Source organism: Symphalangus syndactylus, chromosome 23 (assembly GCF_028878055.3).
Source record: "Symphalangus syndactylus isolate Jambi chromosome 23, NHGRI_mSymSyn1-v2.1_pri, whole genome shotgun sequence".
Taxonomy (NCBI): Eukaryota; Metazoa; Chordata; class Mammalia; order Primates; family Hylobatidae; genus Symphalangus; species Symphalangus syndactylus.
Window position 1 is genome coordinate 22886798 of NC_072445.2, and position 143585 is coordinate 23030382.

The following is a 143585-nucleotide window of genomic DNA, read 5'->3' on the forward strand; positions in this document are numbered from 1 at the left end:
ATTTAGTCTCCTGGCCTACAAAACTTTTAATATTACTAACTGACTCTTTTTTTTCTGATTAAACTTAGTTTTAACAAAACTTAGTTTTAACAGGTCTCAAAATTCTGTGACAGGTTTTTGGTTGTTTTCATTAAAAAGTACTGATTTTAGGGTGTCTGTAAATCTCAGCTGATCAGGAGGCTGAGGCAAGAGAATTGCTTGAACCCTGGAGGCAGAGGTTGCAGTGAGCTGAGATCACGCCATTGCCTGGGTGACTGTGTGAGACTCTGTCTCCAAAAAAAAAAAAAAAAAAAGCACTGATTTTAAAAACTAATAAAACTACCACACATTTAAAAAAAAAAAAAAATGGGTCCACAAAACATTCTCCTTTGCTTCTGAAGGTTTTATGCTGCATTGTTATCATTAACCAATCTTTTACTGTTAAACTAAAGTGACCAATTGAAACAAAAAGTTCTGAGATCATTCTTTTACCACTGATTAAGATTGGGGTGGTAGGTATTAGGGATAATATTCATTTAGCCTTCTGAGGCATCTGGGTAGACTTGGTGACTTTGCCAGCTTCAGAAGCTTTCTTGTCCACTGCTTTGATGACACCCGTAGTAACTGTCTATCTCATATCATGAACAGCAAAACGACCCAGAAGAGAATAGTCAGAGAGGCTGTCAACACACATGGGCTTGTCAGGAACCATATCAACAATGGCAGCACCATCAGATTTCAAGAATTTAGGGCCATCTTCCAGCTTATTACCAGAATAGTATTCAATCTTTTCCTTCAGCTCAGCAGACTTGCAAACAATGTGAGCTGTGTGGCAATCCAGTACAGGGACATAGCCACCAGTGATTTGTTCTGGCTGGTTCAGGATAATCACCTGAGCAGTGAATCCAGCTGCTTCCATTTACGGCTCATTTTTGCTGCCACCAGCAACATTGTCACAACAAATATCTTTGACAGACACATTCTTGACATTGAAGCACATATTGTCCCCAAAAAGAGCTTCACTCAAAAGATTCATGTTGCATTTTAGCAGACTTTACTTCAGTTGTAACATTGACTGGAGCAAAGATGTAACATTGACTCGAGCAAAGCCCACCGTGCTGGGCTTGAGAACATGCCTCCACTCGGCCCACAGGGACAATATCAATACCTCCAATTTTGTAGACATCCTGGGGAGGCAGATAGAAGGGCTTGTTAGTTGGATGAGTTGGTAGTCCAGAGCTTGAGGCAGTGTGGTTCCACTGGCGCTGACATCTTTACAGGTGACTCTCCATCCCGTGAAACAAGACATGTGAGCACTTGGTTCTCATATTAGTCAGGGTTCTCTAGATGAACAGGACTAACAGAATAGATGTTTATGTGGCTTGGCTGTGTCCCCACCCAAATCTCATCTTGAATTCTCACATGTTGTGGGCGGGACCTGGTGGGAGGTGGTTGAATCATGGGGGTGGGTCTTTCCCATGCCATTCTCATGATGGTGAGTAGGTCTCATGAGATCTGATCGTTTTATAAGGGGGAGTTTTCCTGCACGAGCTCTCTTTCTTTGCCTGCGGCCATCAATGTAAAATGTGACTTGCTCTTCCTTGCCTTCCACCATGATTGTAAGGCCTCCCAGCCACTTGGAACTGTAAATCCATTAAAACTCTTTCTTTTGTAAATTTCCCAGTCTTGGGTATGTCTTTACCAGCAGTGTGAAAATGGACTAATATAGATGTATATGAAAGGGAGTTTATTAAGGAGTATTGACTCACACAATCACAGGGTGAAGTTCTCCATCTGCAAGCTGAGGAACAAGGAAGCCAATTCAAGTCCCAAAACCTCAAAAGTAGGAAAGCTAACAGTGCAGCCTTCAGTTCGTGACTGAAGGCCCAAGAGCCCCTGCAAACCACTGGTGTAGGTCCAAGATTCCAAAAGCTAAAGAACTTGGAATCTGATATTAGAGGGCAGGAAGCATCAATGATGGGAGAAAGATGGAGACCAGAAGAGTTAACCAGTCTAGCCACACTGGCAGATTAGATGGTGCCCACCCAGATTGAGGGAGAGGGTCTTCACAGAGGTAATTAAGTTAAAATGAGGTCATTAAGTTGGGCTCTAATCCAATTCAATCAGTATCCTTAAAAGAAGAGGATATTAGATACACGGGGGAAGACCTAGTAAAGACACAGAGAGAAGACAACATCTACAAGCAAGGAGTGAGACTTCAGAAGATGTCAATCCTGCCAACACCTTGACCTTGGACTTCTGGTCTCCAGAACTATGATAAAATATATTTCTGCTGTTTAAGTTACCCAGTTGTGGTACTTTGTTATGACAGCTCTAGCAAAACAATACACATAGTAAGAGATTTTGTTTGGACTGACAAATGAAATATGCTTTAAAATTTGTTTTCTGGTTTTGAGGAAGTAGCTTAAGCCAAAGAGAAACAAAGCCATGATTTGTTTTTTAGTTACAGTATAGCCAAACATCATCTAATTGAGTTTTTGAATATGTGGTCTAAACTTGGAAAAGATTAAGCTTACTTATGAGTCAACATCTTATTCTTTTGTATTTTATTTGCATTCTTCTCTTGGCAAATAATGATATGCTTTTGCTTTTCAGAAAAGTACGTGGATTTTGGGAGGTGGGAGGGTTAACCTTGCATATTGGGGTGTATTTATTACCTTCATATATGAAAGAAATAGTCCAAATTCATTCTGGACTTAGTGGTAAGAAAGAAAGCATTGCACAACATCCCAAATGTTTCGGTGACAGTTGGGAATTCCTAATGTGGCTCTGACTTCTATGTGGGAATCAAAGAGGTTTCAGTGACTTTCTTTGCTTGCTATTTCTAGTCTTCAAAGGCCCTTTGAGTTATGTACTATACAACAGAATATTCTCTTTGACATTAAAAACTTTGGTCCATCAGTATTTTCAACCAAAACATATTATACCCCCTCTGAGTACAGTGCAGAGAAACAAAAAAGAAATAAAAGGATCAGATTCTGGCTTTCAAAGAAATTCCTAATCCAAACACAGAAAAGTCTGGCAGGATCCTTCATCAATAAGGTAATGGCAAGCCAAAGAAAAACCCAAACGAGGAAGAATGGAAATAGAGGAAGCAAGGAAGAGCCTCTTCCATCTTCCACTACCAGAGAGAGAGAGAACAAGCCTAGTATCTCAGATCTTGCTCGTGTTTCCTACCTATTCATGTTTAGCAGAATATAAACCAAACAGCAAGAATGGAAAGAAGAATGTGAATCCTTTGTCCCGAGTGATACCCTCTGCTTTGTGCTGAACCTGCAAAAGAAACATGCCGTGGAGAATCTGGGAAAGCAGCACCGGAAACATTCAACTCCACCACAAGACCTTTGCACAGAACAAAACACCCTTCTCTCCAATCCACTCTCAGTGAGAATCTCAGTGAATTCATTGAATGTGAACACATAAAATGGGAAATTGACGATTCTGAGCCATCATTCTACTTTATCCTCAATTGTTCCTCTAAACCACCTCCTTTCTTAACTTACCTGTGAAGTATTTATGAAAACAATAATGACATATGCGGTTGAGGAAGAAATTGATTTATTAACAATAAGACATGCTAGAGAAACATATGTAACTCTATTGTCTCAATGAATTATAGCATCACTAATTCTGAGAAAAAGATCATTCTGAATTGAGGAAAAGCTGATTTATATGATGCTTTAAAGAAAAGTATAATTATACTTAAGTTCATACAGTAGTTGGGACTAAGTAATATTGTTTGTACAATACTTCTCAGTTTTTATAGATCTTTCAATAACCCTATTATGAAAGAATTATTGTATTCTGTCTTCACAGTTGACAAAACTAAGACCCAAAGACTAAATGACTTGCCCCAGGGTACTCACATGATAAATATTGTTCATATTTTTGAGACTATATTAAGAGTGGTCAAATAGAAGTTTTTCAGGGGCCCTCAATTCTGAGAAGGGTAAATTAATACTCAGATTATAAAATATGTGTTTAAGATACATGTATATATATATAATGTTTGGAAATAGTCTGCCTAAAAGACATGAAAATTATTTTTTCTCAAGAATCTAAACTATGCTTTTCTAAGCATGTATGTGTGATACTAATTTTCTTTTTAAAAAGTTTTTTTAATATACTATGAAAAATAAAACTTCGGCCCTGTTTCTGCCTGAATTAGTGTAGACTTTCAGCTAATTGAGTCAGTTAATGACTTTTTAAAAACTGTACATTAAAGAGGTAACATTCTTTTCTCTGTGCTCTGTTTTAAGTGCCACAGTATTAAAAAGGGCAAGGGGTTGGGAGAATGAAGTACAACCTCGTTCTATATTTAATTTTTTTTCTACAAGGGTCCAGCAATATAGCAGATGTTAAAAGTGACATTTATAGTTCTGGGAACAAAGTGATACACTGCTACCATAGGGAGTTACAGCCAAATCTGGGGAGGGGGTATAGAAAGAGAAAGCATATACTGAATTCTTCTGGGGTGCCTTGAAAAGGGAAACTGAAGCACAAAACGTGATGCAAAAAAAGAAGCTTAAAATGGAAAGCAATTCATAGTCTATTGTTGAGGAAAAAAGCAAGGTCACAAAAAGTAATATTTAATGTGAGCCCATTTATTTACAAATGCATCATATATAGACATAGATATGACATATCTATGTAAATACAGCAGAGAAAAATATCTAAAAATCAATACTACAAGATGTCAACAGTGCTTAGAGTATGATTTTCTTTTCTCTTTTTGATTATCTGTAGTTTCTGAAGCTTATTATAAACAATATAACTTTTTTTTTTTTTTTTTTTTTTTTTTTTTTTTTTTTTTTTTTTTGAGACGGAGTCTCGCTCTGTCGCCCAGGCTGGAGTGCAGTGGCGCAGTCTCGGCTCACTGCAAGCTCCGCCTCCCGGGTTCACGCCATTCTCCTGCCTCAGCCTCTCCGAGTAGCTGGGACTACAGGCGCCCGCCACCACGCCCGGCTAATTTTTTTTTGTATTTTTAGTAGAGACGGGGTTTCACCGTGGTCTCGATCTCCTGACCTCGTGATCCGCCCGCCTCGGCCTCCCAAAGTGCTGGGATTACAAGCGTGAGCCACCGCGCCCGGCCACAATATAACTTTTGAAATGTTTAAGTTTATGCTTAGATAATTTTGGATAGTCTAATGAAACATGACACGTGTATATAGGCTTGCACTCTGTGTGTAACTCCAGTAACACACTTCACATTACACTAGTCAGTGCTTGTCATCTGTCTTCTTCACTAAACTCTGAGCTCCTTGAGATCAGGACAGGGTCCTGTACTTCCAGATACTAAATTCCTAAAAAAGGAAAAAGAATGAAATTAATGTGTATGTGTATTATCAAACTGAATTCCTATAACAACATTGCAATCATTATCATCTCCATTTTACAGATGAAAAAATTGAAGCTTAGAGATATTAAGTAACTTAGCTAATGTCCTTCCGTTAAGAACTGATAAAGAACTTAGATTCAGACACATATCTGCCTGAGCCCAAACTGATATTAGTGTTAGGTGTTGACGTGAATTAAATGGAAGAAAGAAAGCAAGAAGGGCGAGCCATGCAGACCTAGGAAATGTTTAAAGTTTGAATGTAAAGCAAATGAATAGAATATAAAATAAAATATACATTAAGCAATTACTTAAAATGTGTATATAAAATACACATATAATGATCTAGAATGTTCTCCCTCACTGGTACATCCCTCACTGGTTCAATTAAGAAAGTTGTAGAAGAGATTTCTGCCCTGAGAGGAGATGCTGTTAGGTGATACCATGGACTATCCAACTTGTTTCTCCTCCAATATTTTATTAGGATCAGTCTCCCAATTTTTTTTAATGACAGCCTCAGGTGATTTTAGGAACAAACTTGTTTATTTCCTTTGGCATGCTCTTCATTTGGTGGCAATGCATCCTGGGGTCACATAAATAAAAACAGCAATTAGAGGAAGTTTAGCAGCAGTGAAAGGACAAATGAAAAACAAGAGAAAGGCTCTTTGTTGCAATGCATCAGCAAAATTTAGTCCCACAGGTTTTGTGGAGTGTTTTTTAATAATTGAAAGTTATGCCAAAAGTAGTGTCTCTGGGACTTTATGCTTAACTATTATGATACCTTTAATTAAAGAAGATATACCCATAGGTAAATGCTTAGGGCATACTAAGAAAATAGGACAGGCTCAGGTTATCTAAAAGTGTGGAAGATGTAGTTGATTTCCTCTCTGAGGTTCATATTTAGAATAAGCTTGATAAAACCAGTCACCAAATAACTCAGGAATGTGGATGTAAATGAGAGAGGTCTAACAAGGAGTGCAATTTAAAGCTACCAGCTACCTACCTTGTCTAAGTTCACACATTTTTTTTTTTTTTTTTTTTTTTTTTTTTGGCGCGATCTCAGCTCACTGCAACCTCCACTTTCCAGGTTCAAGTGATTCTCCTGCCTCAGCCTGCTGAGTAGCTGGGACTACAGGCACACACCACCACGCCCAGCTACATTTTTCTGTATTTTTAGTAGAGACAGGGTTTCACCACGTTGGCCAGAATAGTTTTGATCTCCTGACCTTGTGATCCACCCGCCTCGGCCTCCCGAAGTGCTGGGATTACAGGCGTGAGACACCATGCCCAGCCCACACATTCTTAATTTGTCCCTGACTATAGGGTAAATCCTAAGGCATGAAGGTTGGGCTAAAAAATGGAAAATTCAGGTTGTTCATTCTTTGAATGTTTCTCAGGCACATGACCAAAGAAAGTTGCTCCATTCAGAAAGTGGAACTTGATTTTTCTCCTAGATTATGAGTCACATGGACACTAATATTAGAAGTGCTACATAGAGTATTTAATAAATAAAAATGTCATTATATAATAACTGTTAAGTTTTGACATTCCAGAATGATATGGTTTGGCTGTGTCCCCACACAAATCTCATCTTGAATTGTAGCTCCCATAATCCACATGTACTGTAGGAGAGACCTGGTGGGAGGTAATTGAATCATGGGGACAGGTTTTTCCTGTGCTGTTCTCTTAATAGTGAATAAGTCTCATGAGATCTGATGGTTTTATAAAGAGCAGATCCCCTGCACACGCTCTTGCCTGCCACCATGTAAGACATGCCTTTGCTCCTCCTTTGCCTTCTGCCATGATTTTGAGGCTTCCGCAGCAAGGTCAAACTATGAGTCCATTAAACCTCTTTTCTTTATAAACTTCCCAGTTCAGGTATTTCTTCATAGCAGTATGAAAATGGACTAATACACAGAATATAACAAATATCTTGGATTCTCATAATGTAAATTTGTAGAAAATAGAAAATCTTTTTACCTATTTTGTTTTTTACTTAATCTCTCAATTCTTATCTAGAACCTTAAAGCTTATAATCCTTATAAGTAGCACAAAATAAATACAGTCATGCACCACATAACCACATTTTGATTAAGGACATTTTGGTCAATGATAGAACACATATACAATTATGTTCCAATAAGATTATAAGACCATTGTTTTACTATACCTTCTGTATGTTTAGATAGTTTAGATACACAAACACTTACCATTGTGTTACAATTGCCAACAGTATTCAATACAGCACTACGCTGTACAGGTTTGCAGCCTAGGACCAACAAATTAGACCATATAGCCTACGTGTGTGGTAGGCTGTACTCTCTAGGTTTGTATGAGTGCACACCATGATGATCACACAATGGTGAAATCACCTAACAATGCATTTCTCAGGTATTCCTGTTGTTATGCAATGCATGACTGTATGTCTGACAGAACTTTGTCATTATCAAGTTCAAAAAGTTCTGGCAGAATGAGACAAAGAAAGACAATCTTTTCCTGAGAAGTGATTTTGCGAGATCATAATAAAGGATTAACTACATTGATATTCCAGATACGGTTCAGGGCTCCGGGTATACAAAGATAAATAAATAGCTCCTGATCACAAAGAATGCATTGTCTGTGAGGAATGCTGACCCATAAATAGATCATTATAATATTATGAAGTAGGTGCACTAATGGAGACGTGCACATGTGCTATGTGTGCACCAAGGAGTGACCCCTAACTTAGACTGTGGCATAATGGAAGGGCTTCCTAAGTATCTATTTGAGCTGAGATCAAGAATATGTGTAGGTGTTAATCTGATAAAAGGGTAAGGATGGTGTAGAGTAGAGCAGGGAAGGACATGACTGGCAGAAGGGGCAATACAGGCAAGAGTAACTCACTGAGAAAGCACAGTGGGAGACTCTAAAAAGCTCTAAATTGCTAGATTATACATTATAAAGCAGAGAGTTAAGTGATATGGATCTACTCAAATGCCCATCAATGAGTAGAAAAAGAAAATATGATGTGATAGATATATGTATTAGAATACTACTCAGCCATAAAAAGGAGTAAAATAATGGCATTTGCAGCAAGCTGAATGGAATTGGAGACTATTATTCCAAGTAAGGTAATTCAGAAAGGGAAAACCAAACATCATGTTCTCACTCATAAGTGGGAGCCAAGCTGTGAGGATGCAAACGCATACAAATGATATAAAATATTGGACTTTGGGGACTAGGAGGAAGGGTGGGAGTATGGTGAGGGATAAAAGACTACAGATTGGGTACAATGTATACTGCTTGGGTGATGGGTGCACCAAAATCTCAGAAATCACCACTAAAGAACTTATCCATGTAACCAAACACTACATGTTCCCCAAAAAGCTATTGAAATAAAAAATTAAAAATTTAAGCAAACAATAAAACAAAATAAAGAGATATGGGACTACAGAGTTAGGTAGAGAACAGATAATAGAAAAGAATATTTACCACATAAAAAAAATTTATCCTTGAAGAGTTATTGAAGGATTTAATGCAATCACATGGTATCATCACACCTAAATTTGAAATGGATCACTTTGGTGGTCACTTGGAAAATGTATGTGCAGACTAAGGGCTGTGGCTTGAATGAGAAACATGGGGAGAAAGGACATTTTTTTTTTAAGTGAAAAAAGAAGAACTCACACAAAAGTGTAAAGGGAATAGGCAAAGAAGTATCAATAGAAGAAAAAGACTGTTGTGTTACGATTGTTAAAGAAGTGAAATGTCCTTTTGATAAATCAAAAGAGAATAAAAGCAGCAAATGAACAAGATCAATCCAAGAGGACAATTCCTGAAAGATATCTGATAGAATTATAATTAGGAAATCATTAATGCCTTTAATCTTTAAGAAGAGCAGTTTCCTTTGAGCAGTAAGAGCAAGAAACTAGAGTGTCATGGTTCATGGAGAAAATGAGGGATAAAGAAGAGCTAGTGATAGAATGAACATTTAGAGAAGTTGGTGTATTATTTAAAAAAAAAGAAGAAGGGGAGAACTATTGGATGACAGAGAATGGATCTCTCAGCATGGGCATGGACGAAGGTGAGTGAAGCAAGCCAGTCAAGAGAGAAAGGTTAAGATACAGAAAATAGAGAGAAGACAATGGCCCAGGGGAAGTGTAAGAAGATGAGATCTTAAAAAGTAGAAGAGTTGAAGGGGCAACCAAGCCTCCAGAAATAGGATTAAGGAGCCACACGTTTATGTCATCAATGGGAAAGTAAGAATTTGAGTAAAGTAAAATAAGGCTTAGAGCCCCAATTTTTTTTTTTTTTGAGATGAAGTCTCACTCTTGTCCCCCAGCTGGAGTACAATAGCGTGATCTCAGCTCACTGCAACCTCCACCTCCCGGGTTCAAGCGATTCTCCTGCCATAGCCTCCCAAGTAGCTGGGATTACAGGCACCTGCCACCACGCTGGCTAATTTTTGTATTTTTAGTGGAGACGGGCTTTCACCATGTTGGCCGGGCTGATCTCGAACTCCTGACCTCAGGTAATCTGCCTGCCTCAGCCTCCCAAAGTGCTGGGATTACAGGGGTGAGCCACCGTGCCCAGCCTAGAGCCCCAATTTCTTAATGAAGAGGTGACACAAGTATAAGGATTGGCCTGATGCCTAAAGACTTTGGTTTGTTTGTATTGTCTATTCTTTATAGAACAAAATATTAGACTGGTACAATACATTTATGTTAACAATTTCAAATAGCATCTGGATAATCAGTCTCTTATGACTAATCTAACCACAACTTACATCTTAAGTGTCTGAATATGCAACTTCTTTTCTCTGGGGAAATATGCTCATCAAATTCAATACAAATTCATGCCTTCATCACTGGATCTTTGTGAATGCCCAGCACACCTGTGCAGTCATCTTCTGTATTAAAGCTTGACATGCCGTCAGTAAGTCTTGTGACAAAGGGGAATGTCAGGTTTTCCCTCCTCAAGGGTACTGTTAGAAAGAACAGCTTGTTCTTGTTTAATTAGCATTGATTTTCTTGAAACTGGCTATTACCCTTAAGTCTCAATTTTTTTAATTCCTTGAGATGAAATAACACTTCATTTGTTAAGTCTTATAAAAGCAGCATTCTTTCTAATATCTTTGGCTAATTGAAGATTTTGCTACTTGTTTATATCTCATTTATTTTGTATTTAGGTCTGAGCATTTTTCTCATTATCAGAAATCTTTAATGTATGATATCAATTCATAATGGAGACAAAAGTGTAGTATTAATAAAATCTAGAGTTCCTCAAACCAGTGAATCCATATATCATGTCATACTCATCCTCTATCTTTTTTTCTAATAATAATTATATCCCATTACACCAAACACCACCATACATACCACCATGGAAACGAATGAATTGAACACATGATAAAATGTGCCACTTCTAATCTGAACACTCTTTTTCCATGGAGGCACCCACCTCTCACGGCTCTGTTTGGAGCCCAGTGCTGTATATGCTAACTGCTACATTCAAAAGACAGTCCAACTAAACCTTACTTCACAGTGGCACAGGGTTAGTCTTTGGGGAGCCATTGAGAAGCCTGAAAGATTACTTGATTTTGGATGCTTTATTAAGAAATCTAGTAATAAGCAATGTTCACATACCTTTCCTACCCCAAAATTATGTCTTTTGGAAGATATACTCATTCGAGATCTATTTTTCTGTGTTCCAGGCACTGTCCTAAAGGATTTGAAATATTCATGCAACCTATCTTCACAACAGCCCTGTTATATTTATTAGTCACATTTTCAAGAAAAACAAACTAAAAAGGTTTCGAAATTTATGTACATATCCATAACTAATTAGTGGCAAAGGAAGACCCTGGGATTCCAGATGACCAGCTAACTAAAGAAAGAGCCAAACGTAAAACTCAAGTTCCTGGCTGGTAGTCTCGTGTCACCACAGTAGGCAACCACAGTAGGCAACCACAGTGGGTGAAAATAAACATCCAATTCCCTAATAGACTTATAAATTTAAAATCTCTAAAGAGCATTTGTGGCATTGATTGATACTGACATTTTCAGTACCGAGGCTGCACTATCTTTCTTCTCTGCAGACTGAATGCTCTGAAGTTTGAAAATGATCAACCACAGAGTTTCTGGGGAACCTGAGTGATTATGCCCAAAACTGTGCTGTTCCAAGATCTCTCGGTGATAAGCTTTCAGGCCCACTCCACTGATGAATATAAATTCTTCCCCTTTCGGGGTTTTCACTTCCAGAATATTTTCAATCACCTCACCTGGGGAACACTTATTCCCCAGCAGCTTTGGCTGTGGCTTACGGTACCTTCCCTGCAAGGGTCCTCCGCGTGTTTTCCTCATAGAATCAGAGTTACAGTTCCTCTGCACCTACATCTGCTGTTGCTCTGCTGACCTCGGGCCACTGACTACATTGCTTACAGACCTTCTCAGGGCATGGCCATTTCCCTAACAATAGTCTTTAGCTGTTGATACCTGTTCCTATCTCTGGTTTCCTCTCCCTTTCTTTCTCTCTCCAGCCATAGAAAACTTCACAACAGAGCTTGTGGACCCCTGAATAAATCAGCTTTTTATTCTGATTTGCCGCCCCCATGGGCAAGGGGAAGTGATGTACGAAGTACAATAGGTGCTAGGATGTCATAACACAGTCATACCAGTCTCTATAGAAGCTGTGCCTCATATGTCAGGTGCCATTTTCAATTATAGTGGCTTTTATGGTGATTTTTTTCTCATTTACCCCATAATTTATTTTTGCATTCTAACTACATTTGGGCCCCTTATCACTTAGGAACACTTCACGTATGAAATAAATAATTACATAAATAAGTGTGACAGCCTTCATCAGTCAAACAAAAAAGGTGGTTTAATTGCTCCTGTCAGATATCTGACTTCAGGCACCAGCTTTATCTAGAATTCCAAAAACATCTGGTATTTACCACCCGGTTCTCCTTCCTCAGATTTGACCCATTCTAGGGTTCTACCTTTTGTCTCCACCCAGCAACTCGGGGCTCTTCCTCTCTAGCTGCAGCAGTTCTATGCTGCCTGCTTCTCTCAGTATCAGAAGAATCTCATCTTCATCATTTCAAATAAAATTTTTTAGACTTAACATTCATTGGACTATTTTAAATCACTTACTCATCCATAGTCAATTAGTGTAACTATGGAGAGGGCTACGCTGATTTGTTTAAACCAATCAGAATCCATCCCTGAAACTGTAAGTTTGAGGACCAGGGCCAGGGGCTAAGGAGATTTTCCCCAAAAGAAACCTGGGATATTACTACCAAGAAGCACAAGAAAAATGAATGGCAGACAACAAAGTGTCAACTGCAGAGTCCCAGCTGTCCTTAGGCACAATCGTACCTGCCAAACCCCACTCCTAATAGAAAGCATGGCCTAACTCGGTACATCAACTAATGGAGTCTTGGCTTCAGCCCTGTAACCACTCTTTGTTGCAATTCTAATTTTAAAATGTGGTTGTGAAACTTGTGCTTCTTTTAGTTGTCCATGATAGCCACATGTATATATTTCAGTCTGAGGTCAGTTAAATTCCTATATCCTTGATACCAACACTATTCTAGGTTAACACTATTAACTGCTTATCTGAAAGTATGTATTTAGTGGTGATGAGACACTTTTCTATTTTACAACCAATACTTTAAAATTTGTAAACACAAGTGCATCTGGCCTAGAAAGAAATGAGGTTCCGAAATTCATGTATACATATATTCCCTGGACATCAGTCCCTCAAAGATCAAACTAATACTACCAGGGACATAGGGCATTGTACCAGAGCATTAAAATAGTGACTCATGGTCAGTCCTTCCACTCTCACTCTTGGCACCATAAAAATCCCTCATACAAAAGAATGACTGGCGTGAACAACACAGAGGATTTTCTCTGAATACTTCATAAATTATCCATCAAATCTCCAGATCGAGTCTAATAAACTTATTTGATGGCAACTGCACATTACATCTGAGTACAATATTTCCTCCCCTCAGCCTGCTCACATTTCATCTCTGTTCATCAGCTTCAATTCATAAAATAAATGTCACATAAAACTAAATTAATTTAGGCGTGCCGTAAATTATGAACAAGTGTCTCCCAATAACATAGTCATCTGAATCCAATATCAAAGAAGCTGCATGTTTCCTACTCAATTTATCAACTAGCATATCACACAACACCTTTAGTTCTATTTATATAAAATCTCAGCCAACATTTTAAATCTTATATAATTACAAAGAAGGCAAAATGGTATAGTGGAGAGAAGAAGTTTTCGCATCAGATAGACCTGAGTCTTCCAAATACAAAGTCTGCATTTTGCTTGCTGGGGTGAAAAAGTTTTTCAACTTCTCTCATCCCGGTTTCTACAATTACAAAGTGGTGATAATTAAAACATACCTCTTTAAGTGGTTGTGAATATTAAATGGAGTCACAAACAAAACAGACCTGACCACATGCTCAATGAATGTTGGTTCCCTTACAGTCCCCTCAGATGGGTACCTGCTGTCCTCCACATCAACAATGATTAGTCATGTTGACAGTGTGCACCCTTGATTTGATTTGATGAAAATGGCCTTCAGCTCTGTTTCTGCTCCCCAAAATATGTAACTTCAGTTTAATCATGAGGAAAACATCAGACAAATCTCAGTTGAGGAACATTCTAAAAGATATCTGTATAGGAGTCCTCAAAGGTGTCAAGCTTATCAAAAATAAGGAAAGTCCAAGAAAATCTCATAGCCAAAAGGAGCCTAAAGAGACAAGAGCATTATGTAAAAAACAAAGGAAATGTGAATAGAATACAGATTTTAGTTATTAATTATGTACCAATATTGGTCCATTAATTGTAATAAATGTACCATACTAATGTAAGGTGCTAACAATAGGGGAAATAGGAGAACTCTCTGTACCATCATTTCAATTTTCCTATAAATCTAAGACATAAAATAAAAATTGTACTTAAAATATCTTTTGCAGCAACATGGATTCAGCTGGAGGCCATTATCCTCAGTGAATTAATTCAGGAACAGACCAAATATCTAATGCTCTCACGCGTATGTGGGAGCCAAGCATTGAGCACACATGGACGTAAAGAGGGAACAACAGACACTGGGGCCTTTGATAAGGGAGGGTTGGACGAGGGTGAGGATCAAAAAACTGCCTAACTGGTATTTTGATGGCTACCTGGGTGACAAAATCATTTGTACACCAAACCCCAGTGACATGCAATTTACCCATGTGACAAACCTACACATGTACCGCCTGAACCTAAAATAAAAGTTGAAAATAAATTAATAAATAAATAAGAAAACTGCAAGTTTAAAACAAGGGATTAAGCAATTCCTCTGGAGTCACCTCTGTTCTCAACCATACTGCTTCTTCTTTCTTCCTTTTTCTTTCTCCAAACTTATGTGCTCAGAGTATTGCACTTTAGAAGATACAGGATTAAAATATGAGTTTCTTACGGCCCATGGACAAGAATCCATGGAGGAAGGGCATGCTAAGTTCACACAAAAGAAGAGGCAGGGTGTCCATTAGCAAGGATCAGTGTTCAGCAAAGCTCTAAATAGCTACTATAACATGTGCCAGGTACTGAAATACGTCCTTGACATATGTTTTCTTGTTATGTTTGTTCTTCCAGCACATATATTGAAATAGATATTGTTATCATAATTTGCAGATGAGGTTTAATTTATCATGATATCACAGCTAGCAGGAATCAGAGTTAAGTTCTGTACTCCAAATTCCAGAGTCTTAAACACTGTTTATACTGCTCCCCAAAATCACAATAAAATGATAAGTTTGTCCTCAGTGGACTTCCACTTCCGTTTTTATATATGTCCCTGTCTTTAGATGTCTAGCAGCAACTGATGCCCCCTAAGCCACACAGCCATGTCTCCTATTTTTTTCAGAAAAATCTGCGTGGGAGAGTATGAAAAGGAGAAAGAGAAAGGGGAAAGTAAAATTACTAAAATTCTCTGAGCGGTTGCTATACACCAAGATACTTACTAGATACTTTACCTACTTTAATTAATTAAGACTTCATGATCTCTTCCTTTATGAGAAATTAATGTCTACTTTTAGGCACATTGTTAGTGCTTTTACCACAGCTGTCGTGAAGGGAAATTTCTTTTTAAAATTTTCTTATTTTTATAGATTCAGGAGGTATATGTGCACTTTTGCTACACGAATATATTGAGTAGCAGTGAGGTCTGATCTATTAATGCAACCATCACCCAATAGTGTATATTGTATCTATTAAGTAATTTCCCATTCCTCACCCACTTCCCACCTGCCCACCATTCCAACTGTCCAGTATCTATTATTCCGCTCTGCATGTTCATGTGTACACATTATTTAGCTCCCATTTATAAGTGAGAACATGTGGTATTTGACTGTATGTTTCTGAGTTATTTCACTTAAGATAATGGCTTCCATTTTCATCTGTGTTGCTGTGAAGATATGATTTCATTCTTTTTTATGGTTGAGTAGCATGCTATTATATATATAAAATATATATTATATTTTATATAATAAATAATATATATTTAATATATAATATATAATATATATTATATATTATATATATTTATTATATAATAATACATATTATTATATATTATATATATTTATATCATATATATATTTATACATTCAGCACTAAATACTGAAATATATAGTATTCCATGATATACACAGTGTATTACCATATATATAGTGTGTGTATACACACACACACCCCACGTTCTCTCTATCTAGTCATTGTTGATGGACACTTAGGTTAATTTCATATCTTTGATATTGTAAATAGGGCTGTGATAAGCATATCAGTGTATCAGTGTAGATATCTTTTTAATATAATGATTTCTTTCTCTTTGGGTAGATACCCAGTAGTGGGATTGCTGGATTGAATGGTAGTTCTGGTTTTAGTTTTTTGAGAAATCTCTATACCGTTTTTGATAGAAGTTGTACTAATTTACATTCATACCAACAGTGAACAAGAAATAATATTATTTCTTGACTTTTTAGTAATAGCCATTCTAACTAGTTTAAGATAATATCACATTGTCTTTTTAATTTGCATTTCTCTGGTGATCAGTGATGTTGGCTATTTTTCCACATGCTTATTGACCGTTTTTCTGTATTCTTTAAAAAATTTCTATTCATGTGCTTTGTCCACTTTTTAATGGGGTTATTTGATTTTTTTCTTGTTGACTTATCTGAGTTCCTTGTAGATTCTGGATATTAGTCCTTTGTCAGATGCATAGTTTGCAAATATTTTTTCTCATAGTATAGGTTGTTTGTTCACTCTGTTGATTATTTCTTTTGCTCTGCAGAAGCTTTATGGTTCAAGTCCTACTTGCCTATGTTTGTTTTTGTTGAATTTGCTTTTGAGGTCTTATTCATGAATTCTTTGCCTAGGCCAGAAGAGTTTTTCTGAGGTTTTCTTCTAGGAATTCTATAGTTTCAGTTTCCACATTTAAGTCTATAATCCATCTTAATGGGATTAAATGGAGTTGGTTTTTTATATGGTGAGAAACATGGGTCCCAGTTTTATTCTTCTGCATACAGCTGTCCGATTTTCCCAGCACCGTTTATTGAAGAGGCTGTCCCTTCCCCAGTGTAAGTTTGTGTCAATTTTGCTGAAGATTAGTTGGGTGTAGGTGCATGTCTTTATTTCTGGGTTCTCTATTCTGTTCCATTGATCAACATGTTTATTTTTGTACAAGTACCATGCTGTTTTGGTTACTATAGCTTTGTTGTATAATTTGAAGTCAGATAATGTGATGGCTCCAGCTTTGTTCTTTTTACTTAGAATTACTTTTTTGATTCTATATGAATTGTAGCATTTTTTTTTCTAATTCTGTGAAAAATGATGATAGGAATTGCATTGAATCCCTAGATTATTTTGGGCAGTATGGCCATTTTAATGATATTGCCTCTTCTAATTCATGAGCATGGGATGTTTTTCCATTTGTTTGTGTTGTCTATGATTTTTTTTTTTTTTTTTGAGACGGAGTCTCGCTCTGTCGCCCAGGCTGGAGTGCAGTGGTGCGATCTCGGCTCACTGCAAGCTCCGCCTCCTGGGTTCATGCCATTCTCCTGCCTCAGCCTCTCCGAGTAGCTGGGACTACAGGTGCCCACCACCACGCCCGGCTAATTTTTTTGTATTTTTAGTAGAGACGGGGTTTCACCATGGTCTCAATCTCCTGACCTCGTGATCCACCTGCCTCGGCCTCCCAAAGTGCTGGGATTACAAGCGTGAGCCACCGCGCCCGGCCTGTCTATGATTTTTTAATCAATGTTTTGTGGTTCCAGGGCTAATTTTGCTTGGCGCAATGTAGAGTTTCCTGCTCCCTCCATGCTGCTCTAGAAAGGCAGGGCTGTGTTAAATCATGGTGCTTAAGGTAATCAATTCACAAGCATGGATGAGCACCTCAATTCTGGGGAGCTCTCACTGTGCTGGAAGAGCTAGGGTTTGGCACTTAACTTCCTTCTGAGTCAGCTTCCAAATTCCATGCAGGGATTTGTGAGGCCTTTACACTTGCTTTGCCAGTACACTTGTGTGTATATGTACAGAGTAGAAGGATGGTATGAATAGGAAGAATTAACACAGAGGCATGAGAACTGAGTACGGGGAAAAGTGACTTCTGACTTTCCTGAGCTGGGTTGTTACCATGTTCACCCAGCACAAGGCACTGGCTTTAAGAAGAATAGAGAAGGAGGCTCTTCAGCACTTAAAATATATCACACCAAAAATCATCAAACGTGCTCCCAATGGCATCTGTAACTTAAGTAGCAAACTTCTCGCCTTGCCTACATTGTTAGGCCAAAGACACCAAAGAGGCTGCACATCAAAGTGAAAATGCAAAGCTGGGCATGATTCAATTTACTTTATAAAATAAAAAATCCTGCTGCCCTTTCATGAAATTATACTGTGTGCTTATAAATATGAATGTAAATGTATAACATAAAACATGAATGTTTGTATGGAATATTGTAATGAACATTTGTCATTTCTGGATGTCTAGCAAATAACCATTTTTCCTGTTTGAGGAGAAACCTAAATCCTAAAGTAAAGGTGAGACTCAGACTCCATTTCTTACTACCTAAAAAACAAGAAAGACTGTGTTCAGCCCTCTGGCAGCTAGCAGTGGGTATCAGGCATAAAATCAACCAATAGATGCCCCAACTGAGATTTTGAACATTGGAACCTTCAAACCTTGAGAGAATGATACAAGTTTAGAGAAAATTAAGACTTTAATAAAATACCAACAGAATCAGCCACAATATATAAAAAATTTTACACCATGACCAAGTAGTTTAAATTTGAAAATAAGTATAATACATCATATCAGTAGAATAAAGGACAAAATCCACATGGCCATCTAACTAGATTCAGGAAAAAAAAGCATTTTACAAAATCTAAAATCTCTTCATGACAAAACACCCAATAAACTAGAATAGTATACAACTTTCTCAATCTGATAAATAACACCTATAAAAACTAAGCTAACATCCTACTTATGGAGAAAGACTGAATGCTTTTCCCTAAGACTAGGAAGAAGACAAAAGTGTTTACTCTTGCCGCTTTTATTCAACATTGTATTGGCAGTCCTAGCCAGGATAATTTGCGAGATAATGAAAGGCAACCAGATTGAAAAGAAATGACTAAAATTATCTCCATTTTCAAGTATCATTATCTTGCATATAGAGAATCCAGAAAAAAATCACTAAAAAATTAATTTGAATGAATACATTCATTCAGCAAGTTTGTGGACTACAAGGAAAGAAATTTTATTTCGATACACTAGCAATGAACAATCTGAAAATGAAATTAAGAAAATAATTGACTTACAATGACATCAGAAAGAATTAAACACTGAGGAATAAATTTAATATAAGGGCAAGATATACACCCTAAAAACTACAGAAATATTGTTGAAATAAATAAAGAAAAAATTAATGTTTACTCAGAGCAGCTATGATAAAGTTGAGACTCAAGCAATAGCAAAGGGTCTAAGGATAAGATGCTGGCGGCAGTAGGGATTGATGTCCTGGAAACCACATCCAGTGACAATGGAGCCAGCAGCAGCATCAGCAAACTTTTCACAGGATGAAATTTTGGCTGTGACATTATTCCAAATTTTGGTCCACCTCCAAGTCTATCTCTTCAGCCATCCCTTAAGTTCGGAAAACTATGTATTGTCCTGTCAATAAATTCCATTTAGTCAGAGTCGTTTGCTTTGTTTTTTGTAACCAAGACCCAGACTTCTATAGGTATCACTGCTCAGTTTTCTCCTTCTTCTAATGACTTTGCTTATTTCCATTTTGTTAGAAAAGGAAAAGTTCTTATAATTTCGAAAAAATATTTTTATCAATTTATATGTACCCATTGGTTTCCAAATGTTTAACTCATTTCCACAATAACCTTATAATTTAGTAATAACTTTGTAAAGTACATATGATGAACCCTATTTTAATATGTGAGAAAACTCAAGTTAAAAGAAGTTACATGATTCCTTAAAAGGAGGTAGACTCCAGATGGAAATTCAGATCAACTGCGTATAGATCCCAGGCAATATCTATGGTACTAAGTTGTTTCCTTGATTTTCTGGCCTCAAAGCACAGAAAGCATATTAGCTTGCCTCTTCCTAAGGAGAATGACATCTCCCAAAGTTTTATTTTCTTTTGTTTTTGTTTTTCAGTTGTTTGTTTGTTTGTTTTTATAGTAAGAACACTTAATATATGGTTTGCAAATATTTTCCTTTTGAACCTGAGATCTGCCCTCCTAACATTTTGAAGTACATAATACAGCATTGTTAGCTATAGGGACTATGTCATATGGCATATCTTTATAATCTGCTCATCTGACGTAAGAGAAACTTTATGCTAATGGAACAACTTCCCATTTCCTCCACCCCTCTGTCCTGGGAAACCACTATTATATTCTCTACCTCTATGAGTTTAACTATAATAGATATCACATGTAAGTGGAATCACGCAATATTTGTCTGCCTGTGAGTGGCCTATTTCCCTTAACATAATGTGCTCCAGGTTTATTATGTTGTGCAAATGGCAGGATTTTCTTCTTTTTTAATAGTGAATAATATATTATTGTATGTATATACCACATTCTTAAAATCCATTCATCTGTCTATGGGCACTTGTGTTGCTTTTTTATCTTGGCTATTTTGAAGAACACTGCAAGGAACATGGGAGTGCAGATATATCATGGTGAACCTGATTTCAGTTTTTTTGGATATATACCCAGAAGTAGGATTCTTGATTTATTTATATGATAGTTCTATTTTTAACTGTTTTGAAGAAACTCTACACTGTTTTTTGTAGCTGATGCACCATTTTACATTCTCACCAGCAATGTGCAAGAGTTCCAATTTCTTCACATCCTCACTAACACTTATCTTTTGTTTTTTTATATGTATATAAAAGGCATTCTAACAGGCATGAATAATATCTCATTATAATTTTATATTAATTGCTCTAATGATCGATAATGTTGAGCATCTCATATACCTGTTGGCTGTTTGTATGTCAATAGGAGAAATTTCTGTTCCAGTCCTTGCCTATTTTTTTTATTCTTTTGTGTTTATAATCCTTGCCTATCATTTAGATAGATAGATTATAATATAATATATATATGTTACTTAGTGACAGGAATTCCTTACATTTCCTTACATATTTTGGAAATTAACCCCTTATCTGATATATGGTTCACAGATATTTTCTTTTTGATTTCCTTGTGGCTATCACAGCTTTTCTGAAAATCCAGGAGTGTCGTTGTGTACTTCTGATGCTGACCTCTCCTGGCCATTTGTGGTATAGCAGCTCCTTCAATGTAGCACACAATATTGAGGCAGCCGTCATCTGTTGACTGTTACAGATGAGCTTAAATGACCAGAGGCGCCTGAGAGGCTAACACTGTAGGCTGGACAGACTACACTGAAGTGAATTCTAGCACCAGTGTGTGCAGAAACTTGATTTTGTCCTGTTTTACACTGCAAGCTGAATAAGAGCAGCTGAGAGTCTAATCATTTCTTCACCACAACTTGACTGTGAAACTTTGAAGAAGTCATTTCACCTTCTCAGTGTCAGTTTTTCCATCTGTTAGAAGAGGAAAGGGTAGAACGTCAACTATGGAGAAAGGCCACATAGTAAAGTTGAATTCGTGGGAGCTGTGCTAGTCACATTTAAAGTCATTGACTTTATCTAATTTAGTAGCACCCAATCCACATCACCCTGAAAAAACAACTAGAACTTCTTCCTTTCTGAAAATGTTCATGGTATCCTGGCCTTTCACAGTGCTTCAGTCAGTTTCTTGTGTCTCCTCTTCCCCTGTCTCCTGAGGGACTACTACCAATTCCATTTAGGACAGTGAATCAGTGAATAAATGCTTTATTCTTTTTTTGCCTCTAAACAGGAAATAATTTTTAGTTTGGGATAAAGGGCTTTTAGTCTAACAGTCATCTGGAGCAGGTAACAAGAGAGGGCAGCAGGTGAGCAGTCCTTATGTGCCAGAGGCAAATGGGCAGTTGAGGTGATGGGTATCATAATTACTATGATTTGATCATTACACATTGTATGCTTGTATAAAATATCACATGTACCCCATAAGTATGTACAACAGTTATGTACTGATAAAAATTAAAAATTAATAAAAAGAAAAATCTAAATTGAGCAGAAGTAGCAAAAATGGCGAAGGTGCAAGTGTCTCCAGCTTCTGCTGAAATAACCTGGCCTGGGGTCATGGATGCTTCTCAGAGAGAGCATGGGAGTTGTATGAGAATGAAGCTGTCATCTACAGAAATGGAGCAGACTTTGGTGATATCCCTGGTATAAATTCTTGTCTCTACCACTTGACCGAAAAGCCATTTTAGTACTCTGGGCCCATTTCTCATTGGGAATCATGACACGTTCTTATTAGGGTGATTGTGATAGTTAAATGTGAAGTGGCCAGCACAGTCTGGGCAGATGTCATTTGTCTTACCTCTGATCCAATTCATACTGTTTCCTCCACACCTTTCCATTCCTTTTTAACTGAGAACTTCATCTTTACAGGATACCACAGTCTTTTATTCAGCTTTCTTCTCCCTCCATATTGGATGTTCATTGCTAAGGGAAATTTATACTCTTACTACAGAACTAATTTGATGCCCAGATCATTTGACATGAACACTAACCAATCACTGTGCCTTCTTTTTAATGCTCCAAGTACTTTTGGTAAGAACATGTGTTAGGAGAACCACATTCCATGGTTTCAGGTAAATCCCTTGGAAGACAATAAGGAGCAGGTCAGGAGAGTCCTTGGCTTCCATTTGGTTAGATTATTTTTTTCCTCGATAATCCTTTGTTTTTCCTATTCAAATCAAGGGTTTATTGTGACTCAGTTCTCATGTTCTTAATAACCATGGAAATCAACACATCAAGATATAAGGTCCAGCCACAATTTAGCCTAAAATATATTTATTAAGCCCTAATTCCGGTTTGGTTCTTCTTTTTTGTTTGGTTTTCTTTTAATCTATACTTTTAGGGAAAGCTGAGTGAATTTGTTCCAGAAAGTCCGTATGAAAAAGATGCAAGTAGAAAAGTAGAGAGGAAAATGACAGGGAATTTCATGGAAAATAGACAAAGATTTCTCTTTACATAATGTCATGTAAGAGCTTAGGAGGTGCCTCTACGTTCACTATTTTTTAATAAAATCAACTTGACCTGCTTTCACAAAGGAACTTCTAGTCTTAAACATTTGGAATGTGCTCAGTTGAATAAACTCTCAAACAATTTCTTTTTCCTACTTAAAATTATTCTGAGGTATACAACATTCAGTGGAACTTTCATAAGTGAGGTCAAAAGCAGAAATAATTTTTAAAAGGGCAAACGAATATTACTGACATTGTCAGACCTTCAAGTAAATAAAGCAAATCGGCATTTGTGATCCTGTGAACTATGCCATGAACATGGCATTTTCAAAAAATATTTTAGGGACCAGTCCTCCCAAGTGTTATTTAGCATCTCATGCAACAGTGAGAACTTATCATATAGAAAAGTGAAAACTGTTGCTGTGATGTGTGCAGTTGATAGAGAATAGAAATAGCTTTCTCAGTAGCTAATAAAATGCCATCTGGAAACACCTTTCAACACTGATGTTACATTTTATTTTTTTAATGCACCAGAGAGTGCATGGAAAATTAGGTTTTGTGACAGCTAGCAAAGTGGCATGGCCGTTGCCTTTCCTTGGGAATTTGTCATTTATATTTATGATATTGTTTCTAAACTGACAAGGTGACTCAAATCAAACTATTTGCAGGACTTACTTTGAATGTGCTGCTGTAGATTTCTATATATCACAAATCCACACCTTGAAAACTGACTAAATAAATATTACACCTTACTTACTAGTGTCCTGTGATATCTTTGGTAGTCAATGTAAAATAGAAGGTCAGATTTTGTTTTCCTTCCAGTCTTAATGGAGTAAAAAAATTTGCCCATTGTATTATTAGATAACTCATACATTTGTTTTCTCTCTCCCTAAGGGAAGTAAAATGAACATGTTTTCAGTTTACTCTGCCTGAGACACACGTTCATGCAAAGAGCATTTAAGGAAAATATTAAGGTATTAAGAAACCTGAGGCCAAGCAGGACAAATAGATAACTTGCCCAGAATCCAACAGCTGGGAAGGGGCTGAAATAGAGATATAACCCAGGTCAGTCTATTGCTCAAGTCCATGTTCTTTCCAAAACTCAGTATGTTCACAGAATTCAGCTGAGATACAAAGTCCTAGATGTACAATAATAAAAGCCTACAGAGGAAACTTGATCAATGAGACAGAAAGAAAGAGAAATTCATTTTCAAATTGAAATCAGAATCTTAGAAATGGAAGGCATTATACCCGTCAATACCCACGATTAGATTACTTCCACATCATCTGCACACACACACACGTGCACATGCGCATACACACACGCAAAAAAAAATTCACATGCATCTGTGTTAAAAATACTCCAATTATTGAATACGAATAAAGAAACTGAGAGAGGAAATGTGTCTATACGGAGAGGTATGCATGCAACATTTCTTAGCACCCTGCTTTCTTTCCACTCTTGGTTCCCTGTGGAGTGCAGAGTTCCTATTGACATTATCCTAGGAAGTATACTACCACACATATATTGGTATTTCCTGATTCTTGAATTAAATTTGGCCTCAGTAAAGCCATATTTGCATGGAAGATAAACAATAGGGTAGTAGAGTGAATGACAGCCTAAGTTGCACACATGTAACTAAAAAATATTTTTGCTGCCAATTTCCTATTGTTTAGGAAAACCCATTGCAAGAACATGCCTTAATATCATTTCCTCTTCCCTATCCCTTTCCCCATTCCATTACTCACACAAATCCCCTTTTCATATTATTACCTCCTATATAATCTCTCCCAGATCAAAATGTATGTGTGTAAATGACCTAATATGGAAGATCTCTTAACATCTCCATCAGACCTATTTAGTTTACTCTGAGTTCTAACTGAAATTAAAGATGTGGTCTACTGCTAAAGAAATTTCCAGCACAATGTAGGGTGCAGGAAACTATTTTGGGGCAGCATCTCTGAAATCATATGAGTTGATTTTTTTTTGTTGTTCTACAATTTATTGTCCCACTGAATAGTGACTTTGAAGAGTTTCAGAAATTTTAAATGAGTAAAACTGCTATTTAATATCATGTCTATTATGGTAATCACAAGCAGTGACATCTTCTGGAAAACAATAGAGGAAAGGCATTTCACATGACTATTTTTATTCTGCTCAAGAATGGTTCATACGCACAGACTGACTAACAATTGGATGTTTAAAGAACCCTTAGCTGGATTCTTAGCAAATGGAAGTCTTGAATTATTCCAAATGCCTTTTATAGTAAAGTATGACATTTGGGAGGATAGGAGAAAATCATTTTGAATTTTGGCACAAAAAAATTCTTTCTTTTCCTGGATTTTTCACCTGATGATCAAAATAAATCTTAGTCAAGGAGCTTAGTTCTTTGGGAGAAAAAGCTTTCTGTGCCAAATAGGAAGTGATGAAATTTTCTCACCTAAAAAAGGCAGTAAACACAAGTTATCTCAATTATTTGGCCTATTGCAAACATCATCTCTATGATCCAATTTATATTAATGATGCTGTCAATCTAGATACATATAAGGCATGTCTGAAAAGTTTTTCTCCCCAAAATCATAAAATTGTTTGCCAGTAGTCTAGTTATCAGATTCTTTTGTGACCAATAACATGTATTTAGTACAACCACCCTGGGTTTGAGTATGGGTTTTACAAAATGGATTGAAAGTAAAGGGTCTATTGTGAGCTAACTTATGCTTTTAATAAGCAATCCTAAAGGATTTCAAAGCAGATCAACCATAGGCCATGACTTAGGAAGTATCTCTCTAATCACAGAGGCCTTGGCCAATCTTAGGCAAAAATGAAATGCAACTTGAAGTTAGTAATCTAATTCATTTTTTAAAAAAGATAACACAGTAACATGTTAATAAATGATAAAATTCATACTCTATATTTTCAATCTTGTCTCCTTTTATGAATTTCATGTGCTGTCCATTTAATCCTTGTCATTATTAATGACAAGGCTCCAGATATTGTCTGTTTTTTGAAGGTTTTATTTCTCTCACAGAAGAAAATTAGGAACCTCTTTTATCTTCTCCTCAAGGAAAAGAATCATGTGGTAGGCAAAGTTTTGTTTTCAAGGGTTAGATGTGAGACTGTTATAAAGTATAATAATAATAATTTGTATAGCAAATATTTATTGTGTTTCTTACCACATGGTGCACAGTTCAAAAAAGTTACATGCATTGTCTTATTTAATTCTTGTAACAAACATTTGAGCTCTATTATTATCCCTTTTTTAAGACAAAAAACTGCAGCACAGAGTATGCAGGACTACAACAGTGCATGTTGACAAAGTAAATGGCTCTCTCTGGAGTTGGACAGTGTATGACTCATGCACAATTAGCAACGGCCCTTGCAGTCATTTTAGAATTAAATTTAAATGTTCTGGCCCGGCACAGTGGCTGAAGCCTACATTCCCAGCACTTTGGGAGGCTGAGGGGGGTGGATCACTTAAGCTCAGGAGTTCAAGACCAGCCTGGCCAACATGGTGAAACCCTATCTCTACTAAAAATACAAAAATTTGCCAGGCCTGGTGGTGCGTGTCTGCAATTCCAGCTACTCAGGAGGCTGAGGCACAAGAATTGCTTGAACCCGGGAAGCAGAGGTTGCATTGAGCTGAGATCATACCATTGCACTCCAGCCTAGGTGACAGAGCAAGACTCCATCACAAAAAAAAAACACAACAACAACAACAACAAAAATTAAATGTTCAGCTTAATATTAAGCTTTCTCAGTGTATTTGCAATTTTTTCAAATAATGTTTTTAGCGGCATAGATACCCTAAACCAATGAGAATATGTTACAGGCAAAGAGGGCCATCTGCCTACTGTCCTTCAATTCTTGGTGTCTAGATAACCATTTTATTCTGTCTGACAAAAAATTGCCACTAATATTGCTCTGATGACCATATGGTCTGATGAGAATGACAAAACTAAAAAAAAAGGCAATAGGACAGAATGCTTAAAGTCAAGTCAAGATGGTCCAGAAAACCTGAGAATGTCATCAGTGAGGCTCTACTTTTCTACCCCCTTAAGCAAGCTCAGGGCTGAGCTTTCCATTCACAGAAGGAATTGAACAGCAAAAATGTCTCTTTGCTAAAGAGACATATAGTGCTTACTGGGCATGTGTAGCTCTACAAAATCACAGGAAAATCTTTGTTTTTATTTTCTAAAAGTAATAGCATATTAAAATTTGGCAAATGATAGTCAACCAATAAAAGTATATGGTCATGAATCCATAGCATTTGTCTGAATTAATATTTTGCCCATGATTTCAGAATCAAAAAGGTATCGGAATAATCCTGACAGAAGTTACTAAATTCTGCATTTCCCCGTTTTTCAAGACTTCAGGGGAATTATGGTAAATAGTAAGAAGAGGTCAGTATAACAATAAGAGGTTTGAATGTAAATGGAGGAAACAGGCCATGGAGAATTAGTAACTTAAAAAGGAGTCTATGTGAGTTGGGGATGGATTCACAGAATATAATTCAGTATTAATCTCACATTATTCTAGTATGACATGCAGCACAGTTCATAAACAATTATCAACATTTAATTTTATTGACCACAGATCACAATCACAAAGGGTGACCTTAGGAGCATCTAAGTAAGTTATTACACAGACATGCTTTTTCTCAGAGTGTTTATAGCACCTAAGGGTTTCTTGGATGGGCATCATTTCAAATACAGTGTCAGGAAAATAGAATAATCCTGAACTTAGGGAGACACCTACAGGTACAGTAGAAAAAAAAAGTAATAAAACGAGGATCTGAGAACCAGAAAACAATAGCATTGTGTTTAATTAGGAAAACCAAAATAGTTTTTCCTTGAAAACATTTTTGGATGCTTAGAGCATTTTTCATAATGATAAGCACAACATATACAAGGATATCTTAACAGCAAATATATGGTTTTTCAATTTTCTCTCTCAACTTTAGGCTACTTCTAAAATCAAACTTTGTCTAATGGCCTAAAACATGACCCATAGTTCTTTGGAAGTGAGTTAGGATTTACTTACTGGTAGAAATAACATTAGTTGTCATCATTGTCATTATCATCATCATCATCTTCATTATCATTTTTACTGAGTGTCTACCAAGCAGCAATAAGTATATTTAGATATTAATCACTTTGGTAAGTTTTTCTTCAGTTAAAATAAAAATATTTCTGGTAGAATAAACATATTTTGCATTAATAAATATTTTCACCATAACATATATGGTTTTATTAGATTCATTTTTAAGAATAGGTTTTTGACTAGTATGAAGTGCAGAGGAGTTTAAGGATGCGAATGGAGGGTGGCAGTGACATGTGGCATAATTTTGTTAGCAAATAGACAGATCTAGAGCTTTTTAAAATCTTCTCCCCTCACCCCCCACCCCCCATTATATAAATTCCCATCCTGTGAGACGAAAATCAAAGGAAGGAGTAATCATCCAAATTTTTTTGTTGTTTTCTGTTACTTTAATTTAAATCTCCAGTTCCATGCAGGTTTTGCTCAGAAAGGACACCTCTCCAAAGCTCTGCTTCACTTCCTGTACTTAAAATATTTATACAATACTTAAATTTTCATTACGTTACAGGAAGAGAATTTTCATGCCTTCGGTGCCCCCTAAATACATCATTCTGGTGCTCTTCTGATGCCGGAAAAGCTCGGAGAGCTCTAGTATTGACACAAATTATCACTGAGAAAAAATTCCCATCATTTTACCTTTTCCTAATTTTGACATTATACCAGCGTATTCAGTCATGAAATCACTGCACATCAAAAGAGGTCCACAGAAAACAACCAAAATGGGTGAGGGGATATAGCAGATTCCACACAGCAATACCTAAGGATCTAGAGACTTTTTTTATAAAAGGTAAAATCTAGTTTCTGTCAAGCCAATCTTCCAAAATAAAATCATCTCCTCTCCATTTCTGACATCTCTCATCAGCGTCTAAGCAGATAAGCTTAGATACTTTGAATTCTCTATTATATCACTATAACATCCTTTTAATTCTTTTCTCCGTCATTGCCCACATAAAAAGGCATATTCTATCTGCTGTGCTGAAACAATCAGATTATTTCTCTGGTTAAAACTCTTATATGGCTCTCTATAATCTTCAGGATAACAATCCAAATTTCTTAACAGCATAAGCCTCTAAATAATCCGTTCTCCACCTACCTTCTTGGTTTCACACCTTAACATTCATTATTTCTATAAAATAATAATAATAGGAACACTAACACAATAATAATAATAACTAATATTTACAAAGCCTGTATTATGTGCCAATCATTATCCTAAATATTGTTTTTATTTTGATAAAATATTTATATAACATACAATTAATCATATTAACCATATTTCAGTGTAGAGTTCTGTGGACTTAAGTGCATTCCCATTAACCTGCAACCATCACTGACATCCATCTCCAGAACTCTTTTTCTCTTGCAAAACTGAAACTCGGTAGCCACTAAAGAATAACTTCCCCTTTTCCCCTCCCCTCCCAGCTCCAGGCGACCACCATTCTACTTTTTTCTCTGTGAATTTGGCAACTATAGAAACCTCATAAAACTGGAAACATACAGTACTTGTTTTTTTTTTAACTGGCTCGTTTCATTTAGCAAAATGTCTTCAGGAACACATGTGCATATTGTAGCATGTGTCAAATTTTCTTCCTTGTTAAGGCTGAATAATATTCATTGTAAGTATATACCACATTTTATCATGGACACTTGGGTTGTTTCTACCTTTTGGTTATTATGAGTAATGCTGCTATGTGCTATGAACATTTGTGTCTTTGTTAACAAATTACCAGCGACTGCATGGCTTAAACAACAGGCCATTTATTTATTTATTTCTGTTATTTATTTATTTATTTCTATTATTCCAGAACAGGCAGTTCTGGAGGCTGGAAAGTAGAAGATCGAGATGCTAACCAGTTCAGCTCCTGGTAAGGATTCTCTTGAAGATGGCTGCCTTTGTACTGTATCTTCACCTGACCAGGAAAACTCTGGTCTCTTCTTACAAGGGCACTAATTCCATCATGAGGATCCCATCCTCATGACGGCATCCAAACCTAATTACCTCCCAAAGATCCTACCTCCAAATACCATTACACTAGGGGTAAGCACTTCAAAATAAAAGTTTGGGTAGTCGCAAACATTCAGTTCATAGCAACTAGTGTACAAATCTGTTTGAGTCCTGTTTTAACTTCTTTTGAGTATATACCCAGAAATGGAATTACTGGATCATGCGATATCAGAACTTTAAAAATGGCACTAGGATAACAAGATCAGGAGTTCGAGACCAGCCTGGCCAACATGATGGAACCCCGTCTCTACCAAAAATATTAAAAATTAGTTGGGTGTGGTGGCACGTACCTGTAATCCCAGCTACTAGGGAGGCTGAGGCAAGATAATTGCTTGAACCCGGCAGCTGGAGGTTGCAGTGAGCCAAGATCATGCCACTGCACTCCAGTCTGGGCAACAGAGTGAGACCCCATCTCAAAAAAAAAAAAAGAAAACGAAAGGCACTAAATTAGCCCTACTGTAAAGGCTGTTCTTGACCCAGACTAACAGAGCTTAAAAGCAAGCATGGAAAAAACAAAAATGAACTGCAAGTAGTTTAACTTTGTGTGAGGACATAGTTCAATACTCTTTGAAGGAATGCAACTGATATGGTTTGGCTCTGTGTCCCCACTCAAATCTCATCTTGAATTGTAATCCCCACTTATTGGCAGGACCTGCTGGAAGGTGACTGGATCTTGGGGGTGATTTCCCCCATGCTATACTCATGATAGGGAGTGAGTTCTCATGAGATCTGATGGTTTAAAAATGTGGCACTTCCTCTCTTTCTCTCTGCCCTGCTGCCATGTACGACATGCCTTGCTTTCCCTTCACCTTCTGCCATGACTGTAAGCTTCCTGAGGCCTCCCTAGCTATGCAGAACTGTAAGTCAATTAAACCTCTTCTCTTTATGAATTACCCAGTCTCAGGTAGTTCTTTCTAGCCATGTGAAACCGTTTTCACAGCAAACTAATACAAAACTTACAGTATCTGTCATCTAATGATCAATTACCAGGTCTACAAAAAAGCAACATAACCCATAACCAGAAAGAAAAAAAATGAATGCATACTCCAAAATGACAGAAATAATAGAATTGTCATGCAAAAACCTTAGCATAGCTAATATACTACAAATATGTTCAAAAATGTAAAGAAAAATGTGACAAATAAGAGAAATAGAAATCTACAAAAAAAAAAAAAAAAACCCAAATGTAACTTCTAGAGTTGAGAAACACAGTATCCAAATGAAAAATATGTCACTATTGTTAGGCAAACAGCCTCCTCACTTTTAGTTAGGAAACATGATACAGAATTCTTGAATGACTTAACTAGCACTCTATTATCAGAAGACTACTAATTAGAAACATATTTTCTGGATTATCCAGTCTGGAGTCCTTTTTTTTATATTTTCTATATTTTTTCTATATTTTTTTCAACAACACTTTGTGCAAGACTTTGAAAGAGTCCAAGGCTCAACAAATGAACTTCCCTTCTCCAGATTAGCTTTTTGATAGAACACTGCCGATAGATAAGATATGATGCCACTAGCCTACTTATAATATTGCTAGAAATACTTTGTTTGCCTTCCCAAAGTATTTGGAACGCCATCTATTATAGCCAGAAGTTCCACTTGAGTCTACTTACTCCTGACTCATTTGGGAAGAAGACTCGAGGGTGTCTATAATCAGAGCAGTCTTTACAGTAAAGGAAAAGTAGTGCCTGCTTTGTATAACAATTACTGTTAGTTGTTACAGTCTTGGAAAAGTCTTACATATTTACTAATCCCAGTTGACATATTCATTAATAACAGAAGAAGCTCTGAGAATAATTTTTTTAAAGACTGGTTTTGAGAAAGTACATCCTCAGATACCTTTGATGCAAATGTTTGAGTCAATACAAAAGTGATTCTTCTTCAAATTTTTTGTCACCAACTATATATGTACTGACTCTAAATTTTGGACCTTTCTGCGGAATAATGAATAGCAAATATGGGTAGTTATAAATCTTGATAATGTGGCTTTCCTCAGATATGAATATGAAAACTGCTGAGTCTGGAGCCAGCAAACCAGGCTCTAGACATGCTATAGATACCATGTCATCTTGGTTAAATCTTCTTCCTTTCTCTGCATCAGTTGCCTATACATAAAGGGAGGGGATATGATGATTTTGTAATGTGTGTGTGTCAATTTAGCTAGAATGAACTACAGTCTCCAAAATTCCCTTTCTAGTATATCTCCAGTTAGGATGAGATACAACAGATAAGATATTCCCTCTCTTTTGTGGATTGGAGGATGGAAAGGAGACAATCATTCTGTAGCACACACACAAACACATTCTCCCAGTTGATCAAACACTAATCTCTGAATAATGCTGGAAAGAAATTTTGTAGATATAATTAAAGCCCCTAAACAATTGGCTTTAATCAAAAGAGAGATTATCCTGAGCAAGCCATCTGACTTAATCAGATAAAAGCTCACTAGATAAATAAAATGTGGCACACATACACCATGGAATACTATGCAGCCATAATAAAGAATGAGTTGATGTCCTTTGCAGGGACATGGATGAAGCTGGAAACCATCATTCTCAGCAAACTAACACAGGAACAGCAAACCAAACAACACATGTTCTCACTCCTAAGTGAGAGTTGAACACGTGGACACAGGGAGGGGAATATCACATACACGGGCCTGTTGGGGAGTTGGGGGGCAAGGCGAGGGAGAACATCAGGACAAATACCTAATGCATGCAGGGCTTAAAAAACCTAGATGATGGGTTGATGGGTGCAGCAAAACGCCATGCCACATGTATATCTATGTAACAAACCTGCATGTTCTGCACATGCATCCCAGAACTTAAAGTATAATTAAAAAATAAAAAATAAAAATAATAAAAAGGGTTTGAACCTTTCCTGAGCCCAGACTCCAGTCATTGAATCAACAATTGCTCGCCATTCCGTCTATTATCTTCCTTCCTGACTGGTTCCCTGAAGAAAACAAGCTTCAGCTTATGCCTGTGGGGTTCCAGCCGGCTCATAAACACACACACACACACACACACACACACACACACACACACCCCCTTCCTGACTGGTTCCCTGAAGAAAACAAGCTGCAGCTTATGCCTGTGGGGTTCCAGCTGGCTCATACACACACAGACACACACACACACACATACACATTTCTCCTACTGATTCTTCTTCTCTGAACCCTGATTGATAAGAGTTTAAGTTAGTTAATGCCTGAGTTCCCTATTTCTTCAGTTCAGGTGTGGATGTGGATATGTGTATGTGGTGTTTCTCACAGACGAACTCTTGATTCTTCATTAGCCTGTAAACAAAGCAAAGATATCTAGATCACACTGGCTATGAATGCAAAATATTCTTCCTATCTCTGTCAGTTGCCTCACTGGCATCATGCATCATAAATATAACCTTATCAAAGATGAAATAGCTGTAACTAAGATTGGGCACTGTTAGATTGATGAAGTGCTCACCTGTGGAACAACACGTATCAGTAAGTTAAATTGCTTTGTGCAGTATGTTTTGGTTGTGCTGGAATCTTCTATTTTGAATCAGATGTTTTCGATGAAAGGAAATGAGGAAAGTAGTTGTCTTCCTGATCCATTAATTATTTTCTTGCACTATTTGGTGAATACGGGATAGCTTATCTGCATAAAATATCTATCTACTTTTTTAATACACTTGGTTATTTTCCTGATCATTTCCGAAAGTCTGCTCATTGTTGGGCATACAAGTTTTCATCCAAAAATAAGGATAGTAATAAAAGTCGGATGAAATTTCTTTTGGAATCTTTTGGAATCTAAATAACACTAAAGTGTTTAAGTTTTAACACTTTCTCGATTTAATAATAACGAGAAAATTTAATCTTAAAGTCAGGCCAGATTTCATTTCTATGAGTTATGCCACTGGATATTTCAGAAAATAGGTTTTCAATAGTAAGGTTATTGGAGCCAGTACTTCTGACTTCAGGTAAACAAACACAAACACACACACACACACACACACACAAAATGGACGTGAAATTTGGTAGCAAGTGGCTGCTATTCTTCCTCCCGAAGTAGTCTACTCAAAAGATACTGAATGTCAAGAACTGTAAATTCCTCAAGGATGAGTTTATTTCACATGTCATCCAGCACACAACTAAACACATCACAGAAACGAAATACTTACTAAATTAGTGTGCATTGCTTTACAAGGAAAAGTCAATAAAATGCCATAGTGGCATAGTGAATATATCATTGGACTTGAAGTCAGAGTGTTCATCTGTAAAATGGGAACAATAATCACGACAATACCATTCAGATAATCATATTCTGAAAATTAAATACATTGTATTACAATGAGTTTGTAAATTCTACAGTAATGTACCTATAATACTTTCCAAAAGACTGCTCTCTGATCTAATACAATAGAAATTTATTACAAAAGATAATTATTTATTTTATATTCAAGTAATGGATCATGTTAACAATAAAGGACAACTTTCCTTTTTTATTTAATTTTTTTTTATTTTACATTCTGGGGAACATGTGCAGGATATGCAGATTTGTTACACAGGTAAATGGCAACTTTCCTTCTTTAGTGAGCAAATCTTTCAATAAGCAAAGTACAGGTGTTCTCTGTGATATTTTTATTTTTGCAATTTATGTTTAAGGAGCAAATCTATGCAAGGTAGCATCTTTGTAGATCTGGAAAGTTGAATTCTTTCTATGTCATAGACCTACACTCACAGTTGACATCACCATTCTAGACAAAGCCATAACTACAACCTAAGCACTTTTATTTAAAGGAATGTTCATAAACATCCACTCTCCTGGGTCTTGAGCCAAGCCCAGAAATAACAAGGTCAGATGGTCATGCTCAGGAAGAAAGTAAAATCAGACTTGAAGAAATATACTGTCAAATTCCCCATATTCCAAACTGCTATGCTTGATTTTAATACTTCTTTTATCAAGGTGATTCTGGTAGAATTTGGCTGAGGACTCCTCCCGAAATCTCTTTTGCCACGTAAATACACTCCACTAGTTTTTCAAGATAGGTTTTTATTAATATATGGATTTTATTTTCTGGTGCTCAAGACAATGTAATGCTAAACTGACAAATGGGAATAGTCAATTTTTTAGGTACAGTTTAATTATTAATATAAAAAGTAAACAGATTTATAAGAAACATTCTAATAAATACATCACCATGATTTTTAAAAATAATACCATTGTCCAGAGTTCTTGATAAAGTATTGTTATAGAGAGTTTTTAGGGGTTTTTTTTTTATTTTTGAAGTGAAGCTGTATGTACATACTTATAGCATGACATCAGGCTTATAAGTAAGGTATTTTAAAGTAAAGCTTTCAAGGAAAGCACAAATCAGGTATTGAAATTAAACTGAAGACATAGCTTTACTCTCTTTTTTGATCATAACTAAAATAATATTTTAGACAAAAGCTAAAACAAAAAGAGGATATTATACAGATTGCTGTTTCTTTTCCAAACACTTCTCAATATCATCAAGCACCTGAACAGCAGCCTTTGGAATTCGAGTCCCAGGACCAAATACATTGGAAACACCAACTTCAAACAGAAATTCATAATCCTGTTGAAAGAATGTGTTTAATTAATAAGAGACACTATTTCAATTTTCACGGAAATAAAACCCTATCCTTTCTTCTTTGTCACTCAATTACCCAAAACTTTCTCAACTGAAAGTTTTTTAGCATTTGGGGCTAAAAAATTCTTCCTTGATTGGGAGTGCTACTAATAGCCATCAGCACCAGCCTCCCAGTCCAAGTTATTTAAAAAACAAAACACTGCGCCCATTTTCTAAATACCTCTATGTGTTGCTTGTGGTAGGAAGCTGGATATCCTGACTGAGAACTTCTGAGCCTTAAGCCATAATTTTCTCTCACCTAAGTTTTCACTAGTTGTCATTATTTGTGTTAAATTTAGTATGATATGATAAGTTTGAGCTTAAAAAACTATTTTCTCCTAGGTATTTTGTCTGCAGTTAGTGAATGATGGCACTTTGAATTTGGACACCTGATAGATTTTCTATAAATAAAAATAAGCCCATCTTTTTTTCACTCTCTGTTGCTGTTGCTGTTTTTTTAGTTTATTTATTTGATTTATTTATTTATTTTTTTTTTTGAGACGGAGTCTCGCTCTGTTGCCCAGGCTGGAGTGCAGTGGCACGACCTCGGCTCACTGCAAGCTCTGCCTCCCGGCTTCACGCCATTCTCCTGCCTCAGCCTCCCGAGTAGCTGGGACTACAGGCGTCTGCCACCACGCCTGGCTAATATTTTGTATTTTTAGTAGACATGGGGTTTCACCACGTTAGCCAGGATGGTCTCAATCTCCTGACCTCGTGATCCACCCACCTCGGCCTCCCAAAGTGCTGGGATTACAGGCATGAGCCACCGTGCCCGGCCTTTTTAGTTTATTTGAACAGTCAAAGTATGAGTGAAAAGATATCAAGGGCACAAATAATACTGCAGGATTTTAACTGTTATAACATCTGAACATTTGTAGCTGCAATATCGATTGCGGTTAGGATGTGCTACAAGAACCTGATCATTATCCAGTAGGGTGATCATATATGACAGGACAGTCTGATTTGTGTTTATTGTTGCAGCACTCTTTTTAAGAACACCCATTTCTATTCTCAAGTGATAAATTATATGGTCATGCTAATTACTCCCCAACTACTACTTTTCTGTCTCTATTATATACTTGTAATATTCTTATAATACTATAATATTGCAATAGAACTTAACACATCTCACTGAACTTGTCTCCTTCTATCCTGTGAAATTCGGAGAGCAGACATCATGTCCAATCTGTTTCCCCAGCACTTGACACATAAAAGTGCTCAAAACATGTCATTGTTCTTAAGCAGATGATACAGTTTAAGTGCTCATCAGGGAACTGAATGAAACATGTAATAATAATCATCTCTAAAGTGGAGATGGTCAGATTCACAGGTCTTATACTTCTCTCCTTCCTAAAAATCCCGTGTACCATTTGTCCTGACATCTGAGTTATGGATTTAGAATGGAGGATTCAATTGGAAGAGAACTGCAAGATGTTGCAACTGAAAAAAGGGTATGTGACTTATCTAACTGTTTCTTACATAAGCCTTGTAAAATATACCTTTGTGAGGGGGTAAAATGTTAGCAGTAAGTGAATCTGGGTAAAGGGTATACAGATACTTTTTGTACTACTTTTGTTTTTGCAACTTATCTGTTAGTTTGAAATTATTTCCAAATAAAAATATATGTTTGAATGTCCTCTACTTAGCCGGGCCAGGGATAGCACAGTGCCTGCTTCATGATGGAAGCAGGCATCGTGAGTCTACTCAACTTGCTGAAAAACCTTGGAGGCGACTGCTGCTAAGACAGCTAGAAAATGCTGATTGTAGTAACATACTGGTGAGGACAGACCACGTTTATTCATTTAATCAGACTGCAGAAACTGTAAGCTCCACATGGCAGAGGCTGTATCTGTTTGATTAGCCACTAGATATTAGTGCCTTCTAATTTAAAACTAAGTGACCTTTAATTGAATAATAGCAACATTTTACATATTCACTGCAAACAAATAGTGAGAAAATACAAGGGTGTTAACTGCTATAATTATATAATACCCATAGTCACACAAAAGTATAACACAGAAAGTGGCCCTTATCCTTAGTTGTTAAATTCATGGGAAAAATCACATGGCAAACACCTAAAGATGTTCTAAGTAATTTAAATATCCAGAGAATTAATACAACTTATTTGAAATATAATTCTTGAAAATATCAGCTGACTTATATAACAGGCATTTTTTTTTCTCAACATGAATTCCAATTCAAATGTTTTCTATTGGCTAATTATTTTGGTCCTTACATTTTAATATCATGCCTAGGTATCACAGACTCTAAAACTGCAACACTGATAGAAGTGTTCTGTAGATAGACTGCAATAAAGAATAACTACCCTTTAGTTTCTCAAATAATGACCTATTTTATGAATATAATAGGCAAGTATATTAACAAAAAGAATTTTGTGTTGATTATATCACATTAAATAATGTGTTGTTGGAAAGAAAATAAATATGTAGTTTGTTCAGTAGCCACACTTTATGACGAATCTCACAACCTTATTCATATGAATTTTCTCCTTTCACAAGTAGTATATGAACGTACTATTCTATATTCTGAGTTTTAACGGAGGAAAAAAAACTGTAGAGCTGGAAACAAGGTCACACTTCACTGACGGATTCCTGCTATAGTGATGGGGCCTTTGTAGCTAGCATCTATGAGTCATTTACTTACAGCGGCTTCACACACAGTTCTTCTAACTTGACATTTTTTCCATTCTCAGTAAAAAAGAAAATTTTGATATAATTGAGAACCGGATTGGAAACAGAACCTATCTGTATCTGAAATAACTATTTTAACTGGCCAGGAATGTCATATGTGGAAGGTGTCTCCCTACCTCATTAATAAATTAACTGATATCATTGTAGGTAACATCTATTTCTACTTTCCTAAGAGGACTCACAGTTTTATTCATGTATTCACCTCCTCCCCATTCAGCCTATAATTTTCAAGACAAGCTGATTCCATCTATGTCTGCAATAGGATATTTTTGGCTCCCGAAATACCATGCCCTCATCAAATTAGCTTAAATAATAAAGGGTTTTATAGGACCATGTAAATGATATAGCTCTGAGGTAAGACAACATTTAGGGATGGGATCATCCTGGAGGAAAAGGACAAGGTAGCTCCTTCTAAATAGAAGCAAGTAAACTAAAGGACTCATTCCACCCCCCAGGGCAAGGAGTACTCACTGTATCTCTGGCTAGGTTTTGATATATTCACTGTGTATTTACTACCACTGTTCTCCACTCCACTTACGAGTTTTATTACTTTTATCCTGTTCCTTCTCCATAACTGTTTATTGAGAATGAAGGCAGACATCTAGCATAGGTTACTGGTTTGCAAGGAGGTAGTTCTCTCACTGAAGCTTTGTAAAGTGTAAAGTTAAATTATACATAATAAATTGCAATATAACTTGAATACAAAACAACACTGTCCACTTTCAGACCTTGTAGAATTTATTTAGTGAAATCACCAGGAAATAATATGTTCCTAAATCTACAACAAGTTTATCTTTAGAACCACATATAAGCTATCATTACTCAAGATTCCCATCACAGTACTAGAAAAACGGAGATGAAAAATACCTGAGGTGGTATCACCCCTCCACACATGACAAGAATATCTGGCCGTCCAAGGGAGTTAAGTTCTTTGATGAGTTCAGGAACTAGGGTTTTGTGACCAGCAGCGAGGGTGCTTACACCTACAGCATGCACATCTGCATCCACGGCCTGCTGGGCCACTTCACGAGGAGTCTAAACAGTCAGAAAGTAAAGATAAATCATTGTTTATTACTAGATAATGACTATAAAAACCCCGGAAGACAATCTAGGCAATACCATTCAGAACATACTAATGGGCAAAGGCTTCATGATGAAGATGCCAAAAGCAATTACAACAAAAGCAAAAATTGAAAAATGAGATCTAATTAAACTAAAAAGCATCTGCACTCAAAAGGATACTATCAACAGAGTAAACAGATAACCTACAGAATGGGAGAAAATTTTTGCAAACTGTGAATCTGACAAAGGTCTAACATCTGCATCTATAAAAAAACAAACAAATTTACAAAAAAAATTTAAAAAGTAGGCAAAAGAAATGAACAAACACTTTTCAAAAAAGACATACATGTGGCTAACAATCATATTTTATAAAAGCTCAAAATAACTGATTGTCAGAGAAATGAAAATAAAAACCCCAATGAGACACCATTTCACACCAGTCAGAACGGCTATTATTAAAAAGTCAAAAAATAACAGATGCTAGCAAGGTTGTGGAGAAAATGGAACGTTTATACACTGTTGGTGAGAGTGTAAATTAGTTCAACCATTGTAGATGACAGTGTGGTGATTCCGCACAGACCTAAAAACAGAAATACCTCCCAACCCAGCAATCCCATTACCATATATATACCCAAATGAATAGAAATCTTTCTATTACAAAAACACATGCATGCAGCCGGGCACGGTGGCTCACACCTGTAATTCCAGCACTTTGGGAGGCAGAGGCTCCCTTGAGGATCATTTGAGGTCAAGAGTTCGAGATCAGCCTGGCCAACATGGTGAAACCCATCCCTACTAAAAATACAAAAATTAGCCACCATAGTGGCACGTGCCTGTAGTCCCAGCTACTCATATGGCTGAAGCAGAAGACTCGCTTGAACCCAGGAGGTAGAGGTTGCAGTGAGCCAAGATCATACCACTGCACTCCAGCATGGACGAAAGAGCAAGACTCTGCCTCAAAAAAAAAAAACCACATATTCACATGTATGTTCACTGTAGCACTATTCACCACAGCAAAGACATGGAATCAACCTAAATGCCCATCAGTGATAGACTGGATAAAGAAAATGTGATACATACACACTAAAGAATACTATGCAGCCAGAAAAAAAGAATGAGATCATGTCCTCTGCAGGAACACGGATGAAGCTGGAAGCCATTATCCTTAGCAAACTAACACAGGAACAGAAATACCACATGTTCTTTCTTATAAGTGGGAGCTAAATGACGAGAACACATGGACACAAAGAAGGCAAAGAGGGAAACAACACACACTGGGGCCTATCAGCGGGTAGAGAAGCAGGAGGAGGGAGAGGATCAGGAAAAATAACTAATGGGTACTAGGCTTAACGACACAAGTTTACCTATATAACAAACCTACACATGTACCCCTGAACTTAAAATAAAAGTTAAAAAATAATAATAATAATAATAATATTTTTTTGAATACTAAAAGAGTGTTTCCTCAAATGTTGGGGGTCTTCCTGATGTAATGCCTACAGGTATCAGAAACGTTTAAATTTAATATTCATCGTTACATTATTTCCCTCAGAGAACTTTGTTCTGATTATTTACATTTTTCATCAAATTTTCTGAAAATAATAACTCAATCCCTAATTTTTAGTGTTTGCTGATTTTTATGTTGTGAATATTCCAACCATAGCCAATTTCACCCTATTAACGTGACATTACTAAATGCAAAGCAGAAAAAAAGATGCATAATAGCCACACAATGATACAGTATCTCTACCACATAGATAAAACAGATGGAAATAACCTAAAGAGCAGTTAATAATAAAATATAGTCAGCATAGGGAGTGATGAGTTTTTAGTACGTGACATTACTAAATGCAAAGCAGAAAAAAAGATGCATAATAGCCACACAATGATACAGTATCTCTACCACATAGATAAAACAGATGGAAATAACCTAAAGAGCAGTTAATAATAAAATATAGTCAGCATAGGGAGTGATGAGTTTTTAGTACTTATCACCTTTGGTTTTAGGCAATAGTAAAAGGTCTAATCTCTAGAATCTATAAGGAACTTAAATGAGACACCATTTCACACCATGAAAAACAACTGGCTTTTGAAATTCTTAAAAATTTAATTCCTGGAGGCCTCGCTATTCCTTAGTGGTTCTATCAATCCTGCCTACATATCTGTAAGTAGTCCCTCCATTAAATTTTCTTCAAAATCCTAGCTGAGATTTGGTTTCTCTTGAGATCCTGACATTGCCCTAGTTAAGGTCTTCATTGTTTCTCATTGTTTTTCTTCACTGGACTCCTTGAATCTAGTTGCAGCTCTCCTCCATCCACTTCAGAGAGTGATTTTACTAGAAAGCAAATGGCACTGTGTTTCTGAAACAAACGTAAGTTTCAAGGATCAATAAATATAAGTTTCTGGGTTTCTTGTAACAAGTGAGGTGCCCTCCTTGTCCATATTTTAGTTATAGTAATTTTCATACACTGATGAAATTACAAGTAAATCTCTCTTGTTAGGAGATTGTAACCTCCTTGAGGACAAAATTGTATCCTACTCGACTCAGCCTAGTATCTGGTAGATGATCAATAAATATGTAGTAGATAAGGCTTTTCATATAAAATTATTACAATGTACTTTTTAGACAAATTTTTTGTATTATCATTCTATGGAAAATGATAGTGTAATTTATCTCCAGCAAATTATTTTCCTGTCTAATATTCTGTGACTAAGTAACATATCAGTAGAGAGTTAAAAAACAACAACAAAAATAAACGAAAATAACCTTACTTATGAATTGAGCTTATATTGCTATTTGATTTCCTTTTCAAAACACTTTTCACCAATCCCATGTGGGCTATCTTTCCCACAAAATATTAGTCAAATCTCAATAAAGAGTACAATAAGATCTTTGAAAGTAATCTTCATAGTTCCAGAGGCATAATCAGTTTTAGCTCTGAACTGAGACTTTTAAAAGTCTGAAAGATTAATTATATTTTATTTTTATTTCTATCAGAATTAATTGGACTATATGTGTTATGGTTAATACTGAGTGTCAACTTGGTTGAGGGATACAAAGTATTGACCCTGAGTGTGTCTGTGAGGGTGTTGTCAAAGGAGATTAACATTTGAGTCAGTGGGCTAGGAAAGGGCTAGACCCACCCTTAATCTGGGTGGGCACCATCTAATCAGCTGCCAGCACGGCTAGAATATAAGCAGGCAAAAAAATGTGAAAAGAGAGACTGGCCTGGCCTCCAAGCCTACATCTTTCTCCCGTGGTGGATGCTTCCTGCCCTCCAACATTGGACTCCAAGTACTTCAGTTTGGGAACTCGGATTGGCTCTCCTTGCTCCTCAGCATGCAGAAGACCTACTGTGGGACCTTGTGATCATGTGAGTTAACACTTAATAAACTCCCCCTTACATATATACATACATATAAAGGCTAGGGGAGAGAAGGCAGGGTGGCAGGAGTGGAGACCATGGGCGTTTGAGCTACTTTCTCACGTAACTTACTTGTGCCTTCAGGACCTGCTCAAGCCCAACCACATATATACCACTTCCATTTGATGATGGAAACCTGCTGTGCAAGACCCACTTTATAGTTAGATGGGTCAGAAAGCACCCAGTTCATGATAGGCAGTTCCGGTCGCATGGTAACTTGATGACCCATAGTCAAACACTCAGTTTCCACCAAAGCCCAGTACAGGCCAAGAGCTGTCAAAAGGAAAGTAGTTATCTGCAGAAGATGGCAGGGCTTTCCTCCAAAATCCTAGAGGCCTCTGCTGTGACTCACCTATGGGGGCCTGCCAAAGGCTTCAAACATCATTGCTATCTGCCACTGACACCTCAAGCACCATTGGATCTGCTGGGTCATATGGCCCAAGTGGCAGAGCAGCTTGCATAGCAGCCTGGACCTGTTGCAGAGCCTTCTCCTATTCTGGACCCCACTCAAAACTGGCAGCCTTTCGGGTCACTCGATAAATAGGCCAGAGTAACACAGAATAACACATTCCAAATGAGGAATGTGTTGCCTCCAAAAATCCAAATAGGCCCACTAGGCATTTTTCCTCTTTCTTGGTTTTAGTAGGGGACAAATTCAGCAATTTATCCTTCTAAGATTATCCTTAGAAGGAATATCTCAACAGGCCCCACACCACTGGACCCCTTACTGAAGGAGAAGGTCCCTGAATTTTAGTCAGATTTATTTCCCATCCTCTGGCATGCAAATGTCTCACCAATAAGTCCAGTTTGTTTGCTACTTCTTGCTCACTGGATTTAATCAGCATAATGTCATCAATTAATGGACCAGTTGTGATATCTTGCAGAAGTGAAAAGTGATCAAGGTCTCTCGAATAAGATTATGACAAAGCCAGAGAGTTAATAAACCCCTGCAGTAGGACAGTAAAGGTATATTGCTGGCCTTGCCAGCTGAAGGCAAATTGCTTCTGGTGGGCCTTGTGGGCAGGAATGGAGAGAAAGGCATTTACCAAGTCAGTGGCTGCATACCAGTTACCAGAAGATGTATTAATTTGCTCAATGTCTCTCATCATTTTACTAAGTTTTCTAAATGTAAGTGACTAGTAAATACTTTAGAAATTCCCCCCAACAGTTTTTAGTACCTGGAAAAGAGGGCCTATGTCCACATCAAAACCAAGATCAGCAAATCCTGTAGCAATAACTTTTGCTCCTCTGTCATGGCCATCTTGTCCCATTTTTGCTACAAGAAGACGAGGTCTGCGACCTTCACGTTCCATGAATTTACGAACCCTGAAAAACATTTAAAAATATATCAGTAGTTAGATATTAATTTTCCAAAGGCAAGATATAAAAACTAATTTATTCACAGCAAATCTTTCAAGTTTATTTAAAAACACCTAATTTGTTTACTTGTATTTTGGGTTTTTTTTTTTTTTCCAATTTTTATTTTACATTCAGGGGTTAATGTGCAGGTTTGTTACATAGTTAAACACGTGCCATGGTGAATAGCTGCATAGATCACCCCATTACCTAGGTATTAAGCCCAGCATCCATTAGCTATTCTTCGTGATGATCTCCCTGCTCCCATCCGTATTTTGTTAATGCATCTATTTCACATTGAGAGCTCCATTAAAGCCATCTCCCCCTTAGAGGAAAGTCTGAAAGATGGCACAGACTGTAAGCACATAACACCGAGAACATCACGGTGAAGTAAGACAAAAAATGACAACCTCCCACCTTCATGAGCCAGGGTACAGAGTACAACATGCAGAAAGATTTAAATATAAACTAAAAAGTGACTTCACAGTCATTTATACATATATGTGACAGACTGGCTGCTTTGAATTGTCCACATCTCATGTACCCTTCATAAGTGTGAACTCTCCCCAGCTAACAGCAATATGGTTTCTCATCATGCTATATAATCAAAATGCTTGCTTGCTCCACTGACAAATTTACTTCCAACACAAGAAAGCACTTATCTTTGTTAAAAGAAAAAAAGTTCCATTTTGATGACTTTCACCTTGGCTGTTTTGATATTTATCTAGTATACAAGTATGGAAATTCAGTTTCTAATGGGAAGCTTGTTACAGAGGTTGAGAAGACCAATCATCAAAAAGCTAGTTTTTACACTTGAGAAATATGATCACATTAATATATATTTCCAAGTCATGCTGTGGAAATGTAAGTTATTATCAGTTCAGTAAATACTGATTGTAATGTATGCATAGATGCCAACTAAATGTTTACTTTAAATTATGAAAATTAAGATTTTATAATTATTCAAGCAATGAATAATGTAAACAAATTCAAAAAATATGAAACTCTACCATAGTAAGCAGATTGAAATATAAATACCTGGAGGATATGAAGCAATATCATTGTTAGTTAAACATCTGTTTGACATCAGAAACTCCTGAAGGGGACTATGGTGAAAGTTCAAAATAGTGTTAATTATATGAAAACTAATAATAGTTTCAATATTTGATATTTATTATTAAATATCAGGTACATATTAAAATAATGATAGTATAGATATATAATATGTATCATGTATGTTTCTAATTATATATTATATGTAATGAATAAATTACATACTCTATTATGTTATATAGTTTATATAATATAATTAATATTTAATTTACTATTTATTATTTTAAAATTCAAAAATTTCTCAGTTGTATGTAAGGAAATTAAGCTCCCAGTAGATTCAAGGGGATTGTGTTAACAGAAAAGATGAAATTCTGGCCTAAGAAACCTTACATATTACCTCTTGATAGCAGATGTTATCTCTTTACTTTCTCCAAATTCCTGGCGATATGCTCCACTCACCATTCGATCATTCGCTTTATGTTCACCAAATACCTTTTTCAGGGCATCTGTGATTTCTCCCACTGTACATCTGAAACATGAAATGGTGGTTCCATTAACTTCATTACGTTCTGATAAAGATATCTGTTTACCATAATATTCAATATAATTAAACATATTTTATTACATAACTAAACGACTGTAAAAATGTAAAATAAGAATGTTTTTAATGTATTATGAAAGCATCTCTTCTGAAAATACTTATGAAAAATTTATTCTGGATGCCTTTATGCATCCAATTCTCTTTTCAACATTTGTCAACCAAGAAATGACTGAATGACCTAATAATTACATATATAGACAAGTACCTGAAGGTTGCTGAATAATTCACCACTTAACACAAATGGATAAACAGCAACACTCCCATAAATATGTTTTGATAAGAAGTAAATCTTTTAGCATATTCCATCCATTTGTTCACTAACTCATCCAACATTAGCTGTGTGCCTAATATGTGCCAGATATTACTATATCTCTATATCTACTATAGCAATACAGTAATAAATGAGACCAAAGAAGAAGTGCTTGTTCTTATAGACATTAACATCTGTAACATCTAGTCAGAGGATGCAGATGATAAACAACTAAATAAATAAACTAGTAAGACAATTTCATAAGGTAATCAGTACTATAAAGACACTAAACCACGCAAAGATGGAATGGGGTGTCTGGAAGAACTATTTTAAAGTTATTGAAGATGTGAAGATATGACTTTTGAACTAACATATAAATTATAAAAAGGGGGATCCCAAGGGAACATAAAAGAGTAAGAGTGTTTGAAAACGGAAGCACTAAAAGCAAAGGCTCTGAGATGTAGGAAAATATGTTTTATGTTCTAAAAATAGAAAGAAGGGCATTAGGAACACAGCATAGTGAGGAAAGTGGTATAAGATGAGTCAGAGAGATGGGCAAGAGTCACATCTAGCACATCTTGCAGACTATCGGAAGATTAGGTTTTAATCTAAAAGGCATTGGCAACCATCAAAGGACTTTAATAAAAGTTATCTAATTTTTTTATGAAATTAGTAGTAGAAAAAAACAGCACATACTATTTATACTATACCTTAACCAGTTAAAGCAACATTTTTTAAAAGTTCATTATATTAAGAAATAAACACTTAAAAGCAAAAGTAATCTATTTAATGATACTGCCATATATTGGGAGAGAATTTTCCATGGGTCACTTGCTTTTCTGCACATCCTGTGGAGCAAAGCACTGACGGCTCTTTATTCTGGACTATCTTTTCAAAGATGTCTGTATACTGAATCACCTTAGAAGACAGAAATATTGGCTACCTCCAGAGCAAAGGGTAGGTTTGCTTTCTGTCCAATATAATAATGTCTGCCTCTAGAACAATGGGGGCCGTGCTTATTACCCATTACAAAAGATTCTGAATCCCTAATGCAACCCAATCTCCTTGAATGCAACCGAATCTCCTTGAATGCAACCCACCGCACTGTACATGAGGTATCATCTAGCAGTCCTTTTCACATCACTCACATCAACTGGGAATCAAAGGAACTAGCCCAAAACCTGCTGATGTTATGGCTATTAATATTGTAGTAACAAACTGTCATTAGGTTCTGATCCAGGGACCTCATATCATCAACCAGCACCCCACTACACAGGATAACTTGTTAGCTTGCAAGAAGGGTAATATTTCAGACTCCTTCTGGTTCTTAATATAATGAATTTATTTATATATTGATATATATAATGAGATAATTTTTAAATAACAACAAATAGAAAAATAATAAAAATTAACACATTAAGTGCCATATTCTGTTTCAGGAACTATTTTTAATGATTTAATGTCTTCTCACAACAATCCTATTAGGTAGTAAGTACAAAAAACTTCACTTTGCCAAATATCGTGTCTATGGGAACACAGAAGCAGATATAACATGAGATTAGATTCTGTTTTTCACTCAGCCTTTTTTAAATGCAGGATGACAAAAGTTAGGAGACAAAGGAGCATGTTAAGGGTTACAAAGGCAAAAAGTTTCAAGAAGGAAGAGGTGGTCAATAATGTTAAATACTGTAGAGAATTCAAGATAAGGACTAAAAATTATCCACAGTATCAGACAAAGAGGAGGTCGCTAGTGAACTTAGTAAGAGCAATGATATTACAGTAGAAAATCAAATGCAGTAGACCAAAATGTCAACAGGAGATAAAAGACTAGTAACAGTAAGTATTCTACTCCTAAAAGAACACATGGCTCCAATAACAAGGGAAGAAGGACTGGGATGGGGGTGTGAGGAAATTGGTTGCTCTTCTGGTCACTTCATGGTTAAAACTAATTCAAAAGCAATGGGATGACAAGTTTTTCCTATAAATTCTCAGATTAATATTCTCCTCTCCACCCCAGAGCCATTTTAACTGGTAAAATACCAAGGTAATAGGCATAAACCTGGTGATATACTTGAGAGTCCAACACATTTCAACCTGAGGATCAGTGAAATGGATTCATTACAATAGTTTCAAAATTCCTCAGCCACAGTAAAATATACAATTATTAATACAGTTCACTCAAAATATATGAATGTTTTAAATACAGAGATTTTAAAATGATGAATTAAATTTATTATGGATGCCATTATTTTCTTTTGGGCTCACATGGTTTATAGCATCAACCTTTTATTTAGGTATACTCTGAAAAGCTAAACTGGTCAACTTTTAGTCCTTGGAAACCTCCAAACTTATATATCTTTACCTTGCACGAGATGCTTCCACTGCAAGAGCCAGGATATTTCCATCTCCGCTAGCAGCACATTCAGTTAGTGCAGCAAGACAACGTTCAGCCAAAGCTTGATCCCTGCTGGATTTGATCTATGGAAAAAGTCAAGGAAAGGGACAATTTACATGAAGAGAGAATAAAACAGAGATCAAGAGATTAGACCCTGATGCATACCATATGGCATTTTTTTCCATAATCCTAACTCCAAATATAAGAGGAAAAAATTGAAAAGAATAACATATAACCTAGGAATTTTATTCATTCAATTCATTCATTCACTCAGGATTTCCTAAAATAATATTACATTTGGTATAATCCTAACAAATCAGAAACATGAAGGGCAATAATAGTGCTGACCTTCCCAAGTAGCACATGTTACTTAGGCTTTTCTAAAATACCAAGACATTGTAAACAAGTGGGTCTTTCATATGAAGTATTTTGAAGGAACACTAAAGATTAATAGTGACAAGAAAAAAAATCAAAACTTAGAGAATATTTTAGTTATATTTTAAGTTTCCTTTAGATAAATAATAATATATTGATAATAATATGTATACTGCTATACTTTTATTTAAAAATAATCTCAAGAGAGAAAGAGGGACTAAGAAAAAGATATACAATGAAAAGCATAGTAAAAAACGTTTTCCCTGGGTCCTAACTCTGCTCTGCATTTGTCAAAATAAAGTTGCATAAATCCGTTTTTTTACAAATTGTACCATCTGTAAAAGAGTCTAAAATATACTGCTCAAGATGCCACTAATATTATATAGTATATATAAGCACAGGTTGTACAGAAAATTTATACAGTCACCCCTCAGTATCTGTGGGTGATTGGTTTCATGACCCACTGCCCACCCTATCCACAGATACCAAAATTCAGGGATGTTCAAGGCCGTTATATAAAATGATGTAGTATTTGCATATAACCTATGTACATTTTCTTGTATACTTTAAATCATCTCTAGATTACTTATAATTCCTAATACAATGTAAATACTACATAAGTAGTTGTTACACTGTATGGTTTAGGAAATAACAAGAAAAAAGTCTGTACATATTCAGTATAGCCGCATCCATTCTTTTTTTCTCAAGTATCTTCAATTCATTATTGGTTAAATCTATAGATGTGGAACCCACAGATATGGAGGTCCAACTAAATTTAGAGCAAGAAAAAACTCAACTCCAAATTCTCCATAAAAATGCCCATTTTTCTTTATCTTTTATTGGAGAAAGAAACAATAAACACATACAATTTAAGAGAAAAATAAAGTAAATAGAGTAAATAACGAAGTGATTTGTCACAGGGTAGTAGGGTGCTATTGTAGATATTGGATCACTGTAAGCTTCTTAGATAAGGTGACATTTGAGCAAAGACCTAAGAAGTACACCTTTTCTGGTTTACTAGAAAACTAGTCATCCTTAGATTAGGTAGTTTGCTATAATTATCTCAACAACAGATTACTAAAATTCAGGGAGTGAAAACACATGCTAAAATTAATTAGGGCTGAGGGTTACAGAAAAATAATTTAATATAAAATTACTGTTGAGGTAGTTCACGTTTTTTAAAAAATTACCACCACAGGTAAAATATTGTTTAAAACCATAGGTAAAAGGAAAGCATAAGAAAATATAAACTTGAGTTCATTACTAAAGAGAGCTCAGAGTATTGCAGGAGAAACATATTTTGCTATAAAAATATCTGAGTCTAGATATGAAAATTAATTTTTATAATAGAAGGACTTTGATTTGGTCATGGTCCTAAGAAAGTTCAAAACTAGGAAAAAGTTATATCAGAATATCCATTTCTCCTAAACTGGCTATAGAGTCAAAAAGCCTGCATTCAAATCCCAGCTTTGTCACTTAAACTATAAACTTGAGCAACTAAATGAGACTCTCCAATCATTATATTGGAATATATTTTCCCTCATCTGTAAATGGAAATAAAAATAGTAACTACCTGTTAAATAAAATAACACACAAAAACAACAATTCAAGAAAAGGATTTAGTACAGTATGTGGTACACAGTAAGTGCTCAATAAATGTTAACTATTATTCCTATATTATCATTAATGAATTTCTCTCTTGCCCAAAATAAGGTTTATCATTATTCATGATAATGAAATCCCTCAGGCTATGAAGATATAAAGTTAATAACCTAAAGTATAAGAGAAAAGAAAGGGTTTTCCAAAAATAAATACTATTAGATTTTTATAGATTGAACTAAAAAAAGCCATACATTAAACAATCTCAGGAAAAGTAAACAAAGAAAAACCATTAAATGTTTAAGCTTCCTGCCTTGGAAACAGCAGTACTTACAAATGCCAAAGATTAAGAGGCCAAAGTAGCTTCATACAACAAAAATATATAGGTTACAACAGTGACAATTAATTTGATTTATCTATTTTAGTATTTCATATGCTCTGGATCAACTCAGTGACAAACTAAAAATAAGAAGGGAATACGGTACTCTAGTTTCAATCAAAATAAATAAAGGTTATTATAAACTGTACCTTACTAAAGCACTACCAAATATAGTTGAATTTTAAAAATCAAAAAGCAAGTAATTATTTCAAAGTAGTATCAGATGCCATCATTCTGGTGAAAGAAATTACAATAAGAAGCCCTGGGTTCAAATACTAACTCTAAACTTTATTCTGTTTTTAATTTTTAGTAAGTTACATAATCATCTAAGCCTTGGTTTTAATCTATAAATTATGGAAGGTATTATTATTGTAGTGTGGTTTGTAATAACAACTTATAAGTTTCACAGAGGTAGATATCATGGTTTAAAACAAGTTTTTTGTGTCAACAGACTGAGTCCTGTTTGTCCAATTATTTATCCTGAGCAAGTTTTTCAATGCCTTATCTTTAGTTCCCTTACATTTGAAATGATGGAAATTAATACACACCTCATGCTGTTGTAAGGATTAATGTAAGCAGGACAATCTAAGAGCTTAGCCAGAGCCCAGAACACAGAATTAAAAAAAAAACAAACAAGCTGTTAATACCTTCTTAAGTTTTTCAATCTGCCTGTTTCGCACTGAAGTATTATCAATTGCCAGAACTTCTACAGCATCTTCCTTTTCCAACTGGTACTTATTTACTCCAACGATTACTTCAGAACCTGGTAATTTCCCAAAGAAAAATTTTATTCACAAATAATTACCTAACTGTAATGCTCTGGTTATGATGTATTTTCCTTATAAATTTAATATCTTTAAGTAGTATTCTTAATTCTTAATGCAACTTCAATATAGATCAGCAAATCCCAATCTGAGAAGGGGGTATGAGAGGAAAGTAGAGGTGTATGTCAGAGTCTCTGTAAGGAAGGACTTTCATTATTCTACCAAACTATTCATATACACTTTCCCACAGTTCCTAATAAATCTTCTGACACTTCAAAATAACAGAGAAGTTGCCATCTAAGATTTATAAGGTAGAGAATGAATACCCAGTAGCTTTTCTAATATTTTTTTTAATTCAGCCAATCACTTTTAAACAAAAAAAGAACCCTTCTATAATCTATAAGTAGTAAATCAAAATTACAAAGATAATTCCTTACATGATAAAGAATACATTTTACCTCAAACTACCAGATTATTACCCTTATACCAAACTTCCCACAACCCCTACCCCTGGTTATACTCCTTCATATTTCCTTCATAGCACTTATCGTGATCTATAATTCTTTATTTACTTGTTCATTTTCCTCTCTTTTACTAGAATGTAAGATTTGTGTGCATAGAGGTCATAGAGGTCATGTCTGTCCTGTTCACAGTTGTATACCCAGACATAGCAAGTGCCTCAAACAAAATAAACTAAAAAAGTATGCATCGAATGAATGAATACTCCAATGCAGAGAACACTGTGATCATCAACAGTGTCATCTTCAAAATGTTAATGACATCTACCCACAAACATGTACATATATACAATGGGTAGACATCCACACACACTGTACATATGCTTGCCTGTGTGCATCCATTTATGAGAAAATACATATATAGATAGATACAAGTATATGAGAAAAAATTTACCCAAGTTCCATTTTTCATTATTTTTGTTTTATTAACTATACATGTTATCTTCAAACAAATGAATTTCTTTTTAACTACTGGATTTCATATATGAACTTTCTCACTATCTTACCAGAATCTATTCTAGCTTGCCTTCGGGCAGCACATTCTTCAATTCGAAGTTTAGGTATTCCCTCAGCTACAGCTTTGGCCATTCCACCCATTTCTTCAATTTCATTAATGAGCTAAAAAGAAAAACATTTAACAAAACTAAAAGAGAATATTAAAAATGTGTGTAAACTATATAAATTTGTTATGAGTGTTATATAATTACTAATATTAATAAAATTATAAACTAAATGTTAATGTTTCATAAGAACAGAATTAAATAAACATCAAAGGCATTAATTAGAATTTGTGTGTTTATAGTTACTTGAAAAGACAACTAACAAGTATATTCCAAAAAACACAAAACCTCTTAAGTCTTGGGAGAAAATTAAAGCAACATCAATTCTCTAATCTTTATTTTTAGGTAAAGTTTTCATAATTACATAAAGTCTCTAAGAAAAATATATTTTAAAATGCAATTTACTTTTGATTTGAGCTGCAGAAAAACAATGTAACCCCATCTTTAATGAAATCAGGAAACATTTAAACCTTCAATCATAGCTTCATATATGAAGGTAGAAAACAGACAGTGGAATGATATATGACTTAGCAGAAAGGATCAAGGTCAACCTGCTTTTCCCTGATGAATTCAAGAAAGAAGAATCTGTATTGGATTCTACGTAAGTGTAAAATGAGAAGCTAAAAAGAAGACAATTTGAGAGTCTGCAACCACCCCTCTCTCATTCTGTCAGGAGAACCAAAGTTTACTGTCTACAGAAAATGAACTCAAGATGCAATGAACTATCAAATACCAAATACAGAGAGAAGTAAGGGTAAGATGTCTTACTGAAATAAAAGCCTATACTCTTGACTAAAGACTAAAAACAAAAAGCACAGAGAGAAAACACAGACAATACAGGATGCAAAAGAAAACTTCAGAAAATATCATGAATTCAGAATATAAACGGATTCTGCACTAATGAAACAAATGAAGATGACATTAATTATAAGGGGGAAATTAGAAAACAAAAATGAGCTCTATGAATTAAAATATAATACATGAATGTAAAAATAAGTAGAAATATAAAGTTGCAAATCTTTAAGAACACAGAACAAAAAGGCAAACAGATATACTATAGAAAAGATAAGAACAGGCAGGGAGCAGTGGCTCACGCTCGTAATCCCAGCTCTTTGGGAGGCTGAGGTGGGCGGATCACGAGGTCAGGAGTTCGAGACCAGCCTGACCAACACGGTGAACCCCCGTCTCTATTAAAAATACAAAAATTATCCGAGTATGGTAGCATGTGCCTGTAATCCCAGCTACTCGGGAGGCTGAGACGGGAGAATCGCTTGAACTAGGGAGTCAGAAGTTGCAGTAAGCCGAGGTCACGCCACTGCACTCCAGCCTGGTGACAGAGTAAGACTCTGTCTTAAAAAAAATAAAAAATAAAAAAAGATAAGAACATCAGCACATCAGGATATTATTTAAGGAGGTCCGTAGCTTATGACTAGGAGTTCTAGAAAAAGAAATCATATGAAAATGACAAGAAAAATACTGTCAAAGAAATAATACAAGAAAATTTCCTAGAGCTATAAAAATATTTTTTAAAAAAAGGTGAGATGAAAAAGACCCAATAAAGGTTCTGTACCATGTAGGAAAAAATACACCAAGTTATACATCAATACAAAAAATAAAGAAGAGGTCCCAATACTTCCAGAAAGAAAGATCCTGAATGAGAATGGCATCGAATTTCTGATCAGAAATATTGAAAGCCAGAATAAAAATCTAGAATAAAAAACAGATCAATGCTTATAAACTTGCTTATGAATTTCCTGAATGGAAATAATGTCAAGCTTAGTCAGGCTATTAATCAATTATAAAAATAGAATAAAGACATTCCCAAACAGGCAAAGTTTCAAATAATGTATCTCCCATGCACCATTTTTAGCAGGTTTCTATGAGATATACATCCAAATAACCAAGAGACAGACATGGGATCCAAGATTCAGAATTAAACAGAGGAGAAATGAAAATATATTCCTACTATAATGGCAAAGAGGAGTCAAAGAACAGCAATAGTGAGCAGAAATAGAGAAAAAACAATTTAAGTCAAATGAGAACATTAGAAGAATTCACAGAAGATTATATTGAGATATTATTATATTGGTAGTAAGGGAGGAAGAAAAGTAGGGGTATGAATCGGCCAAAATCTAAACTACCCTTCTAGGAAAGCAATAGATAGTGTCTAAGGTTTCATGTGTAATGTCTACAGTTGATGAAATTAGAAGAAACAGTATACATGTGATTTTAAACTATGCAGATAAAAACAAAAATAAGCAAAGAAGTATGTATCTTACTCCAGGAAGCAGGAAAAAACAAGTAGATTATCAAAAACTGCTGTTCTTTGTATGAGCTTTTTAATACTAGCTGTCTTTTTAATTCTTTTAATAAAATACTTTAATACGAATGTATTTTTAAATGGATTGTTTTGAAAACTCTAAAATCAAATCTGAATTATTTTGCAAACATGGTTTAAATTATTACATAAATCTGTAAGTGATTTGATTTATAAATTTAAAATCTATAAATCTTGACTTGTAAGTTTTAAAATCTATAAATCTTTATAAATCTGTAAATTCTGAAAACAAAGTTGCAAAGTGGAAAAATTTACCTTTAAAGCAGCATCATAAACATCATTTGTGAGACATTCCATCATGTAAGAACCTCCCCAAGGATCAGCCACTTTGGGAATCCCAGATTCTTCTTGAATGATGATTTGTGTGTTCCTGGCAATTCGAGCACTTTTGACAGTTGGCAAACCCAAAGCTTCATCAAAAGAATTTGTGTGCAAAGACTGAGTCCCTCCAAATACTGCTGCCATTGCCTCTATTGCAGTACGGACAATATTATTGTAAGGATCCTAAAATATTTGATAAAAAACAAAAACTCAAAGAAACAGGTGATAGATATTGCAACTATAAACAGCAACATGATTAAACAGCAACTGCTGCATATTTTCTATGTCAATTTCCATATTAAGCTTCAGAATAGCAAATAAATTTAGATAAATTAGTTTAGAAGCCCAAATTAGAAGAGTCAGAGTCAGTGTTTAGTGCCTCTTATGATCCTCTGAAATATCAGATACTGTTGTGCTTACTTTTATATTGCCTAAATACTTTTCTGTAAGTATATCAAGAATGCATTCTTTTTCTACTTAAGATTATATAGTCCTTCATTTCATAATTCACTCTCTCCTGATTATTTTGTCTACCTCACAGTATCTACCACAATGATGTGTACAAAACAGGCACTGAATAAATGTTAATAAAATAGATGAACAATGAACTGAGATCTCGGAAATTTGAGTTCTAGATTATTGTATGCCTAATTGTGATTTGGGCAAGTCATTGGATCTCTCTGAACTTGTTTCTTTAGCTGAAAAAATAAGCAGGTTAAAATAAAAATGATTATTAAAGTTCCTTCCAACCCTAAAAATCTCTTATTTCTCCATGTATTTATTTATTTATTTTTATTTTATTTATTTATTTATTTATTTTGAGATGGAGTCTCACTCTGTCGTCCAGGCTGGAGTGCAGTGGCGCAATCTCGGCTCACTGTAAGCTCCGCCTCCCGGGTTCACTCCATTCTCTTGTCTCAGCCTCCCAAGTAGCTGGGACTATAGGCGCCTGCCACCACACCTGGCTAATTTTTTTGTATTTTTAGTAGAGACTGGGTTTCACCGTGTTAGCCAGGATGGTCTTGATCTCCTGACCTTGTGATCCACCCGCCTTGGCCTCCCAAAGTGCTGGGATTTACAGGCGTGAGCCACTGTGCCAGATCTATTTCTCTGTTTATAAGAACCTGAAGTTATATTTCATATAGAGTATAATAGTTATTATTCAACATTTAAATGTATAAAAGCAATGTAACTTTGCACATATAAATTATTTTTAAATGTACCAAAATAATTTCATATGTAAAGAGAACATGTATAAAAACAAGGCCATAACTATACAATTTTTAAGAGAACAAATTAAATTACCCAAGTAAAAATAGTCTTTAAACAGTCTGCTTGCATGCTTGCTTAAACATATAACTTTAACACATAAAATATGTATGTATATATAATTAATTTTAAATAGGCAGTTTTACGTTAAGAATTATAACTCTTACAATTATATGAGAGTATTAACTTATGACTTTTGCTTCTTCCTCATCATCAAATTCTGTTTTCTTTTTTTTTTTTTTTTGAGACGTAGTTTTGCTCTTGTTGCCCAGGCTGGAGTGCAGTGGCGTCATCTCGGCTCACTGCAACCTCCGCCTCCCAGGTTCAAGTGATTCTCCTGCCTCAGCTTCCCAAGTAGCTAGGATTATAGGCATGCACCACCATGCCCAGCTAATTTTGTATTTTTAGTAGAGGCGGAGTTTTGCCAGGTTGGCCAGGCTGGGTGCCTCGGCCTCCCAAAATGTTGGAATTACCGGCGTGAGCCACCTCGCCCGGCCTTGTTTACTTTTACAAGTGTTTCGGCACTACAAGGAAGCTAGGATGTAAGTGATTTTATATTGTTAACCACTAGAGGGGACAATTTTTATTTATTTATTTATTTATTATATTATGTATAATTACAAACCTAAGTATACATTATGCTTCAGAATATTTATTATTTCAAATATTAACAGATAGCTTCTTAAATCTATTTCCTGCTTGTGCCACATTGCTCAGAAAAATACATATATATAACTTTATTAAAATTCTACATTTTAAATTATATACTACCTGCTCAGTAAGTGACCATCCAGATGTCTGACAATGTGCTCTTAGAAGAAGAGATTTTGAGTTTTTAGGCTGAAACATTTTCTCTACTAAGTGAGCCCAGAGTCTTCTACCAGCTCTCATCTTTGCTATTTCCATATAGAAATTCATTCCAATTCCCCAGAAGAAAGACAACCTAAAATAGTAATGGTAGGTCCAGGATTTAATTAAACAACAATATAGAGCAGAAAATAAAACTAATTGTATCACACACTAGAAAATCAAGGTCTATATTTTAACTTCAAACAACTTAATTTGAATTAAGATCAGTACACGTATATTTATGTAACTTTAAACCTAACATAAAATTACAGTTTTATGCATATGGAAGAAATTTTGTTTCAGGTAAGAATTATTCACTTTGTAATTGGTTTTCTTAATGAAAGAATCTCTTCTTGTGTCCATTAAATAAAGATTCAATTTATTTAAAAAATATATATTTTAGGAATACTCGATATGTAAGACAGGAGTCCCCTATGAATGAAATAAAACAGCAAATTTGCTTTGTTTAAATAGCCAGAAAGTGTTTTGTAAAAGAATGATTGTGCATTGGTCTAGGCATATTCTTCTCCAATTTGTGCCCTTCACCTCTCCCTTTTATCTTATATTCTGTGCTGATTTAAACATTTAGGTTACTTCCCTGTCTCTAAAGGCACAAAGCTTGCAAATCTACTTCTGACACATTTTTGGAAGTTCTTTTTTTGAGACAGGGTCTTGTTCTATTGCCCAGGCTGGAGTGCAATGAAGCAATGTCAGGTCACTGCAACCTCCACTTCCCAGGTTCAAGCGATTCTTGTGCCTCACCCTCCCAAGTAGCTGGAATTACAGACAAGCACCACCATGCCCAGCTAATTTTTGTATTTTTAATAGAGACCAGGTTTTGCCATGTTGGCCAGACTGGTCTTGAATTCTGGCCTCATGTGATCTGCCTGCCTCGGTCACCCGAAGCACTGGGATTACAGGCATGAGCCACCACACCCAGCCTTGAAAGAAGTTCTTAACACAGCAGTTTTCAAATATTTTGATCTCAGGTTCCCTTTTTACTCTTAAAACTGACTGAAAATTCCAAAGAATTTATTTCTTTATTTGTATAATATCTATCAATATTTTATTTACTAGTTCATTTAAAAGTAACAATAAGGAAGGGCACAGTGGCCACTGCCTAGAATCTCAGCACTTTAGGAGGCCAAGGCAGGAGGATAGCTTGAGCCCAGGAGTTTGAGACCAGCTGGGCAACACAGGGAAACCCCATCTCTACAAGAAAATTTAAAAATTAGCCAGGTATGGTGGCACACACCTGTAGTCACAGCTACTTGGGAGCCTGAGGTGGGAGGAACGCTTAAGCCTGGCAGGCTGAGGCTGCAATGAGCAGTGATCATGCCATTGCACTCCAGCATGTGCAACAGAGCAAGGTCCTATCTCAATAATCATCAAATCAAATCAAAATAAACCCACAACATGTTAACATTAGTAACATTTCTTACGAAAAATACGTATGCTTCTTAAAATATATACATATATAATAAAAACATCATTGTTTTACATTTTTGCAAATCTCTTCAATGTATTTAAGAGAAAACAGCTGGATTCTCATATCTGTTTCTGCAATCTGTTGCAATATCACATATCGTGTAGCTTCTGAAAAACATCACTATAAATTCTTGAGAAAATCAAAGTGAAAAAGGCAAACAAAGCTCTAATATAACCATAAAAACAATTTTGATCTCAAATACCCCAGAAAGAGTCTTAGCAATGCCCAACTGTTCTTAGCCCACACTTTGGGAACTACTGTCACAGTAAGTACACAAATCCCTGGTATAAAGGAGCATTTCAGTAGTCTATAAACACTAAAGGCAGAAGCTATGTTTTCTACATGTTGTATTGTCAGCATATAGGCTAGTGTTTGGCACAGCAAAGCTTAGCAAGTGATTGCTGTACTGACTGAACCACTGAATGACTTTTGACTTCCAAATTTAAATATTTCATAAACTTCATTTAAGTTTTCCCATATTTTTCATACAACATTATTAAGAAACTTGTGAAACAAATGTTTCAACAGCACAGTGGATCCCAAAACATCACATTAGATAGTGAAACAGAAAAAAAAAAATAATAGATGAATTCTGTATTCTAAAATGGAAAAATTAGAAAAAACTGTCTCAACATTATGTTTACATTTTAATGTAATTTGTTAAAACGTGCAACTTAATTGTGTTCTCTAAATAGCTGGAGACAAGATATTCCTCGAATTTACAAAGAAGTACAGCCAAATTTAATTCTATTTTTTATTAGAAATACTGGCTTTTTCTCTCATCACTCAGATAAAATATAAGAAAATCTAAATCTAGCCTGACATTTATATTTATAAATTCATTTTATCAATATATAAAATGGTCCTATGCATTTCTTAATGTTGAAACAATATCTAGGTTTAATTTACTCACCTTGGTGCAAATTCATCAATTGTCAAGCCAGCCTGGAGTCCAGTTCTAGAGTACTCCAATCCATCTGCTAAAGTATAGGCCAGCTCCAGAATGGCATCAGCCCCTGCTTCCTGCATATGGTATCCACTAATTGAAATTGAATTAAATTTTGGCATGTGCTACATAAAAAAAAAAAAATTGTAACAGTGAATAAGTAAAAATATTAAAAGGTTCTATTAAATCCACTTTCTAAGCGTAAATATTATTTTAAAATGATGTTAAACTCAAATAAACTTGGTAGTTCATAATGTTAACAAAATATTTCATGCTTATTTGTTACATTTAATTTGCTTTCCAATTTAAATGGTTCGTCCATGAACCATCATCAGGACTGTTCCTACTTTATTTTTCTGGTGGACAAGAATTTATACTAACCATTCTTCTAAAAGCTTAAATTGTGGAATTAGCTAGCTGAGGTTAGGAATGTAACCTTTGGCCTGAGAACTAAATGAGGTATTTTTAATTCCAAACCAATGACTTGGACCTCATAAGAGGTTGTAGACCCAAACTTTGGGTTAATCTGCTGAAGATGTATAAATTTATTATTATTTACTAGTTATTAATTTTCTAATTTGAATGAAGGCATCAAACATGAATAAGTACACAGTAGGAAAAAAATAAAATAATTTGATTCTTAGTACTATATGTTGAAACAAAATGGGATAATTGGCTTTAAAAATCAAAGATTTCAGTTTGATTTACTGTGACATTTAATACTAACCATATCCCAGACAGGTTCTTTCCACCACAATCACTACAAAAACTGTATTTCCACTATTCCCCTAAAATTTCATGTTAGGTAGAGTACATCACACATATCCTGCACAGCCAAGAAAAACTATCTTTACCAAGAGTTAACCAACCATAAAATGCTCGCTACACAATGCTTGCTAGAGTTTGGAGATAAGAGTAATTACAAGGGTTGATAGAGATAAAAAGGGTTGATGACAATTTTCCCTGTGCCATGAAATAATGGTCTAACTTTAATGTAAGTAAGGAGAAGGAGCGCATTGCTGGTAAGAAGCAAAGTGTGAATGATGGGGGGAAATATAAACAAATTGCTCACAGGAAAATGAAGGAGGAAAATGTGTCCCCATGCAAGGACTTTTCCCATCATTCTTATTGGGAAAGATGAGTCTAATTCAGGGGTGAATATTAGGGACCTCCTTGAGGTTGCAGATATGAATGACAAGTGATATCTTCCGATTCAGCTTTTAGCAGAAGTAAAGCTGATATTCCAATCCCCATTTGTCTGATACCAGTGTCTACTTCACAACTACATCTGAATTTCGGAAGGAAATTTAAAAATGTAAGTAGAAGACCTCCTTGAATCTAACAATTATCAGAGTTAAATTTTAGGAATAAAGAAAACACAGTAAAGATCTGTTGCCCAGATTCTTGCAAGTAATGACAGAACATAAAATTAGTATATTAAAAACAAAAGGTAACAATAACAAAACATTCTAAATTTATATCACTCAGATTCAGTTTTTAAATTCGGTTATAGCATGTAAAAATTCCTACATTCAAGGAACTATAGAAAAACCTATAATAACCACAAAGTATACCTTTGCTGTATATTCAAAGATGTCAGCAATAATTTTCATGGATGGTTCTGGAGGAAAAATGTATGTATTTCGGACCATAAATTCCTTTAGTATATCATTTTGGATGGTACCAGTAAGTTTCTCTTTAGGTACACCTTGTTCTTCTCCAGTTACTATAAAATTTGCAAGAACTGGAATAACTGCTCCATTCATAGTCATGGAAACTGACATTTTTTCTAAAGGAATTCCATCAAAAAGAATTTTGGTATCTTCCACAGTGTCAATAGCAACTCCAGCCATTCCAACATCACCACGAACTCGAGGGTTGTCTGAATCATACCCACGATGTGTCGCCAGATCAAAGGCAACTGATAATCCCTGCTGACCAGCTAAATACATAAAGAAAAATAACGTTAGATTCAAGAGTCTGGAATCAAGGTAAAATGACTTACTTTAACACTACTGAAAATGTTGATTCATCTCATAACAGTATACTTTTATAACAACTATTTTTATGCTCATACATGTCAAAACCAACTTAAAGATACTTCACTTCTTAAGAGAGTCAGTTGTTTCCCTTGTGCCAAAATGCACAAATTTAGTTCCAGACCTCACTAAAGGAAAGAATGGAAGAAACAACAAATCTCAATCATCTCGTGTCTATCTGAAGATATGGTACTTGATTGAAATATGTGTAAAATTCATGAAAAGATCTGGCTGTTCATATATGGTAAAAATAACTTAGCATTTGTATGCTTGCTTACTTTTTTGTTCTTTTATCTAATATGGCCACAAAGGATTCCTGGCTATTCAAATATTCTGGAAAACAGAATTATGACCATCGTACAACATTTTTAAATAACTAAAATAGTCTATACTAAATATAAGTTCAACTTTCCATGGGCAATACAAACTTATAAATCTACAAGTTTAGTATTCAAACAGTACAATTTTATTACAGCTCAGAAAGAAGAAATAATAGTTAAGATAATTTTCAGTGAATGAATGCCAGATTGCACTGAATATGTTTGTACCATGTTATCACATTTACACTTTCTTTGGGCATCACCTAAACTATCTTCCTCTCCAATCGCTATCCCAATAATGTTAATTGAGCATTTTTCAAAGGCAAAGCTAATGTCTTCTTTTCTTCATGCAACTTCACCTCACCTAATTCCTTTTAAACAATGTGCATGTGTTGTTTTCTTTCAAAAATTTAGCACCTTATTCTAATTCACGTATCTTTTTGACCACAGAAGTTAAAAAAAATCCACTTTTTTCAGAGTATAGTCTTTAACTACAAACTTATAGCGTGAATATCATCTTTACAGAGATTAACCCCCAAAAAATAAAAAACTAGGAGGCATATGTCTTATCATAAATATTATGTCTTACATTAAAATCTCACCCTTAATATTGTCCTTATAGAACTTATTGCTCTCTTCCACAGTACTGAAACCAGCATACTGGCGGATGGTCCAGGGCCTAAAGGTATACATGGTAGGATATGGTCCACGTGTGAATGGCTTCACTCCTGGAAGTTCTTCAGGCAAGTCCATAGTATCTCTCTTGGAATACAAGGGTTTTATAGAGATCCCTTCTGGGGTGTGCCATATTAGGTTTTCTGGGTTTTTGCCTTTCAGCTGCTTTTTGGCCAGGGCAGCCCATTCTGGGTGAAGGGGCTGTTGCTGGTGTAGAAGTCTTTGCCGTATGAGCCTGGAGCCTGATGATTCTTTTACCTGCCTCAGGTAATGAGGTGAAAGTAAAAAAAGCTGATTCTTAGCTCTTAACATGGTGGAGCATGGAAACACCCAGTAGAAATAAGAACTGACCTAGAAAAAGAAACACAGAGTAAAAACATTTAGAAGAGGGGGTGGGAAATAGGAGCTACTGATAAGAAAGGAACAGAAAAGGAAGAGGATGTATTAGTCTGATTTCATTTCTTCCCCTTTTCTGCTTCCTGCACCTGATATTTTATAACTTTGGCCCCTCTTCTTCACAATTACTATCAGTCCTCTAGTTCCAGTGTTTTTCCTCAGTAGCCTCTTAGCTGGTCTTACTGACCAGTCTTACCCCCCTTCTACTCCATTCTATACGAATCCCTTCCATACAACGACATCAATGTAAATACGACTATGTGACACTACCCATGGAATTTTTCAAAGACTGTATCATGTGGAAGATATACTACAGCCTCCTAATTATTTTCATTCAAAATACTTTTATTAAATATCAGTTTACGACCGACATTAGGTTGGGTATTGGAGAAAAAATGTGATGAATAAGGCATTCAAGGCCTTCATGAACTGGTCTCTGTTTCCCCCTCAGACCCATCTCTGTCTTTGTCCTCTTTATGCATTTTGTGCACTAGAAATACTGGATTACCTATAGTTGGCTGCGCATATGTCAAAGTTTTCTGAATTTGCTCTTGCTCTTCCTTCTGCCTAAAATGTTCTTCTCTGGCTAATTCAGCTAAGGCATTATCTCCAATTTGCAGCGTTTCTATGTGCCAGTAACATAGAAGGCTATAAAGACATCACAGAGAGTAGCATTTTTAATCTTTACAATACCCGTAAGAGGTAGGTACTATTATTATCCTCATTTTACAGATTAGGAAACTGAGGCACAGAAGAGCCAGCATTGATTGGAACCTATGCAGCCTGTTTCAAAGTCCTTGCATTTAACTAATACGCTCGCAACTCATCCCAGAACCCATAAGGTGAGCTAAATGGCCTCTTCAGTAATCTAATTCTGTGCCAGTTTATAAACTGCTCCAATATTAGAGCTGCATATTCCGGATAACTAGCATAGAATTTTATACTAGGTTGCTGGGTTCAGCGTCATCATTTTCCAGATGTAGAAACTGAGGCTCAGAGAAATAAAGTCGCTTGATCAAAATCCCACCTCACAAAGCAGTAAACTGTTTACCTGAATTACTAAAACTTGTCAGAGTCATACAGCCTAAACATACAGAGCCTATTGTTTAAAAAGATATTGAGATACAAACATTAATATATTCACTATACTATGTGTTTTATACTGGATAAGGCAACAAGTAAAGGGAGTTTCAAATTTTATTTTCCATACCACTTCTTACTTATCAGTTTAGTAAAGCTTAAATGAAATAAATACTCAACACTTATTATGGGGTCGTTAAGAGACATAAACCACTGGTGAGAGTATTAACTATTGTAACTACTTTGGAAAGTAAATTGTCAATACATATGAAATGCTTCAGAAATGTTTATGCCATTCCACTGAGGAACATTACTCCTGGGAAAGCTTCTGTAGTAGTATATAAAATAGATGTTTCCTATAGTTTTATTTGTAATAGAGAAAACTTAGGAAAATCGTAAGTGTCTCATAACATATAAGTGAATTACAGCACATACAAATGGTAGAATTTCATGCAGCTATTAAAATATGTTTAGAAAGCTGGCAAAACTAATCTTTGATGTCAGAAGTCAGAAGAATGGTTACTTATGGTTGCTAGAATACAACAGGAGCAAGAGAGGGGCTTTTGGGGGTAATGGTCTTGATCTGATTGCCACTTACATAGATATATTCTGTTTGTGGAAATTCATCAAATTATACAGTAATGTTTTATGCAGTTTCTGTAAATATATGTATAAGTGAAAAGTTAAAAATGTGTTATGCATAATTTCCCAAAAAAAGAGAAACAAAATCAAAAGCTAGTAAGTAAAAGACTCAAGACACATAATTGTAAATGCAATAGGTTCGACTATGTAAAAAGTACATAGAATAAAATCTAAATGGAAACATAACAAAAAAGAGGCCGGGCATGGCGGCTCACGCCTGTAATCCCAGCACTTCAGGAGGCCGAGGTGGGTGGATCACTTGAGGTCAGGGGTTCAAGACCAGCTTGGCCAACACGGTAAAACCCAGTCTCTACTAAAAATACAAAAATTAGCCAGGCATGGTGGTGCACGCCAGTAATCCCAGGTACTTGGGAGGCTGAGGCATGAGAATCACTTCAATCCGGGAAGCGGAGGTTGCAGTGAGCAGAGATCGTGCCACTGCACTCCAACCTGGACAACAGAGGTTGTCGTCTCAAAACAAAACAAAAAAACCTTCCATTTTTTTAATACTAGCACGATTTTTATTCTTTAAATCCATGGGGTCCTTGTCATCCATCTTTTTGCAAGCCATCCACTACATGTACTAGTTTAAAAGGTGGGTGAAAAAAATAATGAAGCTACAACTAAACTGTTTCAATAGTAATCCTGAAAAAGGTAATTTGAAAACCACCTGAGACTAAACTGTTGGCAGGAAATACCACACTCATTTCACGTGGGCTTTCCTAAATCTGAACAACTAATAGGAAAGAGCCCCGTATAAGTGACTTCCTGAAAAATCACATGTGAATTTGTGGAGGCTGGAAACAGACACCATTTTTAGATAAAAACACAACTACGCAGATGGCAATACGACCTCTGAATTTTCTCAGAAGACCATCAAGAGAGGCCTCAAGCATTCAAAGAAGCAACATGCAAAGCAAATATGTTACTGACAACTAAAATGAGTTAAAGAGCAATAATTAATCCCACCCCACACCTCAAAAACAAATCAGTGAGAAAAAGATTTCTGAACCAATAAGTTTCAAGCTTTGGCTGCTGACGTATGATTGCACATTAATACTTCAAGAAGGTACTTTGATGTTCAACCAGTTGGGTTTGGAGATGGAAACATAGGGCATGAAAATTATATTTGATATCAGCATAAGTACATCATTAAACACAAAATTATATTGGGAGAAAATCATCAAGTGGTTTAAAACTTTACACAAATACGTTATCCAGGGCTTCGAGATTCCCTAAGACCACCTTCTTTCTAGACAAAACTGAGAACGAGTTAGTAATTTAAGCTTTTATGTCAATTTAGACCTGTCTTTTCTATTCTACCTCTCACTCTTAACCCTGTTTACACTCTTAATCCTGTTTACACACAGAAAATCACTTTTAGTCCCAAAAACTCTTAGAAAAACCCTGACAATAACATAACCCACAACCTAGAAGGGAGGCAGCCATGAAGCAGGCGCATCCCTTTGAAAACATACAAAAAGTGACCTCTGCCAACGGGAACAGTTCAGGGTGCTTAGGTGGCCAGAGAAGATAACGACATGGCCCCTAAAGTATTAAAAGCACCTTCTTTCCAGAAGTACCTCCGAACTGCCAGGGACTACGCCCAAAACGAGAGGTTGGTCGAAGTGAAAATCTAAACCTAAGGAGAAGGCAGAGAGTGGGATCCCGTCACAGTAGGAAGGTAAAGAAGACAGAAGTAAAGGACAGAGGGGGACAGAAAGGACAAAAGTTCAAAATACAGGGGTAGAGGAGGGACAGGAGCCAGAAGAATGGAGCGATCTGAAAGGTGTACGTCCTACTCACTGCTAGGCCTGTTTCGGACTCCGCTGTGAGAGAGGGCGGATGGACTTCTGCGTCCCCCGCCTCACCTGTCAGAGATCCACACAGCCAGGCCTCCCCGCCCTCACCCACACAAAGCGCGCCACCTCCAGAGCCAGCCGGAAGACCCTGAGGGCGTAGGCCGACACCGCCCTCCCTCCAGCCAATCTAATCGCGCTCTCATGGGCGCATTCCTGATGACGTTTAGGGGTAGGGTTAGATGCCCGTTTCCGCTTTCTTCCCGCCCACTTCCGGATCTCCTCTGTTTAAGAATGTTTGGGCGCGAATTACTCTAAGCACGGCTCCCAGAAGGGTGCAAGAAGAATCAGTGGTGAGTCGTGATATCCATAACCGGCTGGGTGGATCTAAAGTTCAGGGATGAGTTTTAAAGCCAACGCTTTTGTGGCAGACTCCGCGGTTTGCATTTGAGGATGGCGAGGGGGGATTGCTCCCGGGGAAATGCCCGCTGTCCTAAAAGGTCTGCCGTTAGGATCCTGAGATTGAGATATTTGATAACGGGGGAGGGAGCAAAGCCATGAATACTTCCTCCCTATTTCCCCCAAATCATCCTCATGGCTCATCCTCATTGCTAAATTTCTCCCGCGGGCATTAGTGAAGTCAAGTGCAGCCTTGGACATTAATGTCTGTGTTTCTCCAGGAGTCCTACTCACTCTTGTGCCCACATAGAGGTCTAAATTGAGATAATTGAGTCCCATGAGTATCAACAAGCTGACAAGGAAAACAAGACAACCTAGAATGCCTCCCTCTCTCCTAAGGCATATAGTCTGGCGGCAAACTACTGTACCAGCCTTATTTCTTTTCATTCCTCCTATACACATTAAAAGCCTCGCTGAACTTTCCTGTCCCTGAACACGCCAGGTTTTTTGTTTTTTGTTTTTTGTTTTCCGAGCTTTCCTGCCGTCCGAGTTTTACTGTTTTCCCTTGGATGCTTCATTTTTCTACTTTTTGGCTAAATATTTCAAAATGTAATTAAAATAATACTTTTTCTATGAATAATGTACAAACATACTTCCGAGATATTGCGGGGTCGGTTCCAGACCAATAAAGCCTGTCACAAGAATTTTTTGGTTTCCCAGTGCATATAACAGTTGTATTTACACTGTATTGTAACCTATTAAGTGTGCAATAGCATTATGTGTAAAAAAAAAATACATCCTTTAATTTTAAAATATTTTATTGCTAAAAAATGCTACCAATCATCTCAGTCTTCAGCAAATCGTAATCTTTTTGCTGGTGGAGGGTCTTGCTTGATGTTGATGGCTGTTGACCAATCAGGGTGATGGTTGCTGAAGATTGGAGTTGCTGTGGCAATTTCTTAAAATAACAAAATAATGAATTTTGTACAGCAATTAACTCTTCCATTCACTAAAGATTTCACTGTAGCATGCGATGCTGTTTGAAAGCATTTTACCCACTGTAGAACTTCTTTCAAAATTAGAGTAAATCCTCTTAACCCCTACCATTGCTTTAGCAACTATGGTTTTGTGATATTCTGAATTCTTTGTTGATATTTCAAGAATATTCACAGCATCTTCACCAGGAGTAGATTCCATCTCAAGAACTTCACTCATTCATAAGAAGCAACTTCTTTTCCACTAGTTTTATCATGAGGTTGCAGCAATTCAGGTACATCTTCAGGCTCCACTATTTCTCTTGCTATTGCCACCAGATCTTTCATCACTTCCTCTGCTGAAGTCTTGAACCCCTGAAAGTCATCCATGAGGGTTGGAATCAACTTTTTCCAAACTCCTGTTAATGTTGATATTTTGACCTCCTCCCATGGATCATGAATGTTCTTACTAGCATTTGGGATGTTAAATCATTTCCAGAAGTTTTCAATTTATTTTGCCCGGATCCATCAAAGGAATCACTGTCTAGGGCAGCTATAGCTTTACAAAATGTATTTCTTAAATAATATAACTTGAACGTCAAAATTATTCTTTGATTCATGGGCTGCAGAATGGATGTTGTGTTAGCAGACATGAAAACAGCATTAATCTCCTTGTACATCTCTATCAGAGCTCTTGGGTGACCAAGTACATGGTCATTGAGCAGTATTATTTTGAAAGGAATCTTTTTGTGAGCTGTAGGTCTCAAAGATGGGCTTAAAATACTCAGTAAACCATGCTGTAAACAGATGTGCTGTCACGCAGGCTTTGTTCTTCCATTTCCAGAGCACAGACAGAGTAGATTTAAAAGAATAAGAGCCCTAGGATATTTCAAAATGGTCAGTGAGCATTGGCTTCAAGTCACCACCCATATTAGCCCCTAACAAGAGAGTCAGCCTGTCTTTTGAAGCCAGGCAATGACTTCTTTCTAGATATGAAAGTCCTAGACAGCATCTTCCAATAGAAGGCTGTTTTGTCTTCATTGAAAATCTGTGGTTTAGTGTAGCCACCTTCATCAATTATCTTACCTAGAACTGGATAACTTGCTGCAGCTTCTGCATCAGCATTTGCTGCTTGACTTTGTACTTTCGTGTTATGGAGATGGCTTATTTCCTTAAACCTCAGGAACCCAGCTCTGCTAGCTTCAAGCTCTTTTGCTACAACTTTCTCACCTCTCTCAGCCTTCATAGAATTGAAGTGAGTTAAGACCGTGCCATGAATTCGTCTTTGGTTTAAGGGTGTGTTGTGGCTACTTTGATCTTCAATCCCGGACCACTCAAACTTTCTCCCTATCAGTAAGAAGGCTGTTTTTTGCTTTCTTATCATTCATGTCTTCACCGGAATAGCACTTTAAATTTCCTTCAAGAACTTTTCCTTTGCATTCACAGCTTGGCTAACTGGTGTCGTTTCCAGCCTATCTTGGCTTTTGACGTGCCTACCTCACCTTGCTTAATCATTTCTAGCTTTTAATTTAAAGTGAGAGAGGTGTGATTTTTGCTTTCACTTGAACACTTAGAGGCCATTGTAGGGTTATTAAATGGCTTAATTTCAATATCATTGTGTCTCAAGGAATAGGGAGGCCTAAGGAGAGGGAGAGAGAGGCAGGGAACAGCCAGTTGGTGGAGCAGTCAGAACACACGCAACATTTACCTATTAAGTTCTCTGTCTGATATTGGCATGGCTCATAGTGCCCCAAAACAATTACAGAGTAACATCAATCACCATAATAGATATAATAATGAAAAGGTTTGAAATATTGTGAGAGTTATCAAAATATGACACAGAAACATGAAGAGTGAGCACAATCTGTTGGAAAAATGGCATCAATATAGTTGTTCAGTGCAGGCTTGCCACAAACTAGTTTGTAAGACAACAACAACAAAATACAGTGTCTGCGAGGCTCAATAAAGTGAAACACAATAAAAAGAGTTATGCCTATACATTCTTACCCATAGCATAAACCAGTTTAAGACAGTCATTCGCTCACTTGCCTCTTTATAACATTTATAAATATACATAATAATTATTTTCATGTCTGTCTCTACCTATGCACTATCACTAAGCTATAGTTTCCCTTGGATCTAAGAATGGGACAAAATATCTATTCATTTTTATATGCACTGCGAGTAGCCCAGAAGTGATAGAAACGATGTCTTTTGTTTATTGGATTCTTACTATGTCTGAAATTCTGTTCTAGGTGGTTTATATATTCTTTGTTAAATCATTTTTGCTTTACAAAAGCCTTTAATGTTAGTACTTTTATTAATCATTTTACTAATGGGGAAAATGAGTTAATTTACTTGCCCAAAGATATACAATTAATTAAGTGGCAGGGCTAGATTTGGAGCTTGAACAATTTACCCTCGTCGCAGGACTGCTCTTAACCATTATGGTAGGGTTCTCAACCTGGGTTGATTTTGACCCAGGAGACATTTGGCAATGTCTGGAAACAATTTTGGTTGGCTCTACTCAGGGGTTGGAAGTATTCTAGCATCTGACGGTCTATGTAGACCCAAGTGTGCTGCTAAACATCCTACAATACACACCACAGACTCCACAACAAAGAATGATCCATCTAAAATGTTAATAGTGCTGAGGCTGAGAAACTTTGTGCTATATTCTAGTGCCTCAAGTAGGTTTCATTGTTAACAGTACTTCTCAAACTCTGTTAGACCAGTTTTGCTTTTTATTTCTAATCAGTCATAACTGATACTTTTGTAAAATGCAATTAAAAATCAATTATTAGTCAAACTCCCTTGTGGTATAATACCAGGAGTGAACTCTCATGTAAACAATGGATTTTGGGTAATATGATGTGTCAACAATTACAGCAAATGTACCAGTTTGGTGTGTGATGTTAATACTAGAGATTGCAGGGAATGGGGAAGGGCAGGGATTATGTAAGAAGTTTCTGTGTGTTTTGCTTAATTTTCTATAAACCTAAAACTGTTCTGAAATAAGTCTTTTTTTAAAAAATACTAATTGCTAGAAATGATATGGCAAAGACGAGGCTAATTATTTTATGATAAGGTTCAATGTGCATAAAATTACTCTATCAAATTGCTATAAAAGTTTCTAAATGATTACGTTCAATTTCCACACTTGAAAGGATTATGGCAAACAGTTTGAATGAGATTTGGAGTAGCACTAAATTACATGTTATTTTAATAAAGAATATCAAGAAGAAAATGATTAATGGAACCAAACTATAAATAAGTACCAAATGAGACAGAGCATAAGAGCCACAGACTTAGAGACAAATGAAGTAGAATAGTTAGGAAGATTTTGAAAAGAAAGTGGCTTGTGATCTAAGAGAGTGGGCAGAGACAAGAGAGAGCTGCTCAGGTAGAAGGTACGGTGTATGTTTGGGAGGCAGAATTCCTCAAAGTGTGTTCAGGAAATCATCAAATCTAGCTAGAGAGGGAGATTTGATTAAGGAGTAGTAGGAGAGAGGTATGAAAAGGTAGGCAGAGTTAGGTTGTTAAGGACTAAAAATGGCATGGTAAAGAGTTTGAATGTTACACAGAACGTATTGGGGTAAATTTTTTACTCACTTAATTTGTTCCAAAATTTGGGATTGGGAGGGACTAGGCAGGGCTTGCTCATGTCTTGTCCACGCAGTGTGGGCTGCAGCATATTGACTTAGGTACATGTACCAGACTGGCAAGTTGGTGCTGGCTCTTGGCTGGGAGCTCAGCTAAGACTTTCCTGGGGTTTCAGTTCCTCTTGGTGTTGACCTTCCTCATACGGTGGTGGCTGGGTTATAAGAGCAGGTGTTGGCCGGGTTCGGTGGCTCACGCCTGTAATCTCAGCACTTTGGGAGGTCGAGGTGGGAGGATCACTTGAGGTCAGGAGTTCGAGACCGGCCTGACCAACATGGTGAAACCCCATCTCTACTAAAAATACAGAAAATTAACTGGGCGTGGTGGCAGGTGCCTGTGATCCCAGCTACTCGGAAGGCTGAGGCAGGAGAATCACTTAAACCTGGGAGGCAGAGGTTGCAGCAGTGAGCTGAGATTGTACCACTGCACTCCAGCCCAAGCGACAGTGCAAGACTTCTCAAAAAAAAAAAAAAAAAACAAGTGTTTCTAAGCAAGAGGAAGTCAAAGTTGCCAGTCTCTTTATGTCTAAGCCAGTAAGCTAGAACAGAATCATTTCTACTGTATTCTACTGCTCAAACAGCTTCAGAGTCTGCCAAGATTTAAGACAAGGGAACATAGACCTTACTTCTCATTAACAGTTGTGAGAAGGAATGTGTACCATTTTTAATCTAAAATCTCAGCTGTCACTTGCCCCTTCACCTGGATGCTCTTATTCAGTGAACAACTTGAACTATTGTATATGTCAGCCCTTCCAGGAGAGATCTACAAGTGAAATTCTGTCATGTGGATGGGTTTTTAAGTAGGGGAAATATAACGGTGTAGATGTAAAGTTGAGGTAATTAGGCATTTTAGAAATTGAACACAAGATAGAGAATGAGTGTTTGGCAAGATATCACATTGTTCAAGAGCAGGGTAAAGTGATATTTTGACTTCCACTGCTTTTTGTAACTGGTCTGATATGTGGTTGCTAAATGTAGTTTGTGATCTTTCTGTTAATTCTTTCCCAATTTTTTTTTCCAGTCTTGGGTGGAGGGGAGCTTGAAGCTTTTAACATTTGAGAGGATAGATTTATCATTGTCTCTCTCTAAATCTGCACATATATTTAAACTGTGTCAGTATAATAATTCTGAATGTTTAGAAAAGGAATGATGGATAATTTATCTGTATATCTAGCTATGGCTAATATGTGTATATATATTTTTTCTAGGCATGTATAGCTAATATGTGCATATACATATTTCCTTGTATACTGCACTTAACTTCTATCCACTTCTTATGGTGTAATGCAAGAATAAGTATCTCATTCTTCTGTTCCTTCTTATCAGAAATGAGTTTGGTAACAAAAGAGGGAAAATTACACTAAATTTTATCAACATCCCCATTTGCAATCCCATGTCTGTTTTGTAATTTGCGGGAGGGCAGGGTAATCAGTACACTGCTGTACTCTTGTTAAAATGCACATAGTGCAGATAGGATTGCAGTTTAAATTGTTAGTGTGACACATGAATTTCCACATAGATTGATGGTATAATCCTAAAAAGTGTCTCCTTCCATTTTTGGCAAAAATTGGGTAATGGTAAATTTATTACTTAAAATAACAAGACCTAGGTTTTACTCCTTAAACTGACACTATCTGTGACTACTTTATATTTCTATTTCCTTGGACTTAAACATGGAGAGGATGTTATCATACGATAGAGTATAAAATAAGAGATACAAAAGCATTTTTAAATGATTTTCTAAAATCCATACAAATGGAAGTTAATTTCTAGGAACGAAATTGAATTAGATATCCTATTCTGATGAGTCAAAATTATTTGTTTTAAAATATGTTTGTTTCAAAGCATACAGTAATATCCCCAAACTTTTATTATGATTTTTCTTTAAAAAAAGAGAATGTGGAACATTTATAGGGAAGTTTTTTAAACAAAACGTGCAAGGCTTTAGCTTTTTTTGTATTCTTTTCATCTTTACAGTTTGTTTGTTTGTTTGTTTGTTTTTTTTTTGAAGCACTGTGTTTAGATCAAGATGTCTGGTAAGGCAAATGCTTCCAAGAAAAGCTCACAACAGTTAAAAAGAAATCCAAAGAGAAAAAAGGATAATGAGGAAGTTGTGCTGTCAAAGAAAAAGGTAATGAAAATATCAAGTTTCTCATTTAGAAATCTTCGACTGGGGCTGAGTACTGTGGCTCATGCCTGTAATCCCAGCACTTTCAGAGGCCAAGGTGGGTGGATCATGAGGTCAGGAGATCAAAACCATCCTGGCTAACACAGTCAAACCGCGTGTCTACTAAAAAAATATATATAGGCCGGGCGCGGTGGCTCACGCTTGTAATCCCCAGCACTTTGGGAGGCCGAGGTGGGCGGATCACGAGGTCAGGAGATCGAGACCACGGTGAAACCCCGTCTCTACTAAAAATACAAAAAATTAGCTGGGTGCGGTGGCGGGCGCCTGTAGTCCCAGCTGCTCGGAGAGGCTGAGGTGGGAGAATGGCGTGAACCCGGGAGGCGGAGCTTGCAGTGAGCCGAGATTGCGCCACTGCACTCCAGCCTGGGCGACAGAGCGAGACTCCGTCTCAAAAAAAAAAAAAAAAAAAAATATATATATATATATATATACAAAAAAATTAGCCAGGCATGGTGGTGCGCACCTGTAATCTCAGCTACTTGGGAGGTTGAAGCAGGAGAATCACTTGAACCCAGGAGGTAGAGGTTGCAGTGAACCGAGTTTGTGCCACTGTACTCCAGCCTGGGCGAAAAGAGTAAGACTCCATCTCAAAAAAAAAAAAAAAGTTTCAGGTTTTACCCTACTCATTAGGCAATGCCTATATTTTTTTGGAGGTAAAGTATGTAACACTATTTCGTAGGCAAAGTGAGTAATGATTCATTTAAAACATTCTTTGACACTATATAAAATTCTGTTATTATCACCATTGTCAAGAATTGCTTTAGTATATCCTCTGCCTGTGATAAATATATACCATTTTTCTGTAGAAGTAGCAACATACATTTTTTTCTATCTACTAGAAATTATATGAATACTCTTTGACATATAAAAATCTATTGTAAAAGCAGTATCTTTTTATCTGATGTTTAATTCTGTTTATGTTTATGCATGTGTTTTTCCCTCTAGGTTAGAAACACAGTGAAAAGAAATAAAAATCATCTAAAAGATCTGTCTTCTGAAGGTATTTCTTTTCTATTAACCTTGTTTAACCTGCTTCTATATCAAGCTATATCTACATTCATGAAAAAATGTTCAGCATCTTGTTTGTGAGTTCTGCAAAAGATAGTAATAAACAACTACATTTGCATTTTTGTAAGAATATGTAGTAGTGGTTAGTTATTTTGGTCAACTGAAATTTTACTTAGCACCTCTGGCAATATACTGTAGAGGCTTCAATGCCACTGAGTTGATAGGAAATAGAGAAAATCAAAGTGGCCCACAGCCTGAATTATTAGTGATCTGTGATATAAATACATACCTACTAATTTTTCTTCAAGACAAATATGCTTTCTGTTCTGTATAGATTAGTTTGGAACCACTAGTATAAGTTTGTTTGGAGTAAACTAGTTTGGAGTAGTTGCCTTTGCCTAAACATCACTGTTTCATGGAAGGATTCTCTACGTCTCCTCAGCCAACACTAGGTTAGGTTCTCTGGTTTTATACTCCCATAGCGTACAATACTTTTTTTTCCCTTTTGTATGCTTTGCACACCTATAATTTGTTCAATATCCTTTCTCTCCAACACTGATTTTCATGAGATCCAGCACTATTTCTTCTTTTTTAAATACCTAATAAGTAGAACAGTACCAACCACATAGTTGACACTATCTATTTGTGGTTTGATTAGTCTGTTTTGTTCCAGTTGCCATCCAACATTTGGAAAATAGTTTTCTGGTCCTCTCAATGAAATGTTTAAAGAATTTAGGCCATTTCTGAGAATAAAACTTTTCATAATTAAAGTTTGATTCTTCATTTAAAATTATTTCTATTATCACTTGGTAGTATTTCCATTAACTTATCAATAGAAAGCATTTTCATATTCAACACCTGGGACGTTATAGCTGTGTGATAAGAAGTAAATTAAACAGTTTATACAGCTTTATAATATTTTGTTCTGATAATTTCATAAGCTTTTTTAAATGAAAACATTCAGTTTTTAAGCAAAAACATGTAAAACATCTAGATTGATCAGAGCCTCTTCTATTACTAACGACAGGACAAACAAAGCACACTAACCTAAAACACGTAAAGATAGCAGCCAGCAAGAGAAAAACCTGGCAACCTCTGTCAAAGAGTACCAGAGACCATTTGCAAACTATGATGGAATCAGTAATAATGTGAGTATAAAATTTTTCCATTTCATTCTTTTGGTTCCCACTTAGGTGTGTCCTATGGATATTATTCTTTTAAATATTGCTATCTATTTTAAGGTAATAGAGTATATTTCTATTTTGGAAGAAGATATAATTGATGTGGCAGTATTTGCCTTCAGCAGAAAAGTCTCTGTTAATTTTAGAAACTTGAAATTCCATCAGTGAAATAAAAGCAAGTGTTTGTGGCCTGACTTGCTATCAGTAAAATTTTAGTTTTTGTCAATAGAGATTCTTTAGGAAGAAGTTGAGTTCAAAGTGACACTTTACATAGAAGGTACCACACTGGAGGGGATACAGAGAAAATAAGACAGAATTCTGCCATTGTGGAGCAAATTCTATCAGAAGAGCCAGGCATATAAACTATTACAATACAGTGTGGCAAAACATATATATAAGTAGAATTTTTTCATTGTACGTCTGTTTAAAGTGTCTTTAATATGAAAGGAAAAGTGATTGATTTTGCCTGGCTAGTGGGGAGGGGCACTGGAGAGAAATTAGAAAAAGTACACAGAGTATATTATTTGTGCTTCAGACTACTATTTATTCCATCTTTTTTTCTTTTCTAGGACAATTTTGAGTAACAGTGTTAAAGAAAAAGAAGAAATACAATACCATCTCAACTTCCTGAAGAAAAGGTAATACTGTTGCCTAATTAAAATGATTAAAACATAATTTTTAAAAACATGACTTCTTCCTATGTTGCCAAACAGACACTTGTGGAATATAAGTTTTTCTTTTTTTTAAAGAAGGTGAACAACTTGGAAATATGTTTTCTTTTTTTTCTAAACTGCTGCTGCACACGTTTCTCAAATAAGTTTCAGGGGAACTTACAAAAAAAAAAAACCCTGAAAATCACGAAATCCTGTTTCCACAGTTCACTCTTCCGAATCAGAATTTGAAAACAGTTTTGTCAACTTCAACTCCCTTCAACTTCATTTTTAATAATTTGAAGTTAATAGTTCACCACTCTTATCTATCTGATATTTACCCTATGGCTGTGTTTTTCCACGTCATATTGTCTTAAATTATTTGCACAAGAAACAAGTATAATTTTCTAAGATATTATTGCTCTTCATCTTACGGTAAATCACCAATGGAGATTTCTTCTCAGGAGTTCTTAAAAGACACACCACTGCCTGTGATTTTCAGTAATTATTTTTCTCTAGTATTTACTAAGCTTCATACGTGAAGGAGAAATAAAATACTTTACAGACAAGCAAATGCTGAGAGATTTTGTCACCACCAGGCCTGCCCTAAAAGAGCTCCTGAAGGAAGCACTAAACATGGAAAGGAACAACCGGTACCAGCCACTGCAAAAACATGCCAAATTGTAAAGACCATCAATGCTAGGAAGAAACTGCATCAACTAACGAGCAAAATAACCAGTTAACATCATAATGACAGGATCAAATTCACACATAACAATATTAACCTTAAATGTAAATGGGCTAAACGCCCCAATTAAAAGAAACAGACTGGCAAATTGGATAGAGTCAAACCCATCAGTGTGTGCTGTGTTCAGGAGACCCATCTCACGTGCAGAGACACACATAGGCTCAAAATAAAGGGATGGAGGAAGATCTACCAAACAAATGGAAAACATAAAGAGGCAGGGGTTGCAATCTTAGTCTCTGATAAAACAGACTTTAAACCAGCAAAGATCAAAAGAGACCAAGAAGGCCATTGATAATGGTAAAGGGATCAATTCAACCAGAAGAGCTAACTATCCTAAACAGATATGCACCCAATACAGGAGCACCCAGATTCATAAAGCAAGTCCTTAGAGACCTACTAAGAGACTTAGGCTCCCACATAATAATAATGGGAGACTATAATACCCCACTGTCAACCTTAGACAGACCAACGGACAGAAAATTAACAAGGATATCCAGGAATTGAACTCAGCTCTGCACCAACCGGACCTAATAGACATCTACAGAACTCTCCACCCCAAATCAACAGAATATACATTCTTCACAAAACCACATCGCACTTATTCCAAAATTGACCACATAGTTGGAAGTGAAGCACTTATCAGCAAATGTAAAAGAATAGAAATTATAACAAACTGTCTCTCAGACCACAGTGCAATCAAACTAGAACTCAGGATTAAGAAATTCACTCAAAACCACTCAACTACATGGAAACGGAACAACCTGCTCCTGAATGACAACTGGGTACATAACGAAATGAAGGCAGAAATAAAGATGTTCTTTGAAACCAATGAGAACGAAGACACAACATACCAGAATCTCTGAGACACATTCAAAGCAGTGTGTAGAGGGAAATTTATAGCACTAAATGCCCACAAGAGAAGGCAGGAAAGATCTAAAATTGACACCCTAACATCACAATTAAAAGAACTACAGAAGCAAGAGCAAACACATTCAAAAGCTAGTAGAAGGCAAGAAATAACTAAGATCAGAGCAGAACTGAAGGAAATAGAGACACAAAAAACCCTTCAAAAAATCAGTGAATCCAGGAGCTGGTTTTTTGAAAAGATCAACAAAATTGATAGACTGCTAGCAAGACTAATAAAGAAGAAAAGAGACAAGAATCAAATAGATGTAATAAAAAATGATAAAGAGGATATCACCACTGATCCCACAGAAATAGAGACTACCATCAGAGAATACTATAAACACCTCTATGCAAATAAACTAGAAAATCTAGAAGAAATGGATAAATTCCTTGACACATACACCCTCTCAAGACTAAACCAGGAAGAAGTTGAATCCTGAATAGACCAATAACAGGCTCTGAAATAGAGGCATTAATTAATAGCCTACCAACCAAAAATGTCGAGGACCAGACAGATTCACAGCTGAATTCTACCAGAGGTACAAGAAGGAGCTGGTACCATTCCTTCTGAAACTATTCCAATCAATAGAAAAAGAGGGAATTGTCTCTAACTCATTTTATGAGGCCAGCATCATCCTGATACCAAAGCCTGACAGAGACACAACAAAAAAAGAGAATTTTAGACCAATATCCCTGATGAACATCGATGCAAAAATCCTCAATAAAATACTGGCAAACCGAATCCAGCAGCACATCAAAAAGCTTATCCACCATGATCAAGTGGGCTTCATCCCTGGGATGCAAGTTGCTTCAACATCAATAAACGTAATCCAGCATATAAACAGCACCAAAGACAAAAACCACATGATTATCTCAATAGATGCAGAAAAGGCCTTTGACAAAATTCAACAGCCCTTCATGCTAAAAACTCTCGATAAATTAGGTATTGATGGGACGTATCTCAAAATAATGAGAGCTTTTTATGACAGACCCACAGCCAATATCATACTGAGTGGGCAAAAACTGGAAGCATTCCCTTTGAAAACTGGCACAAGACAGGGATGCCCTCTCTCACCACTCCTATTCAACCTAGTGTTGGAAGTTCTGGCCAGGGCAATCAGGCAGGAGAAAGAAATAAAGGGTATTCAATTAGGAAAAGAGGAAGTCTAATTGTCCCTGTTTGCAGATGACATGATTGTATATTTAGAAAATCCCATCATCTTAGCCCAAAATCTCCTTAAGTTGATAAGCAACTTCAGCAAAGTCTCAGGATACAAAATAAATGTGCAAAAATCACAAGCATTCCTATACACCAATAGCAGACAAACAGAGAGCCAAATCATGAGTGAACTCCTATTCACAATTGCTGCAAAGAGAATAAAATACCTAGGAATCCAACTTACAAGGGATGTGAAGGACCTCTTCAAGGAGAACTACAAACCACTGCTCAACGAAATAAAAGAGGACACAAACAAATGGAAGAATATTCCATGCTCATGGGTAGGAAGAATCAATATCGTGAAAATGGCCATACTGTCCAAGGTAATTTATAGATTCAATGCCATCCCCATCAAGCTACCAATGACTTTCTAAACAGAATTGGAAAAAAACTACTTTTAAGTTCATATGGAACTAAAAAAGGGCCCTCATTGCCAAGACAATCCTAAGCCAAAAGAACAAAGCTGGAGGCATCACGCTACCTGACTTCAAACTATACTACAAGGCTATAGTAACCAAAATAGCATGGTACTGGTACCAAAACAGAGATGTAGACTAATGGAACAGAACAGAGCCCTCAGAAATAATACCACACATCTACAACCATCTGATGTTTGACAAACCTGACAAAAACAAGCAATGGAGAAAGGATTCACTATTTAATAAATGGTGCTGGGAAAACTGGCTAGCCATGTGTAGAAAGCTGAAACTGGATCCGTTCCTTACACCGTATACAAAAATTAATTCAAGATGGATTAAAGACTTAAATGTTAGACCTAAAACCATAAAAACCCTAAAAGAAAACTCAGGCAATACCATTCAGGACATAGGCATGGGCAAGGACGTCATGTCTAAAACACCAAAAGCAATGGCAACAAAAGCCAAAATTGACAAATGGGATCTAATTAAACTAAAGAGCTTCTGCACAGCAAAAGAAACTACCATCAGAGTGAACAGGCCACCTACAGAATGGGAGAAAATTTTTGCAACCTACTCATCTGACAAAGGGCTAATATCCAGAATCTACAAAGAACTCAAACAAATTTACAAGAAAAAAAAACCCATCAACAAGTGGGCGAAGGATATGAAGAGACACTTCTCAAAAGAAGACATTTATGCAGCCAACAGACACATGAAAAAATGCTCATCATCACTGGCCATCAGAGAAATGCAAATCAAAACCACAATGAGATACCGTCTCACACCAGTTAGAATGGCAATCATTAAAAAGTCAGGAAACAACAGATGCTGGAGAGGATGTGGAGAAATAGGAACACTTTGACACTGTTGGAACTGTAAACTAGTTCAACCATTGTGGAAGACAGTGTGGTGATTCCTCAAGGATCTAGAACTACAAATACCCTTTGACCTAGCCATCCCATTACTGGGTATATACTCAAAGGATTATAAATCATGCTGCTATAAAGACACACATACACATATGTTCATTGCAGCACTATTCACAATAGCAAAGACTTGGAACCAACCCAAATGTCCATCAACGATAGGCTGGATTAAGAAAATGTGGCACATATACACCGTGGAATACTATGCAGCCATAAAAAAGGATGAGTTCATGTCCTTTGTAGGGACATGGATGAAGCTGGAAACCATTATTCTCAGCAAACTATCACAAGGAGGAAAAACCAAACACCGCATGTTCTCACTCATAGGTGGGAATTGAACAATGAGAACACTTGGACACAGGAAGGGGATCATCACACACCGGGGCCTGTCATGGGGTAGGGGGAGGGCGAGGGATAGCATTAGGAGATATACCTAACGTAAATGACGAGTTAATGGGTGCAGCACACCAACATGGCGCATGTATACATATGTAACAAACCTGCACGTTGTGCACATGTACCCTAGAACTTAAAGTATAATAAAAAAAAGAAAAAGAAAATGTTCTGCTTCTCAGTTTCAAGTTTGCCTAGAAATGTTTGTGACCTATTTTAAGGAGTTCTTTTGAGTACAAATTATATTTACTTTTTCTTTAAATATAATTTTCAACCCATAGTAGCCAAGTAGAAAGAGTGAATGAGATGGGTTGGGTGGGGTTGGGAGTTTGCTAAGAAAGGTTTAACAAATTGAAAACTGCTAGAAGCAGGCTTGTAAATTGCTTAAAGGTATAGCAGCCTATTATTAAAGAAGGAAGAAGATATTAAAAGGATAATAAGCTAATACAAGTATAATGAAAATGTAGCTGTTTAGGATCTTTTTAATATAAAACAAATACTAATGTTTAGTGTATGAATGAGAATATTACATTACATAATAGTTGCTGTTCATAGTGATCACCTTGGTTCATTGGAAAAGATTATATTCAACAGATAGGCAGTCTCTTCATCATGTAACAGCTATGGAGATACACATTTCAAGGCCTTTCCTACTTATTTTTACTTTCACAGCTTGCTTTCTTTAGTTCCTGAAGTATCTTAGTACCCAAGATACAATTACTTTTACCAGTACAACAAAGTACAGCATTAGCAAACTGATCCTAATTGGAACTCTAAATACATTTTTCTGTAGCAGTGTTTCTCAAAGTATATTTGAAATACTTGTTCTTACAGATATTCTATGGATAAAAGTAACCTGTGGTGAATTATACTTGGGTACCTTAGCATGTAAGAAGCCCTGCAGTAAATAAATCTATTTCATTTTCTTTAACCTAGCATCTCCCAAATTGATATTTCTGGGAACTCATTTTCATATATTAGTCACATCTCTGCTTTTGACTAAATGTTAGCTTCATTATTTTCATTTTTTTAGTTTTCAGTTCTTACTAGATTACAACTATAATCATAGGCAGCTTCCTGTATCTATCATTTTAGCCCGGCGAAGAAAGAGGAAAAAGACAATTCTTACCCCTTAGCTTCAGTTAGAAAATTCTAGGAGATGGTTTCTGATTTGCTGAGCTTAGGTGATATACACCTATTCTTGACGTGATTTTGTGACAAGAGCTACCATGGATATGATTGATATAGACTGGATTATATACCTAGCCCCATGATTACACAGACAAATTTGCTAGGCAAACAAAACTATTCCCCATTACAATTCTAAAGGAACATACTTCCAGAAAGTCTGCCCTATAGAAACAATGTTATAAGTGGTGATTAAATGTTGCTGATGTAGTAGGATATATTCAAGCCATGGTTTTACTTTCTAAGAGTTAGTGAGAGTCTTGGAAATCTAACTGCTATTTAGAACATTTGGAGCAGTGAATGACTCTTCCACATAATTGATTTAATAAACATATAGAAGAAACTTCATAAATAAAATATTTTTGTTAAGAAAATAAAAAAACTTTTCCCTCTTGGGAAGGCTTAGGCAGATAGTTTGTGTTTAAATGTGATAGCCTAATGATGATTTTTCTAAATAACTAGAGTTTGTCTTAACAGTTTAATGAGAATTATGATTTGTGGAGTTTTTGCTGCCTACTTTTTTCTTTACAAAAATTAAGATTTTATTTGCAAACCATGCATCAAACAAAGGTCTATATCAAGACTCTATAAGAAACTTAAATTAGCAAGCAAAAAACCAACAATCCTATTAAAAAGTGGGCAAAGGACATAACAGACACTTTTCAAAAGAAAACATACATGCGGCCAACAAACATGAAAAAAATGCTCTCAACATCACTAATTACTAGAGAAATGCGAATGAAAACCACAATGAGATACCATCTTAAACCCGTCAGAATGGCTGTTATTAAAAAGTCAAAAAGTAACAGATGCTGGGTGGTTGCCAAGAAAAGGGAATGCTTTTAAACTGCTAGTAGGAATGTAAATAAATTAGTTCAACCATTGTGGAAAGCAGTTTGGCAGATTCTCAACTTATAACAGAACTACCATCCAACCCAGCAATCCCATTACTGGGTATATCCCTGAAGGAATATAAATTGTTCTACCATAAAGACACATGCACACTTATGTTCACCACAGAACTATTCACAATTGCAAAGACGTGGAATCGACCTAAATGCCCATCAGTGGTAGATTATAGATAAAGAATATGTGCTACATATAAAACTTGGAATGCTATGCAGCCATAAAAGAACGAGATCATGTCCTTTGCAGCAACATGGTTGGAGCTAGAGGTTTCCTAAGCAAACTAACACAGAACAGAAAACCACATAGTGCATGTTCTCACAAGTGGGAGCTAAACTAAACATTGAATACATACGGACACATAGAAGGGAACAACAGATACCAGGGAGGAGAGTGAGGGTTGAGAAACCAGCTATCAAGTACTATGCTTATTACCTGGGTGAAAAAATAATCTGTACACCAAACATTTGCCTACACAACATTTGCCTCCATAACCTGCATATATATTCCTGAATCTAAAATAAAAGTTTTTTTTTTAAATTAAGATTTTTAACAAGATCCCAAAAATGGGATAGTGGGTTCCACTATTGTTCAGATTTCTTCAAATCTGAAGTAGTAGAACCCAAAGATACTGCTGTTATAAAAGGAATCCAATTTAGCTTTTCCTCATAAAATTTAAGAATCAAATCTGGGAAAGCTATTTTGTGGTCTGCCAGATGTGACGATAGAAATAGATGTTTCTACTAGTGATCAAATCAACTCGAATTTGTAAAAGAATTTTTTAACTTTAATATTAAATACCATTCATGTTTATAGTATTTTTGAGCAATGCACTTTAATCTTAGTGTTTTATTTGCCTTAAACTCTATAGAACTCAGTTTTCTTTGAAATCATTTAGAATAACTAATGTAAATCTTCTCTATATTTTATCACATTCTCTAAAATAATTGAGATTTGGGGTCCAGGGTCATAGTTAAGACTTCTAGACTAGTGTTCTGTCTCTTAACCAACAATTCACAACATATAATAGACTCATGTCCTGTAATAGTCTAGAAAACATCTGGATGATAAAAGGAAATTTTGGTTTTAAAATGTATATAAATTGTCAAATGTGTAAAATAGAAAATTTTCTTTTAGTAAAGTAGCCCCAATGTCCCTTAATTTGAGGTAAATCTTAATACATTGAAAGGCTAAATGATGATTTGTCAGGGCTTTTGGAGGGGGAGACTTACGGGCAGTTACCCAGTGGTGATAAAAGAATATTGTACCTTTAAGAATATGAGGACAGGAAAAAATGAGGACTGTTTTAAAATAATAATAATAATACTCAAAAATAAACAAAATAATTGTTTTTATTTTATCCTTAAGATTGCTACAACTGTGTGAAACTCTGAAAGTCCCTCCCAAAAAGATGGAAGATTTAACTAATGTATCAAGTCTACTGAATATGGAAAGGGCACGAGACAAAGCTAATGAAGAAGGTCTGGCATTACTGCAGGTATGAAATTTGAATAGGGAATCCATAATTAGAGAGTTAGGGAAAGGGGAAAAGACCAAAGTTTTTAAAAGTATCATGATGTTCTTCCAGTAGTGAATACTAGACCTTGAACCAGGTTTTTTCATTAAATGTTTTTCTTTTTTTGTTTTCATTAAAGCAAAAATTTGTCTGAACTTGGTGCCTCTAAAGTTGAAGTATTTCTAATATATTTGTGGTTAAGTAGCAGTCCTATTTTTTTCATCAGATTTTAACTGAACTATCTTAGTATTTTTAATTATCAATTTAGAAGAGTTTATCACTAAATACTGTGGAATTTTAAAACGTATAAGTTTTTCTGACCTGTATATGGCAAGAAAACACAATTATCATTAGAGTTAATATGTACTGGGGACTTCCTACACTCCAGACACTGTTCTAAGCACTTTACAGTTATATCCCTTAATCCTCACAATGACTTAGAGTATGACCTAAATTATTCTCTTTTTACAAATGTGATAAAAAGACATAATGCTATTTCTAACTGAACCTTAGACAAATTGCTTAAAGTTGAGATGCTAACTGTGTCATTCTGACATTAGCACATGATTCTTGATCACTATGTTGTATGGCATCCTGTGGAAGATAATAGCAGATAACCTTGTCTATCATGGTTAACTTCAAGCTTTTAATGGATGGATATCCGAACAACTAAGACAAAGCAACCTTAAGGAGCTTACTGGATAATTATAAAAAGTAACACACATCAGACCATATATCTCTTAGACATTTTGAAGTAGTTTAGATGTGGTGCATAGATTTTAGTTGCAATTTAGTAAGTACAAGGTGGTAGTAGTTTCTGCAAGGAATATATTCTCAAAATGTATAACTCAAAGGTAACAAATAATTCATTTTCATTTTTCCATAAGATTGAGAATAAAGTTGGAACAATTTCTGAGCACAAATCTATACATGTTTTTAGTTAATAGGGTGGCATTTTTTGGTGGCTGCCTCACTTTATTCAAAGTGTGATATTATATTTTATTTCCATCCCAAGGTTCCTACTTTTTTAGGGCATCTTTTTAGTATTGGCACTAGCTTCATCACCTAAACACTTAGATGACGTTTATTTAGGTTATTTTAAAAGGTATGAGAGTATAATCATGGAGAATTTTAACATTTAGTATTTATGCACATCAGTTAAGGGTGTTCTGAAGTCATAAATGATAGTGTGATTTTTATGCTACTGGTAAGCATTTCTGGTCTCCAGCTGAAATTTGACCTCCATGGGACATAAACCTAATTATATCTATAATTAGTCACTCAGAAGAAGCACCACTGGCATTTGGGGAAGGAGAGTTCTTCATTGGCATAAGAGGATCTTCAGACTAGCAGCTTGTAAACTCTAGCTGTATCATCAATTTTCTCCTCTGTGCCTTAGAACCATTGCTTTTTCTCACTGCATCCTAGAGTTATTGCTGGTGATGATCTTCCAAAACCTGTAATAGTAACAGAAATTGTATTTATTTAACATTTTCATTGTGCTGTCACTCAGTAATGGTGCTGGGGAAACAACAATGGTGAACAACATCTCGGAGATTCTGGGAAGATGGCATTAGAACAGCTGAAGCATAATTTTTTAGACTCCATTGATCTTGTCATAAAAATGGAGCCATAGGATTTCAGAATCAGAGTTAGCATAAGAAAATATGACAATAAAGACCAAAAATAACATTCCTGATACACCGAAAGCATGCCAAAAAGACATGTGCCTAGAACAGATGAACATTAACCGAATTTATCAAGTGAACTGAAATAAATTCAGAAAAAATGATAGAAAGTATAGGGGAAAAATTATAAATCAGAATTAGCAATACTGATAAATGGAAGTAGAGAATTCAGGAATGAATGAGACATAAAAGAAAAAACCTTTCAGATATGTAGACTAAATTAGAAGAAGCACTAAAGCAAATAAACACAACAGATAATGCTTATGGTAAATAGAAGATAAAGAGGAAATTTTGAGAATCATAAAAACATTTTTAAAAGGAATTGAGAAAAAAAATCCTCAAAGAAGATACCATATGAGTACGGTAGTAATACCCAAAGATAACCAAAGCTGTGGAACAAAATAAATTTTATAATGAGAAATTTTACTCCTTGTTATATTTAACCCCTTTATTCATTCAGTGCTGTTATACATTCCCTTTGTAGTGGGTTGAATCTAGGGAAAGGGTCTTGTCAGATATAATTAAGGATCTCAAGATGAAATCATCCTGTATTGTCATGGGTAGGTCCTAAATCCAATGACAAGTGTTCTTATAAAAGACAAGAGAAGGCACAAAGACAAAGACAAAGCCACGTGAAAGACAAGAGAAGGCCCAAAGAAAAAGCCACGTGAAGGCAAAGGCAGAAACTAGAGCAATGCAGCTACAAAGAATGCTGACAGCTACCAAAAGCTGAAAAAGACAAGAAACCATTCTCCTCTCTTGTCTTCAGAGGGATTGTGGCCCTGCCAACACCTTGATTTTGTACTTCTGTCCTCCAGAACCATGACAGAATGAATTTCTGTTATTTTAAGCCAAGTAGGTGGTACAGCAGCCACGGGAAACTAATATATGTGGTTTGTTTTATATTTATATTGGACAGCCCTCTGTTAGATCCAACAACCAATTCACAGAAAATACAGGGCTGAGGAACCAGTTAAACTTCACCAGGGAATACAGTTCACAAAATTTAGCCCATGGGAAATTCCACAGAGCAAACTATCTAATCTCCACAAATAAATTGAAATGGAAGCCTCCTATAGATGAAAAGAGACTTAGATATATCAACCAGTCACAACCAGTTTGGAACCTGATTAAAACAAAATGTAAAAAAAAGAAAATTGAAAATGTGAACACTAACCACATGTTTGATATTAAGGAATTTATTGAGATTTTTTTAAGTGTAGTAATGATATTGTACTCTTATGTATCTTTAAATCCTTTAGAGCTGTATACTGAAATATTTATAGATAAAATGATGGGATATCTAGGATTTGAAATAGCACAGGGGAAGCGGGAGAAGCAGATGGAGTTAAAGGTGTGACAGGATGGCCATGGGCCGGGCGCGGTGGCTCACGCCTGTGATCCCAGCACTTTTGGAGGGCGAGGCTGGTGGATAACCAGAGGTCAGGAGTTCAAGAGCAGCCTGGCCAACATGGTGAAACCCTGTCTCTACTTATAATACAGAAAAAAAAATTATCTGGGCATAGTGGCAGGTGCCTGTAGTCCCAGCTACTCGGGAGGCTGAGGCAGGAGAATCACTTGAACCCGGGAGGCAGAGGTTGCAGTGAGCCAAGATAGCGCCATTGCACTCTAGCCTGGGCAACAAGAGCAAAACTCCATCTCAAAAAAAAAGATGGTCCTGAGTTGATAATTGAAACTGGCCAATATGTATATGGGTGTTCATGATAACATTCTCTCTTACTGTATGTGTTTGAAATTTACTATAATAAAAAATAAAAACAGAGTCTGTTCCTCCATGGAGTTTAGATTCAAGTGAATAGAGCTCACAGTCCCAAAATCTTAGGCATTCAGGGAACAGCACATTCCCAGTAAGGGGCCAGACAACATTTTAGCCTTTTTGGACTACATATGGTTGACTGTTTTGTTGCATATCCTTTTGTTTTGTGGAGGTTTTGACCAATCTTTTAAAATGTAAAAACAACTCACAGTTCTTGAACTGTACAAAAACATCCCATGGGCAATTGCTGACCCCTGCAGCTACCCTTTCTGGAAAAAAAAAAAAAAAGGTCATTTAGAAGCCAAAATATATTTCTTGAGGAAGACTACTCTCCCAGCAACAGTTCTGCATCTAGTATTTGGAGAATGACGTAGATATAGCATCAACTTTATTGCTGAACAAGATTTAAGAGTTATTACTTATGTATATTTTCTGTGTGGCTTATTTACTTGTTCCCCAAAGCGTACAGGCAATGTTATCATTGACTGTTGCTAGGACTATATTTGAAAGCAGTGCCACGTTTAATATCCTTTAGAAACCTGGAGGCTTGCTAATTTTAATATTATACTTGGCCTGCACACAACACATCCTTGATGTGTTGTCCCCATACTTGTTTTATTCATTTCTTATTTTCTTTTCATCTTCCTCTCTAAATTATATATTCCTTTAATGTGGGAAACTGTTACTCTTTTTTTTATTCTCCCTGCTCTAATGCCCAACATTACTTCCTTTTGACAAATTTAAACAGCAGACTCTTAAATGCTCCTAAATAAATGAAAACAATTCAGAATTTCTCCACTACATGAAGTTTTATGCTGCTTAAGGACGGTTGCTGTATTTCTGTCATCAGTTCTGGGCTCCGCTAGATTTACACTGGGATCTTCCATGATCTCTGACCCTACCAGCATTGGTAAGTTTTGAGGAAGTGTTCATCTACATCTCCTTATTCCAGGGAAATTAGATATCCTTATAACACATTAATACCTTGACATACCAGCTTTCCAAGAAGTCTGTTTTTTGAAAGAAACAAAAGTAAATTCACCAGTTGCTGCTAAAAATGTTTTAAATATATATGGTGTTTTTTTAAATGTGTATGTATAACAATATCTATTAGGATTTAATATAATAATGTGTTTAAGTTAAAATGTTTTTTTTCTCTTTCTGACTCAGGAAGAAATAGATAAAATGGTAGAGACCACAGAGTTAATGACTGGGAATATTCAGAGCCTAAAGAACAAAATTCAGATTCTGGCAAGTGAGGTGGAAGAAGAAGAGGAGAGAGTAAAACAGGTAATTATTTTAAACTGTATTATCGGAATTTGGATATAATTTTTAATGGTTAAATTATGCCAAGACAACTTTCAAGTATAATATGATGAGAAAAATCAGCTTTTTGAAATAATCTGTAGCTTTCTTCTACTTTAGATGCATCAAATAAATAGTAGTGGAGTACTCTCTCTTCCAGAACTTTCTCAGAAAACTCTCAAAGCACCCACACTTCAGGTAAGTGCCTATTTACCATATTGATTACAGGCATACTTTAGAGATATTGCAAATTTGGGTTCAGACCACAGCAAAAAAGCAAATACTGCAATAATGCAAGTCACACAAATGTTTTGGTTTCCCACTGCATATAAAAGTTATGTTTATACTATACTGTAGTCTAGTAAGTGTGAAAAAGCATTGTTTCTTTAAAAAAAAAAAAACAGGACATACCTTAATTTAGAAAACGCTTTATTGCTAAAAAATGTTAACAACCATCTGCACCTTCAGCAGGTCATCATCTTTTTGCCAGTGGAGGGTCTTGCCTCGACGTTGGTGGCTGCTGACTGATAGCGTGGTGACTACTGAAGATTGGGATGCATGTGGCAACTTCTTAAAATAAGAAAACAATGAAATTTGCCACATCGGTTGATTCTTCCTTTCACGAAAAATTTCCCTGTCGCATGTGATGCTGTTTCATAGCATTTTACCCACAGTAGAACCTCCTTCAAAATTGGAGTCAGTTCTCTCATTCCTTGTCATGGCTTTGTCAACTAAGTTTTTGTCATATTCTGTATCCCTCATGGTTATTTCAACCATGTTCACAACATCTTCATCATCAATAGATTCCATCTCAAGAAACCACTTTCTTTACTCATCCATAAGAAGCAACTCCTTGTCCATTCAATTTTTATCATGAGATTGCAGCAATTCAGGTACATCTTCAGGCTCCACTTCTAATTCTGGTGCTCTTGCTGTTTTCACCACATCTTCAGTCACTTCGTCCACTAAAGTCTTGAACTTCTCAAAGTCATCCATGAGGATGCAAAATTGAATCCATTTTTTCTAAACTCCTGTTATTGGTATTTTAACTTCCTCTTGTGAATCGTGAATGTTCTTACTGACATCTAGAATGATAAATTTCTTTTAAGATGTTTACAATTTATTTTGCCCAGATCCATCAGAGAAATCACTACCTAGGGCAGCTGTAGCCTTATGAAATGTATTTCTTAAATAATAAGACTTGAAAGTTGAAACGACTCTTTTGATTCATAGGCTGCAGAAGTTGTGTTAGCAGATGTGAAAACAACATTAATCTCCTTGTACATCTTCATCAGAGCTCTTGGGTAACTGTGAACATTTTCAATGAGCAGTAATATTTTCAAAGGAATCTCCATTTCTGAGCAGTAGCTCTTAACAGTGGGCTTAAAATATTCAGTAAGCCATGCTCTAAACAGATGTACTGTCATCCAGGCTTTGTTGTTCCATTTACAGAGCACAGACAACGCAGATGTAGTCGATTTAGTAGAATTAAAGACCCTGGGATTTTCAGAATGATCAGTGAGCATTGGCTTCAACTTCATGTCACCAGCTGCATTAGCCCCTAACAAGAGCCTAACAAAAGCATGTCCTTTAAAGCTTTGAAGCCAGGCATTGCCTTCTCCTTTCCAACTATCAAAGTCCTAGAGCTAGCATCTTCTTCCAATAGAATGCTGTTTTGTTTACATTGAAAATATGTTGTTTACGGCTGGGTGCGGTGGCTCACGCCTGTAATCCTCACGCCTGGGAGGCCGAGGCGGGCGGATCACGAGGTCAGGAGATCGAGACCATCCTGGCTAACACGGTGAAACCCCGTCTCTACTAAAAATACAAAAAATTATCCAGGCATGGTGGCGGGTGCCTGTAGTCCCAGCTACTCGGGAGGCTGAGGCAGGAGAATGGCGTGAACCCAGGAGATGGAGCTTGCAGTGAGCTGAGATCACACCACTGTACTCCAGCCTGGGCGTCAGAGCAAGACTCCATCTCAAAAAAAAGAAAATATGTTGTTTACTATAGCCACCTTCACCAGTGATCTTAGCTAGCTAGGTCTTCTGGGTAACTAGCTGTAGCTTTTCTATCAGCACTTGCTGCTTCACCTTGCACTTTTTATGTTATAAACACAGCTTCTTTCCTTAAACCTTGTGAACTAACTTCAGCTAGCTTCAAGCTTTTCTTCTGCAACTGCCTCACCTCTGTCAGCCTTCATAGACTTGAAAACAGTTCGGGCCTTGCTGTGGATTAGGATTTGGTTTAAGGGAATGTCGTGGCTGGTTTGATCTTCCATCCAGACCACTCAGACTTTTCCCATACCAACAATAAGGCTGTTTTGCTTTCTCGTTATTCGTGTATTCACTGAAGTGGCACTTTAAATTTCCTTCAAGAACTTTGCCTTTGCATTCACAACTTGGGCGTTTGGCACAAGAGGCCTAGCTTTTGGTTCGCGTGGCTTTTGATAGGCCTTCCTCACTAAACTTAGTAATCTCTAGTTTTTGATTTAAAGGAAGAGACATGATTCTTCTTTTCACCCAAACACTTAGAGGCCGTTGTAGCGTTATTAACTGGCTTAATTTCAGTATCATTGTGTCACAGGGAATAGGGAGGCCCAAGGAGAGGGAGAGAAACTGGGAAATGGCCTGTTGGTGGAGCAGTCAGAACACGTAACAATTACCAATTCAGTTCACTGTTTGATATGGTTGCAGTTATGGCACCCAGAACAATTACAGCAGTTCCATCAAAGAACACTGGGCATAGATCACCATAACAGATACCGTAATAATTTTTAAAGTTTGATATATTACAAGAATTACCAAAATGTGATGTAGAGATACAAAGTGAGCATGTGCTTTTGGAAAAATGGTGCTGATAGACCTCCTTCGCACAGAGTTGCCACAAACCTTCAGTTTGTAAAAAACGCAGTGTCTGGGAACACAGTAAAATGAGGCATCCCTGCATATCATAGACCAGTTATACATTACATATATATGAAAACATTATGTCCTATTTCGTTCTTTAAACAAATGGAACCTGATATGAACTGTTTGGCAAATTACTTTTCTCATTTGACTATATAGTTTGAACATCTTGTCAATCACATAGATCTCTCATTTTTGTTGATAGCTATGTGACATTCCGTTGCATGGAGGTCATATAATTTGTAAATTACTGATGGAAATACATAATTTTTTTAATACAGGTAAGACTGGGTACACCCTTGTACATATGTCTTTACTGATTTGTGTAGTCATAATTGTAGGATACATTTCTAGAAGTAAATATTGACAGTTTGGTTTTTTTAATGCTTCTAACAATAGCATATAACTCCTTATAAAATAGTACTGTCTTATTTGTAGTAAACTCTTTCTTCAAAGGACTCTAGTAGACATTGTAGTGTAAATGTTTGTAGCATTGGAAAGTCTTCATGTTTTCTCAAGAAGTAATTTGAAATTTTCCTATTGGCCGGGCACAGTGACTCACACCTGTAATCCCAGCACTTTGGGAGGCCAAGGCAGGCAGATCACCTGAGGTCGGGAGTTTGAGAACAGCCTGACCAACATGGAGAAACCCCATCTCTACTAAAAATACAAAATTAGCCAGGTGTGGTGGCTCATGTCTGTAATCCCAGCTATTCGGGAGGCTGAGGCAGGAGAATTGCTTGAACCTGGGAGCTGGAGGTTGCAGTGAGCCAGGATTGCACCATTGTACTCCAGCCTGGGCAACAAGAGCAAAACTCTACCTCAAAAAAACAAAAACAAAAAAAAATCCTATCATTTACCAGTGGTGAAAGGAGCAGGATGGGGAGAGGGAAAGATAGATTTGAAAGAAGAATGGCAATTCATTGACAATTATTAAAGTTGGATGATAGATACTTAAGGTTTATTTTACTGTCCTCTCTAACATACATTTGAGATTTCTCGTAATAAAATGTTAACAACTATATTTAATACTATCTTTCCCACAGAAAGAAATTTTGGCGCTAATTCCAAACCAGAATGCTCTTCTAAAGGACTTGGATATTCTTCATAACTCATCACAGATGAAGAGCATGTCAACCTTCATTGAAGAAGCCTATAAGAAACTGGATGCCTCTTAAAGAGGTTTTTTTTTTTAGATTGTTCCATATTAATTTAATGTTCGTGAATTTGTAAAACTGTTAACCTATGATTATATGTACAGAGGCTAAGGCTTCTGTAGGATTTATTGTCTCCTGATATGCATTTTAAAATTAGTCTTTGTAGGTCTATCATTAGCATCTAATGTAGTTCTGAAAACTGTTTTTAGCAGTTGCCAAATCTAGGAAACTAACATTTATATTGCTGTATCTATAAGTATTTGCCTAAAACCTTAAAATAGGAATTGCCTTAAGGATCTAATAGTTTATAATGCCTGAATGGAGCTCATTTATTGGTTAACAGCTCGTATCAGGAGCTGTGATAAGTGTTTACATATAGTGTCTAATGCATAAAAACCTTACTGTTTGCTATATCATTCATTCTGTAGCCAATGGCTTACAGTTTCTGTCTGGTCATCTGGAACTTGAAAAATCCTCAAATGCCTTCATTCTTTTACCTAACTCCCTAGTCTTTTTGGGAAGCAGTGAAGATATGCCTGGTATCTTTAACTTTGGAGGTAGTATCAAAATTTTACTTCTTTGGTTGTTTAGTGAATTAATGTTGAATATTTTCTATTGTCATCAAAACAGATTCCCAAAAAGTATTAAAAAGGAACCTTAGCACATTTATTAAAACAAAAAAAAAAAACAAAATGTATAAACCTTTTCTCATTATGATAATAAGCTTATATATGTGAATAAATTATAATCTAGTGTATAAAAAGTTATTTCTAACAAACTACAGTATACTGTCTTGGGTTTTTTGTTTTTTTTTTTTTAATCTGTAAAATAAAATGACTGCAATTACTTTTTTGTGTGACCTATAATATCAGTTAATTTAGGAGATGCCATAATTCTGTTAATACCCTTCAGGCAGAGACCACAAGGAACAAACCTGTAGTTAAACTAGTTGGGTTTTTACTGTAGTGAGGAGATCACACATGAGGACCCTGGGGCAGCTCAAGAAAAGGGTCACAAGCAATATCCTCATAGGAATAATGGTAAAGAAGGCCTATTAATAGATTTTGGAGGAAAATAAAATCTCAAAGAAAAACCTGGCAAAGTGACTAAAAGTAAAGATTATTACAAAATGTCTTAAAAACCCTTCACTTGGAAACTTAAAGCTTCATGTTTTTAGAATGAGTAGTAGAGCCCTAACTCAGTGATTTTTAACACTAATGTTATAGTAGCTTTTGGTGGGGAGGGAGGAATTATGTATGCCGTTTCTCTCAGGGCATCTGTTTAACAGATAACTGATAGTTAGCTGGGATTTTAACTTACCTTTGTTGCTGACTGATATAGTTCTTCACCCTGTGTGAACTGGCCATACTACTCTTGTAGCTTTGAAGAGTTTATAATCTAACTTTAAGAGATCTACAATATCTTCTGGTAGGTAGCATCCAATCCAAAACATACACAGTATTTTCTTTAAATAAGACCGTATTTTGGTATACTCTCTGGAAAGAATTTAAGAATTAATTACAGATCTGTTATGATTTGCTTAGGGTTTGGCCCCACCAACCTCATGTTGAAATTTGATCCCCAACATTGGAGGCGGGGCCTGGTGGGAGTTGTTTAGATCATGGCGTGGATCCCTCATGAATGGCGTGGTGCCATAGATGCTGGTACCGTGCTTCTTGTACAGCCTGCAGAAACATGAGCCAAATCTCTTCATTAATAAATTATCCAGCCTCAGATATTCCTTTATAGCAACACTAAACATACTAAGAAAATTGGTATTCAGGAATGAGGCATTGCTCTAAAGATGCCTGAAAACGTGGGAGTAGCTTTTGAACTGGGTAATAGGTTGGAAGAGTTTGGAGGGCTCAGGAGAAGAAAGGAAGACAAGGGAAAGTTTGGAACTTCTTAGAGATTGGTTAAGTAGTTGTAGACCAAAATGCTTGTAGAAAAAGAGACAGCAAAGGTCACACTGAGGAAGCCTTAGATGGAAATGATGAACTTATAAGTTACTGAAGCAAAAGTCACACTTGTTACGCCATAACAAAGAACTTGTCCGCATTGTGTCCTTGCTCTAGGGCTTTATGGAAGGCTTCATTTAAGAGATGGCCTAGAGTATCTGGGAAAAGAAATTTCTAACCAGCAAAGTGCTCAGGCTGCTGCATGGTTACTTCTAACTGCTTACAGTAGAGACCAGAGGAAAATTGGAAAATGTGCAGCCTTGCCTTGTGTTAGAGAAGGAAAGAAGAGTGGTTTTAGGAGAGGAATCTAAGATTATGGCCAAGCAGCAGCAATAGTTTGCTGAAGAGATGAGCATGACTAAAAAGGGCCAGGTGCTAATAAGACTATGGAAAAAACGTCTCAAAGCTATTTCAGAAATCTTTGATGCCACCCCTCCCATCACAGATTAAGAAGTTTAGAATGAAAGAATGGCTTTTTGACGGGGCAGGTGATACTGCTCCCCACGGCCCAGTGGCACCAGCTCAAAGGGCCTCAGGCTGCTGCTCTGGAAGGTGTACCCAGTAAGCCTTGGGGACTTCCATGTGGTGTTAAGTCTGCAAGCATGCAGAATGCAAGAGTAGTGGAGACTTGGCAGCTTCCACTTACATTTAAGAGGATGTATTAGAAAGCCAGGGTGCCCAGACAGAAGCCTGTCACAGGGGCTGAGAGCCTCTACTAGAGAAGTGCCTAGTGGAGCAGATGGAGCAGGGCCACCACTTTCTGACCTCAGAATGGTAGGGCCACCAACAGCTTACAATCTCAGCCTGGAAGAGCTGCAGGTATTGGATTCCAACCCATGAGAGCAGCTATGTGGGCTGCACTCAGCAAAGCCATGGGGATGGGGATGCCTGAGGCTCTGGAACCCACCCCTTGAACCAGTGTTCTTAGGATGCAGGACATGGAGTCAAAGCAGATTATTTTGGAGCTTTAATATTTAATATCTGTCCTGATAGGTTTGGAACTCACATAGGGCCTATTACCCCTTTCTTTTGGCCTATTCCTCCCTTTTGGAATGGGAATGTCTGCACCACCATTGTATCTTGGAAGTAAATAACTTGTTTTTTTTATTTTACAGGTTCACAGTTGTAAGGAACTTGCCTTGAGTCTCAAATGAGACTTTAGACTTTTGAGTTGATGCTGGAACAAGTTAAGACTTTGGGGGATGGAATAATTGTATTTTGCAATGTGAGAAAGACATGAGATTTTCATGCCACCAAATCTTATGTTGAAATTTGATGCCAATATTGGAGGTGGGGCCAGATGGGAGAAATTTGGGGACAGATCCCCCATGAATGGCTTGGTGATATTCTCCCAGGAGTAAATAAGTTCTCTCGGTTCCCATGAGAACTGCTTGTTAAGTCTAGCACCTTCGCCTCTCTCTCTTGTTTTCTTTCTCACCACATGATCTGCAAATGCCAGCTCCCCTTCACATTTCACCATAAGTAGAAGCAGCCTGAGTCCCTCACCAGAAGCAGATGCTGGCACCATGTTTTTTGTGCAGCCTACAGAACCATGAGCCAAATAAATCTCTTTCCTTTTTTTTTTTTTGAGATGGAGTCTCCCTCTGTAGCCCAGGCTGGAGTGCAGTGGCACGATCTCGGCTCACTGCAAGCTCCGCCTCCTGGGTTCACGTCATTCTCCTGCCTCAGCCTCCTGAGTAGCTGGGACTACAGGCGCCCGCCACCATGCTGGCTAATTTTTTGTATTTTTAGTAGAGACGGGGTTTCACCGTGTTAGCCAGCATGGTCTCGATCTCCTGACCTCATGATCCACCCGTCTTGGCCTCCCAAAGTGCTGGGATTACAGGCGTGAGCCACCGCGCCTGGCCAATCTCTTTTCTTTATAAAATACCCAGCCTCAGGTCTTCCTTTATGGCAACACTAAAGAGACCCAAGACAAGATCCAAATAAAATTAAACTACCGGGTGCAGTGGCTCACACCTGTAATCTCAGGGGAGGCTGAGGCGGGCAGATCACCTGAGGTCAGGAGTTTAAGACCAGCCTGGCCAACATGGTGAAACCCCGTCTCTACTAAAAATACCAAAATTAGCTGGGCACAGTGGCGGGCTCCTCTAATTGGGAGGCTGAGGCAGGAGAACTGCATGAACCCGGGAGGCAGAGATTGCAGTGAGCCCAGATAGCGCCACTACACTCCTGGGTGACAGAGTGAGACTCCATCTCAAAAAAATAAAAATAAATAAATAAATAAACTTTAACTATACATGGTCTCAATAATTCAAATAACAGTCCTCCTCTGTAGTGCCCTCAGCCATCTAAGTTCTCCCATGCACAGCCCATGCCAACTATGATGCACCTCTTCTCTAGTGACTGATAAATGCCAATGCCAGAAACTTAAACAAAACAAAAAAATATACAGTTTTGGGATGGAGGATATATTGTATTAAAATGTGGCATATGATAAAGATAGCATTTCAAATGAAATACAGAAAAATATGTATTATTCAATAAATGGTCTTCATAAAACTGGCTAACTACATGATGGAGGGTGAGAGGATGCTTAATATTCCATCTTTATATCTAAATACATTCCCAGTAAATAAAGTTAAATATCAAAAATAGAAGCTAAAAAGAAATAAATGAACAGTGGATGTCAGGGTAGCAAATGCCCTATTATGCATATAAGCAAAAGTAAAACCATGAAAGATTCTTACATAATATTTTGAACTTTTTGAAGTAAGATTTTTAAAAGTACAAAACCGGCCGGGTATAGCGGTTCACGCCTGTAATCCCAGCACTTTGGGAGGCTGAGGGGGGTGGATCACCTGAGATCAGGAGTTTGAGACCAGCCTGGCCAACATGGTGAAACCCTATCTCTACTAAAAATACAAAAATTAGCCGGGCATGATGGTGCATACCTGTAATCCCAGCTACTCAGGAGGCTGGAGCAGGAGAATTGCTTGAACCTGGGAGGCAGAGGTTGCAGTGAGGTGAGATCCTGCCACTGCACTCCAGCTTGGGCAACAACGTGAGACTCTGTCTCAAAAAAAAAAATAAAAATAATACAAAATCAAGCCAAAGACACATCACAAACAGGAAAATATCTACAATATAAATAAAACAAATAAAACTTTTATTAATAAAGAGCTCTAAAATGTCATTAACAAGTAGGTTAAATACAAATAGGAAAATGAGCAATTCTCAAAGGAAGACATCCATAAGTATTTGAAAGACGATCAACCTTAACTTCACCACTTAAATGCAAATTAAAACATGTTTTCACCTATTAAATTGACGAAGACGGGACAAAGCTAAAAGAAAATTGCTGAACATACTGAAAAATGGGCACCGAGTACTTGTGCTGAAGGAAGGTGAATTGGTAGAACTGTTTTGAGAGGCCGACTTTACAGATATGTTGCAGAACCTTAGTGTAATGTCAGCCACTTAAATTTCTTACTTTATATGAGCCCTTCGATTTTCCCCAACTCCCAGTTGGGCATGTTCAACAAACAGGCTTTGTTTAAACATGAGCCACCTGCACTGGAACCTAAAATTAAAGGATTTACTTTTGTTTATTTGGTTGGATAGAATTTCTTGGCATTCTCTGTTTACCGAAAATATGCAGTTGCACCTGTCGAAATTAGTATTTGAATTATATGGGTTGGCTTAGTTTCTAAACATAAGTCTAAATCCTCTCATGTTTCATTCATTGTTAAGAAATATTTAGCTTTGAGAGAGAGAAAGGAAAGAAGGAAAGCAAAAGCAGAAATTTTAATTTCTCAGTTGGGCTTTATTATGTCAAAAAGTGAGCTATTTTTGTTTTCTAATTCGCAATTTTGGTTAAGAGTTGTTACTAAATGTGTTTCTTCACAACCAAGCCACCATAGAAACAATTTTTCTTGACTTAGGTGTTTGCTGTCTTATGAAGGTAGCCTCTGTTCTTATCAGGGCTGTGAAGTTGCTTCAGCAACCGTATCCAAAATTGGATATAATAGTTGTTAAAACTGGACAAAGAAGATAAAAGAGGGACATTTTCTAAATTCATTAGAACTACAATAGGGCACATTTTTAAAATGAAGTTGTTCATTTTTAAACTAATAGAAATAAATGTGCCTTAGCCAATTTTGCCCCATTTCTACCCCCTAGAGGGGTCCTTAAAATTACTGTAAGTTTTCAAATAATACAACAGGGATATAAGACAGTAATAGCAATAAGAAAAATGGTTGACATTTATTGAGTGCTTGCTATATGCCAGGTGCTAGTCTAATCCCATTACATATATACATGTATTTATGCCAACGTTTAATCTTAATGACAACCCTATGGGAATTAAACCACATAACATTCATTATTATCTCCATCCTGCAGGTGAAGAAACTGCAGCACAGGGAGGCTAAATAACTTAAGATAACACAGATAGTAAATGATAGAACAAGGAAGTGAAAAAACAATTGAACCTCTTCTTAGGAGTTTTCTGATAAACTACAAGTAGAAGGGGCTAGTGAATCTAATGAGTAACCCCTATTATAGCAAAGTACAATCTGATGTATTTTTCTGAGTAGAGTGATAATATGTATTGCGGATTTGTTCACCTGGGTTTTCAGAAGACAATTCCTTTAAATTAATCTTACACTGGGAATCTCCTTTTTTCCTCCTTTTTCCTTTAATCTCAGAGTTAAATGTTTGTCTTAGCCTAATATATATAAATATCTCAAATTTAATTACCTTTTTATTTTTGCCTTTTTATTATTTTTTTCTTCGGGCAAAAATTAGTTCCAATTAGTTCTGATGTTTTATAAAGAACAAAGAGCTCCAGTTTCTGTTTTAAATGCACTTGGAAACAAGATGTAATCTAAATTTGGGGAGACTTTTACATGTCTAAGAGTTTATAAATAACCAGACTCCAAACTTTTTAAAGTTTCCCCTAGGATATTGAACTTACTGTCTAAAGGAGTTTCTGTTTTGCAAATAAAAGCCTTAGCTTAACTTTTAAAAAATCTATTTTACTCAGTTAATATTTAGAAAACTATATTTATATAGGCTCCTTAGGGCCAAGAGTAGGTATACTTTGTTCTCAGTAACATCTTTTAAAAAAGAAGTCATTAATATATACAGCAAGATCAAAAACTCTTATTTGACATCTAGTAATTGACATCTAATACAATTTCTCCGCTCGCTGTCAACTACTAGCTGCCCAGTGTATTACAAAGCTCAGTGTCCTCTAGTGAAGAATGCCGTACCTTATTACCATTTTATGAGACCTAAAGATGGTAAACAGAATCCTCCAATGTGACCGCATTCAAACTGAAGCACTCTGCATATGCCGTTGAGACATTTGTATTGCATATTATTTCAAGATTCAGATATTGAGTGCTGAGATGTCCAAGTAAATACTTACATGGTGGTTGAAATTGCAGTCTTTTGAAAGAAGTGAGTAAACTCTGAATGACTTTTCATTTAAAAGAATAGGCTGAAGTAATTAAAATTCTTGAAATTACTCTCATGTACTTATGTATCCTCTGTAGAGATTACCCCCTTTCAGCCTTGGAAGTTTAGGGCAGAAAAATCATTTCCTTCAGAATATATAAAAAATAACTAAGGGGTCAATACCTTTATATTATTTTCTTATTGTACTACCATTCGCCTGGGTTCCTTTTCTTTTTATTCTCGTTCATGAGATACTGATTAACAGACAGATTTTATGTCTAGAAAATACCTATCTCTAAATCAAGATTAGCATCCATTGGCTTTTACACCATAAGGCTAAATGTGATAAAAAGGAAGAGATGGAGTGGAAATGCCTGTGCTTAAGTGAGATGATTTTCACCTGATCATCATCATAAACTCCTCCCCCTCTACAGGTGTGGGCACTTTCTTTCTTCTCTCCCTCCTCTTTCCACTAAGGGCTAATTAGGGAGGTAGCCTTGAAGAATAATCTTACCATTTATATAAAAGGGCTACTGGACTGATACACAGCTGAAAACCCTCAGTTCTGGACTGAACCCCCAGCAGGTAAACATTTATTCATTAATATAGTACATTTCAAGTCATAGTTTATAATTGCAGAAAGGGATGGGAAAAATAGAGAAGAGATGAAATCCAACCTTATACAGAATGAATACATTGCAATTAGATTTCAAGGAAAGATATATTTTGTTTCTTGGCGTGTTTTTGTTTGGGTTTTTTTTAACTCTTAAATTTTGATATGAGGAAAATTTTTACTCTTAAATTTTGATGTGAGGAAAATAAGCATTACCGAGTATAAATTTGTTTGCATTGTGATATGGGCACAACTAGAACAACCTCTCTGAACAAAAATCCTAACATAATACTAGGAAATACTTACTAGCATTGGATTACAAGTGCCTAAAAAAATGTATTTCCTCATTAACAAATGCCCACCGTTATATTGTAAATAGTGTATTACATTACAAAAACAGAGATCTTATGTTTTATTGTTTATAAGACTTAAAAGTCTCCCAGGAGAGTGTCATGCTTTCATTGTTATGATAAATATTAATCAATAAAATATTTTAGATGCTTGCTCTGTGCTTATAAACACTCAAATGCCCCCAAAGAAACTTCAGTTTCTAAAACTTACATGAGCATAATTCTTTTTCTTGACAAATACTTTCAAACAGTGAGTCTATTGGTTATAATTTGGTTAAAGGAGTTACCAACCTTTAACTTCCGATTCCAGAACATACTGATTATGGACAGTAGTAATTGAGTGGTAAGGATATGACATTCTGCTCTTTACCAAAAGGGCATTGTCAAATGTAGATTAATTGTAGTGTAATCTCTGCATGAACCCATGGGGGAATGTCTCTGATTTTAGTTTGTCACCCTGAGTAATTTGTGAGTTGCAAGAGTATAGTCTAGAAGGGTAGGTTGAAGCCTGATTAAGTAGAGGTTTTACTATTAAGAAGCTGGAGGCCAAGCAGGGTGGCTCACGCCTCTAATCCCAGCACTTTGGGAGGCTAAGGCAGGTGGATAACATGAGGTCAGGAGTTCGAGATTCAGCCTAGCCAACATGGTGAAACCCCCATCTCTACTAAAAATATAAAAAAACTAGCCAGGCGTGGTGGTTTGTATTGCGGGAGCTGGCCAGCAGCCCACAATGCAATGGGGCTCTTTCTTTGTTCCCAGGCAGATCGGCAGGTCGAGAAATAATAGACTCACACAAGATAGTGAAAGCAGGGTCCAGGGCGGTCACCGCCTTCTGGTCCCACAGTGCCGCCAATGCACTGAATATACCAGCATTTATTATTAAGTTTAGTGAGGGCGGGGGGTAGGTTAGTGAGGGATTTAGGGTCATTTGATTATTAGGTGAGATGGTCACATGGGGATGAAGTAATTCTTTAACATAACATCTGTATGCAGAAGTACAGTATACAGAGATAAGAATTTACAATATAGTGTGTGCATCAGTAATTTCTAACAAAGCCTTAAAACAGAAACACAGTCTTTCCATAACCTATGATTAGCAAGATATTAATCAGCAGTAACAGCTGCAGCAAAAGCTGGTTACAAACAATCCATAGAAACAGGATGTGAAGCTAGACAACCGGTTAGACCAGAAATCTCAGAAGGGACTATGCCTTAACCCTAAAGAGGCCTAGAAGAGCCGTGGCAAGATGAAGGCATTTATAGCCCTATTTTATCCATATGGACAGGCGCCCTCATGCGTCCACTTATAGGCTCTCCACAAGGGTCGCATTCCTTTCCCAGAGCTATGAACATCTGCTTTTCTGGGATAGGAATCTTGGCGATGTGAAACCTCCCTGACTGCAAGTCCATTCGCAGGCTCTCTGCAGGGGGAAGCACATCACGCGCTGTTGGCTCATTCTGGCAGTCCAGCCTGGTGTTGTCTTTACACAATCCTGCATGCAATTTTGTATTTACAATAATCAGGAGCATTTCATCTTTTATTCCATAGCCATAGTTTCAGGGAGTCTCCCTACATCTCCCCCTTTTCTCTGATTTAAATGAACCATAGCAATCATAGCTTGGCGCTGATCACGATTGGATTGAAGAATATTTTTTCCAATTTTGAATATGAACAATAAACCAATAGCACAAATTATACACAGAACAAAATTAACAATAGTGGATCCTCCCAAAGATTTTACCCATTGCATGGGGTTGAGATTAGATAACCCCTCAGAGATACTGTCTAAAACTTCAGCACCAGGTAAAGCAGTTAAGTGTGCTTGAGAGGGCTCAAAAATCTGTTCTTTTAGCTTGCTTATGTCTAAACCTAAATTATCTTCACTTCCTTGTAAATGGCATTTTACTGATTCCCAACTGTGAACAGACTCATTATATTGAAACGGATTTATACAAAAATCAGAAGTATTCCAATCACATTGCATTTGTAATCTATGTTCTAAACTTATAATTCTATCTCCCATCCATATAACAGTTTGTCAGGTTATTAATTTGACTGGCCAATTTTTGATCAATACCTGACTGAGAATTCCACATCTGAGTAGAATCTTTTTGCCATTTATCCACAAAATGAACAGTTTGAATAGATTGATGTAATGCAACTCAGCAGTAGCAGCAGTCGCAGTAACAGCAATCAAACCATTATTACTGCAATTAATGTAAAAATAAATCGTTTACTCCTTTAAATGATTTTCTGTAGAATATTGTTAATAACATGGATGGAAGGGGAAGATTCCCAAGGCCTATGCAAGGCTACGGGAAGCCAAATACCTTCTCTGGCTCTGACTATTAAAATACTATGGTATTGATTAAAGGATGAGTCAATACAAGTATACAAGTAATAACTAACACATGTAATTACGTTGGTTTCTGAACTAATATGCGTCTTTCCTACTAATAACATATATGGTGGTTTAACACAACTTTTAAGTGGTATAGTTTTGTTGGACTCCATATAAATAGTATACATATTTTGGGATGGTACTCTTTTTGTGAATGTGGGGTGGGGGGAATGGGTTGTGTGAGAGGTGGTGGGGGGACATTAGCAATTGGAGGGGTATAAGTCCTCATTATCTTTACTGTCCCATCTTTGAATTGACCTTTTGACAATTGCCATAATGATATTTTTGGCTGTGTGGAAATAGTAGTGTAAATCAATCTGTTGTCTTGGTTTTCAAGGTGACAAGGTGGATTTACTTATAACACTTCCTCCAGCCCAAACTCTCATACCAGTCATAGCTATGGTTAATCTCCATAATTCTGAATGTTCAGGTCCTAAGTGGGGAACAACAAGCCTTGGCTTTGGAGGGGCAACCCCTGCCCCTTTCCACTTAAAAGGAAAAAAGGAGTTAAATCTATGATATACTAGGGGAGGGTTGTCACTACTTTTTTGATAAGTAACAAAGCAGGGGAGGTGAAGCCCCCAAATCTAATAAAAAATCTAATTGCGTGAGAACAGATGACTTTGCATACATTATATTTAGGCCCTTCTTTTTTCTTTAATTTTATCAGGCTAAAATGAGTCTCAGCCTTTGACTACTTCTGATTCTTCATCTTTAATCTAGGTATTTCTCTCCAGTTGTTCCTCATAACGACCCGACCCACTCAAGTCTTTCTCTAATCTTTGCCCCACATTGTGAAAAAGATGTTTTCCAACTTAGCTCGAGGTTCTTACCCTGAGCTTCATATTTTCCATTCGTCAACTATTTGGAATATCCCTACTGTGTGCCAGGTCCTTTGGCAGGTGCTGTGGATACAGTGGAGCACAAAGAAGGCATTGGTCCTACCTTCATACAGCTTATAGGTTACTCAGGATGAATTTAGATCAAATAAAACACAAATAAATACAAAATTACAACTGTTATACATGCTCTGAAGACAGAGTTTAGAGTACAATCAATGTATATAATAGACTTAACCAAGGATAGATATTCACATCTGTTCGGGATTAGGTCATTAACACTTCCCATGTATTCTCTGGTTTACCCATCCCAGTGCCTCCCCATCTTCCTTTTTCCCTCTTCAGAGGGAGCAATGGCAGTCAGAATTATACCCAATGAAAATAGAATTACAAGAATACTCCTAAATAGATCCAAATATTAACAGGCAAAAATTAAATGCCTACCTTCAAGTTTCTAATTAGGTGTGGAGTTGCAAGAGCTCTGGAAAAGATGTTGGTGCTAAACTGTTCTACCAAATTACTGATACTGGAGAAAATGTTGAAGAGTTGCTTTCCTGAATCACTCAAGGTACCATAAAATTAATAATTTTATTTCTTTATTGTGTTAATCTGTAAAATAATGTCAAACTTGTGGCTATTTTCTTTTTTTTCTGAAAAGAAGACTCTCTAGGAGCACTTGTTAAACATACAGCTTCCCAGCTCCCTCCTGCTAGAGACAGATTGAATAGACTGTGGATAAGGCCCAGGGAATTATACTTTTCTTTTTTTCCTTTCTTTTTTTTTTTTAAACTTTAAGTTCTGGGATGCATGTGCTGAATGTGCAGATTTGTTACAGAAGTATACATGTGCCATGGTGGTTTGCTGCACCTATCAACCCATCATCTAGGTTTTAAGCCCTACACGCATTAGGTATTTGTCCTAATGCTCTCCCTCCCCTTTCCTCTCACCCCCTGGAAACTACACTTTTCATAGTCACCTGGATGACTCCTAAAGAAATTTAGGTAATTTCTAGATTATTTCTAAATAAATTTGAGTTCTAAAGTATTTTAAATAGCAGAAGGGTATGGACTAGGTGGCACTGCAGTTAAGAACATAATCTAGTTAAAATAATAGAACTGAGGTTTAGATCTTGTTATAAATGCAGTGAAATTGCCTTTAAGAGCTGAATTTTTTGGGCAAGGAGACTGCCCTATGCCTGGTTTTCAAATGCGAGTGGCATGCAAATCACCCATGAGAGACATAACAAATAAGAATTTGTGAAGACAGAGACTTACATTGTTACCAAAGACCCTATTTAATCCTTATGTGCATTAAAATTTGAACAAAAGTGATCTAGAAGGAGTCCTCTAATGCACTATACTGGGTGAATTAAATCTGGCCATTTTGCCTTATTGATCATGCTCAAACTGTATGTGGTAACGAAAATGTGAATAATAATTTGGAATCATTTGGCTAAAAAATAAAAGGTACCAAACTGACAATCCGACCCAAATTTTCCCAAGATCAATGCTGACACTGAAGTGAATTAATAGAATGAAATGGTAGGCTACTTTGCTTTAATAATATGTCCAAATAATTATTTTGCCAGAGATAATGAAAAAAATTTCAGTTACCTTTACAGGATAATAAAAGATGTTAGAGAATTAAAATATTAAAGAAAATACAGTTTTGTTTATTTACACTTCCTCCATTTTTTGGAGTTTTTGGCTATGGATTTTGTAACCTCAGCTTAGTGTTTAAGTGATTAAATATCCTTCCAAAGTTCCTTCATAAGCTCTCATCTCATTCCCCCGGCACATTGACATCCTTCTAGCCACACCCCCTCAACTCAACATTCACCCTTTGAATAAATAGCTATTGGAAGAGTTTGTATTTAACCAGTGTCAAATATTTCACTTGGTTCCAAATCCTATACAAATAAGTTATGTTTTTTTCTTTCTGAATCTGAATATTGAAAGGATTTTTGCCTTTTAACATGCTAAGCATTCCAATCATATTTAGGTTACATTCTTGAGTAAGAATGTATAGTTTCCTCATGTGAAACTATATTAATAAACATTACTCTGTATATGCAAGATGAGCAGCCACATAATTTAATGATTAACAGAACAAACATGACCCTTCCAGGTTACTTTAGATCTTGAATTTTCACTAAGGGTGACCCATGTTACACAATAATATAAGCCGAACCCAATTTGGAAAGACTCCTTCTATGAGGATATGTGAATGAGGTCCAGATTGCGTAATATAGAAGAAAGTTGTACAATTCTAGGCATTGAAGAAAATGAGTGATTTAGATTACAATAGTGATAAAGTCAGGTGCGGTAGCAAGCTTGTAGTCCCAGCTACTCGGAAAGCAGAGGCAGTAGGTTCATTTGAGCCCGGGAGTTCAAGGCCAGCAAGGTCCCATTTCTTTAAAAAAGTTGTTTTTTAATTAAACAAGAAAGTGATAAGGGAAGTAAATGTAGGTTCCAATGTCCTTATAAACAAAACAAAGCAAAACAAAGTCCATTGAAATCTAACACATGCTAGCTACAAAGTGCACACAATTTAATTATGCAGCTCAATGAATTTTCATAAAGCAAATGCCTACATAACATCCACTACTACAGAGAAAGAAAATTACTTTTGACATCACTCCTTCCCACCTGCAATGCCCCTTTCCAACCACTACCTCTTCCTGTTCCCTAAAAGTGACCACTATCCTGACTTCCAAAGCCATAATTTAGTTTTGCCTGTTTTGAATGTAACATAAATTGGATCACACAGTAAGTATCTTTTTCGTATCTAACTTCTTTTGCTCAACATCATGTTTGTGAAACTAATTTGATTGCCGCTTTGTAATCTATAGTACCAATGTGCCACAATGTATTTATTCATTTCACTGTTGATGAACATGAATGGTGGTAAAAAGGATTCCTATAGTTCAGCAGTCCTTGTTACCACCAACTTTGTCCAACCTCTACAAACATACATGTGACATATTAAAGCTATTTTGTAGGACAGTCATCCTTCTTAGTAGGGAAAAATATATGGCTGCATATGGTGGCTCATGCCTGTAATTTCAATACTTTGGAAGGCCAAGGTGGGAGGATCACTTGAACCCAGGAGTTCGAGACCAGCCTGGGCAACATAATGAGACCCCATCTCTATAAAAAAATTTTTTTAAATTATCCAGCTGTGGTGGTGCTTGCCTTAGTCCCAGCTACTCAGGAGGCTGGGGTGGGAGAATCGTTTGAACCCAGGAGGTGGAAGTTGCAGTGAGCAGAGATCGCGCCACTGCACTCCAGCCTGGATGACAGAGCGAGACTGAGGAGTTCAAGGCTGCAGTCATCTGTGATTGCCCCACAACACTCCAGCCTGGATGACAGAGTGAGACACTGTTGCAAAATAATAGTAATAATAAAAGAAGGGCAAACTTTAAAGAAAGAAAAGAAAAAATGTGAAAGGCCATAGAAAGAATTCTAATATTATTCCAGTTTGGTTGAGTCACCAAGCATTCAATCATCTATGTCAGGCTCCATGGACATAATAATGAATGAGACATCGTTATAGCCCTCAGGGAATGCTTATAGAGCCTTGCTCCATCAAATCTAAAGTGCAGTTTTTGTTTGTTTGTTTGTTTGTTTTAATTTGAGTTGGTGTCACCCTCTTACGATGTCTAATTGTAATTTAGGGTTGAAGAAGTAGTTGCATTTCACAGGTGATTTTCAAGTGGTATACTGGGCTTGAAAAGCAGCTGAGCATCAAAATTATTTGCGGAAATTTTTAAATATGCATGAACCCTAAGTGCATATGTTATCCTGATTCATTCAGCAAGTATTTACTGCTGACCTATGTGCCAAGTACCCACCTAGTAAGCCTATGAATTTGGTATCTCTCACGGCTATCCTACAAAAAACTAGGTTTGGAAAGAGTTTTTATAGGATTTCATAGACTTTTTACCAGTTTTCATGTGCACTGACAAAATAACAATAGAAAAATTAATATGTGTGTCTATTATGTGTCTGAATGTATGTATATATATATTTATAATTTCCCCTCTCGTGGACATGATTACACAGTAGAATAAGAGGTAAAGAAGATAATATGTGGGCCGGGCGCGGTGGCTCACGCTTGTAATCCCAGCACTTTGGGAGGCCGAGGCGGGCAGATCACGAGGTCAGGAGATCGAGACCACGGTGAAACCCCGTCTCTACTAAAAATACAAAAAATTAGCCGGGCGTAGTGGCGGGCGCCTGTAGTCCCAGCTACTCAGAGAGGCTGAGGCAGGAGAATGGCGTGAACCCGGGAGGCGGAGCTTGCAGTGAGCTGAGATTGTGCCACTGCACTCCAGCCTGGGCAACAGAGCGAGACTTCGTCTCAAAAAAAAAAAAAAAAAAAAAAAGAAGAAGAAGATAATATGTGACTGAAACAGGTAATAGTATGATTGGCTTGTCTCTCCGGGTTATCTGACTCAGGTTTACGGAGCAGTGATGAACATAAATCGTGGGAACCCCTTTCAAAAGGAAGTAGTGTTGGATTCATGGCCAGATTTCAAAGCTGTTATCACCCGACGACAAAGAGAGGTACAGTTTTGAAAGGTAAAAAATTAAAAAATAATAAGAATTGGAAAGAAAAAACAGGTAATGGTATTTTATAACCATAGTAGCCATTTACATTAGCTTACAACACTATCTGTTTCACCATTCATTTCTTTTCTTTCTTTCTTTCCCTTCCTTCTTTCCCTCCCTCCCTCCCTCCCCTGCCTCTCTCCCTCTCTCTCTCTCATTCTGTCACCCAGACTGGAGTGCAGTGGCATGATCTCAGCTCATTGTAATCTCCACTTCCCAGGTTCAACCGATTCTCCTGCCTCTGCCTCCTGAGTAGTTGGGATTATAGGCACCCACCACCATGCCTGGCTAATATTTGTATTTTTAGTAGACACTTTAGTAGAGATGGGATTTCACCATGTTGGCCAGGCTGATCTCGAACTCCTGACTTCAGGTGATCCGTCTGCCTCGGGCTCCCAAAGTGCTGGGATTACAGGCATGAGCCAGTATGCCCAGCCTCAGCATTAGTTTCTAATTTGACTGGCTTCAGAGTGTCAGGAACTTGAAAAACCTCTAGTCCAAACATGTTCAATAAAGTGGTTGCTTAGTGTTTCATGATTTCTAGAAGGATGAAGCACAAATGGCTGACTTATAGATACTAGCTTTTTCCCTGGGTGAATGATTCCTTATGACTGATGACTTTGGTCATGTGGGTATTTGGAAGAAGAGTGAAGACAACATCTGCCCCATTCTGCCCCTGAGACCAAGGAGAAGCTCATGTGGCCAAAGAGGTACCATCCTGACCACATTAGGAAGATTCTGAGAGTTGTAATTCTTGGAGGTGAATCCACTGAGTTATATACCCTCTTTATTTTTATAAATAAACAAAATCCTAGAAAAATGTGAAATAGATGTCTTAAAACGTTCCTAGCCAGATGTGGTGCCTCATGCCTGTAGTCCCACCTACTTGAGAGGCTGAGGCAGGGGGTTTGCTTGAGCCCAGGAGTCCGAGGCTACAGTCAGCTATGATTTCACCACTGCACTCCAGCCTGGGCAACAAAGCAAGACCCTGTTGCTAAAAAATAAAAAATAATTTTTAAAATGTTTAAACAAAACAAAACCTTTCCTAATCCCAGGAGAAAGAATCAAGAAAAAATCAGCCGGGCACAGTGCCTCATGCCTGTAATCCCAACACTTTCGGAGGCCGAGGCGAGCAGATCATGACGTCAGGAGATCAAGACCATCCTGGCCAACACGGTGAAACCTCATCTCTACTAAAAATACAAAAAATAGCTGGGTGTGGTGGCGTGCGCCTGTAATCCCAGCTACTCAGGAGGCTGAAGCAGGAGAATCGCTTGAACTGGGGAGGCAGAGATTGCAGTGAGCTGAGATCATGCCATTGCACTCCAGCCTTGCAACAGAGCGAGATTCCGTCTCAAAAAAAAAAAAAAAGAAAGAAAAACTCTTTCCTAATCCCAGAAGAATCAAGCAAAAGCTACAAAATTTCATTTTCCCCTCACTACAGCATATTAGCCCCATTCCCGTTTAGCCATTATTTTATAGGGGGCTAATTTTGTTAGCCCTCTATAAAAATTAGCTAGACATGTCCAGCTAATAGTATCTAATCTACCTAAGATTTGGATTATCCAGATAATATGTTTATGTTTTTGTGATTATGTCTTCTGTCCTAGGCTGAGACAGATAACCTTGATCATTATACGAATGCCTATGCTGTGTTCTACAAGGATGTCAGGGCTTATCAACAGCTATTGGAAGAATGTGATGTTTTTAACTGGGACCAAGTTTTTCAAATACAAGGTGAGGTCAAGTGCAAGACTTATATTATGCTGGTTTTTTTTCCTCCTTAGCATATATCCAGGTAGATATAGATATTTCATATATATGAAAATATATAGATTAAAGTATATACACATATATGTATAAATACATACACATACATTTTATGCATTTACCATTTCTATATTCTAGTGTTGTAAGAACACTTATTTGTCACTTCTAATGAGGCATGCATGGCCTTCAGGATAAAAAGAGACCATTTAAATGGAGCTGTTCTTACGTGACATATTTTTTCTACTATTACTGTAATATGGATGGATATCAGTGAGAATCAGAGAATATTTTTCCGTATTGGTTTTAATCCTTTTCTATCACACTTTTAAAATAACTATAATTTAGGTCTTAGCCACTATTTTTTCTGAAGCAGTTGATTCTGGAAAGAAATAATCGATTGATCTGCATAAAATGTCCTCAAATGACTTTTTTTTTTTTTCTGAGTCAAGGTCTTGCTCTGCAACCTAGGCTGGATGCAGTGATGTGATCATAGCTCACTGCAGCCATGAACTCCTGGGCTCAAGGATCCTCTCTCCTCAGCTTCCTGAGTAGCTAGGACTACAGGTGGCACCACACAGGGCCCTTTTTGTTGTTGTTGTTGTTGTTGAGACAGGGTCTCACCCTATTGATTAAGCTGCTAAAGTGATTTTATACAGAAAGAGTTTATATGAGCTGTGAAGAGATAACGGCATGGCCATCAGGGCTTGGGGCAGAACTTTATGCCAGGAGAGAATAAGATTAAGGGTTTCTGACAGTTTAGATGAATAGTTTCAGCTTCAGTGTACACTTACTCTTCCAACTTTTCATAATGATTAGGTGTTGGCACAGGCAATAAAGTTGTTGTTTATGATTGTTCCAGTGAAATGAGTTCCTTGATCATTTAACAGGAGAGTAGGGAACCTCATACTGGAAATATAAAGTCTAGTATTTTTTTTCAACTACAGAAAGCTAAGGCCCTCCAATAAGGAAAAGCTTCTATCCACCTGGAGAATTTACAAATAATGATTGACACATGGTCATAACCCAAAGACTTCAGATGTATAAAATTTATTCATAGTCAGGTGCGGTGACTCACACCTGTAATCCCAGCACTTCGGGAGGCCGAGGTGGGTAGATCATGAGGTCAGGAGATTGAGATCATCCTGGCTAACATGGTGAAACCCTGTCTCTACTAAAAATAAAAAAAAAATTAGCCAGGCGTGGTGGCGGGCACCTGTAGTCCCAGCTACTTGGGAGGCTGAGGCAGGAGAATGGCATGAACCCAGGAGGTGGAGCTTGCAGTGAGCCGAGATCACACCACTGCACCCCAGCCTGGGCGACAGAGCAAGACTCCGTCTCAAAAAAAAAAAAAAAAATTATTCGTAAATGCGCAAAAAGACCTTATGCAGGAAGCTCTAAACTATCTCTCACCTTTACAGATTTGCCCCAGTCACGCTGGCTAGAAATGAGACATGATTCTATCACTTCCACAGCCAATTTAGAAAAAAATGTTCTGACCAGTATTACTTTAACATGGAAATGAATAAATTTCCTCATTGGTGTGAAAAATCATGGTAGTAATTGGATGGATCTTTGTGCTACAGGCCTATTATCACTAAATCACCTCAATCCATCATCATATAGAAAAAAGTTATATAATTTCCAATATCCTTTTCAGAAGGCTGAGCTGATAGTTGTGAGTAAGTTATAGTCATGTAAATTGACCCAATCATTCTTTCTGAAGGTTTGGTGAGGACAAATGTGAATTAGTATCACCTAATATAGCTGGAGTAGTAAAGGTCCCTCATTTAGCACATAAGTCAGCCTGGACATTACCCTTGGCTTCTCCTGTGGTCTTTTGACTACAGACTTCTGCAGTAACAGCTGTAGTGTTCTTGGAATACTGAATATCTTCTAAGAAGTCACTGGTGTGTTTACTATTCTTAATTGGAGTACCCACAAAGGTCATAAATCCTCTCTGTTTCCATAACACAATTCCAAAAGCCTACCTACTGGCCATAAGGCCAAAAACTCTAAAAAATGAGTCTTAAAAAAACACCCACTATACTGATATTACCCTTGTGTCCAAGATCCCCAAGAATACCCACAAGTTCTATGGTTCACTATGTTGACACACAGGACTCAGCAAATATACTCCTGGCTATGATTGATTACAATGAAAAGATAAAATGCAAAATCAACAAAGGGAAAGAGAGCATTGGGTAAAGTCCAGAGGAAACCAGGCACAACATGATCAACATCTGCCACAGTGCAGGCTCCAGTCACAGATACTAGTTTGGCTCCTGGGTAGATCAAGCACTAGGTGATGGAGCTGCTTCAGGACTTGATATCCAGAGGAATGACACATCCTGCATAGGAATGCCTTTGCCATTGTTAATCTGACAGCCATTAATGAACAATATTAAATCATGTTTAACCCAACAAGCTACCCAGAGTAGCTAAACCCCTTTAGTTTGCCATATGAAAGCAGGAAGTGAAAAAGTATACAGCTACCCACACAGGCCAGGCTCTTCTGCTCATTACTGGTTGCACTGATGTGAAAAAGATTATCTACATGTGTATTAACCTGAGAGTTTCAGAAGCCTGCTTATTGGTAACTAGTCTGATAAATGTCCTGAATCCTGGCTTATCCAGTTAGCCACTCTTCTCATGAGAAGGTAGGTAGAAAGAGGCAGAGCAAGATGTGGAGGTTCCTTTCACTTGTGGGAAAGGAGAAAATCATTTGTTAAAAGTTGTAACTTGTAAAGACGACAAAAGGACATGATCAAGAACACCATGAAGAGGCAATCAACAAAATCCAAGATTGTGAAAACTGCACAGCAAACACCTGGGTTTTTTAAACAAATGAACTGAGAGAATCAAAGAGTGGGGATAGGGATTGAAGGAAAACATGTAGATTAAAAAATTTGAGACCAAAATTAAACTATAGTGTGTTTAAGAACACACACTTGAAAAGTAGGCACTGCCTCCTTTTTTCTCATAGTCTTTTGAATTACTTAGATGGAATTCAGTGTTATAATATGAGACACTAGCCACAGCATCTACAATTTTAATAACATTAACTCAAAAGCCTACTTATCTTTTCTGAGGCTTAACTCCCTGAGGGAGGAGCCAAGGCTCAGATAGCACATTGTGTTCAATACACCTTCCCACTCATGCGTTCTTCAAGAAGTCCTGGGCCCACACTGAAGAGCCTTACCAGAGGGGAGGAAACAAGCCATTAGTCATGGGAAGAGGAAAAGTCAGTTTGCAGAGAATTCAATCCATCAGGACACAGACTGCAAAGGACGGAGTAGATGGGTATTTGGAAAGGTGGAGAAAGGAATCATACTATAAGCTCTCTAAGAACAAAGACCAGGAAGGGCCAGGCATGGTGGATTATGCCTATAATCCAAGCACTTTGGGAGACTAAGGCAGGAGGATCACTTGAGGCCAGGAGTTTGAGACCAGCCTGGACTTATAGGGAGACCCCATCTCTACAAAAACAAAACAAAACAAAAACTTAAAAAATAAATCAGCCAAGCGGTGGTACGCACTCAGGAGGCTGAAAGAGGGGGATCATTTGAGCCCAGGAGTTCATGGTTATAGGAAGCTATGATCATTCCACTGCACTCTAACCTGGGCAAGAGAGCAAGACCCTGTTTCTAAATAAAATAAAGAATAGGAACCATACCATTTTTGTGTACCACTATGAACATTGTCTAGCACAGCACTTTATATATATACAACACCTACTGAATCAAGATTTATCAAATAACTATGACAAGTGCAATAGGTAAGGTAAGTTCAGGGTAAATCTCACCAACACTGAGTTTACACCTTGCGTTCTGTAATGGCGAGGTGTAATAGACTGAAAGAGAGTCTTTGAAGTTGGTTTGCCACGCCAAACAAATCTAAGCTCTTGTATACTTCATAGACTTTTAGAGCTCTAAAATGTCATCCTTTATTTCATAGAGCTTAAGGTTAGTGTGAGAGTTCAAAGTATTAATATTCTCCCAAGAAATTCTAAAGTCCCATGAGATATTCCCATCATAAGTTTCTATGAACATCGTGATGAGTGGTCCCAATGGGCAACATCATGGGAATGTGAAACTCCTACAAAAATTTGAAACTTAGACAATAGCTGTAATAATTTAGATGTAAATATATAGTGGTTAGGATAATACAAGGTGGCAAACTGCTAGTATTGATGATTCTCAGTATAAAATTACTGCAACAAATTTACTTTTTGCTCTTTCAACTAAAATGCCCACATATTAAATTATGTCTTTCTATACACAGGGCTGCAGAGTGAGTTATATGATGTTTCCAAAGTGGTTGCCAACTCAAAGCAGTTGAATGTAAAGCTAACTTCCTTCAAGGCTGTTCATTTTTCTCCTGTTTCAACTCTGCCAGATACCAGTTTCCTGTATGTAAACCAAGTTTTTGCATTTGGGGCAGGACTTACTGCTATAGAAGTACAGGTAGCAGTAACTGGAATACTTAGTATCACCATGGAATATCTAGGCACTTTGGATTTCAACCATTGAGCATAAATGTGTGTGTGTGTGTGTGTGTGTGTGTGTGTGTGTGTTTGTGTGTGCTTACTCTTCTCCTCTCTCCTGTGCTTCACTGCTCATAATTTCATTGAAAATCAAATCAGTATCTTTGTCCATAGTTATAAATGAACTCAGAATTCCTGTGTTTTCATAGTATCCATGGAAAAAGTATTCCTTGGTGTCCTCATCCCTCAAATAATTCTAAATACTTTATACTGTCTGAGTCCAAGGTTATTATTGTTTTTGCTGTTTCAGGGATGGGGGTATATAGCTGACTTATGTTGAGCTCTTATTTGCCAGGGACTACATGTCTTAAATATATTATCCCATTAGTTCTTTCCACAACCCTGTAAAGTAGGACTATTATTATTGCCTCTCCCGCCCCTACACACCTTTTTAAACAGAGATGAAGTAACACACAGGGGTAAATTATAAAGCCAAGAAAGAATCCCAAGTCCAACTCCAGATGCAATCTTTCAAAACATTGATTAGTTTGTATCTGCATTTATTCTTCTTTTGGAGTCCCTGCTCTGTCATTTACTAATTACCTTTCTGAGTCTCAATTTCTCCCGAATTCATTCCTTTCAGTGTTGTTTAATATCATTTTAAATCAACAAACAATAACTGTACACATTCATGGGGTACAATGTGATGTCTTGATAAATGTATATAATGTAGCATGATTAAACCAAGCCAGTTAATATTTAAAAAATTGTTATAATATTTTCCTGACATGTTGTTTTGGAAGAGACTGAAGCAAGATAATTAAAAATCACCCACCTCAATGAATGTTAATTTTCTTTACTCCTACAGTGAATGTTGAAGAAATAGTTGAGCAAAACAGCACTAAACCTTAAGAAGAATGTACATTTTAAGTCATAGGAAAGCAACTGGATTTTCTTTTATTGTATTTTTAATTATGAAAATTTCAAACACACATAAAAGTTAAAAGGACAGTATAAAGAACCTCCCACCAATATGTAGCTGACCTTATTTAATTCATACAACTATATATTCTTTCCACTTCCTGGATTATTTTGAAGAAAATGTCCCAGACATTATCCTTAAATATTTTAATATGTAACTCTAAAAAATGAGTCTTAAAAAAATACCCACTATACTGATATTACTCTTGTGTCCGAGGTCCCCAAGAATACCCACAGGTTCTATGGTTCACTATGTTGACACACAGGACTCAGCAAATATACTCATGGCTATGATTGATTACAATGAAAAGATAAAATGCAAAATCAACAAAGGGAAAGAGAGCACTGGGTAAAGTCCAGAGGAAACCAGGCACAAGCTTCCAAGAGTTCTCTCTCAGTGGAGTCACACAGAATGTGCTCAGTCCCTAAGCAGTGACCTATAATGATATGTGTAAAATGTTTCAAACTCCTGGCCTCAAGCAATCCTTCTGTCAGGGCCTCCCCAAGTGATGGGATTACAGGCATGAGCCACTGTGCTCTACTAAAAGTTGTCTACCAGGGAAACTTATTATTAGACACTCAGTGCCCAGGATTTTTATTGGCAGCATCCTCTGCCAAGCACAGATCGATTTCCTAGACTTGCAGAAGAAAGCCAGTGTTCAGCAAAATCTACACTGTTTGCACAATTTAATCACAGTGAGCCATTTATGTGAGTCCTGGAAATGGTAGCCCCCCTCCAGATCCACGTTCCCAGACACCAACCAAGGGTCAGCCTTGCAAATGGGCCTTTTTAAAGGCGATGGCCTCAAGCCTTCTATGTTAGTCTTTTCTGCACATTCCCTTAAAATATTGTTAACATATTTCCTTAAAGTAAAATAACAGTATTCATATTTCTGATATTGTCATAATATTTTTAAGTTTGTTTTGAATCAACATCTAAACAAGGTTCATACATAGAACTCTTTAATACATCTAAAGTTTCCTTTGACTTATAAGTTCCCCTTCATCTTTATTTTTTGCATTACTTTTCTGTTGAAGAAACCAGGTTATTTGTTCTTTGAAGTATCCCATAATCTGTTTACTATTGTATGCCTGAGGTATTATTTAAAATTTTCCTCTGTCCAGTCAAGCCTTTTGAAATGGGGTTTTAACTTGAATTGATCTCTTTTGCATACAGTTAGACATTTTGTCTTTTTTTTTCCTTAACTTCCCACACAACACTGATGCAAACAATTTGCCTTTAACACCTAAGACATTACCCAACTATGTGAACTCTATTTCGAACACCCGGCCCTTTGGAAACAAGGTCAGTCTCTAACAAAACTACTCCTGAAACACTTGCCTTAGCAATGTTTTTTTTTTTGCAGTGATATTTCTGCCTGAAGCTTCTTTGCCCTTGCTTTAAAGTTCATTTTCAAAAACTCAATTGAAAATTCCATTAAGCCAGCTATTTTATTCCTCCTGCTTAGTGGATAGATGACTGGCCCAGTTCCATAGCTGATAATATGCCTGAAATGTGCAATAACGCTACACACCTCTAATTAAAATAAAACACAAATTTTTACTTTATAAAGATGATGACAAGAACATTATCAGTCTCTTACCAGTCACTGGGGATAGTCTTATGATATTAATAGCTTTAAGACTGAGAGCAAATTCTGAGGCACTGTCAGCCTCATAGGCTTTCAACTAAGTAATCCATTTCAGTTTTTAGAAATTGCAGCAATTATGTTTCTTTATCTTAATATCAGGGGCTTTATATAGTAAATTAACAAAAACTTTCATAACATTAGAATAAATACAGTGAAAGCTAGTGGCCTATACAAATACTGCCAATGGAAAAGTTGAAGGTTGGGACTATTTAACCTAGAAAACAGCAGGTCTAGGAGACAGTTTTAAAGAACAAATATGGCCAGGCGCAGTGGCTCACACCTGTAATCCCAGCACTTGCCGAGGCGGGTGGATCACCTTGAGGTCAGGAGTTCGAGACCAGCCTGGCCAACATGGCAAAACCCCATCTCTACTGAAAATACAAAAATTAGCTGGGCATGTTGGCACGTGCCTGTCATCCCAGCTACTTGGGAGGCTGAGGCAGGAGAATCGCTTGAACTCAGGGGGCAGAGGTTGCAGTGAGCCACTGCACTCCAGCCTGGTCAACAATGCGAGACTCCCTCTCAAAAAAAAAAAACAAAAAAAAAAACAAAAAAACAAAAAACATTTCTAAAGCATGCACATATGCTTGGCATATTAAGAGATTTTATTTCTTTTTTGGCCATGGATGCATAACCACAGAAGCTCTATTCTAAAACATTTTTTTTTATTGAGCAAAAGATTAGGGCTTCAAGAATCTGGACTTACCAAGGCCTCAGAGAGGATTTCAGCAGAGTCAGGACTAAATAAAGGCACTTCCGAGGGTATTTGTTGTTGTTGTTGTTGTTTACTGAAAGTGTTAAAAGAAAAACTTTAGACAGATTAAATTTAGCAACATTGGTCTGGGTGCAGTGGCTCACACCTGTAATAATCCCAACACTTTGGGAGGTCTAGGATGGTGGATCACTGGAGTGCAGGAGTTGGAGACCAGCCTGGCCAACATGGTGAAAACTTGTCTCTACTAAAAATAAAAAAAATTAGCCAGGCGTGGTGGCACACCTGTAATCCCACATACACGGGAGGCCGAGATACGAAAATCGCATGAACCGGGGAGGTGGAGGTTGCAGTGAGCTGAGATTGCACCACTGCACTCCAACCTGAGAGACAGAGCAAAGCTCTCAAAAGAAAAAAAAAAAAAAATTAGCAACGTTTATTTGAGCAAAGAACAGTTCATGAATCTGGCAGCACTCAGAATGAGAAGATCAGAGTTACACCCACCAGTGGGAGATTTTATACGCCACACACAGAAGCAAAGTAGGTAAATCCTCTGATTGGCAACAGTTAGGTATCTGTGTATTTGGGCATGGTCTGCTCACTTACCTGCCTGTGATTGGCTTGTATAACAAACTCAGCTGTTCGTTATACTCCTAAGGTTGGTTTTGTGTCAAGTTAGGTTGCAGTTCAACACATGGGGACTCAAGGTATGGAGGGAGCTGCAGGCCAAACTTAATTCATTTAACAACAGAAACACGTTCCTTAACCTGTGCTGAAGGCAAAAGCAAGTGAACACAAAATTAGAAGCAACAACTTAAATTTGGTGTAATAAGTGTTTTGTCTTCTCAGAAATGAAACCCGGAAAGGTGCTCGTAAATCGGGAATGGTGGATTCTAACTCACTGAAAATCTTAGGTGCCCTCTCAGGGATGGTTTCTCAGTTTGAACCAATATGAAACGAGTAGTTATAGGTCGGGCACGGTGACTCACACCTATTACCTCAGCTCTTCGGGAGGCCGAGAGGGGTGAATCACGAGGTCAGGAGTTCGAGAACAGCCTGGCCAACATTGTGAAATCCCATCTCTACTAAAAATACAAAAATTAGCTGGGATGGTGACGGGTACCTGCAATCCCAGCTACTTGGGAGGCTGAGGCAGGAGAATTGCTTGAACCCGGGAGGCAGAGGTTGCAGTGAGCCGAGATCATGCCACTGCACTACAGCCTGGGCGACAGAGCAAGCCTCTGTCTCGAAAAAAAAAAAGCGTAGTTATGTATAACCGTATGAGTCTGAGGTCCTGTTTGTTCTTGTGTCATTCTGGTCTAGCAACGGGCCTTCCCCACGACTAACCTACCTGAGTGTTGCTGATGCGGATCTACTCAACCGGACTTGGTCGCGGGGCGGCAATGAACAATGTCTCCGGTACATCGCCAACCTCATTGCCTGCTTCCCTAGTGTGTGTGTCCGGGATGAGAAGGGAAAACCGGTCTCCTGGTCCATCACAGACCAGTTTGCCACTATGTGCCATGGCTACACCCTGCCAGAACATCGCAGGAAAGGTTACAGCCGGCTGGTGGCCCTCACGCTGGCCAGGAAGTTGCAAAGCCGGGGATTCGCCTCTCAGGGGAACGTCCTGGATGACAACAAGGCGTCTATAAGCCTCCTGAAGAGTCTCCATGCTGAGTTCTTGCCTTGTCGCTTCCACAGGCTTATTCTCACCCCTGCGACTTTCTCTGGCCTGCCTCATCTCTAGCCCAGTGAAAAACTGCAGTGGTTTTCTTACTTTCCCTGAGCATACACACACTCTTGGCTGCCAACAAGGGGAGAGTTAAAATGGGAATCAGGAGACTCTTGGGTTGTTGGAAGGGGTCTGGAGAATACATACAGGATCCACTTGAGAAGCCTTAATTTTTCGTATCTCAGGTTTCTCCAGTAAATAGCTGTGGGGATGAAGAGTAGCTGTGGCTGAAGACTGAGGACGATTGTCCTCCTTTAGGATCCACTGTAGGAGAATAGGTTCTAAAGCCAGCAGTTTTAGTGTACTAGGAGAAATTACTGCATGAGAACAAATGATTTAACACAGGACCATGTGGCTACTGCTTTTTGATTGCTGCTTGGACCTCTGCTCTATATTCTTAAAGCCACACCGCTTCCCTACTGCCATCCTATTCCCCTGTCCCCACTGCTATGTCTGTTCCTAACACCTCTGCCACCAAGTTCTCTGTAGAGTAACCTCCTTTTTCCCCTTTAATTACTTGCTCTTTACTTCTGCCTGGGACTCTAGCCTATAGTTCACTGCCCTGGGAATGTTCAAATGTAGTGCTTCTTACACTTTAGTGTTTATCAGAATCACCCAGAGGGCAGGTTGCAACACACATCACTAGGCCTCTCCTTCTACGAGGTAGGGCCCAAAAATTTGCATTTCTAACAGTTTCCCACTGCTTATTGGCCTTGGATGAATGACAATATGGGCATTTTGATGCTATAAACAAATGCTGTCATCACAGGATTAGACTTTACCTATAATCTATTTCAGCCCCCTTATTTATAGTCTACTTTCCCATATAAAGCTAAGATTCATATATAGGAGTGTTTGGGGGTATGCAAATGAATATATAACATATATGCATACACATATATATACATTCTATTCATTTCTTCTATATGTATAGGTATATACTCACAGAATTTTGATAAGATAATAAACTTTAACCCTCTGATTACATATGAAAAATTTGAGGACCAGAGAAAAGAAATGACTTTGTCAAGATTATATTCTTTATAATTAGTACTGGAGGCAAAGCCAGAATGCTGCCATTTTAACTCCAATCTATTATTTTCACTAAATCATGTATCCTCTTTATAATGAAAATCAAAATGCTTAAATAATTAAAATATTAATTTTATTTTTCTTTTATTCTTGTCATTATTTCTTAATTTGGGTTCCAATTGCTTGTGTATGTATACTTTTCAAGGGCAGTAAAGAAAGAGATAAGCATCACCAGCTGTGTTCTCCATTTACAATAAAAGCAGGCACTAACACAATAGTTGGATTTGCCTTGTCTTGATAACATTGACTTAGCTATATAGAAAATATTGGTTTCTTATCCCCAAGGAGGTCACAAAATCCTGACTACAAAGATAGGGGAAAATCCAACTTTTAGGCTTTTATTCTGAGAAAAGGAAACAAATTGGCCAAAGTAAAGCACATTTTAATTAAAAAAATAGGACTCAGTAAGAGTAAATATATGCTTAGTTCATCCTGAGCCCACGGTTACCTGGAAACTTATCTATCCTTGGATCCAGAGAGGAAAGCACCAAGTAACCAGAGTCCATAAACCTCTTAGGAGAATATGCCCTAAGGATGCTAATTATCTTTAGCATCGATTAAGTATGAGTTACTCCTGCTTGATATACGGAAATATTATTATAGCCTTATTTTCTTCCTAATGATAATTTGCCTAACATTTAACTATGTGCTAATAATTGTACCAAATATGAGATGTATATAACTTAATCCTGGTGAGGGATAAAGTATTGCTTTATTGTGGGAAATCCTGCTTAGAGGTGTTATGAGTCACCAAAGTCATGCAGGCTCTAAGTGGCCAAATCATGATCAGAACATGGGTTTGTTGGATTGCAAAGCCTATACTACTAGTTATTATGCTAATTGGCCTCTTAAGCAGCTTGGAACACTTTGTAAATAATTATTCCCTTATCTCGTTACATTCTGAATTTTCTACCTTCACCTCCACCTCCAAAACAGACCCCATATTTGAAATATTTTTTTTCCTACCAAACTGCTCTTATACTATTTTCTTACTTTCATCTTGCAGCTAACCATGTTGGATATAATTGCTCAACTTTTAAGACTGTTTCTGACCCTTTTAAGGCATGTGCAGAGAAATGTCTGGAGTAAGGGGAGGATAAGGAGAAGAGAAAAACTCAAGAAGTAGAAACGTGGCCAGGCGTGGGGGCTCACACCTATAATTCCAGCACTTTGGAAGGCCAACGCAGATGGATCACTTGAGGCCAGGAGTTAGAGAACATCCTGGCCAACATGGCAAAAACCCATCTCTATTAAAAATACAAAAATTAGCTGGGCATGGTGGCACATGCCTGTAAGCCCAGCTGCCTGGGTGGCTGAGGCATGAGAATCACTTGAATCCAGGAAGCATAGGTTGCAGTGAGCCAAGATAGTGCCACTGCACTCCAGCCTGGGCAACAGAGCCAGACTGTGTCTCAACAAAAAGAAGTACGAAGGGGCTCGATTTACATAGGTTTTATTTGTTGACTTAAGGAAATTCTTCAATGTAATACAAAAACCAATAAAAAGCCTTAAGTAGCGCATTAATCTGTTTGGAAATTAGTTGGGAGGCTACAGTCTAAGCAAAAGGTGGTGGTAGCTTGGATCTGAATGCTAGCAATGATAATGGTGAGAAGTGAACAGTTACTTAAACTATTTAAAAGGAAGAGTTGTCAGAACTTAATAATTTAGTGGCTGTAGGGTATGCTGAGAGAGAAATGTCAAGGATGACTACTGGGCTTCTACGTTGTGAAAGCCACAGCTGGTGGTAGTTTTCACTGAGATCAGAAACCCTGGAACAATCCCAGATCTGGAGCAATTTGTAGCAGGGAAAATTGTTCAGTTTTGGGATGTTGAGTTTTGAAACATGCAAGTGATAGGATCAAGTTGGATAGTTGAGTCTAAATCTCAGAGAAGTTATTTGGTATAGATGTATTGATTTAGAAGTATATAGATGATAACAGAAGCCAAGAATTTAGCTAAGGTTATCTAGGACCGAACCTTAAATGCATCAACTATTTAAGGCAAGGGAAAAGAAAGGCTCTGGAATAGGAGAAGGAGCAGCCAGAAGGTAGGAGGAAAGCCGGGAGATGACTGTCATGGAAGAGAAAGAAGAAAAATTTAAAAATGGAGGGATGGTCAATGGTGTCAAATTATGCTGAGAGGTCAAGAATACATTAGGGATGAAACATCTTCATTCCATATTTCACTCTCAAATATTTTAAACATATGTATCAAAAAGAAGCCAGAAACTGCATATTGCATAATCCTGTTTCTATAAAGTTTAAAACCAGGCAAAATGAATCTATATCTGTAGAAGTCAGGAAGTAATTACCCTTCAGAAGGATACTAAGTAAAATTGGACATTAAATGGCTTCTGGATTTCCAGTAATATTCTGATTCTTGACTTGGGTGGGTTACAAAGGTGTGTTCACTTTGTAACACTTTATTACACAGCTGTGTTCCACTTGGTAACACAAGTATGTTCCCTCCAGCCCTGATTTAGCCAGGCCCTTCCCTGCTGGGCTCAGTCTTTCCATAGGCAAATCTGCATGACTAACCACCTGCTCCTCGCCCCCTGTGAGTCAGGGCCTAGAGCATATGATTATCAAGCTATACAATTATGATATATCTACTTTTCTGTATGCATGTTATACTGCAATAAGGAATATTCGTTAATAGAACACAGGCCTGAAATCTGGGGAAAAAAATGCATATTTCCATTACATAAAAATTCCACTTTTTAAAACGTGTCATATTGGTATAATATAAAAGTTTGCAAAGATTTGTATAAAAGGATGTTTATTACAGCATTGTGTGTAAAGGTGAAAAAACCTAAATATTTTAAGTAATTCACTGGTTAAATATAGTACAAGCATTCAATGAAATTTTATGGAATACTAGAGAACTAGGTTTGGTGATACAAAAAAGATGTACATAATAACACTAAATGCAAAAACAATTACAGAAAATATGTGTAATCCATTTGAAATTCAACTGTGAAGGTAAAGAGGGAGCAAGTATGTAGGTAAATAGTTTTGAAGGCAGTTTAATGAGTTTTATTAAAGGAAAAGTTGGTAAGTGGTGGCACGTATTTTATGGTGTGGCCATGGCTAGATACAATGATAAAGGGAGTCAGTACAGGCAACATGCTCAGCTTCCTGAGACGTGTGTTTCTCTGTTTGGGATAAATGTTGACTAGGTTTTGTAAGCATCTGAATATTTTAGCAAGAATGAGTATTCAGTCTGCCTAAGATTCACTGAAGAGACATAGAGGGGAATAACTGAGAATTCAACCTGCTCAAACTTTGGGAGCAAGAGAGGGAAGTGCAATTGTGGGGAACATTTATACAGCCTCTAAAATAGAAACTCATTTAATAATACAAGATTTGATTCTGTCAATTTTGCATTTTTTTAGTCATTAAGTTTTGTTCAGTGATTTGAATTTTCAGAAAGAACACGAGATAAATATATATTAAATTTCCTTAAGCTGTCTTTGATACACCTCAAATTTTGTATCCATTTTTCTAACCTCAATAAATACTAGGGGCAAGAAAAAAATGACAATGAAAGTAAAAGGTAGCAGATGGAGTAACAAAACATGGAGTACAAATATTATTTCTTCCTTCTTGCCTGAAATGGTTGGATTAAAATTATTTATTTCGGTGGGGAAAATGAAGATAGTAGAAACATAAAATACAGATTTTTTCCCCTACATCAGTGTGGCTAGTTAACATTTCCTAAGCTTCTCATAGCCCAGGGTTCTCAATCTAAGCTTCAACAATAAAACCTAATCGTTAATAACACTTTGCTTTTTCTGATCTTGGCCCTGAAGGATGGAATAAAAGAAGGAAGATAGTCATTCCTAGTGTCTCCTTTTTTCCTTACCCCCTCCCACCTCAGCAGTTCTAGTGTCATATGTGTTCCCAGGACTGTCCCAATTTTGTTCACCACTTGAGGAAATTTTTTCCTTGAGACAACTTGTTCATTTCTTAATCTTGCTCTAGTGACTTAAAAAATTACAAAATGCATAGCTAATGTCTGAATTTTCCTCTTACTAATTTATGTCCAGTTTTCCCTTCCACCAACAAATGTATGTGTTTCCAAGGCAAAATATGCTTTAGGTTTTAAACACTGTTTGTTACAAGACATCGCTTATGATAGGACTACGAGACATTCATTTAATACTATGCAGTTATTGCAGTGAACACTAGATGTCAGATTTTAGTTCTAGATTATTTCCCAATAGAGGGCGCACTTGAATTGTTTCTAAACATTTCATTAGCATTTTTGCCGCGTTTTGAACTATTTCCTTTCAGCAGATTCCTATAAGCTTAACTACTACATCAAAGGATATGAACATTTTTAAATCTAAACATATAATGTGTAACATTTGTTGCAAATGATTGTGCCAACCTATCCCATTTGACCTCACTGTCCCAGAGCTGAGTAGTTCTTTTTCCTTTTTCTTTCTTTCTTTTTTTTGTTGTTGTTGTTGGTTTGTTTCTTTTTTAAGGCAGAATCTCACTTCGTCGCCAGGCTGGAGTACAGTGGCGCGATCTTGGCTCACTGCAATCTCCACCTCCCGGGTTCAAGCGATTCTCCTGCCTCAGCCTCCCAAGTAGCTGGGATTGCAGGCATGCACCACCACACCCAGCTGATTTTTGTAGTTTTAGTAAAGACGGGGTTTCACCATATTGATCAGGATGGTCTCGATCTCCTGACCTCGTGATCCACCCGCCTCGGCCTCCCAAAGTGCTGGGATTACAGGCGTGAGCCACCACACCTGGCCAAGTAGTTGTTTTACATTGCAAGTGATAGATAACAAGATCTTGCTAATTTGATTGGGAGGGGAGCACTTATGTTTACTGGAATTTATGGGTCTTCGATTTTTAGCAAGATTATTGTCATCATTTTTAATACTGTTTTGCAATGATACAAATTATTTTTGTATACCTGCTAGATTCTTGCTGTATTTTTAAACCATGAACTACAACAGACTGTTTACCTATTGAGAATATAAGGCCCTTTGTTATTTGCTGCAAAAATTTCAGACTTTTATTCATGTAATAGACTAATATTCATGTAATAGAATATTAGATATGCTTTTAAATCTTTTAAATATTTGACATTTCTATTCTATCAATCTTTTACTTTTATTTTTACATTGTTTTTATTTTAAAATTTAAAAAGTTCTTTTAAAATGTCAGGAAATAAATCTTTATTACAAAAATTGAAATTGAACAGTATATAACTACATACATATAAAGTATACAGTGAGTTTCTAGTCTCTCATCTCTCATGCCTGCTACTTTCCAAGAATAACAATTGTTCATAGTTTGTATATCCATCTGGAATTCTCTCTATATGTGTCTGTGTGTGCATATTACATAACAAAAACACATAAATATACTTTGTCACTTATAGAGTGGAATCACATCATATATTGCTTTGCAACTTAGTTTTCAACTCAACAATATAGCTTGAGTATCTTTTCATGTTAGTTCATACAGATTTTTCTTATTTTATTTTAGATTCAGGAGCTACATATGCTTGTTTGTTACATGGGTATATTGCATACTGGGGAGGATTGAGCTTCCAATGTACCCAATACCCAAATAGTGAACATTTATCTGGTAAATTTTCAACATTATCCCTCCTCACATTCTCCCCACTTTTGTATCCCCATATCAGTTTTTCTTTCTTTTCCTTTCTGTTTTTTGAGACAGAGTCTTGCTCTGGCGTCAGGCTGGAGTGCAGTAGCACGATCTCAGCTCACTGCAACCTCCGCTTCCCGGATTCTCCTGCCTCAGCCTCCCGAGTAGCTGGGATTACAGGCATGTGCCACCACGCCCAGCTAATTTTGTATTTTTAGTAGAGACAGGGTTTCACCATGTTGGCCAGGATGGTCTGGAACTCCTGAGCTCATGATCCGCCCACCTCAGCCTCCCAAAGTGCAGGGATTACAGCACTGCCTCTTTCTTTTTTAATGATTATGCTAAAAAATGTATTCCACTCAAGATTCAGGGATTTAAGTCTTGTTCTAAAAATCTAATTGTTTGATTTTTTTGCTTTTCATTATTATATGTAAATTTAGTGGTTTGAAGTTTTGTGTTTAAATACATAAGAAATGTATTTTGGTTTGTGATGTGAACTGGTCTAATTTTATTTATTAGCTATTAAGAAGTTTTCCAAGCAATATTTATAAATAAGAGACATGAGCCTTTTTAATAGCAATTACTTAAGTATTAGCATACGTGTTCAAGTCACAAATGAGTTCATCATAATTAGTTCTTTCCTATTTATTAAAAGATATCCAAGGTCTTATACTGAAGCGGTTCTACTTTGCCTTACTTGCCGGTTTTATTGGTAAAAGTAGAAAAATGATGTTTCTTTTAAAGTGTTCCATTATTTGTGGAAAGATCTTCTTTTGAATAGGACACTCAACATTTATTATGTTTATCTTTATTATATGTCAATTGTATGGGGAAAATACAAGTTTTTTTAATTTTTGACTTTCTGGGGCTAGATAAGTTTATTCTAGAGTTCATATGTAAAATAAACAGGTAAGAGTAGCAATACAAAGTCTGAAACAGCAGGATAAAAGAATAGGTTAACCTCACCAATATTAAAATACACTATAAACCTTCCATAATTTTAAACAATGTAGAATGGTACATGATTATGCAGAACAGTAAGACAGAAAAAAAGTTCAGAAATAACAACAAATAGCTAGGAAAGTTTAGAGAAAGATAAAAGTGTAATCTCAAATCACTTGGGTAAAAATGCAATTTTAAATAAATGATAATGAGACAACTGTACAGTAATTTGAAAAAAGTAAAATAAAATTGGATTCATAACTCACACTCTATACCACAATGAATTCCAAATTAATCCAAGATATAAAAAAATTTAAAAGCCAGGCAAGGTGGCTCATACCTGCAATCCCAGCATTTTGAGAAGCTGAGGCAGGAGGACTGCCTAAGCTCAGGAGTTCAAGACCAACCTGGGCAACATAGTTAGTTAGACTCTAGTCTCTACAAAAAAAAATTGTTTTAAAAAATTAGCCAGGTATGTTGGTGTGTGCCTGCAGTCCTAGGTACTCGGGGGGCTGAGGCAAGAAGATTGCTTGAGCCTGGAAGGGAGAGGCTGCAGTGAGCCGTGATTGTGCCACTGCACTCCAGCCTGGGCAACAGAGCAAGACCTTGTCTAAAATAAAAACAAAAATAAAAATAAAAAATAAATAAATAAATACTTTTAAAAAGAAGTCACACATTTACTAGAAGAAAACGTGTTCGTTTTATTATAACCTAGAAATGAGGTTATAATATCTAAGTTATAACAAAAACTACAAACCAAATCAAATTTAGAAGCAATAAAAGAAAAAAAATTAAGCTCAGTACATTGAGTATAAATGTGTGGTGCATGTATATAATTGTTCAATTGCAAAACAGCATAGCTACAGCAATAATACAAATGACAAACTAAGAGAAACAATTAGCAACTTATGTCAGAGATAAAGGGCTATTTCTACAACATTTAAACAGTCCCAAAAATTGAGAGGTGAAAAATATTTAAAACCGAACAGAAAAATGGGCAAGTGACATGGTTAATTCACAGAAAAATATAAACAAAGTGGCTGCTAAGCATATGAAAAGATGCTTAAATTCACTCAACAGAAAAATGCTATTTAAACTATAATGAGATATGATTTCCAATCTAGCAGATGGCCACAGTCAAAAATCTTGAAAATTAAATATTGATGAATTGTGGAAAATTGGCCTATATATACATTGGTACTGAGCACATAAAGTATTACATTTCCAGTGAGGGGAATTTAGTAATAGCTAATAAAGTACGTATGCATTTACTCAAGCAATTCAACGTCTAGGAATTTACCCTGAGATTTCCCCCATGAATATAAAACAAATGTTTGTACAAAGTAATTCATGCTGATATATTATTTGTAGTTGCAACTTTTGGAAACAACCTAAATTCCCATGGTTAATAATCTAGTTGAATAGATTATGATACATGCACACAATGGAGCACTATTCTCCATGACATTTTTAAGAAAAAAAAAGCTAGGTGCACAAGAATAAGAAATGTACATCAACATAGATCTCTACTTATTTTGCAAATAGCAACTCAAAAAAATTAAATCAGAAACTTTTAACACAAAATGACCTATAAATAATGGAGACTGGACTAAGGACACACTCCCTTGAATATACCCCTTTTACATAGTTTTGAACAATGTATAAACCTGTGATTAAAAATAATATCAGGCTGGGTGCAGTGGCTCACGCCTATAATCCCAGCACTTTAGGAGGCCAAGGAGGAATGATTCCTTGAGCCCAGGAGTTTGAGACCAGCCTGAGCAACATAGTGGGACTCTGTCTCTACAAAAAATTAAAACAGAAAAACAAAAATAAAAATAATATCTACTCCCTAGTTCTATCCACTGAAAAGACTTCTAGGTCCCTGGCAAGGAAAGATCATCTTGGGCAAGAAAGTAACAAAGTGGGGGCCAGGGCACAGTGACTCAAGCCTATAATCGTAACACTTTGGGAGGCTGAGGCGGGTGGATCACCTGAGGTCATGAGTTCGAGACCAGACAAGCCAACATGGTGAAACTCCGTCTCTACTAAAAATACAAAAATTAGTTGGGCATGGTGGCACACATCTGTAATCCCAGCTACTCAGGAGGCTGAGGCAGGAGAATCGCTTGAACCCGGGAGGCCGAGATTGCAGTGAGCTGTGATCGCATCACCGCACTCCAGCCTGGGTGATAGAGGGAGATTGTGTCTCAAAAAAAAAAAAGTAAGAAAGAAAGTAATGAAGTGTGCGGACTAAATATGATCTTGTCAAAAGTAAACAAAACTCGTGTAACAGAACTGTAACTTGCCAAATTTGGTATAATTTGAGCATCAAAAATAACAATAATGGCAATGAATAACAGATTGATTTTTAAAAAATACTTGTGTCCACAATGATATAAAAACAGGGGTAGAAGAGGTAGCAAGCAAAAAAGCTTCTTTTCTTTTATAATTTAGAGGCAGGTTTTTGTTCTGTCGCTGGAGCTGGAGTGCAAGGACACAATCACAGCTCACGGCAGCCTCAACCTCCCAGGCTCAAGTGATCCTCCCATCTGAACCTCCAAAGTAGCTGAGAGTATAGGCACTGCCACTACTCCCTGGCTAACTTCTGTATTTTTAGTACAGATAGGGTTTCTCCATATTGCCCAGGCTGGTCTCAAACTCCTAGACTCAAGTGATCTCTTCACCTTGGCCTCTCAAAGTGCTGGGATTATAGGCGTGAGCCATGGCACCGGGCCCAGCAGCTCTTCTTTATAGAAGAATATCTACTAAGAAATGAAGAAGGAATGACAAAATTAGAAAATTCCCATTTCAAAGAACTCAGTTTAATAATTGATTCAGGAAAGGATTATCAATGGATGGTTAAGTCAGCGCATGAGTGGCTGCTGGGAAACAAGATAACATAGTGTCAAACTCTAATCTCACAGGTTATTTATTAATTGCAAAGGGTAAAATGTACCTTTATAATGGGATATCTAGTAATTATCATCTTAAACAAGTAATCAAATTAGCATTAGTAATGGTGGAACAACCTAATACTGTAAGTCTTCTGATATGATGCAATGAGAAGTGCCATATGTTGCCTATGTAGAATTCTTGTCTAAAGTGTTTAAGCAGAAGCTAATCAGAAAAATCCAAAAGGTGGAACATTCTATTAAACAATTGGCCTGAATTCATAAAAAAAGTCAATGTCATAAAAAATTGAATGCTTCCTTCATCCTAGATTATAAGGAACTAAGGATTCTTAACCAACCGTAATTTATAAACCTGCAAGAGAATAAAATCTAAAATACACTTTTTGGGGACCACTGGAAAAAATTAAATATGGACTCTATATTAAATGATATTATTGGGTTAATGTTAACTTTCTTAGGTATAATATGGTAGTGGTTACATAGAAATTTATTTTTTTAATTCATCCTTGAGTATTTAATGGTAAACATGGCATCTGTAATAATTTCAAATTGTTCTTCGTGAAGGATGTATACATGGTTGTATGTGTAAGGGAGGGTGGCAGACTGAGAGAGATGTGAAATAAAATATTTTAATGGTAAAATATTAATAATTAATGAATCCAGATCAAGGTTATAGAACTATTTATTATATCATTATTTGAACTATTGTTATGTTTGAGCCAAACTAAAGCTATTGATAAAAAGTAGCAGATTAATATGTACAAAAGACTGAAATAGAAGTCATCATAAATTTAATATAAAATATTATACTAAAAATGGTATTTTATTTTTAGTTTTCCTTGACTAAGGATTTCTTCTTTCTCTATCTCTTCATCGGTAACCCAATGACTACTAATTATTAATAAATATTGACTTTTTAATGTTTTATTCTATTCAAAAACCTTAAACCCAGACATGAAAGAAAAAGTGTTAGCAGTAGATGATAGAAACCTAAGAAGGAAAAAATGCAGAAGTAGAACAAAGATGAATCACAGAGGAAAGAGGAAGCAGAGCTCCAAAGAGAAAAGAAATAGTAAGATAAATACGATAGAAATAAAGAGGAAAGTGCCAAATTAATTAATTCAACAATGCCGTCAGGCTGAGTGCTGTGGCTCATGCTTATAATCCTAGCAATTTGGGGAGGCTGAAGTGGGAGGACCACTTGAGGCCAGGAGTTTGAGACCAGCCTGAGCAACATAGTGAGACCCATCTCTACAACGAATAATAATAATAATTAATAATAATAGTAATAAGAGGAAGAAAAAATAAACAATGGTATCAGGCACTGTTCTAGGTATTAGAGATAGAGTGATAATGGTTAAACTGCGGTGAACAAAAGAAACAAAACTCCCATTTTCATTCTAGGAAAAAAAAGGCATTTACTAAGTGATAGGCACTATTCTAGGGGCTATACATATATTATCTCACTTCATGAGATTTGTACTTTTCTTCACCTACTTTTTCATGTGATGAAACTAAGGCAAAGAGAAGCTAAGTAGCCAGCCCAAGATTATGCAACTAGTATGTAGCAGAGGTAGGAATTACATCTAGGGAGTCTGGCTCCACCATTCACTCTTTTTTTTTTTTTTTTTTTTTTTTTGAGACGGAGTCTCGCTCTGTCGCCCAGGCTGGACTGCAGTGGCGCAATCTCGGCTCACTGCAAGCTCCGCCTCCCGGGTTCACGCCATTCTCCTGCCTCAGCCTCTCTGAGTAGCTGGGACTACAGGCGCCCGCCACCACGCCCGGCTAATTTTTTGTATTTTTAGTAGAGACAGGGTTTCACTGTGTTAGCCAGGATGGTCTCGATCTCCTGACCTCGTGATCCGCCCGCCTTGGCCTCCCAAAGTGCTGGGATTACAAGCGTGAGCCACCGTGCCCGGCTCCACCATTCACCCTTGAATTCTGCACTACACCACATTAGGAAGTAAGGAAGGGATTGTGCTATGGTTTCAATGTGTCCCCCAGAAAGCATGTGTTGGAAATGTAATTCCCAATGCAACAGTGTTGGGAGGTGTGGTCTAAGAAGAGATGATCAGGCCATGAGGGCTCTGGCTTCATGAATGGATGTATTTCTTATTGAGGAAGTGGGTTTATTATTAAAGAGGAAGTTAGGCCCCCTGCACTCTCCTCTTTCTTGCCCTTCTACTTTTTCCTGTGGGCAGATGTAGTAAGAAGGCCCTTGCCAGGCACTGGCCCCTCAGTCAGACTTTCCAGCCTCCAAACCATGAGCCAATAGATTTCTATTAATTGTATATTGCCTATTCTGTGCTATTCTGTTGTGGCAGCACAAAAGGGAAAAATGGATTAGGAAGGATTACATAAAAACTAAAATAAATAAATAAATAAATAAAAATAGAGGAGGAGGGAAGAGTGAGAAATTACAGAGAAAGAATAAAAAAGATGTAAATCACAGCCAGAGGAAAAGATTGCTATCAGTATTTAACTGAGAGAGGGCTAATTCCATGGTTTTCTTAATAAAATTATAGTATAGGAAATAAGAAAATAGCTGTGTGCTGTGGCTCATGCCTGCAATCCCAAAACTTTGGGAGGCTGTGGTAGGAGGATTGCTTGAGGCCCGGAGTTTGAGACCAGCCTGGACAATATAGGAACACTTTATCACTACAAAAAATTACCTGGGTGTCATGGCTCATACCTGCATTCCCAGCTACACGGGAGGCTGAGGCAGGAACATTTGAGCCACTGGGCAGCAGAGTGAGATCCTGTCTTTTTTTTTTTTTTTTTTTTTAAAGGGACCGGGCACAGTGGCTCACGCCTGTTATCCCAGCACTTTGGGAGGCTGAGGTAGGCGGGACACAAGGTCAAGAGATCGAGACCATCCTGGCCAACATGGCGAACCTCCGTCTCTACTAAAAATACGAAAATTAGCTGGGCTAGGTGGCGTGTGCCTATAGTCCCAGCTACTCAGGAGGCTGAGACAGGAGAACTGCTTGAACCCAGGAGGCGGAGGTTGCAGTGAGCCAAGATCATGCCATTGCACTCCAGTCTGACGACAGTGCGAGACTCTGTCTCAAGAAAAAAAAAAAAGAAAGAAAAAGGAAAAGGAAAGAAAAGAAGCAAATAATATAAGTTTATCCTTAACAAAGAGGTTGAGAAAGAAGGAGGAGTAGAAGTAAGGAGCAGAATTGATTTATGAACAACTCAATGACCACAACTCAGCCTGCCTTGCCATTTTTCCCAAGCCTTGCCCTTGAGGGGTGAATTATGAAGTATATATAAGATAATGAAGGATTATTACTAACAGTTTCTTTGACTTCATGGACATTCCAGATCAACTTGTTTGCAAACTTGCCAAACAACAGACGGTATTTTCCACCCACCCACTCTTTGCTTTGTTGATATAACATAGCACATTTGTATGTCTTCACATGGAGCTAATATTTGGAAAATGAAGTCTCTGTGGATATAATATATTATTGAAGATTCCTCCAGTTGTTATAACCTAATTTGATCTTGTACATTGCATAATTGGAGGAAAAATTGCCTTGATCTTTTAAAAAATTTTTAATTATTATCTAATCCAGGTTTGATATTAAGATTGTGACTTTTTTTATAACTATACTGAGTGATTGTTTTATTTGAAATATTTAATATTAACTGATATTGAGTCAAAGATTAAATTTTGTCTATTGGAGAGGTAAACTTTTGTTCGTGCTCAAGATGGATATGGGCTAAAGAACATTGGTTCTTTATTATCATCATTAAATGCTGACTCAATTACTGGTGATGCAATTTCCTGTTTAGTAATTTGCTGATTCAAACTCAGAGAGCCTCGTCTTAAATCTTGTTCTCTGACAGGAGAGAATGATGATGAATATACTTTAAAACTTTGGATAATGCAGGCAGCTGACACGGAATTACACTTTTAAAATCCCATTAAAGCAACAACTAATCAGAGTACTACATGAGTCATCCTTTGCAGTTATCTAGCTAACCTCATATTCTTTGTCTTCTAACCTGCAATTTCAAAATGTCTTGCCAACATCATTTAGGAGTTGCCATATGTCTATGGAATGAAAGTGCTTTTGAGAGAGAAAAAAGAGAGAGAGAAAAAGTCTCAGGGCCAGCCGGGCGGGGTGGCTCACGCTTGTAATCCCAGCACTTCGGGAGGCCGAGGCGGGCGGATCACGAGGTCAGGAGATCGAGACTACGGTGAAACCCCGTCTCTACTAAAAAATACAAAAAATTAGCCGGGCGTGGTGGCGGGCGCCTGTAGTCCCAGCTACTCGGAGAGGCTGAGGCAGGAGAATGGCGTGAACCCGGGAGGCGGAGCTTGCAGTGAGCCGAGATTGTGCCACTGCACTCCAGGCTGGGCGACAAGAGCGAGACTCCGTCTCAAAAAAAAAAAAAAAAAAAAAAAAAGTCTCAGGGCCACATGCTAAGTAAACTTAAGCCTCTTTTATCTTCTCCCGGGAAAAAAGAAAGATGTTAGTCACTCAAAATTTCAGCTGAAGAAACCGTTTTAAAACAATTACTTCACTTTCCATTTAATCTCAGACCACTGGGGATATTTACAGTATTGCCACTCTCCCTCTTTTCCTATTTTCCCCTAAATTTATAACTTCCAACATTTGCTCTTCTATCCAAAAATTACGAGTCTGATTCTCATTATCTAGCTTAAGTCCTTGACTTCTACATCTTTCCCTGAGGACCTCATCAAAAACTATGCTTTGGGTCCACAATTCTAAAGAACAATGAACTTTAAAAATTAAATTTTAAAATTTGTTTACAGGTTTTATAGTGTACAAAGAGTTATCAGAAGAATTGTTTCGTCTGAACTCCATAATGACACCGGGAAGAAAGCAAGGCTGGTATTCTTTATACCTCAGAGATGAGAACATAGGGAGACTTGCCAAGGTAACATGACCCGTTCAAGTCTCCTGACTCAGTCCAGAAAAACAGCCAGGTGTTTTTCTTTGCATAGTCTGTGTTATCCAGGTCATGAAAACCTTAGTTATAAGAGGAAATGTGATTAAGATCTCATTTTAAAGGCTTGCTGTTTTTAACATCTGTCCATAATCAGGTTGAATTTTGTTTATATAGAGTAATCTCACTCTGTCCTCAAACCTGTGCTTTGTGTTCATTTAGGCTGTTTGTTTATTCTTTTTATTAATATTTATTCACCTTCAACCATATATAATAACCTTTTAGGGTAGGACTATGAAGATCTTTTATGCCATGTCTAAAAGTTTGACTTTATTTTTGTAGCTTCAGGGGTTGGAGAAGAAGGGATAGAAAAGAAAAAATATTTTAAGGCCAGGTGCAGTGGCTTAGACCTGTAATCCCAGCACTTTGGGAGGCTGAGGCAGGTGGATCTCCTGAGCTCAGGAGTTAGAGATCAGCCTGGCCAACATGGTGAAACCCCATCTCCGCTAACAATACAAAAATTAGCCAGGCATGGCAGTGCATGCCTGTAACCCCAGCTACTCAGGAGGCTGGGGCAGGAGAATCGCCTGAACCTGGGAGGTGGAGGTTGCAGTGAGCTGAGATCATGTCACTGCACTCCAGCCTGGGTGATGGAGTGAGACTCCATCTCAAAAATAAATAAATAAATAGACAAATAAATAACTTTTAAGTGCGATCTACAGCACTTGGCTTAATATTAGATATATGGGATACAGATAACCTCTGAGAGAAAGGGAAGATCATAGAGTTCCCAGTTATGTAATTTTTGAGAATAAGGAATGCAAAAAAGGAAGACAAATTTAAGTAATGATAAATTCAGTTATAGAGATTTTGGATTTAGAGTGACTGCAGAACCCTCAGAAAAGAGTCCAGTAGAAAACTCAGTGAAACATTTTTCACTATATTAGACTGTGATAAGAAACAATCCCAAAATTTCATTGGTTTTCAACGACAAAAGTTTACTTCATGCTCAAAATACATACCAGCTGCTGCAGCTTCACTGAACTCTACTCAGCTCTGTTCTGTGTGTTGTCTTCATTCTGAGATTATGGCCAAGATAGCAGCCGTGATATGGGGCATTCCCAGAGCCAACCTTGCAATGACTCTTTAAACTTCTGCTTAGATGCATCCAGTGTCACATCTGCTTACATCCTATATGCTGCAGCAAGTCACATGACCAATGTCAACATCAGTGGAATGGGCAAGTGTATTTCTATAGAGGAAGCGTTGCAAATCACATAAAAAACAATCTCGTAAGTATGATCCTCCTTCAGGAAAAGGAAGTAAATAATTTGAGACAATAATATAATCTACCACAAGTCTAGTCTAGAGGTAAGTGGCATTGTCTAGAATAGAAATATAAATTGGAGAATCATCAGTGTCCAGGTTGCAGTTGAAGCCACGAGATAGTTAAAATCATAGAGAGTATTTTAGATTTACGATAAAAGAAATATCAAGAACAAAATTGCTGTATTTATATGCCTCCATTGCATCATAGCCTACAATGTTGCTTTGTTCAGAATACCCTATTTGTCACTTCTATATCCAAATTCTACTTCTAATATATTGTACGGATTTGTTGTTCAGCTGAATGCTTTTCCATTATAGAAGCCAAAGAGGTCCCCAAAGGTTTTTCTGGCTGTATCTTTTCTTTTATTGTCCTGTGTTATCAAAGAGGAAGCAGATGGTATAAACTCAGCCAAGTGGATACCTCTGAGAGGGATTTTGTTTCCTAAATACCTCAAGGACAAGTGAGAGAGTTCAAGTTTATTTATTGGGCTTGGTGGTTTATGCCTATAATCGCAGACTCTGGGAGACTGAGGCAGGTAGATCACTTGGGCCTAGGAGTTTGAGACCAGCCTGGCCAACATGGCAAATCCCTGTCTACAAAAAATACAAAAATTAGCTGGGCATGGTGGTGTGCACTTTAGACACAGCTACTAAGGAGGCTGAGGTGGGAGGACTGCTTGAGCTGGGGAGGTTGAGGCTGCAGTGAGCCATGATAGTGTCACTGTACTCCAGCCTGGACAACACAGCAAAACCCTATCTCAAAAAAAAGTTTATTCAGCCTAGTGATGGAATCTGCTATGAGACTTCTCCTGTAATATTATCTGCAACAGCTTTTCTTTTTACCTATTTTAAAGTCTGATACATCTGCTTCCCCAACAAATCTGTGAGCTACTAATATCCTTATGTTAGTTATTTTCCTTAACTGAATTAGAGTTGGTATATTAGCTCAGGCTGCTCCATAATAAAATACCATAGATTGCATGGCTTAAACAGCAGAAATTTATTTTCTCACAGTTTTGGAGGCTGGAAGTCTGAGAGCAAAGGGTCAGCATGGTTGGGGATTTTCTTCCTTGAGAACAATCTCTCTTCCCCTTCTTCTGAGGTCACAGTCCTAGGGGATTAAAGTCACTACTCTTATTACCTCATTTAACCTTATTATCACATTAAAAAAAACCCTAGCTCCTGACACATTCACATTGAGGGGCAGAGTTTCAACCTAGGAACTTTGGGGGTATATCATTCAGTATGTAGCTTTTGGTTTCTGTAGCTTCCAACTAAAGTATCCAAACCAGTACAGACAGAATTTCCCTGTTTCCAAGAAGCCTGTCTCAACTACTCCAGCTCTCATCACTTTCTTCCCTTTACTAAATTTCATTACTTTAAATTCCCTTTAGTAAATTGTCGTCCCAAATATACATGTTATTCTTAATTTTTCCTTATTTAATAACCTTAAAGGTAATCTAATTTGGTGGTTGTCAGACTTGGTGGCATATTAGAATCATCTGAGCAGATTTTTAAAATGCCAATGTCCTAAGGTCCACTCCCTGCCAATTACATCCAAACCTCTCAGAGGGAGCCAAATAACATTTTTATTTACAAATATTCCCCTAGGTGATTTCAGTGCACAGCCAAATGTGAAAACTACTGAAGTAATTCAATCTTATTTATAAGATGGAAAATTTGGCTGTTTTATGTCTATTAGTTTTGTTCCCCTAACCTGATTATAAACTCTAGTTACAGAAATTTTTGCATTTACTTAACAAGAATAATGTAGTTATATAGGATGGGTGCATATCTAGCAACCAATTAATAAGCTTCTTTGCATAAAGAAGATTTATTATCCTTTTTTTTTTTGAGATGGAGTCTCGCTTTGTTGCCAAGGCTGGAGTGCAATGGTGTGATCTCGGCTCACTGCAACCTCTGCCTCCCAGGTTCAAGTGATTCTCATGCCTCAGCCTCCCGAGTAGCTGGGACTCCAGGTGTGCACCACCACACCTGGCTAATTTTTTGTATTTTTTTAGCAGAGATGTGGTTTCATCACGTTGGCCAGGTTGATCTCCAACTCCTGGCCTCAAGTGATCTGCCCACCTCAGCCTCCCAAAGTGTTGGGATTACAGGCATGAGCCATCACACCTGGCCTATGCAATGGTCCTTAATCTTAGTTACACGTTGATCATTTCAGATAGGGTGGTGCAAAAAATGGTCCTGCCTGCACCCCTCATTCAGTCTGATCGAATAGTATCAGGTGAGGCCTGAACTTCATGTACAACCATAGTTGAGAACCACCACTAATCTATTTCTTGATGAAATTGATATGTGAGTGAGCACAACCTGTCATAACATGACAGGCTCATTTATCTCTAAAGATGAAAAATATTATCTGAATATATTTATTTATCAACTGACCTAATTAGAGTAAGTGGGCCTAAGAGTCTTTGCTGAAAGACTCGTCTGAATTGTGAATTCTGTTGCCAAAAGCACTAATGGACAACCAATCTGCCAATATTGTATAGATTCTCATAGAGTGTCACATTAACTCCACAACCAGATACAGAAACAAAAACTGTAGCAAATATGCTCAAAGAGAAGAATTCTTCTTTGTCCTTCTACTTGCTACAACTCTGTATTTCCCATTTAAAAGTAAAATCCTATTAATGTATTGTTTTATTTGATTGATATATTTATTCAATTGATGCATTGCTGCATTTCTTAATCAGCCACTTCAAGCTGATTTTAACCAGGTAACTACAAATCCATTCCTGCTCCAGTGTGTCCCCCTCACTTTCTACCCACAATGTATGTGCCTACTTCATTTGGGAGTACAACATTATATGCTTTCTAAATTGACAAGTTTTACATTTTAGTGAACAAAGACCAGCAGGAACACTCCTGTACTAAAGAAAAATAAGTTAGGTTTATTTTTCTTGCTTCAGCGGCTAAGAATGCACCCTTTAGTAATTATGGGATAAGTCACTAAGTGGATTTGGGAGGGGCTTTGTATAGAATTTGGACTAGAGATGATAGTCCTAAATAAGATTTAAGGAAGCAGGAGCCAGTGCTGCATTAGATGTTAAGAACTGGGATCAACTTCGTGATAGGGTACCTTGGTGACTTTTATCTAGGAAAGGAGAGGATTAAAGTAGATGTAGACCAGAGGTACCATTAGTAAAGGGTTAATAGTCATTTCTGTTAGCTATACGAGGGGGATGTTTAATCTTCTTTACGGTTTTTAGTGTCCTTGTCTGTCTTGTTCCAAACATGGTCACAAAGTGGCTTTATATAAACGATGCTTCTATTCTGAGTTTTGATAAAGTTCAGTTGGGATCACCATGGCCTGGCTACCTGAAGGGCCACTTTTTGCTTTCTCAGAATTTGAAAACTGTTGAATACACAAGTTTTTCAACTCAAGAATGTTATATCTGATTGGGGAAAAAAAGCTATGAAATATTGCTACAGGTGTAAATTAAAGGCAGAGGTCTGCAGTGGAGAGTAAACCTTCGAAAGGCAGAATTGCTCAAATAACTGACAGTGTCATAAGTATGTAAAATAACTTCTAGTTCTAATAGGCAAAATAAGAGGGGCTGGTCTTTGGTTAGATTGGGCTATTAATTAAAGTCTTCTTTTGGCCCTACCAGGGCAGAGCGTGTGCTGATGATCCCCAACAATTTTACAGACCGCAGGAATATAAATTGCTTTATTACCCCTCATTGGCCTGTATATTTGTAGCTATACTGAGCACATCAGAGAGGAAGTAAATGGGTTCACTTTAGCGTCCTCTATCAGTCTTTTAGGCACTCTGAGATATTAAAGCACAACAGACACCACTATCCTAGAGGCAAGCTGCCTGTTTTTCTGGTTGATATTCTTTTTAGACTTTACTTTTTTGAAGACTGACTTATTTAGCATTTCCCCTTCATGTTCTTTCATGCATTAATACATAACTTCTTGACATCTAGAAATTCAAGTGCAATATGACAAATGAGTCTGCTTCATTCTTCAGCAAATAACTTTTCCTCTTTTCTCATCCCCTACGCTAATATCTCATGCAATCTCCAATGGCAAGAAAACTATTTGAAAGCAATAAATGTTGTGGTTTACATTATATTTCCCTTAAAATACAGACACCTTATTGGAATTCTCCCAATATTCTTCAAGGAAAGAAAATATAGTATTCTTGTTGCCACTCTAAATAAGCAAAAAAGCGTTAGAGTTTATCTATACATATTTTTGGAAATGCTTCTCATAATGTCCATGAACCACTAGGTTAGAATTACTGAGGGATTTGCTACAAATCTGTATCCTAATCTCTACCCCAAACCTATAAGAACAGAATCTTTGTAAGGAAGATAAGACATTGAGCTGCAGGTAATTTTCATGTATGTTAAGGTTAATTGATTATCTCCTAGTTCTGGACAGAGGATTGATGTATGTTACTGCATATATAAGAATAAAAACTTTAGGCCGGGTGTGGTGGCTCACGCCTGTAATCCCAGCATTCTGGGGGGCCAAGGTGGGTGGATCACCTGAGGTCAGGAATTTGAGACTAGCATGGCCAACATGGTAAAAGCCCATCTCTACAAAAAATACAAAATTAGCCAGGCATGGTGGCACATACCTGTAATCCCAGCTACTCAGGGGGCTGAGGCAGGAGAATTGCTTGAACCTGGGAGGTGGAGGTTGCAGTGAGCTGAGATGGTGCCATTGTACTCCAGCCTGGGCAACAAGAGTGAAACTCTGTCTCAAATAAATAAATAAATAATAAAGCCTTTAAGAGGATAAGCAATTTGGCTTGTTCCTCCAGATGTCTCTATCACCTAGAAGAGTAGCATATAGTTAGTAATTAGTGGTTATGTAAATGAACAGAAAAGAACATGAAGTCACAGGCTTAAAATATGAAGGTAATTTAGAGGTCATTCTGGAGCAAGGATTTAAATAAGTTAGAATCTTGGCTCCACTGTTTATTGGTGTTTGACCTTGGGCAAACACTTAACCTCTTTGCACTTCAAAGGTTTCAAGGAGACCAAAGAAATATTACTACTTTCACAGTTTGTTGTGAAGAATAAGTGTGTTTAAATATAGACAGTGCTTAGAAAAATTCTTGGCTAAAACACTCAAAAATTTGAGTTCATTGTGATTGAGAAGTAACTAGCCCAAG

The 143585-nt window shown here is 36.9% G+C and overlaps 3 protein-coding genes and 1 pseudogene across 7 annotated transcripts; 2 read left to right on the forward strand and 2 right to left on the reverse strand.

Annotated features, from left to right (window-relative positions):
- Window positions 1-440: 440 nt before the first annotated feature.
- Window positions 441-11676, reverse strand: LOC129473102 (elongation factor 1-alpha 1-like; annotated as a pseudogene).
- Window positions 11677-34581: 22905 nt separating this feature from the next.
- Window positions 34582-67140, reverse strand: MMUT (methylmalonyl-CoA mutase). Of its 5 annotated transcripts, none has more exons than XM_063632847.1 (13): window positions 67021-67140; window positions 62959-63382; window positions 61572-61939; window positions 59965-60122; window positions 57485-57656; window positions 55379-55627; window positions 52732-52843; window positions 51591-51706; window positions 48558-48673; window positions 45742-45873; window positions 44114-44261; window positions 39316-39483; window positions 34582-35683 (listed from the first exon to the last, which is right to left on the reverse strand). In XM_063632847.1, the coding sequence occupies exons 2-13, from the start codon at window positions 63341-63343 to the stop codon at window positions 35555-35557; spliced, it is 2253 nt and encodes a 750-aa protein (XP_063488917.1). In that variant the 5' UTR covers window positions 63344-63382; window positions 67021-67140; the 3' UTR covers window positions 34582-35554. The 5 variants fall into 5 exon arrangements, 4 of the variants coding, with proteins under 4 accessions (XP_063488917.1, XP_055119339.1, XP_063488916.1 ...); XM_055263364.2 differs by having other exon boundaries at window positions 66956-67134; XM_063632846.1 differs by lacking the exon at window positions 67021-67140 and adding an exon at window positions 63936-64074.
- Window positions 67141-67182: 42 nt separating this feature from the next.
- Window positions 67183-94911, forward strand: CENPQ (centromere protein Q). The gene is made up of 9 exons (XM_055263750.2): window positions 67183-67301; window positions 73992-74111; window positions 75114-75168; window positions 76204-76324; window positions 76927-76995; window positions 85081-85210; window positions 89864-89983; window positions 90119-90196; window positions 93954-94911. The coding sequence occupies exons 2-9, from the start codon at window positions 74010-74012 to the stop codon at window positions 94083-94085; spliced, it is 807 nt and encodes a 268-aa protein (XP_055119725.1). The 5' UTR covers window positions 67183-67301; window positions 73992-74009; the 3' UTR covers window positions 94086-94911.
- Window positions 94912-105879: 10968 nt separating this feature from the next.
- On the forward strand, window positions 105880-122764 carry GLYATL3 (glycine-N-acyltransferase like 3). The gene is made up of 5 exons (XM_055263925.2): window positions 105880-106218; window positions 110111-110218; window positions 111874-112000; window positions 116315-116441; window positions 121185-122764. The coding sequence occupies exons 1-5, from the start codon at window positions 106087-106089 to the stop codon at window positions 121609-121611; spliced, it is 921 nt and encodes a 306-aa protein (XP_055119900.1). The 5' UTR covers window positions 105880-106086; the 3' UTR covers window positions 121612-122764.
- Window positions 122765-143585: the final 20821 nt, after the last annotated feature.

Coding starts and splice junctions, on each gene's coding strand:
- MMUT (XM_063632847.1), bottom strand. CDS start 63,343: ATGTTAAGAGCTAAGAATCAGCTTTTTTTACTTTCACCTCATTACCTG. Junction 57,657..59,964: donor ATTGATGAATTTGCACCAAG/GTGAGTAAATTA, acceptor TTACTATTTTAG/GTTGTCTTTCTTCTGGGGAA. Junction 39,484..44,113: donor ACATAGGCCCTCTTTTCCAG/GTACTAAAAACT, acceptor CTGACTGTTTAG/ACTCCTCGTGAAGTGGCCCA.
- CENPQ (XM_055263750.2), top strand. CDS start 74,010: ATGTCTGGTAAGGCAAATGCTTCCAAGAAAAGCTCACAACAGTTAAAA. Junction 76,325..76,926: donor ATGATGGAATCAGTAATAAT/GTGAGTATAAAA, acceptor TTTCTTTTCTAG/GACAATTTTGAGTAACAGTG. Junction 90,197..93,953: donor TCAAAGCACCCACACTTCAG/GTAAGTGCCTAT, acceptor TCTTTCCCACAG/AAAGAAATTTTGGCGCTAAT.
- GLYATL3 (XM_055263925.2), top strand. CDS start 106,087: ATGCCTACCTTCAAGTTTCTAATTAGGTGTGGAGTTGCAAGAGCTCTG. Junction 106,219..110,110: donor GCTTTCCTGAATCACTCAAG/GTACCATAAAAT, acceptor TATCTGACTCAG/GTTTACGGAGCAGTGATGAA. Junction 110,219..111,873: donor TCACCCGACGACAAAGAGAG/GTACAGTTTTGA, acceptor CTTCTGTCCTAG/GCTGAGACAGATAACCTTGA.